Below are 118,673 nucleotides of genomic sequence, written 5' to 3'. Positions count from 1 at the left end.
GATTGAAAAACAACACCGACAAAAACACAGATGTCCACCTTCGCGGGAACCTGGGGGGAGCAGGCGAGGGAGGGGCACCGTGAAAAACTGAAATCGATTAGACGCCATTAATCTTTCATTATAGCATCTAATTACTCATTCTATTTAGGTGTCAGTGAGGGTGGGGAGGGGGGGGGTGGGTGTTTGGTGGATGAACTCTCTGTGGGAATCGCGGCCCCCTAACCAACACCTCACCACGGCAACAAAGTAAGATTCCGGACCAAGCGATTCCCTTCACCTGGCCAGTGGCGAGACAGCCTAACAACATCCAGTGGCCTGTCTGGGCCGTCTCTCTGCGCAATGATTAATGTCCAGGCCTCTCGGAAAAGGGGGGGGGGGGGGTGGCCTGAAACACCGAGGTTGGGGGGGAGGGTGCCGACGTTTGGCTGCATCCATACGGAGGCTGGGAGTGTGGTTATGCTCGGTGCTTATTTTCTGCCCCCAAGACGCAGCGACAGCTTTTTGAAGATGATGAATTGATAGGATAACTGCCAGCGAGGGGCCGGTTCCTGAGGTCCCACCTGTCGGGTCTTTCATTTTGAAACACGGCTATTAAAAGCCTTAATGCACTCGACACACGTCAAGAAAAAAGAAAAGACAAACCAGTCAAAACTACCCCTGGAATTCCTCAGGCTGTGGCTAAGCTAAGGGTTTGCTAACAGAGGCGGCTCTATTTAGAAACTTTAAACCTCAAATGACACGTGTCCACTCAGCGCTACACTAACAGAGTCACGGGGGGGGGGGGGGGGGGCGGTTATTATAACGTGTCACAGTTTTCTTAGAAATCGCCATTCTCTAATTGTTTAAGAAACAACATCTTGCACAGATTCTGGTTAGTTTCATAGCACTTATTTCAGACTACAGCTGCACATGCACCTCTCTGTGTTCGGCTTATAGGAAGTCGCATAACTCCCAGGTATTTCCAGCCCAGCTCCATTCTTCATCAGAAATGTGCAGACGATCTACAAGTCACGGCAGCACAACGCACTCCGGCACCACGGGAGGTCTCTGTCGCTGCATCGTAAATTTCCTCATTTTCTATTCAAGCTTCTGACTGTCCTCAGTTAGCAAACATAACTGTGAAAAACAGACACATTCCAGAACCTGAACGCACATATATTCAAAGGCCGTTACTGTATGCTTATTACCAATATGTACGTTTCTCTCTCTTCCTCCCTCTGTATGTTTTTTTTTTCCTTTTGAAAACACGAAAGGGAATTCTTTGTATGCCCTGCAGTCTGGTCACCATTAAGGTCAGGAACTAACCCATGGAAATACCTGCACTGTGAATGATTCGCCCATTATTTCGATTGCAGAGACAAAGGTTTAATCCTAGGACACCCTGAAGCATACGGCCTAGCTTTAATGCGCCTGTTTGGAACCCATCCCTTTCCCGACGTTCCGGATTTCTCGTACACAGGCCTTTGTTGCGCTCTAGATCCACTGTTGAAGCACACCCCCCCCCCCCAACCCAGCTGGGCACCTTCTGATCCTTTTGATTCTGTTGTGTAGGCCGTCAGCCCTGTGGTAAACTAAACATGCCGTCGCAGGAAGAAGGGGGTGCTTGGGGGGGTGGGGGTGCTGTGGGGGAGGGGTTGCTCTTCATTCATGCCGAGTGCGGTCGCTCTTAGAGGATGAATCTAACAGAGGCCTTGGAACACAAGACTGTCTAGAAATATTACAGGAGAGAGGAACCGCTAAATCGTAAACAAGCTGAAACAAAACCTTTTTCCAGCCCCCCTCCAGCCCCCCCCCCCCCCCCCCCCAAGTCAATGCTGAGCACCCCGCCTGTATAAGGCCCATGTTGACAAAGCGGATTCCCATTCACTGTATCAAGGCTTTTGAAGCTTATAACTCAATATTTACATGTAGGAAAGGTAACAAGCGGGAGATCTTCCCATGTTAGGTGTGCTTCCTGCCAGCAAAACAAACCCTCCATTCCGAAACTAACCAGCAAAGGTGCGACCCGCAGATGGGGGGGGGGGGGCTTCCGCACACCCCTCCGGGGGGATTAACCTCTCCTCATGGAGAGGGACCACTCACCCACAGCTGAGAAAGGAAGACAGTCGAGTAATTTCTAATGGGCTGGCTGGTGGGAGACCTCACCGGTAGCGGGTGGGGGGCAGGACGGGAGATATTCGAAATGTATGAAACCACAACTTGTCTGCGGCCTGCATCAATCCTCACCACCAATTGTTATCACACACCTGCGTGTAAAATGGGATCATTACCCCCCCCCCCCCCGCCCCCCTTTACGCAGTGACCTGGAACATCGAAGGGAATTACTCACCGATCTGCCCACCAAGTTCACTGCACTGCATCTTTAATTACGCAACTCCGGAAAGTAACTCTTTAAACCCTGATTTAAGAAGGCGAAATTTTACAAAGGGCCACAAAACCACAGTGTTCAACTAAAACAAGACATATCCGCATCATCATTACTCTGGTTTCACACAATATGCTTGCTGGAGCGCAACTAATAGGCTAAAGCATAGCAAGAATGCTGACCGTGGTCTTTACGATACGGAAAAGTGTCTCATATAACAAGGAAATGGTCACTGCCTAAGACATCTGTTACCTTTCCCAATGGGAGTGCCCAAAGTTCTGGGGGTTACCTGTGTAGAAAAACAGCCCGTTTGCTGAGACAAAACTGTTCTGGGGATCCATTTCCCTCATCCAAGAAGTCAGACTCACACATACAGTGGATGAGGTTTTTCTATGACGTGATATTCAGAAGACTCTTGGTTTTTCTTGCAATCTGCACTATAAAGGACTGATCACATGCTATGAACACATGCTGAGTCATGTACTTTGGGCAATTATTTCATCAATTTCATCCATTGTCTAATTAATTGCACTTGATAATATAGCTGGTTTTAAGCAGGACCAGTTGGGATGAGCACTGCCATTGCAAACCTGCGAATTGGACATGGTGAATTCTGAACAAAGGTTGGAGGGAACGTCGACCTTGGTTGTTGTCCCATAAACTCCAAGCCAGTGGCGGAAAATGTTCATAATATCGCCACATATACTGTCCAGAAAATATCACAGACCACTGCAGAAGTGCTCCTTTGTAATACAATATTGCATAACAGGCAGTTCTGAACCTACTGGCCTGTCTGCTAAGTTCTGCAGAATAGTGACACAGTTAATCAATGAGTACACAGTGCCCTCCACTGGGAAAGGATGGCATCGCCCTCTCCATATGCTTTCCACACTTTAAATGATCCCTTTTTAAAAATCAGAATCTTATTCTTTTATTTTTCCACCAGGTTTGGACAAATCATTGGAAGGTGGATAAATGGATACGCATGAATATATTTTCATTGCCGTTCATATAACTTATACAGCAGTTTTACAAGTTATAAACGAAGGTTCTAAACGAGAACTCACGTTGTTGCGAACTAACAATAGTTAGACAAGAAGCCATCAGCATGCCATTGCTATTGAGGTTACTTTACTAAATCAGCTCTAAGACGTCGGGGGTTTAACTGAATGGGTTAAGCTTACTGTCATCGATGTGCGGATGGTCACATAACTGGTTGGGTTCGTTTAGGACACTGGTTTCCAGCTATCCCTGCCCTACACACTGCTGATTACCTGGATCAGGTGTGTTCAGTCAATCAAAAGGAAAACAAGCAGGGCAGTGGGGCCAGAGGACCGAGTTTGAGAACCACTGGTTTAGGCCCACACGTCAAAATATTCACGATGAGGGTCAAAATTTGACAAATTGGCTTGTACCAGAGGCATCAAAGAAAACACAAAACCAGACTTAAGTATTGCACAATAATTAATGAAATGTTAGCAAAAGCCAATTAGAAGCTCTGCTGTGATTGCCAGGGGAAGAAACATGTTATCATATTGTTTGTACTAAGTTTGAATCAGAGCAGTCCTCACTAACCCATGACGATTTACTGTTTGTTCTGATGTCTTAAGAGCCCAAATTTAGTCTCACCAGCACTGCATCTCCACGATGCTCAAAAGAGCAGAGCATACGCAGTGGTCTTAAGCTGTACAGCAGTTTACTCACCATTCCTTCATAGAAAGAACATTGTAGATCGGACAGGAAAGCACTGGACTGTGCTTAGAAGTGCTATAATGCAAAATCTATAGTGGAGAATTGGGGCAATTTATGGACCCCTGTAATTCACGTTCACTTACTGCGTCAGTCGTGTTCAAAACGTTCAAACCTCCTTGTCTGCGGAAAAAAAAGCTAAAAATCTGCCATTGGTGGTTATATCTCACACTGAACCCCCAGGCTTGGCCCCCACCCAGCAGAGTGTATCTATCGCCCGTCCACCAGCTCGCTCGCCGTGTTTTGTCGGCTTGCTCTGGGGGGGTCACCGATCCGCAGGTGCAGCCCGACATCTCGTCCACATTCATCTCCGTCGCTTAAGCGGAAAGACAGCACAAAATGGACTGAATTAAGACACATGCAGGTACTAACAGACATAAGGGGGTATTTGGCGTAACATTCCTCACAGCCTTCCTGGCGAGGTGTCCTATGATGTCACCAGAGATAGCAAGACGGAGAAAATAAACAAAAATAGATAACGGCTGATTTAAAAGCACAACAAAAGTATGTTATGTTCTCCAGTTAATATACTGTGAAAATCCAATTAATATTTATGTATTAAATAACAAAATAATATTTTTGCCTGCACCACACAAAGTGAATACAACCTCTTCAACGCTGTCTATATCATTAAAATGTTCCTGTCAACAAAAGCATGTGGTGAGACATTCCCTGAATCCAGTGACACTGTAATGTATCTAATTATCATATGGCAACACAGACTGTACATAGCAACGGCCATTAACTGCCCACGGGTGGATTAAAACGGCAACTTGTGACGACACCGCGGAGTTCGGTGTCAGACGGCAAGCTTTTTCTGCATTTCTGCAGTGCGCCTTTATCTCCGAGTCGAATTATCTGAGTTGGTCTCACAAAACCAAGCACTGGTATAGCTGACCTGTGTGTGTGTGTGTGGTACAAGGTTCCTGTGTCAATGAAAACCTTGTCAAGCCCTCTGGTGATTTATTGCCTTGAACTTGTCTGGGTTTACCCGTGACACCAGAGCATTGGGGAGAGCCATCAAATCAGGCTGTCAGTTCTCAGCTGCACACCTGGACTGAGGTGGGACATCAGCCATTGCTCGATGAAGTCAGCTCTGACTAGATCTAAGTCAACCAGAAACTCAACTATTTAAAAAGGTCTAAAATGAACCATCATCAAACAGTGGCTTGCGTTCTAGGTGGTCTTCCTGCATCTGTCCTCCAAAATAACTCTACAGCTGAAATCTAAAGACTTAAAAAAAAACTCTATATACTCGTGCTTATAGCCGCAAGATGCATGAGCTCCACCGCTACCGTAATCCTGCACTTAAAGACCTATGGCTCAGTTTTCGCTACCCACAACCAAACCAGTAATACGATGCATTGGGATTTTCTGCTGACATCTAGTTCTGCTTGCCGCCCCGATTCTGTTACAGCATTGCTCACCCGAGTGGCTCAAACCCTAAAAAAGGAACAATGGCAAAATACTTTGCAGATAAAACCGTCGCCCGTCTCTGCTGTTAGCCGGCAGAAAGGCAGGCTTCAGGCGACGTCTTCCTTCAGGTGATTTTTTTGCTTCGGCCGGGCACATGCTGGTTGCTATGCAGCAACTTCCTTTGTTTTCTTTTCCATTGGAGCTTGTTGCTTGTGCTTCGTGACATAAATTCCATAGAGATGGGGGCCATTCTGACTTTCCTCTCAAATTAAGGCTTGGAACAAGGTGAGGTGGGTGGCGGGCAGCCCAGACATTCCCACACTGCTTCCAGGGTGGTGTGACGGCTTTGTGAAGGCAGTGACCCCACTCCATCTTCTCGCTGCTTACCTGTGTATGAACGTGTTATGTGCCATGTGCTTAAATAGGCCTTCAACAGCATCTTTCCTCGCCGGCCTGCCACGGTGCTGTATCAGCTGTGCCTAGGGCAGTAGTTCTCAAACTCGGTCCTCGGACCCCACTACCCTGCTTGTTTTCCAGCTATCCCTGCCCCACATACTGGTCCCAGCTGTCTTTCAGCTTCTGATTGACTGATCACACCTGATCCAGGTAATCAGCAGTGTGTAGGGCAGGGATAGCTGGAAAACAAGCAGGGCAGTGGGTCCCGAGGACCGAGTTTGAGAACCACTGGCCTAGAAGCTTGTCCACATGGGATTTGAACCAATGACCTTACGAAAAAAAGGCGCAACATCCTTACCCACTGAGCCGGACACCACCCCAACATGTGATTCCGAAGATAGCCATATGTCTTCATATGTATGCCCAGTCATCACACCCTCTGTCATCCCTCTCTGCTTCCCTGTCTTATCTTTCCTAGGTTACCTCTCACATAACCTGGCGGCTGGGCAGGATTACGATTTGGTCGCAATACGACACACTCCCTACATTCTTCCACATCCTCCTCAAATGCATCCTGCATCTTGCAGTACAACACCACATGCTAAACTAGGGCTCTTTAAATCTAGCCCTCAATTCCAAGCGCATTTGTAATCGGAAGATTGCTGGGTCGAATCCCTGACTATCAAAGTAACACTGAGGTAACCTGAGCAAGGTACCGCGCCCCAAGCACTAAATTAGCTGCCCCCTGCTATGTTACGATGTGACATGGGTTAAATGCAGAGGACAAAATTCATTGTTGTGCGCTAAGTCAACATTGACAACTAATTACTAAAAAAGAAATTCCAGTTCTCCCAGGTAGTTAGTTTGATAATTACTGATTCTGATTGGCCACAGAGGCTTCATACTCCCCTCACACGTAAAGGAAGGCTGGAAAATCAGCAGGGCTCGGACCTTGAGGGCCGTGATTTGAGTAGCCCTGCACTAAATTGTGCTTTGCTTTATCCGCCATTTGCACAAGTACGAGTACAGGTATGTCAGAATGCTCCTTTCCGCATATCATGTCCCGCTCTCCTTTGAGACATGCACGATTGAGAGTGTAGCACATAACATTACATTAACACCTGCCAGTCTTGCTGGTTACCCGTATACCTACCTACCTTAGGCCAACAATCATGATTGTGGCTGAAACAAAGGAGATTAGCTTCCTTAGAGCACAATGAAAGATGATACGTATTAAACTCAGAAACAATTAAACAAAACCAAATAAAAATCCTGTGCAATAACCATATAAAATTTTTATTAAGCATTACATCACAGCCGCTGCGAGGTCATCGTCCAATAGAACGTTACAAAGCAAGTCAGGAAGATGCATGATTAGATTACAAATCAGTACCAGATAACCAATTAATCAATATTAATTTGATTATGCCTAATAGTAGTCGTTGTATTTTAAAAACAATGCCATTATTGGGGTGTCATGGTGGCTGAGTGGGTATCACGGTTCCCAGGGTTAGACATTTGAATCCTGTGTGAAAGAATTCAGTCACAGTTGGTGGACAGTCTAGACATAGTTTATCAAGACTAACAACATAGTCTCCATAACGTACGAAAATACAATTTCATAATAGAAAACAGTTGTGCCAGGTCAGTTCATGATTCTTTCGCACCTTCAACCTAAAGTCTTCCAAACGAATGCATTCCTTATACATCATATTTTTAGCATTTAGATATAACTCACAGCCAACCACATTAACATATCATCTCTGTCCAATGGAAAACACACATCTCCAAAATTCCATTATTTTTATTAAATAAACCTAAAACAACCTAATAAGACGTTTGCACGACAAATATATATCTTTACACAGCCGTCAGTGAATGGTTTAATGTTTGAAATGGACTTAGGCAGATTGTTGTCAGCGAGGCAAAGATGTCACTGTGAACAAGAGGCAACCCAATCTCTATATATTCATAATTAACAATAATAACGACTTAGGGGCAGCATGCTGGTGCAGTGATTAGCACTGTTGCCTCACACCTCTGGGACCCGGGTTCGAGTCTCCGCCTGGGTTACATGTGTGTGGGTCGCATGTTCTCCCCATGTCGTCGTGGGGTTTCCTCCGGGTACTCCGGTTTCCCCCCACAGTCCAAAAACATGCTGAGGCTAACTGGAGTTGCTAAATTGCCCATAGGTATGCATGTGTGAGTGAATGGTGTGTGAGTGTGCCCTGTGATGGGCTGGTCCCCCATCCTGGGTTGTTCCCTGCCTCGTGCCCATTGCTTCCGGGATAGGCTCCAGACCCCCCGTGACCCAGTAGGATAAGCGGTTTGGAAAATGGATGGATGGATGGATGGATGGATGGATGGATGGATGGATAATGTAACATATGAAGGGAAGAGACGACCCACGATGGAGCACTTTGCAGGTAAAGCCCCATGTAAGGGACTTAATTCATGAAGACAGTAGAAGCACAGACAACCAACAATGACCAGACTAGCAAGCACGGGACTAGAGAGCACTTATATACAGTACATGAAAAACACTGGACTTAACACACAGCAGCTGGGAGCAATAAACTAGAGAGCAGGGACGAGTGATGAGACTAATTAACCCCCCAGAAAGAGAACTGGCGGGCAAGACTGACCGGAGGGGAAGTAACTCACTTCATAAAACATCGTTTCATTGGTGAATTAAATGTCAAACGCCATCGGTAGACAGGAGAAATATTCCATCTTAGTATAAAAGTCACAATCATCAAAAATATGGGCATGCATGGTTTTCATCAGACAGGAATACTATGTTGAGTTTCAACCACTTAGGAAAAGAGACATCCTACATGATTTCCCAGTGTCCACCTGGACAGAACCTGTGTAATATGTTGGTATGACCTTGTGGACCTTGTACACAGACTTTTTCAGGCTTTTTTCTCAGAAGTTTCATTTGCATGTTATGTTATGAACGATACCCACACCAAATAAAAATAACTTTTCAATCACATTTTAGTTTATTTTATATTGCTTTAAAGTGGTGACAACATGACGACAAATGAACGTACTGTATCTTTAAGATTGTGCTCATAAATATGTATAACTACTAAACAAATGTAAAAAGCGGATCTATCAGGTTCTCTCTCCCGTTCTGTACCTGACCGGCCACCCCCTCTTCTCCGATTCTGATTTAACCCCTGGCTAGAGTGCATAATTTAATTTCACTGATAAAACTTATGAAAAGTTAAATATGCCATTAGCACTATCATATGTTCACAAGATGGCTTTGAGTCTGATGATGAGAGAATTGTGTTCTGGTAAAATATTTTAAATTTCCCGTATTAAAATATACGATTCGTGTAAGTAAAAGAACCGCATAGGACGTTTTTAACTCGGGCAAAACGCGAACCTACTATATTTGTTTATATATGTTTATGCGTTTCACTTTTTATCCACAAGAGGGACATCACCGACAAGAATTAGCCTGCTTTGAAAATACGCACCAGCAATGCACCCTTGCTTCTCGACTAGCCCTACATAATTCGCTCTCGACCAACTTTTGTTCTAGTCCTTGCAACAAAGCGTAAACTCTATAAATATTTATTGTAAAGTTATTTTTCACCCTTTTCCAGCGTTGTTTTTACAGTTGCAGCCAAACAATTTCAAAGTTGTTTTAATGTGAAGATGGAAAATACGTTTAAAAGCCTTGTTCTTTTTTTGTAATTCAGATTTTGTTTAAAAAATTGTGCCGCACAGTGAATTAAATATTATTTTTAAATATGATCATGCATTACTAATAATTATGTATGTTAAAATACGAAATAACACTAATGAAAAGCACCGTCCCAGATAGGCCCATAAAATATGATTGCAATTTTGTTTACTGTTTTGTCTCCTAATATAAACTTTCAGTTTATTTATATTTAAAAATGTAAAACAAGGGGGGTATGTGTGCATTACATATGTGGTTTGCATCGATCGGGACCCAAGGGCAGTGGATAGATAGCTGCATAAATCCCAGGGCTCTTTTACCAACCAGGAACTGTTCCGTGCTACGGATGTTAACGCTAATTCAGCTTGGCGGTCGCGTCGGGACATGGGGCCCTTAGGACTCACTTTTAATCGCTTCACCTCGGAGAAAGTCACCCTGCCCCAACTCCCAAGTCAAGGATCGCGTTTGGTTAAGCAGATCGAATAGCTCCTACATTAGATCAGAGATTATATCCATCCACATCACAACGTGACTCAGACCCAATAAAAGAGCACTTATTTCAGTTTTAGAAGTCGGCCGCGAGTCCACCCGGAAACAAGTGCATCGTTTTGAGAGGTGTACCATCCCGTCACATACTATAATAAAATCCTTCAGCATTTAACTGTCATCTTTTTTTATTTTAAGGTAGGCCTAATTAAATGTACCAGACAGCAGTGGAGTTATCTTCCTCTCTATGCTAAATCAAAATGCAATAAAAATACATGCCATCGCATTAAGGATGAACGCAAGTATATACAGCTTGCATGCAAACCTAAATAAAATGCATTTTTAAAATATCATTTCAATTAGGTGACTAATTTGAATACTTTGACAGACACTATAGATACAGAAAAACCAATGTTAGCATGTTTTAAATAGGCCTACATAATTTTAGGCTATATAAAAATGTATATCTGAAATACAGTTTATATTAATTTAAACTAAAACAGCATTTTACTGTTGGAAAATAACATAATTATTATATAACATTTTAAAATTTCATCCATCCATCTTCCAACTGCTTTTCCAGTACGGGGTGATGGAGGATGGTAATATGTGTGGAATATTTCCATTATAAAAATTTTAATTCATGCAAAGAAATTTGAAAAAAAAGTTCCTCATTTACAGGTATCTGTCCCATCCCCAGATAGCGGCGCTACAGCCTCCCGCAGACTAATCTTGAGTCTCCTCTTCCTGTGGGACACTTTTTGCAAGCGGCACAACTCCCAGATGTTCAGGAAACTAAACAAACATTTAATCCCCCTCCCTGGACGGTGTACCAACCAGCCTGAGTCCAGGACCCGGTAAATGGTCCTTCATCCTAAGGATCTAAACGGCTCAGAAGATAAGAACACAGTGCCAGTATTATGCAACCTTACTCCAGCGGATTAGCCCGGGTTGACTTATTCCACTGTAATAACCACGATGTGAAGTATCATACAATTATTGCATAACGGCCCAAATTTCTGCAAGTGCTTTGCAGTTAACCAACGTGACAAGGCCATGGTGACTATAGTAATAGGACTATGGAAACTCAGCCATAGTTTTTTTTTTATCTGCATGTTATCTAACCAATCAAATCAGGAGAATTGCAATTCAGACAACAGATATAAAGTAGCCCTGTAATATATAGATCTTTTCCCCCCCACTATCGATTCTTGGTTCTTGCTTACAACATCAGAGGCGAAATGAAGCAATTTAAACAACTATCTGCTCTCTAACAGTAAAAATTCACTTTCACTTCTTCTTTTTCAAAGCGGAGAGAGAGCATGATCTGGTAAAAATGCAAACGCACATTTGTAATTACAGTCATAGAACGAAAAAAAAATTATAATTACAGTTCTCAGGAATTAAATGTAAGATTAGGCTAATTGTGTTGCTAAATTGCCCATAGGTGTGCATGTGTGAGTGAATGGTGTATGAGTGTGCCCTGCGATGGGCTGGCCCCCCATCCTGGGTTGTTCCCTGCCTCGTGCCCATTGCTTCCGGGATAGGCTCCGGACCCCCCGCGACCCAATAGGATAAGCGGTTTGGAAAATGGATGGATGGATGGATTAGGCTAATTGTCTTGATGCTGCGGAAAATAGATTTCACAGAATATAACTCAGAAATAGGTCTCACATACAATACAAACAGTGAACATTGAACATGTAACTAAAGCCACATTGTCACAAAGTGATCTTCTTTCAGCAAGATATCTGCGTGACATGCTCCAGAACCAAAGCTCCGTTCTGGATCGGGGCTGACTCAGCAACTCAAATATCATTTACCTGAATACACACGAATGCAACCTCTAATGCGTTTGCTGATGTCCAGCATTTTTAAAAGACATACTTTAAATGTTACATGTACAGAAAAGAGGAAAGTTTACATTGAAATTAACCATGTAAACTCTTCGGCAAGTTTTAGTAGTTGAGGAATACATCTGAGCTTAGCGCAGTCCTCAGCACTTTTCACAAAACAATTACAAAATTACATCTAAGGATTTCGCGTTTCTTTGTATAGCTAACTAATAATATAACGGTCTACATATAAATCTAGTATTTTTAGATGTCAGATTGGCTCATCGCAAATTCGTAATGGCTTCATTGCGTCACCTATCGGTTGCATTAAACATTGCAACAGAAGCAGTCATTTGGTCTTATTCAATAACTGATTCCTTCTGTTTTTCTCGTTGTCGTTCCTGGCTTCGCATCATATCCGTCAGAGTTTGTTGTTATTATAAGTTCTATTTCGTGGGTGCCCGGGCAGAGTCCCCCCCCCGAGGTTTTACCGCGAGAGGGAGCACTGGGCAGCCGCAACGTCACTTCCGGCGCCACTTCCGGCGCTCTGTCAGTCTGCGGCTAACGGGAGATGAGGGCAGCAGACGAAGGCAGGGGAGGTCGGGGGTGGAGGGACCGAGTCTGAGACCGACGCTGCCGACCACAGACCTGGGGGGGGATCCTTCTCACGCAGTTATGAGAAAGAAGAGGAGAACCTGAACAGGGAGGGGGGACAAAAATAAATAAATAAATAAGCAGACACGGGGTAGCTTCTCCGCGGGGATCAGCCGCTGGACCGCTGCGGGGGGGGGTGGTGGAGGTGGTGGGGGGGGGAGCGCCGCCGTGTATGTTTTTGTGAAGTTGAGCGCGATCGTCGGAGCGGCGCAGAGGCACCGGCGGGATGCTGCGCTGGATACGACAGCAGCTGGTAAGCGGCCGAGCACTGCGCTTCACTGGCGTCTGGCTGTGGACGTGGACGTGAGTCCCGTCGACATACTACAGGCGGCCGGGGGGGTTTCCGACGGCGTACGGGTCTGGTGTCTTTTAAGCGGGGAGCCAGGCGCCTGGCCTCTGTCTCTGTGAAACTCATTAGGCCTCTTGGGTTTTTATATATATTTATATTTTTAGCAGTAATCTGCCTATGCGCATTGTGCGACATTCTGGAAAAGTTGTGTCACGATTAGTTGGCCGGGTAGTTAGTTTTAAGGCTGTCCGCCAGCGCGCGGCTTCCCCGTGCGGAGCACGAGCCCCCGGGTGATGCCACCTTCCTGGTTTCCCTCCTCCTGTGAGCCGGCCGGCCGAGCGCCGTATGCGCCGCACTGTCGCCGGCATTTGGGCTGTATTTCAGATAACAGCTCGGTCATAAAAATATATATCCGGGAATAACAAGATACAGGAAAGAGAAATTAATATCGCATATGATGGTCTGCACTCCCCTGACACTCTAGAGTACTGCTGTGGTATTTGGACACGGCTAAAGGTATATTTGACTGAAAATTAGTGTAGAAAGTAGCTCCAGTTTAAATATTCCCTCTGTTTTTCTATAATTGGGATTTTATAAAATAGTATCTTCAGACTACTCGACTCCCCATATTATTGTGTTATCTTAGCTGATAAAGCCATTGTGACGACTGTAAGCACATTTAAATTTAAATCCGGTTAATGGGAATAAAATGTCACTCGCTTTTTGTATTTTTTGGTTCCTGCCGTTTGACTTTTTTTTAACATAACCGAAAAAGTTTATTCCAAAGAACTGTATCAATATGTGGCTCAAAATGGTGTTTTTTTTCTCGGAGGGCAATGGCTTCTCGGAAACGGCCGCTTTGTTTACAGTCTTATATGTGAAAAGATGTCATATTAAATCATGTCTGTGGGTGTAGTGCATTAACATGATTGTTTCTGTCTATTTAGTATTAAGATTTTTAAAAGATACTCTTGTTTCCTACATGTCTTTGGTACGAGGTGATTTTTAAAATGGCATCGGTGAGCTCTGAGTCAAAAGATGGTCTCTAGTTTTGAAGAACTAAGCCATGTAAATGTATAAATGAATTCTGAGTCTGTTGGCATGTGCTGACCTGTTTGGAACCAGTTGCAGAGAGATGTGATTTCAGCCACTGTCCTTTTCCCTTGATGTACAGTGGCAGATTTTGACAACTTAAAAGTTGTGGGCTGAAAATGTCATCTTCAGGAGTTTTGTTTTCCGCAGCTGTAGTGGTGTTTTACTCTTCAGTGACGCTCTCGCTTAGGAATGTGTCATGGAGGTTGGGGTTTGTGGGAGGGTAGGTTGTTTCTGAGAAACCCGAATGACACCTAGGTAGCCTCCTCTTGCACCCAGACGGCGGCTTGGGTGTGGGGGCTAGTAAAGTCATTCATTCATGAACCTTGTTGTTTTTTCCCTCCAGATCTGTGTAGTGCAAGGAGGATTTTGCTTGTTGGAAGCTTGGAATGTGAAAGCTTGACTCTAGAATAGGGTCTTGTTTGATTTACGCTCTTGTTTTTTCCATGGGGAGGTGGGTCTGTGAAATTTCTGCCAGAGGTCCACATATTGTTAACAGATGGTGCGCTTAATGCCGTTGTGCGGCAGCCTGTTGTGCTTTGTGAGATCGTAGATTCCCCATTTTGGAGTTTTCTGTTCCCTTATTTTACTCATGAACCCTCCTCTGGGAGTTGGGGTAAGTCCACAAAAGTGACAGGGGTTATCTAATATGGTCTCATGTCAAGAGCTATACCTTGTAAATTCAAGTGAGTCCTGTCACAAACTTACTGTGGACCGCTTGGCTGCCTTTGGTGTATTAGGTAACGCTTCACGTTGTATGACCTCTGCTTTGAATCATTTGTATCCTAGTACACTTGTTTATATTTCTTTGTTCACGTTAAAGGTTTATTCTCCTGAATGATCCCCGCAGACTTGGAACATGATATAATTAGGTGTTGCACTTAGAAAGCCATTTCATTGTTCCCCGGTTCTTAGCCAGCTTATGTTTATCTTGTCGGATACTGGTTGTGCCAGAAATACCTGTGCAACGTTGAGGAGCAGGAAATTGGGAAACACCAATGCTAAGGTCTTGGGATTCTTGATTTGCTTCCCTTGTTGGAAAAGGGCTTTTTTCCCACCCTTCTTTTAAGTGTTATTTTGGTTCCCTAGAGCACAGGGATTGGAACCTCTCACCCTAGAGAGAATGTTTCTATGCCGTTTTCGTTCATATGACCCAAGCTATTAATTACTGTGTTGTTGTTTGGAGAGGAAGGAGGCATTTTAAGGTGTAAAGTGGATGCTGAATTGTGTTTATACCCCTGAAAGGGCTGGAAATGCCGACCCTTGACATACAAGGATGTAAAAGGAGTATTGTGGTGACTCATACGCTGAATAATCTGTAGTAAATAAACATCTCACTGCCTAGTTTGTGCAGTGGGCTCCAGCCTAGTGTACCTGCATGGTTTTGGCTGAAATCATTGGGGAATTAGTGTTGAAATTTAAGATCTCCCGGGCCTTGTCATCTCACCAGTTAAGCTAGGCTACAAACCCAGACCCATTGGCAACCTCCAGCTGTTGGCAGAATCAACGCAACTGCATCGATGATGAAAGTCGGTTTTTGAAATGCAGGGGGAAGTGTTTGCCAGTGCTGTGAGGGATGGCTGTCTGATAGCTGCTGTCCGTCGGCTCATGAAACATCCCTATGCTGATGCCAGATTAGTGTTGTTGTTTACTGCGATCATGTGGCTTTACCGTGCGGGTGTTTGATTACGCTTGAGCCGATTCCTGTGCATTCTGTGAGTCTGGGATTTGGATTGAGATGCTCTGGGGTTTGTAGTGTCTTTTTCGTGCTTTTTCAGCACAGTTTCACATTGTGGCCACAGAAAAGAACTGAGACCCTTGAAACTTTAATTCATAAAAAAAAAAACTTAATTTTCACAATGGGGTAAGGGGTCAGACTGGATTAATGATTTTAAAGAACTTATTTCATTATTTGTGGGATGCTCTGCCTTGCTATATTCTCTGCCACCTCTAGCACACCTGAATCAAGCAATTAATTTAGATAATGATCAGGGTATGCGGGTATTTGGGCCCTTTTATACGCCTAGCGATAGTTACTATCGATTGACCTTGAAGGTGAAAATATGATGCAGGTCAGTTATGTGTTTGATGTGAGTATTTTTTTTTTAAAATTCCCTACTGCAGAGTAAATGAGTCTTTGACAGAGAGTGCTTTTTAATTCGAAGCACCAACAACTATGATTGAGCAGCATGAAAGAACAACTGCTTTGAAGACACATTTGTTTTCTGGCATTGCTACAGTTCTGATTTTCTCAATCATGATCAAGCTAATGATCGAGTTAACAAGCCTTATCCACGAGGCCCAAACTATGGTTTGTAAACCCGGCATCACTATTAAAACATGGCATTTAATCAGTACAGTGTGCTTGTATTTTCTTCAGACTATGTTAGTTGTTGCCTTTGAGGGGAAAAAATCCACTTTTCTTGCCTGTCTACTGGATTTTTTGTATGCATTTGGGTTCTACAGTTTATGAAATCTAACATTTTTTATTTACATTTAAATGTTTAGCCTTTGTTGTATAGCTCAGCATGTGACAAAGCAGGAGGGAAACTGGACAGCTGTTATACTGTGCAGGGAGATTTTGTGGTGGATTGGATTTGGTGTATAAAAACACCATAGTTACCTGGTTAAATAATGCACAGGTTAGTAGCTTGTTTGGCTATTGATTGTTCTTTGTTAATCTTTTTCACACTTGACAGCTCCAGTCAGTAGCACATGATTTGTCTGGCACCCGTGACAGATTATCCGCCTGACCTCTCTGCCCCCGCCAACTTGTCCTCCAGGGTTTCGACCCACCTCATCAGAGTGACACTAGAACAGTCTATATAGCCAACCGGTTTCCCCAGCATGGTCACTACACCCCCCAGAAGTTTGCAGATAACAGAATCATATCGTCCAAGGTAAGGTCAGATTCTGGGGCTAGATAAGGGACTCTCTCTCTCTCTCTACAGGATAGAGTCTGGGAATTTTCAGTTCTAATTTTCTGTTCTCTTGTAAATGTTTGTGCGCTGCCCTGAAGAAGTGATTGTAAAAATATGCATCTTCCCTCTCTCTCTCTTCTGCTTTTCAGTACACTATTTGGAATTTTGTTCCGAAGAATTTATTTGAGCAGTTTAGAAGAATAGCCAATTTTTATTTTCTTATCATTTTCCTGGTGCAGGTAAGTGGGCTTCTTCAGCCTGCTCGTGAGGGGTGTGAGTAAGGCCTCGCCATGCATGTCGCTAGCTAGTGACCTCACCTGGTTGTCACTCACCTGGCGCTGACTCACCTGGCTCTGATTTCCTGCTTTACCTGCCGCTAACGGCCCGCCTCGCCTGCCGCTAACGGCCCGCCTCGCCTGCCGCTAACGGCCCGCCTCGCCTGCCGCTAACGGCCCGCCTCGCCTGCCGCTAACTAGATAACGTTACCAGCTCCTCTAGTTCTTTGCCCAGAACCTAACTCTTCCTGGGGAAATTTGCTCTTCCACCCGAATTTTTTTTTATTTGTGCTGTTTGTCCTCGGTGGGCAGGGGGGGGTATAGTTTAAACCCACTGCTTGTTTAGGGTGTCGTTTACGTGTCGATGCTACAAGCTGGTGTAACAAGTCCCCCCTCCCCCCTTTGTCGTCCAGCTGATGATAGACACCCCCACTTCTCCTGTGACCAGCGGACTTCCCCTGTTCTTTGTCATCACTGTGACGGCCATTAAGCAGGTAAGGCTCCCAGAGCACTGCAGCTTGCCCTCTCTCTCTCCACATTGCTAACAAGCCACATCTCCCACTGTGGTTGCTGCCTTTGATAAGAGCCCAGAAAGGAAATTCTTTCTAAGTGCCTGAAACGCCACCCTAGACATATCAGTCATTGTTTTCTGAATAGATCAAAATAAGGCCATAGCCTGAGTGACAAACTAGAGGCTTTTTAAAAGGCTTTTTAAACTGTAACGTAATTGAGTCCAACACGCCACGCTTCGGTTGGTTTGTCTTTTAACTCAGCAGAAACGAAGTACCTCTTTCCTCAAACCTTTAGCCCTTACTTGTAAATGTCGGTCTTGGAAGGCCGCCAAGCTTGGGTGGGGGGTTGGCAGTACCATGCTTCCTAATCTCACCCACCGCCGCCACCCCTCCTCTTCCCACGGCAGGGCTATGAGGACTGGCTGCGGCACAAGGCCGACAATGAGGTGAACGGGGCACCTGTGTTCGTGGTGCGGAGTGGCAGCCTGGTGCAGACGCGCTCCAAGAACATCCGGGTGAGTGACTGGGATCCTGACACGTAGGGGAGGGCCTCAGAGTGTCACGGGTGTTGATGTACGGCACTGTGCAAAAGTCTTAGGCAGTCAAATGTTTGACTATTTACCTTGATACCGAGGGTATATTTGCTATGAAAAAATTTACATTAGACTAGGGCTGGGGAACCTGATCCTTGGAGGACCGGAATGGGGGCGGGTTTTTGGGATGACCTCCAAATCAGCCAATAACAGTGGGTCCCCAGGACTGGAGCTGAGAACCTCTCCTTTATTATTGGCTGATTGAGTGGTCATGCCAAAAACCCACACCAGCTCTCCATAGATCAGGTTCACTATCCCTGCAATAGACGATATCCAAATTAACACTAACATGATAAAAACGAACAATGATTTCTCGTGTTCTCCAGAAAGTTTCTGATCTTGTTGGACAGCTTGAAGAACACACTTCAGTTCCCAAACCCCTCATCAGGGGCACCCCAGCCGTTCCATGTCTTTGTTACGTTTTACGACCAGCTCTCTTAATTAATTCTTAAGTAAATGACTCATTGAAATATTGATTAGCCAAACAAGGTGGGTGGTAGCCGAGTCCGAAAATACATGGGTGTTTTGAACGGCTGCTGCAAATACTAGGGTAACTTTAGGAGAGGTTTGGAAATGGTTAAGCTCTAACACACATTGACAGATGTTATATAGTAGTTTTACACCAACATTGTCTTCTTTGACTGCCTACGATTTTTGCACCGTACTATAGGAGCAGGTGGAAGCCCTCTTATCTCTGAGGCCTCCCCAGCCTGAGGGGTGAAACACTAACTCTTAAGTGGTGCTCATTTATTTGCTCTGTGCTCTGTGGTGTGTGTCAGTAAAGCTAGCTGATAAACATCTCAACAAACGGGTTTGATTCGTCTCAGCTTGTCACTAATGTCAGGTGATGTTGTGGTGAAATGAGATACTGATCAGATGGGAGACGATTTATTAAGCACAGAAGAAAACATAAAGAAGTGTTCAAAAATCAGGCAGTGTTCTGTGCTCCTGAATGGGGTCCTGGCACACCATGTGCTATAAGAAGACCAGTTTGCAGTTTCCTTCTGCTTTATTGCTGCCTACTCGTTCAGCTTTTGAGCACAGGCTGAGGGCCTGAAAGAGGATGCAGCTGGCCGGCTTGATTGGTCACCAGCTGTGGGCGATTGGGGTTGCCGTGTGACGGTGTACATAACACCGCATGCTTCCTGCACGCTTACATCATCTTGACAGGGAACCTTTGCAATTTCTCACCCTCAGGTGGGCGACATCGTGCGAGTGGCCAAGGATGAGACCTTCCCGGCTGATCTGGTCCTCCTGTCATCTGAGAGAGATGAGGGGACGTGTCACATCACCACGGCCAGCCTGGATGGGGAGACCAATCTGAAGGTGGGCTTTTAATGGCTTCTGACTTCTAAATGGATTACCGGTGAACCTTCCTTCCTGAGTGGGGCTGCGCGTGTGCGTCTGGTGCGCTGCCAGTCTCTGACATCAATGTACACCACCTTTTCAGAATCAGGGTGATCTTATTTGATGTTTTGCTACAGAATTATGGAAACGTTGACGTTGTAGGATGGAGGGGTTTAACCTTTAAGAATGAGTAGGATGCATGGCCTCTTGTTCCTGATGTCTCTTCACCTTACCTTCAGTCTGCTTCGCCTGTCAGGGAGCAAGCCTCATGTTTTCGATTATCCTCTTTACTCTGGAAGAGTAATCGGATGGCATGCGGCAAATGTGACCACTGATCATTGGCTGCCCTTTTTAAAGAGGGGAATTCCACCCAAAAATTAAATTCAGCTTTTTTGCCGTCGCCGAACAGTGTCGTACATGTCTGAGGGAAATTATATTACTGGGAAATAAAAGTCTCCCTTTGTTTTCAGGAAGCGTTTCGGCTGCTGATGTCACCAGGAGTGACTTCCGTTTTGACCTCTATTAGTCTAAAGCTCCATGTTTTGCTATGTTTTAGTAGTCAGCAGTGTGATGCTAGCAATGCAGGATCTCCCTCCCCCCAGCCTGTTCCCATGCCGCGAGTCCCCCTTAATTCTTGGCACCGGGACACAATAAACCATATTCTGGGTGATACCAAAACACTCCCTGGGAATTCTGGGAACTGGTAGATCCCAATAATGCCACCTAGATTTTTTTTGTCGACATCACTTGTACAACATTGTATGTGAGATACTCTGTGTACCCCCCCCCCCCCACAGACACACTTTGCAGTTCCAGAGACAGCTGTATCCCAGACCGTGTCCAAACTGGAGGCCCTCCAAGCTGTGGTAGAGTGCCAGCAGCCAGAGCCGGACCTGTACAGGTACTGAGACTCTGAGCGCTGGCTTCGTCTGGCTTCGTCTGGCTTCGGCTTAGACTGGACCAGGATGCCAGCCACAATGGATGGTGGTGCCTTGCAGCTTGCTGGAATCGATTATATTTTTAGTCGTGTTTCAGGCCCCCCCGTCAGCCTGCCCGTCCCTCACCGGGGCCATCTCTCCTTTCAGGTTCATTGGCCGGATCACTGTGTCGCAGCAGGGGGAAGAGATCGTAAGGTAATAGTCTGCCTTTTGTCGTCCTGCTGAATCGCTTGCCCGGTTAAGCTCGCCTGTGAATCGGCATCGTGTGTCAGCCGCTGTTTGTGAGCGGTGCTTAAATTCAGCTCTGGGCCTTTATGAGCACAAAGACACTCTTCCATTCACCTGCTGTCTTACCTTGCTTGTTTTGAGAGGCACGTGTATCTCAATAGCGGAGTTGAATGGAAATGCACAAATGGACCGTAGCACTCTTGGGGATGGTGCTTAATTGGAGGGGATTGGATTGTCAAAATATTTGCCCCCCTCTGACTTCTGCTGATTGTCTTAGACCCTTAGGACCAGAAAACCTTCTGCTTCGTGGGGCTAGACTGAAAAACACCAAGGAAATTTTTGGTAGGGTTCTGTTTCCCATTCCTGGTTGTGTCTTTTTCCTTCTTGTGTCTATTCTTGATCGTCATATTGTTGTTTTTATTAATTTAAAACGTCTCCTCTCAGTGACGTAATTGCTAAGCTGATGTTGTATGCAAATCGACTCATGCCGTTCTGCTATGATGGTTTACACCTACAGCACTCCTTTTCAGTAATGTTAGCATGTCGGGGGGGGGGGGGGGGGGAGGTTGGCCAGCCAGTTGATCTTGTATCCCCGGAGGTCTGTTTTTCTCCCCACTTGGGAGTTTTTGGTTCTTTCTTTCTCTTTCTCTATTTTATTTTATTTTATTATTTCACTTTACATTTTCCTGTTTTTAAATTATTGTGTACACATAATGTACTAATTTATTACACCCATATAAAGCACCTTGGGGCGATTTGTGAAAGGTGCTATATAAAAATGAATCGAAATAGAATTGAAAATTTGCCAGAAGAGACTACACTGGAGATACACTGGACTTGTACCTGCAAACTCTCTCTAACAGTTCCCCTACCTGCTGTTTTAAACGTTGTGGTCGTGTTATATTCCTACAGGAGTGGCAGTTTACACGGGGATGGAGTCCAAGATGGCTCTGAACTACAAGTGCAAATCGCAGAAACGCTCGGCTGTGGAGAAGTACGTCTGGCATCTAGATGGCCTGTTGTTAGCTCGGTATTTGCCATTTTACCAAGGTCATCTTCCATCCCACTTCAGGTCGATGAATACCTTCCTGATCATCTACTTGGGCATCCTGCTGTTCGAGGCCATTCTCAGCACTATCCTGAAGTACGCTTGGCAGTCTGAGCCCAAGTGGGACGAGCCCTTCTACAACAGGAAGACGGAACAGGAGAGGAACAGCAGCCAGGTACCCAGGAGACCTCTGTTGGCCATCACAAGGACCTTCTGTAGACTTTAAATGTTGCTTTCTCTTTTTTTCAACACTAGAGATAGAATCTGAGAGGAAGCTTGAAATGGCATCCACCGCCAGCTTCCACTGGATGCCCATGAAGTTCTGCTACAGAAATCTTGGTATTTTGTGCTCTTTTTTTTCCATTTCAGATCCTGAAGTTCATCTCTGATTTCCTCGCTTTCCTGGTGCTCTACAATTTCATCATCCCCATCTCACTGTACGTGACTGTGGAGATGCAGAAGTTCCTAGGCTCTTTTTTCATTGGCTGGGATCTGGACCTTTACCACATAGAGAGTGACCAGAAGGCCCAGGTCAACACCTCAGACCTCAACGAGGAGCTGGGCCAGGTGGGGACGGCGTGTTGAGATGAGGCAGGTCCTGCGGGTGGAGACGGGCGCCGCTTGATGGCACTCTGTGTGCTGCAGGTGGAGTATGTTTTTACGGACAAGACGGGCACCCTGACGGAGAACGAGATGCATTTCCGGGAGTGCTCCATCAACGGGGTCAAGTTCCAGGAGATTAATGGCAAGCTGGTACCAGAGGGCATGACAGATGATGCCCCAGACGGCTGCATGCCGCTCCTGGTAGGAGGAATCCTCTCCCCCAATTCTGATTTTGCATTTACCTTTGCAGTGACTTTGTCTCAAGTTACTAGTTTAACGTGATTGTAGGCAGAGATGCACGACGTGTTGGTTAACATGTCGATATTGGCCGATATTTGATCAAAATCAATCTTGGTCGATGCTTCTGGGCAATATTTAGACTTTAGTCAGTATTCAGAGTTTGCAGCACCAGACTATAAGAAGCAACTGCTGAAGTAATGTAGATGATTGCATTGGACGATTAGCCGTTTTCTGTCATGGAGGCTGAGTGATTTCGTTGGCTTATTCACCGCGTGTAAACGGACTTGGGCTCGAAGGTTAGCTGGCAGTGTTGGGCATTTCAGGTAAGTAAAAATGCAGGCCATGATTCTGTTATCTATCAACAAATTGAGCATAAAGTGTCACGAAGTACTCAACTGGTTGGTAGAAACAAAATCTTGGTCTGGATTTGTAGTTTCTGGACCTGAAATTCCAAACACAGTTAGCTAGTTATCGATATCTGTGATATTGGATAAAGATATTTTGATTATTAGTTTTGGTCAAAATTTCCTCATCAGTGCACCACAAATTTTCGGGTACATATTTACTGAAACTGATCAAGTAGCTAATCAAGGGCTGCGAATTGGCTGGGAAGCTTATCCATCAAGCCTCACTCCTTAACCTGATCCCTTTTGGCTTGAATCCCAGGGCAACAAGGTAAATGTCCTTTGTGCCTGAAGACACCTGACTTTACATGTGTCACGGTACCAGTTTAGTGTGTTTTAGTACAGTACGCAATTGAGGTAGATGCTGATGCATGCTGATTAGCCAGTGTTTCCAAAACATTAGCGATCTCTGCCGTAAAAGGTCATGCACGTTTTGTTAAAAGGGGTTTTCTCAGATCAATATAAATGTCATCTAAATTAAATTAAATTTAAGGGAAAACCAGCTAAATAGCATTAAATATATCGTAGAAATATAGAAGTACTAGAAATCTGTAAACACTGCAGCCTATGTTTTGGTATTTTTCCTTAGGCTGTCCTGTGTTGTCCTGGCTTATTTCACTGTGTACAGTTGGATGAGCTCATCTCAGGATGCAGGGGAAAGTAACATTAGAGCCTGTGAATCATATGTCACTCTGTTTATGTTATGTTGGAAGCCCGACATGTTTTAAAGCCTGTGTTTATTTAATAAATATGTTCCCATTTACCTTGTTGGCAAACCGTTTCTCTGTCTTGGTTCCCAACCCCTCATCCTCTGCAGAGCACAGAGGAGGAGCTTTTCCTGAAGGCCGTGTCACTCTGTCACACGGTGCAGATCAACTACGAAGAGCCGGATTGTGTCTGCGACTCCTTCTACCAAGCCAATGGTGTCTCGTTGCAGATGGAGTACTACGCCTCATCCCCAGATGAGAAAGCGCTGGTGGAGGCCATGAAAAGGTGGGGCTATACCTGCAGGCCACTCCCCTGTTGCCTGGCAACCAAAAATAGCCATGCCTCTCTTCCCACGTACCTTCAAGCCTGGCTAGCCTGTAAATCATCCCTTCAGTTTGGAGGCTGCAGCGATATTTTTTCTCCGGAATTAAAGGCCTTACCTGCTTTAAACTGCCGAGTGCAGATGTGTTAAAATGAACGTCTAGGAAAAATACTGGAGGTTCATTCACTCCATCTGTCGCTTGGAGTTACCTAGACCGGGATTGATGGTGATATCCTCTCAGTCCTCACAGTTATAATAGAAGCACGGAAATGGGTACAGTATGTAATAATAGTCCTGTTAATAGGTCGGTGTTAATTAATCATGTAGCTTGATTCCACAAGCAGGGTCATGACTCATTCATTTATTAATAGCTTAATTACGGTCTGACTGCATTTGTTCGTTTTACCACCACAGAATGGGCGTTGCCTTCACTGGGAACAATGGGGAAATCATGGAAATCAAGACATTTGGTAAATCAGAGAGGTATGTCCTCCATCCCCTCGTTCATTTATATTCTTGGAGCCCCTTTCCTGAAAGGTACATATGGTTTTTGGTTAATGTATACCTGAGGTTTTACCGTGATTCTCGTATTTTTCAAGAACTTTTCAATGACTTTTTTAAAAAGAAAAGTTTAGAAAACAACAATTGAAATACCGAACAATGGAAGAAGAAAGGAAGAAAATAGTGTACCATTCTCCACAGGGTCATAGCTACATTGGTCTGGATTGAGGCTAACTCCTCCTCAAACAGGTCTTTAATGCCCCTGTGTGACTTAAATGACAAGAAGGGACACCATAACTGTTGGAAATTAAAATTGCCCCTCTTAAATTGCAGATTTAAGCTGCTGCACGTTTTAGAGTTTGACGCAGACCGAAGGAGGATGAGCGTCATCTTACAGACGCCGACAGGTAGAGGGGAGCCTCTTTTTCTTACTCTGCGTCCGCGTAACTGGGGTCGCCGTTTTTCCTTACCTGGCGACTCGCTCTTTCAGGCGAGAAGGTGCTGTTTACTAAAGGAGCCGAGTCGTCCATCTTCCCTCACGCCAAATCCGGCGAGGTGGACAAGACCCGTCTGCACGTAGACGAGTTCGCTCTGGTGAGTCGGGGCGGGGACTCCATCCCAGTTTGCTTCTGTCACATCCCACATCCCACATCCCACGCATCAGAGTGAGCTTCCTAGCAAAGTAAAAAGTTTCTTTATAGTAATCAAGTAGTCCGCTTACATTGTTCATTTGCGGTCTTTTTAAACATATGGAATTGCTGCTGAATTTTTATTTATTGTTTTACTTTGATAGCCCCGCTTTGCTTTACGGTAACCCATCTGCTTCTGGCTAGTTAGGCTACCTGAGGCTAATGCCGTGTGCACGGGAATCAACGAGAAAAAGACAGTCGTTTTCTCTCAATGAGAAATACAGACCCATTGAAGCTTATGATATACTGCTAAAAACGAGCCACCAAAATGCAGCAGCGAATCTACAATAAGCTATATTTTATATACAGTACTGTACTGTATTATAGCGTATTTGAATTATACACAGTTCAGTAATTTCAATTGTGCAGTACTTTCGTTTGAAAAGCTTTTGAAACATCTGTAGCGTATTTTGAAATCGAAAGAAATGAATGAAAGAAAATTACGTAAATAGCGACACTGTCCATTTTACCATTTAATATTAATCTGATAAATATACAAATGTCAATTATATGGTAATCTGCCTGAAACATAAAAAAGAAGAAAAAAATCAGTTATCATCCACATATAGTGATCAATTTCACCTGGACAGACAGGGTCACTATAAGCGGTTTCCATGGTGTGTGCTATTTACTTATCCCCGAGAACCATGTTGTAACCTGGATGGATAGTTCGTGTTTGGTAAATTTATTTCCCTATATTATGGCTGGGGAATTGCATCTCTGAAATGTTCATATTGTGTACATATGAGTGCCCTGTGATGGACTGATATGTCACTAAAAATTTGTACAACGTCAGTGTAGGACTACAAAGGGATTTATGGTCACTGTGACCCTGTACTAGATAAATTACTGGAAGATGGATGGATGCATGTATGCATGGGTGCATGGATGGATGCTGGTTGTTATAGATGAAATTCCCAATTGCTGGAGGTTCTGCTGACATCCTGTGCTTGTCTGCTGTCTGTCCAAATGAGGCCAAACCCCTCATGTGCCTTCTGGTCTGTGTTCTCAGAAAGGCCTGAGGACCCTGGTGGTGGCCTGCCGGCGCTTCAGCGCTGCCGAATATGAGGAAGTGGACCGGCGCCTCCATGAGGCCCGCACGGCCCTGCAGCAGCGTGAGGAGCGCCTGGCCGAGGTCTTCAGCTTCATTGAGAAGGACCTCGAACTGCTGGGGGCCACCGGCGTAGAGGACAAGTAAGTTGACGCAAAGCTGTGTGACGTCGCTGCAGAGTCAGCACTGCGATGCCCCAGCTGCATCCTCACACATAGGGTAGGTTGATGCAATAGGGCGCAGTCTGCCTGAAACTGCAAGAACGTTATTTCCTTTATTTACTGTTGTTTGAGCCTCGCCTGTGTGGGTGGGTGTAGCTGCCATCATTCTCCTTCTGAGTAATCAGTTCACAGCGACTGATAGCTGATTATGGCTCGCGGGTTACAGATCTGTCAATTTTTTTTTTTCCGGTTGTCGTGCCATGTGACATTTGAGGCTTTGACGTGTGATGCATTGTGGGCCGTCAACTGACACGGAATTAGGTTTAGTGAAACCTCCCCCTCTCACTCACCCTGGCTGTGGTCTGGACGCTGCCGAGACTGGCCCCCCGATTCCAGGTCAGGAGATGCATTGCTCACCTCCAATGGTGCACTGGGTCTGACAGCAGGGACTGAGTCATTTCAGCTCCCTGGGTGGCTTGTCCACTCTGAACTCTTCACCAATAATCCACTTTGGGTCACAGGTGTGACTCATAGTTTCTGATTGGCTGGTGGCTTGTAAGAGGCACCTCCTTCTCCACCTGCTGTGAAAAACTGCAGAGAAGCACTCATGAGTCGATGCTTGGGGGTGGGGCGTGAACTCAAACCTACCCCCCACCCTTCACCCCCAGATATGGAGCAGCATTAATCCCCTTCATCTATCTTCCTGTTTTTTTTTTTTTCTTGGCCTTGATGGCCTTCGACTTCATAGGACAAGTGCACTGTGTCTTCCTGTGTTTCGTCTTTCTTTTGAGGTAGATCCAAAGCACATTTTCCGAGGTTTCCCTTTGGGGCTGGGGGAGGTACCTCTTTCGTCTTGAGGTGGCCAGTGTCCCGCTGGAGTCCTCTTTGTGGGGGGGGCATTTCCAGATGAAACCACTTTGAACTGTGAAACCGAGGGCTTCCTGAGAAAGGGGTTAATGAGTCGTTGACTTGGCTGACCTCCGGGGGGGGATATGTGCTGTCACGCTGAGTGTCACTACACCCCCTGCAGGCTACAGGAGAAGGTGCAGGAGACGATCGAGGCACTGCGCCTGGCCGGCATCAAGGTGTGGGTGCTGACGGGCGACAAGCATGAGACTGCGGTGAGCGTCAGCCTCTCCTGCGGACACTTTCACAGGACTATGAACATCTTGGAGCTGGTGCAGCAGAAGTCGGACAGTGAATGTGCGGAGCAGCTGCGACAGCTGGCCAGGAGGTAGGTCAAGGGCTAGGGCCCCCCCCCTTAACTTCAGTTAAGTCAACTGCAGGACTCATATATATATATATATATATATATATATATATGACACACATACATACCCGTATATATACACATACAGCCATGGAAAAGATTGAGACCACAGCACGAATTTGTGGTTTCAATAATTTCTCAATTAATGGGTGTACATCTGAATATTTTTTTGCAAACTGCAGCCTGCTTCTTCTGTTTCTCATTTCTCATTAATGGAGGGCTTTTTCCTTGCTTTGTGGGACTTAAGTCTGATACGAATTTTCCTAGTAGTGCACTTCACACTGGCACTTAATGTTTGCCATTCCTTTTGAAGGTCACTTGATGTCCTCCTACGATTCATGAGAAACTGTTGCATAAGTTGACGTTCATCTCTGGCATCTTCCGCCATCTACCTGGCTGGTTTCTGGTCATTCCCAGTGTCTCCTCTTGCACCTTATTCTTGTGTGCTGCTGTCTTAGAAATTTTGAACCTGGAATCAACCTGCTGCTCAGCATAGCCTTCTGCCAACAGAACCTGGATTAAACCAGGATTTAAAAATGCAGATTTGGTTAAAATATAGAGCGTTTTTTCCACAGCTGTACGTACAAAATATTTGTATATTTTTAACAGCACAATTATAATAAGCTTATTGCTGTTGGTCTTCATCATGCCAAATGGCATCACCTCATCCTGCTGAAAGTTGAAGGCTAAACGTGGCGTGTTTGATGGCAATGGCGTCCGTCGCTGGTGCTGGTACAGCGACGCACCATCTGAATAAAACATGGGCCATCGACCCGATCGGGCCTGCGACAGAATTTTATGTAGAGGAAGCCCATGAGTCGACGACTTTGAGGAATCGACCGTCCCCTGGTGAAACTTGAGCGTGGACCCTCCCCTGCACGCAAACGCGTACACGCCCGTCAGTAAAGTGCCCCCCCCCCCCTGCTCACCACAGGATCCGGGAAGACCACGTGATCCAGCACGGCCTGGTGGTGGATGGCGCCAGCCTGTCGCTTGCTCTGCGGCAGCACGAGCGCCTCTTCATGGACGTGTGCCGCAGCTGCTCGGCCGTACTGTGCTGCCGCATGGCGCCCCTGCAGAAAGCCAAGGTGAGGCTGCCCTTGCTTTTACTGATTCTACTTTACATCAACAAAGCTTTTTGACTGACACAATTCTGGTACTACACAATCAGGACAGCTAAAGGGCCTCGAACCTACAACCTACCACTACCCCGTCTCTTCCCTTAATCGCCCAGCTAGCTGCTACGCTAATCTTAAACTTCACATCTTAATCCTCCCCATAGTGCTCCCTAGTTTAAATTTTCCTGCACTGTGACGAATAGGATTCTAAACGCATTATAGCATGTAAATATGACCGTATTTTGCCGTAGCGCCATTTAGGGATGGCTGATGTCTCCCCTGTGCCGTTCAGCCTGGTGAGTTATGGCGGCCTTTAGAAGGGTTCGGGTGGACGCTAAGGCTAACAGCAGCCGCTATTAATTTGACAGGTTGTGCGGCTGATAAAGACCTGCCCAGAGAAACCCATTACGTTAGCCGTCGGGGACGGCGCCAATGATGTCAGCATGATTCAGGAGGCCAACGTCGGAATAGGTAACCACGGAACTTGGGTCACTAGACCAAATGAAATTAACGGCTCCCTTTGAACTTTCGTGTTTAAAGTTTATTGCCTTACATTTCTGCTTTAATATGAAAGGAACTCAATGTCCAAATCTGATTTATTTTTACTCTTTGAGACCAGATGTCCATTTAAAGGTGGCATTTGATGGACCTGTTGCAGAATGCAGAAATGAGTTTGGGATTACAATGATGATAATTAGGTCAAGGGATCTGAAGTAATTATTCCATCTCCCTTGTTCAACATCAGAATAATATAATATATGAACGCTAAGTGTCTTCAACAGTCTATTAAAATGTTATTGTAATGTAATTAAAACTTTATCAGTGTGTTACTCATTTTTATAATTTGTGATGTGTGTTTTTAGTTTGTTTTATTTGTTCGCTTGTTGGTGCATATTTTTAGACATAACCGATTATTTCTGAAGGGCTCTAAAATCAGTGACCTATTTTAAATGCAAATAAATATATAATGATCATTTTTGTTAAGTTTGTATGTGACACTAGTATGCGCTTCAGTGCACCTATACGTAAATGTTCACTATTAACTGTGTCATTTCACCTCTTGTCTTATCGTGTCTTGAATTTTTTTTTTTTTTTTTGCATGTCTACATATACCTTGAGTTTTTTATGGTAACATTGTTCTAGGCCATTGAGAAAAAAATATATAGTCAAGTGTGTAATGTTGTTTTTCATATACGGAGTAAAAATGTGCATTTTGAGGGATTTCCCGAACGACTGCCCTTCTGCCCTTGACCCCACTTATTGGAGTCAGTAGATGCAAGGATGAGGCCTAACTCCGCTGTTCTGATAGGGTTAATATTGCGACGGTGTGTGGCTGAGTTTCAGGAATTGATCTACTGAATTAAATTCTTTTCAGGCATCATGGGCAAAGAGGGGAGACAAGCTGTGCGAAACAGTGACTATGCAATAGCGAGGTTTAAGTTCCTTGCCAAATTACTCCTGGTCCACGGCCACTTCTACTATATTAGAATAGCAACCCTTGTACAGTACTTTTTCTACAAGGTAAGTTCAAGAAACTTTTCACGTTGATGATAATTTCAAAAATTTGGTCTCGGCACTAAATATATATATATTCTTTACCCGAGTAAATGTCAATTCATTTTTTTTTGTCTTTCTTTTAGAATGTGTGTTTTATCACTCCCCAGTTTTTGTACCAGTTCTTCTGTCTGTTTTCACAACAAGTAAGTTGTGTCAGTTCCGTCTCCTGTTTCTGTCCGCTGTCCTGTTTCTCTGTGAGCTGTTAATTGCTTACTGTGTAAACCCCTGATCCTCAGCTATGAATGCCACCATTGAGTGTAAGGTCTGTGAATGGCAAAGAGGCTCAACAGTCACTTTCATTTGGAGTCATTTGATTGTGGGCTTGGCTAGGAGTTGGGACTTCCCTCCGTTGTGTCATATGTCACGGTCCTCAGTAATGCAATTGGTTTCTCATGTCGCCACGGTGACTGACAGGCCCTTCCTGTCTCCGATCCTCAGACGCTGTACGACAGTGTTTATCTGACCCTGTACAATATCTGCTTCACATCGCTGCCCGTACTGGTTTACAGCCTCTTTGAGCAGCTGGTTCACCCACACGTGCTGCAGAACAAGCCAGCTCTGTACAGGTAAGACAAGCCGTTCCCCTACCCCCACCATAGGGGGCACTAAATGTAATATCTCACTGATAGGCATGTGATGAAGACCCTGGGCAGAAATTGGTATGCAAAATATAATATCAGCTGCTCTTCTGGTATTTATCGGCCCTTATATTACATGAATGTGGGTAAAATGGTTTCTCAGACAGGGCCAGGTTTTGCAGCATTGATGTTTCAGTACCTGGCTGTAACTTAATAGCTGTTTCGCTCTTGTACTGTTATTGTATTTAAGCTGAATTGCCATATTCTGAGCTTGTCATTTGTAAAGTTTTGTGTCGTTTTGTATAAAAGTGAGTAACTAACACTTCATTTTCATTTTCCTCCCCCGACAGAGACATCAGTAAAAACTCCCTCCTGTCCTTCAGGACCTTTCTGTACTGGACATTGCTGGGGTTTTGTCACGCCTTTGTGTTCTTCTTTGGCTCCTACATCCTAATGGGCGAGGACACCTCCCTCATGGGCAATGGGCAGGTGTGTACGGGGCATACCATATCGAGTTGGTGGGGGGGGGAGGTGCTCAACTGCATTCAAAGTCACTACCCAATAGCAGTCTCCTGCATGCTCTGTGGACTGATGAACTCCTTGTAGCAGCTTAATAGTTGTTGATTCTGTGACGTTATGGCTCCCTGTGCATCTGCTTCGGGGCCTCCATCAGTTGACAGCAAGAGAGGGCGGCCCCTACGATACAGTAATTGTGTCCAGCAAGAGGATAACTGTTTTCAGCAGGATGGGCCAAATTGACAGGGTTTGCCTAGTGTTTAAAGCACTTGGCCTGAGTTGGTACCTTGTTCATTATGGGGAGGGCTGCAGTCCAGATATTCCCAGTGTAGTGGAGCGTGATCTATATATATATATATATATATATGTATATATCTCTCTCTCTCTCTCTCTCTCTCTCTCTCTTCCGGTGGGACACTGAGACGCCTGTAACTTAAGCCTTATGATTCAAATCGCGACAGTCCCCTAAAATGATGATTCATGGTTATGTTCTATAAAAGTGAACCTGGAAGTCGCAGGGACTGTAAGAAGTGAGGCTGTAGAACTCAGTGAGCAGGGCGATGATGCTCGCTGTCTGGCGTAAGGGGGCTAAAGCCTCTTGCGAAGGCCCAGCCGCTGACTGCAGGATTTTGTGCTGTAGAACCAGGTGATTCGCGGTTGACCTGAGCAGCAGATGCACATGAGCTAATCCACCTGTTTGGAAGGTAGCATTTGCAGAGTTTTCTAGATGATTCCTGTGCATGTGTGTGTTTGTGCGTGTGTGTCTTTGTGTGTATGGGTGCATGTGTTTTTATGTATTTAAAATCCCAGCTTAAAGGGTAGCTCCTGCTGGGAGATCTTCCCCTGGGTTGTGCTGGCTGAATCTTGTGTTCAGGGTGTGTTAAGGCTGTGTTCAGGTGCTCAGTATTTCACGCTTCTCGTCTGTTCTTTTGATTTTGTTTTTTGTTTTTTTCATTTCTCCTCTTCACGCTGTGCATGCCTGCAGATTTTGAGAGCCAACAGGCAACTGGTAAGAGTTGACTGTTAGATTAGATATATGGTCTGGGTCTATTACCTGGCTTATCATACTTTAATCTTTTCTGTCTTGTTTTATTCTATCCTGTTTTATTCTACTGTTTTCTTATATTCTACTCTGAGCAGTATTGGTTTGATATTAATTTATCTCTGCAGCCAGTTGTCTAATTCTACTTCAAAGTAGAGGTCAATATTTAACTACCAAGTGCTCTGTCTTGATCTCTGTTAACTGACTGACATGATTCAAGAGTTTTATTAGGTGTCCGTTTCTGTCACGTGTGTGTAATGTGTATGTATTACATTGTGGGGACAATTGGGTCCCCACAATGTGATAACAATTTTGACATTGTGGGGATCATTTTATTTGGTCCGTACAATGAGAAACTCAGTTTTATAAAAATCTGTAACTGCAGTCAAAAAAACCTATTTTTTTGTTTCGGTACTTTTGGTTAAGGGTTAGGACTGGCTAGAGGTTAAGGTTGTGATTAGGGTTTTTCCCACGGAAATAATTAGATGGTCCCCACAAGGAATGCGTGCGTGCGTCTTCATTGTACTCCGCCTTAGCACAGTTATACTGAATGGAGCAATGTGTTTTTGTGTTTTTAGATGTTTGGAAACTGGACATTTGGCACACTCGTGTTCACTGTGATGGTCATTACTGTTACGCTGAAGGTAAGCGCATTTCGACTTATCCATCACATACGGAAAAGCAGTCTGCTTAATGGTGGGGACACTGATTAGTCTGAGTGTATCGTGCCAAATATCACCACACACACCCAAGAATGTTTCAGGGGCTGAAAGTAAAACTCACATTGAAATATATGCCAAGTTGTGTTTAGTATTCATGGGAACTATGTTACAATATCAGTGAGGCCTTTCAAACAGCCTGACAAAAGCTGTGCCATGTGCGAATATATAGCATTTTCGAAACGCCGGCTGACCTTGTGCCGTGACCCACAAACCTTCTCTCACCTGTATATATGTCTGTGTGTCTCATGGAGAGCGAGGTGGCACAGGCGAAAGACAATTTCCTCACGAGGATCAGTAAAGTTCTCTTTTATTACAAAGGTGCAGTTGTGCTTTGATTTGTAGCTAAGATATGGTATATGGAGTAGGGAAAGTGATGTTTATCTCACATTTAATTTTAGAAAGAGTCTATCGTTGAGATATGGATAAGCACAGTCTGCTATTCCTGCTACTACGACGAGAAATGGTTGGCTGTGCTGTTATTCCACCTTCTCTTTTATCTGTCCATTCACTCTTGTTGCCGTCCTACTTGCAGTTGGCTTTGGAGACTCATTTCTGGACCTGGATGAATCACTTTGTGACCTGGGGCTCCATCGCTTTCTACTTCATCTTCTCTCTCTTCTACGGGGGAATCATATGGTGAGTCTGTGTCGTGTTGCAGGAAATTCGGCCTTATGGGATTCGCCGCTCAGCCGCGGCCGCCGGTACTGAAGGGTAAATGGCATGCTGCATTGACAGATGAATGGAAGCGTGTAGCTTGAATGAACAGAATCGATTGATGCAGCAAAGGTCCCTTGCTCTGTTTTTCCAATTAACTTTATAGCGCTGCCATATATTAGATGTGTGTGCTAACGACCTTTTTATCCATTTTAAAGTGTTCGGATTCTCCTCTGCAGGGTTTATAAGGCATTTCATTACAGAACTGCACATATAGTGAACAATGTACCCTACAGTCTGTGATTCCAGCCGGCCTTGGGGATGTCTATGGGCTTTGTGGCATGCGGTAGAAAGGCTGTTTGTCTGATTTCCCTGCCTCCTCCTCCTCCCCCCCCCACCTCCAGGCCGTTCCTGCACACGCAGGACATGTACTTTGTCTTCGTGCAGCTGCTTTCCAGCGGCTCAGCCTGGTTCGCCATCATCATCATCGTCATCACGTGCCTGTTCCCGGACGTGATCAAGAAGGTTTTCTACAGACACCTGCGGCCCACCAGCACCCAGAAATCCCAGGTAGGGCTGCCGCTTTGCCGGGTGACATCGGCCTCTCTATACTGTCATAAAGCTGGTATGAAGCAATGCCTTGCAACCTTTTAACGGGCTGTTAGTTGAGATGGAATCTAACCGTGCGAAGAATACGATGGCTGAAGCGCTGCTTCTGTGGGACACCATTCATGCAGCCGAGTCCCACAGAGTGGCTTTTGGCTTCACTAAAGCCATTGAAGAGCTGCATGTCTCTCACACTCACTGTGCACCATGGCCAAGCACCCACTAACCTGCTTACTTAAAGGCATATGAACGAGAAAAGGTCTCCTTACCCCCAAAGAGAGCCACGTCACTTAAGATTTAAGAAACTGGAAAATGTCTTTAGCCTTCTGTTTCATGAATATTGATTTGATGTTTCAGCTGGTAGGTGCCTAAGCTAGCAGTGAAACAGGACAATGTGGTAAGATCAGACCACAATATAGTGAAGAATTGTTTTTGGTTCTTAGTTGGTTTGAGCTGTAATTTACTTATTGCTAAATGTATTGTGTGTGAAGACTTAATTTCATTGGATAAAATGTATGGAGCGATTAATATTCATTAGCCTGACCCTGCCCCCCTCCGCTTGGTGTGTGTGAGTCAGCAGGATTTATAACATGCTGTGTGGGATGCAGCATAGCCCTTCGCATCTAATTGTTGTCGTGCTGCCGCTGAAGGAGCTCTGCCGCTCATCTGCAGACTCCGGCGATTGTGCTGCAAATGTTTTCATACCCGTGTCTCAAGACATACTTGAGCTCCTTAAAATTAATGTTGATGAAACTTCTTTGAAATTAAGTCTATAAAGGTTAAAGGTTGGGAGATGTATTCTGTTGACATGTTGGTGGATGCGGTAGGTTCTTGGTTTTGTCAGTAGTCAGGTGGAAACCATAGTTTGACTTCTTGGTGAGTCTTGCAGTCCTCTGAGTGCTTGTCTTTCCTATGGAACATTTCTCCTGCCTCTCACTGACGGAGAGCTTGCCATCCTCCTCCGGCTGGTTCTTCCAACTGTACATTTTCCTGAAGGCTGTGTGCGCGCCTACGTGCGTGGGTGCGTGCGTGTGTGTGTGTGTGCATGTGTGCGTGCGTGTGTGTGTGTGTGTGTGTGTGTGTGTGTGTGTGTGTGTGTGTCTCCCCCACCCAACTGACAGCTCGCGTGTGTCTTCTGATTCCCCCCCATCCCCGTTTGCTCTGTAGATGTATGCCAACAGGGTCGTTATAGGCGACGACTTCATCGCTCTGCAGCCACTGTCCAGAGCCAAGAACCAGCTGGGCAGAATTAGGTAGAGTAGGAAAAAGCCACACGCGCAGCCACCCTGCATGTCGAGGGCAGACTAACCTTTAAGAGGGGAGGGGGGCACACTGTGGACCCAGGGCCAGTGCATGAGCAATGCCCTGCCCACTGTCGCAGCATGCCGCCCCTCCTCTGGGCACGTATTTCTACGTCCACTCCAACGTCCACCCACCTACGCAGCCTCACCACCACCTCCCATCCTGGTCTGCACACTGCTCCGAATTTTTTCCATCCCACCCGCTTTGTCCCACACACGGTCGCCGTCCGGTGTCACTGGCATCCTGACTAACACCGTGGAGCGTGCTCGTCCCGTCCGGCTGTGGCACCCACCCGCCCGGTCTGCCTGCCTGCCTTCTCTTCACCGCCACATTCTTCATTCCAGCCATCTCGGAGTGCCGTCTGTGTCGTGCTCGTGAGATGCATGCGTGTGTCGACGCCCGGACCGCTACCGGCATGCCTGACGACGTCTGAAAATCGATCGTTACTCAAAGCACTAAGAAGCATTCAGAAAGCATCCTCAGCTCCCATTGCCCGGCTTTCAACTTCCCAAAGATCTGAAAGCCGCGGTGCTGGTTCTAGTTAGCGTGTCTAGTTAGACAGCCGGGTCACAATTCCAATTCATTTAATCCAATGCCCAGCACAGTTTGATTCATATTTATTGCTAAAAGCCCCGGTAAATCATTTTCGATCGCTAGTTGCCGGGTGGCCAAAAAGCCTCGTTGAAGGAAATAGTAAATGTACTCCAGCCCCTGGTACGGCGGCAGTGCGGAGAGCTTTCTGTATTCCTCCTTATGCAGACAAAAATCTGTTCGTTTTCTTTTTCCCCCCTCCTCCTCATTCCGGAGACTTACTGGTATTTTATCCTTCCAGATGGAAGAGGAAAAGGTTTCAGTCCGCTCACGATATGACTCTGCTCAAAGCAGGAGCAGAGGGGAGGATAATTGGCAGCTGCTAGGTGCTTGTTCCTCACCCGTGGGGCAGGCCTGTTGACTGCTAGGTAGTACCCCACCCCCCATGCCAGGACTGTCTTAAACCCCCCCCGCCCACCTGTCACTTTCACCTCCACACCCATTCCCACATAGCCCGAGGTAATTAGACGGCCTTGTCCACAGCCGTCGGAGAGCAGTGGGCTGTGTTTTTCTCATGACCTACCCCCCCCACAACCTACTTCACCTTGACCCTCAACCAAATCACAGCCCCCACCCCTTCCATGATATCGTCCATGGCCAGCCATTTGCCTGCCCATCCGAACTATTTTGTGCCAAACCTGTTAGTTTCTTTTCTTTGTTCATGTTCATTTTGAGTTAAAAGATTAAAGAATCCACCGGAGGCAAGGGCCTCTGTGCTGAATTCACACGCATACATCAGGGAACACTCCTGTGTAATGCACCTCTTGGGCTGGACTGCTGAAGCTTCAGTCGGTGTCGCTATCCCGTTAAGCCCACCCACCTTTGCTGTCAGCCAGTAGAATAAGAGGGAGGGGTTAAAATGCCAATAGGCCTACGTTGACTGGTATAACTTCTATCTTAGCTTTGGCGATACATGCATGTGAACATAACACTAGTTTTCTATGAAGTTTGCAATTTTATGAGAATCTCTATTTTGCTACAATACAGTCTGTTTTTTTAAGTCATTAAGTATTGCTGCTTGTGCTGTTCCTTTTGTTCACTCTGATATTTTGAATAAAGACTTATTTTATTCACAAATGGTCTTTTTAGTTCTGCCTCATCGTATCAGAACAGTCCGTTTGATTATTTATATACATATATATATATATATATATATGACACACACATACAGTGAGTTCACCATTCCACTTCCAACGGGACTGTTATTTTTATAATTCACTGTTGCTTTTCCTTAATTTCTCTGTGTGCTCTTTTCTGCCAAAGCTCTGAAATATATATGTATGAAATGTGTGCCGATGTATATGTTTGTAATTTCATACAATATATTTTTGTAATATGTACCATATTGTTTGATGTAAATACTGCCATTGGCAGGGACTTGTGTGCATGTTTTATTCCAAACGAACTGTCATTCTTACTTTGGTCCTTTTGGGAAGTTCTGAGTGAGTATGGCCTTGGGGTGGGGGGGGTGCAGTCTCATGGGGAGGGATGTCAAGAGCACTTATTTACACATGAGTTCACTCAGTGAGGCACTGCTTCACGCAGCCCCTGTCTTGTGCTCCACACGCTTGGATAGGATAGCGCTTTAACCCTCAAGAACTTTTCTGACCCCTTTGAGGTGAAGCACTGTTGAATGTCTTAGCATTTACCATTGTAACGCAGCAAAGCCTTAGTTTGAGCTCATAGGAGTTTAACTTTTTATACAAAAATGTTCTGAGGGAAGAAGGGAAAATGACTGGTTTAGAATAATGACCAATCAGAATGTAGAGGAGGTGGGTCCAAGCAACCAGAGAAGGCAGGACCAAGATATCTGATTGGTTGGTCCCACCTGCTCTAGTTGCTTGGACCCACCTCCTCTACAATCTGATTGGTTATGTCTCTGAACCAATCATTTTTCTTTCTGTCCTCAGAACATGTAAGTAAAACTCCCATGAGCTTAGCGTGATGCTAAGTTTCAATTAGCAGAGAGCATAGTTTAAGTCCTGTTAGCTTCTCTGCCATCCCCCACGATTCAGGCCAATAAATGATGGAGTCCGCCCTTTGTTCCAGCATGTAAACTCTGTTTATCACTGGATCTGATTCGCATACATGCAGAGTTGCTCCCTACTGAATAGTGTCAACCGCATGCTCAACCGTTACTGCTGTGTTGTAAACACAGGCTCTGCTCCCCTGTGATAAACTGTCTCATTTCAGAGCCTTTGTAGTCTTGCTCTGCTTTTTCCTTTAGCACAGACTGTCAGTAGTTAGTATGACTCCCCACTGCTTTGCAAGTCCACAGATTGAATTGCATTTGGCGTGGGGTTTTTTCTGTTGTCTTTGCTCTATAGCTCAAGGTGAGATTCAGTATTAAAACCAATAGTGAATATCTTGTTTTATTTATCTCAAGCAAGGCTACCAGCCTCTTAATTTGTATTTGACCTATTTAAAAACTTAGTTTATCTTGGCAGAATCTATTGAATAACCACAGTAGGGTATAAGAATTGATGTATTCGTAACTGAGGGTTTTGGTTTTTTTTTGAACACCCCCACTTTTATTTAAATATTTTAAACATCCTGTTCTTTGTCATTGTCTCAGATTTATGATTTTCAGCCACCCCCCTCCCCCCATTATGACTCCATTGTTCAATATTTATGCCAAGCTGACATAATGATGCACCCCCCCCCCCTTTAAAGGCAGACAGTGTCCTGACAAACTGAAGGTTTGCTGCAGCCATTAGTTCATTGGGTATCTGAGCCCCACACCCTCTTCCACAAAGGGAGGGGGACAGAGGGGGCTCACCTTGCGGGAAGCCACATGGTCAGTCACCGTTTCCTCCCCCTGCCCAACCCCCACCCCCCCAGCTTCACCACCTCATCGTGTGCGTCAGGTACCATGCATAGTCGCACACTTCATGTTGCTCGCAAACATAAAGTGGACTCAATGTCTCTCCCTGGTCTTGTGACATCATTTCCTGGGGGGAGCATGCCCTCCTTAAATCAGCTGTGATCTAACATCCTTCCTTGCCCCTCGTTCCCTCTCCCCACCTTTCACTTTCACTCTCTCTTGCTTTCCTGCTCTGTCCCTAACCTGTCTCTCTCTCTTGTTCTTTCCCTAACCCCTGTCTTTCTCGTTCTCTCCCTAACTCCACTCTCTCTCACTCTCTCCCTAACCCCTCTCTCTCTCACTCTCTCTCTGTCCCTAACCTCTCTCTCTCTCTCTCTCTCTCTCTCTCCATCTCTCCCTAACCCGTCTTTCTCCTTAACCCCTAACTCTGTCTCGCTCTCTCGCTCTCTCTCTCTCTCTGTCCTCACCCCCTCTCCATAGCCTATTGAAGCCTACCCGGGCACCAGCTGCATGGACTCGGCCTGCTGCTTCTCCAGCAGGAAGGACTGGCGGGAGTGGCTGGGCCAGCTGGTGGAGCGAGTGATGATCCGCTACGGGCCCGGCCGGGTCACCAGGTGCGACACTGTCCCTCCCCGTGGCCTCTGACGCCGCCGTCGCCACATCGCCCATGAGCTGAGGGCGGATCAGCCTGCCGTATTTGAGGCCTGATTGCGTGAGGAGGTGGTAGGAAGGTCTGTGTGTGTGTGAGTAGGGCAGCTAGAAGGAAAAACTCATACCTGGATCGCCAAGATAAAAATGCAGGAGTGGCGTTTGAGGGTCTTGGTCGCCTTTTTCCCTGGAAACATAGTCTGGTATTTGTGTGTGTCATGGTTGCTGGGATACATGTTATTTGTCCAGATTGCCTTCACTAATGGTACACGCCTTCGGTTATTTTGACGAGCGCAAGTCAATTAATCAGATCTTTGCAAATCTCATTAGATCTCCTCCCCCCCACACCAACCAGCCTACTCTCTTCTGATGGTGGAGACTAATTTCATTGTCTGCTCTCTGATCTAATTTCGTTGAGGAGCTGAGCAGGGTTGGTCATGGCGGCCCGGTCTCGACAGCCGCCCTGTGGGACATCCGCACGGACTCTGTCCTATGCTGTATCCGTCTCTTCAGGGTTTATCTATTTTTGTTTTCCTCTGTTTCATATACAGCAAACTTGTGAACTTGTTGTGAACCCGTTTCCCTTCTGACAGATATCTTAGATTTGTATTTATTAGGATGTACCTTTTTGTAACGTCCAGGCCTTGTTTTGTACTTCTTTTTGACATTTGACATGCCGAAGTGTTTTGTTTCAGTGGAAAAAGGAATGGTAGCATGCGTCTGTGATGCTGTATCGAATCCCTTTCCTTGTTTTCGTCTCCATTATCAGTTCTTTACACCCTGGCTGTTACTGTCCTAAACTGGGGAAGTTAAATCTCCCCCAAATGTCGCTTAAAGAAAAAAAACAATGCATGAAACCCGGACTGCTAGTCGCCTACGTCTTAATGCAACAGCACTGCCACCAATAGGGAGGGGGCAGGAAACACTGAATGTCCGAGACTCCACCCCCTCCGACAGTGGGTCACCACCTTGGGCTGCTGAAGGCTTTATCCGATGGCCTAGTCACAGGACCAAAAGCGATACGGAAACCGCCGAGTTTCAAAAAGTACTACTGCATATTTAGTGACTCTTACCTTAAACATATGAAGCCTTATTGAGGAAAGTCTTAATCGCATGAGAACTGCCTTCGATATTTTATTTGAAAGTGGTGTAGATTGCAGATGATTTTTAGTTTTCTCTGAGTTTGTCTGAAGGTCCTTTCTTCCTCTGCAGCAGAAAAGTCTGTTTTTTTTTTTTTGTTTTTTTTGGGCCACACAAAATAGGAGGAAAAGATGTTTACAGATTGCCCAAGTATATCTCACTGCTGTGAGATATCTGGGAATGGTATTCCACAGTGATGTGGTGTTCATCCAAATGGTCTGTCTTTTTCCTAAATTGTCAAGCATATTAGTTGCAAGTGAGACACTTTGTCTAACTGACAAGAACAGCTGGAATTTTAGCGCTGACTTCTTTTGTTTGTGTGGTTGGATATGCGTTGTTCTTTTGGCAAGATCTTAAAACGGTTGTCTGTTGGATCATCTGAACATTTTATGAAAAAGCGCTTTAAAAGTCTTTTAAAATGTAATACTTCAGTTATATCTATAGTTATATAAAAATATCTATTTGAATATACTTGAAGTATAATTAGCCAAGTAGAATATTTTCATATATTTGTGTGTAATGAAATGTGTCAAAATGTAAACTGAGAATGGAAAGTTAAACAGGGATGTGAATCATGATGTGACATACACATACGCCCTCTAGTGGTACTGTAGACCAAGGCCTTTGCCTTTCCCACAGTGTAAAGATGTCTCATATTTCAAGGGCTACTATTAATGCTCTGTAGGAATGCTACATATTTTTTATGCCGGGTAGATTCGTTAAATCAAGAGAAGCCATATTTTTTTTCAATTTCTTGTCTGTACAGTTTGATATTTAAATAATTTTGGGTGATTGCATTTAAAGGCCGGTTATATATATACATATATATATACTACTAAATGTAATACTAAAGTTGTACGTGTGTGAACATTGCTGGGTGTATGCAAAAATGTGCAATAGCTTGAGAATGAGGAAACTGTAAGTTTTTGCTGCCTCCGCCACTTATGAGCGTCATGTGAGCCATCTGGTACTAACAGCTGCCTCACCTCATCCATTCCTGCATGGCTGCTCTCCTGCCTGTCTGTGTGCAACGACTGTGTTAAGTCATGTCCAGATGTTCAGGTGGTATAGTCTAGCAGGACTGCAGCAACTGCGCAGCTCCCAGCACTCCCAGATGGTAGGTAGATGCTGAAAGGTGTGGGGGGTGGGGTTAATGTGGTGGGTGGGGTTTGGGGCAGTGGGCGGGATTGGGCGGGGTCTGTCTAGCCCAGTCATGATCTCCCAGTCTTCCAGACAGCCAATCCCTATTCTTATCCATTGTTCTTGCTGCATGCAGATGGTGGAGAGACTCGGATCCCTTCTGTTCCAATGACCAGCGCATCCTGACGCACTCCCCAGTGGAGGCCACACGTTGCTAGGGTGCCGGAGAGGCGCTTGCAAACGCCCAGAAGCAGTCCCCCCCGACCCCCACCCCCCGCCCTGCTTTAGTGCCACCCCGGGGAGGAACACAGAGCCGGTTGGCCCGGGAGCCACCTAACTCATGTTTCCTCTGTAAATAAAGGTTTAGTTACACCAAAGATGGGCAGCAGAGTCCAGTGATGGATTTTGTCAGGCTTCACTTAGTACAGAATAATCTGCTTTGCTCTAGTAGATATCTGCTGCTTTACCTTAAGACTGTTTTGGAGGGCCCGTATTCCCGGAGGAAAACAGGTGTCCTTTTTAAGCCATATTCCCTTTGTTGGTTTGTTTTTTTTTTTTGGTGTACCTGATATTTAAGGAATTACATTGAATCGGTACTTATGTCTATTGAATGACTGGATACCTCTCCTCCCCTTTCCCAAAACCATTACACATAAATGTCTGGAATTGGTCTGCTTAGCTTAACAAAGAAGTTATTGAAGAATGTTGAAAATGGTTTCAAGATGACCGTTTTCACTCGTTTGAAGTCTCGTATACCATCATCTTAGCTTTTTTCTACATGCCGTCCATCACCTCCGCACCAGCATGTCATTGACGTTCACGTAGTCGTCCTCGTTGCTTTGTGCCGTCATTTATGTTGCTACTAATTACTTGTTTTATGACATGATGCGTGTTTCCAGCACCGGGCCAGTGAACGTGGTAGCCCACGCACATTATTAGGCCGGCAGCGATGACTTGCATTCCTATCATTAGGGTAGGGGTTAGGGGGTAAACGAGACAACCGTTTTAAACTTACCGCTGCGAGACGTGAAAGCTTTTCAAAGGATATTTGGGGGAGACTAGTATCACAGAAGCACATCCTGCGGAAGCTTGCCCTCCAAGTTGACTGCAAATGGGCTGGACTTGATCTCCTAACTCGTCAAGCGTGAAGATACCTTTATTCCACAACATAGACATGAAGATACATGATGATGCTGCTCCAGCTGTGATTTCTCTTCTTCCCCCTTTGTCGTCACATCGCCAGTTACGGGAATTTTAGAGGTCTTTAAGCCGTGCGATGGAGATAGCTACAGGTACAGACTGGGAACTGTGGAGCGTCATGGAGTCGCTTATGGTTTGCTTTTTTTCCTGGTTTTTGGTCCTCTGAATGTACTTTTGGTCTCCTGTGATATTTCAGATGTATTTTTACTGCCGCGCGGCAGCGTCCGTCCGTCCCAAATGGTGAGCTTTAGACCTTAATTGTTCTACGTAGTGGCAGAACTCGTGATGCATTAGCAATAACACCCCAAAAGGACCTCAGACGTCATTTCTGTTGCATCGACTTTATTTCTGTGTTGTTTTTCAAATAAAACTTATTTTTGTCTGTTTACTGTATTCCTTTTGTCAACAAAGGCATTTCTTGCTTATGTATGAGGACTGTGCTACTTACAGAATAAAAAGTTGAAGATGAGTCTACTTATGATGATTTAACTATAGTCCATTTCTGCTGCTGTTTGGCGTACCTCTCTGGTACAAGGGGGGAAAAAATCAGATTACTGTATTAACAACAGGGAAACATGCACCGGTTTCAATGACCAAACATTTATCTATGGTACTGATGCTCATGTTGATTGGGGCACAAATTGCTAAGTGAAGAAACGGACCACGTCCTTTGAATTAGCTAGTCGCCATTAGCACAAATGGAAACAAAGAATTGACTTAACCAAGTTTTATTCATTTTTCATAAAACTTGAAAAACATTTAAAAAGAACTTAGAGGCAGCATGTTTGCACCGTCTCCTGCGGACACGCTGGCTTTAGACTGCTCGATGCACTGCCTCCGTTCCATTGGCGCTGTTTCAGTTTTGTGCATTTAACAGCAGACACTGTATTAAAACAGTGTGCTGATGTCATCTGTAGTAGACTTAATATCCTAATAGATACAAATTCCTTTTTTTTTTGTACATACCAAGTTAAACTGAAACACGATATTACCTTTAGTTACAAAAGCGTTTACAAAAACTTAGGGTTCAGACGAGCACAAATTATGGTACAGCAACAAACACAGCCATAAAGTCACTTTTAGATATGTCAAAATAAAACTGAATGCCTCAGACTCACAATTCTTCATGTCAATCTGGAATGACAAGTTGCAAACGATATTACAAATCGATATTCTGTACTGGCCTGTCACCCGAAAGGTTTGTTAAAACACAAGAAAGGGAAAGCAAGAACGTACTCTGAGTATTAAAAAGAAACTACGTTGACATTCATTAACAGACCCCGCCCCACGCCCCCCCTCCCCCCCCCACTGCTGTTCATACGTGGGCATGACCGCAACACTGGGAAAGGGGTGTTCCACCACAGGGAGCGGACCCCAGACAACTGGAGACACCAGGAAAGAATGCCCTAAAGTCTAAACGTCCAGACTGCCCCTAGGTAACTGAAGAGACGTGTCCTCTGCGTCGTGTTCACAACCCATCTTGATCCGGGCAGTCGGTAAGATGGGATCGCTGGTGGTGCCTTCCGGTCCCCAGCCAATCACTCACCAGCTTCTCTGCGGCGGTTTCTTTTTTATTATTATTATTATTATTTGTACAAAGTATGTACAGTGTTCTTGAAGGATGTGGCAGCGCTACACCGTCGTGCTTTTTGTCCCGACCTGCGGCCGTGCAAACTCCACAAAATCGTCGATAAGGACAGGCCACGCTCCTGGAAGGGATGGGGAGAGTGCCGGTTACAGCCAGACTGGTGGTCTGTAGCCAGCTCCTGGAAGACTTTAAAATAATCCTGTTTAACTGTCTTCAGAATACACTAGAGCAATGTTTTTGAAACAAGTCCTTGGAGACACCCAGCCAGTGCATATTATTGATCTCTCCCAGCTCTCGGCCAATCAAGACTACTGAATACTTGGTAGAGGTGTGTCTTCACTGGCTGGGAGCTTGGAAGGAGCAAAAATGCAGACTCTCTGGGGGTCCCCAAAGACTGAGTTTGGAAATGCCACACTAGAGGACATTAACCAGCTACATGCCTGAGTGCTCAGTTTGGTACAATCCCATTCTGTTGTTATGTTCAGCATCACATTTTATGTTGTAACCTCATTCCAGTTATATGCAAATGGGGGGAAATGAAAACGGTAAATGAGAACAGCTGACAAAGAAAACACACCTTCCTCATCATAATTGGACATGTCATCAGTTATCATTGTGCTGAAATCTAACAGAAGGTTCCAGGTATCTTTCGGTATGGATCGTTTATGGTGTTCCTGGGTAGAAAGGGAACATGGAGCAAAATGTTTGTTTCCAGATGAGCCCAGCAATTCAAAACATCCGTAATCCGCAAGTCAAAAGCAAAAGAAAGGAAAATACTGTTGAACAACAAAACATCGTTTTACAACAATGCTTAGACGTCCTAGTACGTTTATATGTTTAAAGAATATTGTTAAAAACATAGTATTCACTGTGAAATCCTTGAGGAAAATAAATCACATATTTAAGTCTATTTTATTAATGACCATCAAAACCAAAATGATATTTTAACTAAACTGGATTACAAATTTAAAAAATCATTTAGCAATCAGGGAAATTCACAACATGGTTTATTCTTCGGTGCTTGACAACAATGCAGAAAATGCTTCAAACTATATAAAAAAAATTGACTTACCAATAAAAATGTGTTCCAAAGGTCTAGGAATTTGAACCTTCCAGCCAGTACTAAATTCCAATATGCAATTGCCATTTCTAAATCTGCAAAACATACGAGCATTAAGAAAGTGTCCCTACAAATATATACTATCCAACCACTTTCCGACCACTCATTAGTCATGGGAATAAAAATATATTTATCGGTTAAATCCACCTGGAGGTCCATGGCCTCAAGATGACAGAGCAGAAAACCTGTACATACCTAGACCTTTTTGTCCTGGATTCTTTGCAAAGTTAAATGTAAACTGGTAAAAATCTTTAAATTTCCCTTGGTCCTTCAGCTCTTGTTCCATTTTTGGCAACTGTGCTTTTAATTTCTCTATACTGTCACACCTGGGTAAAAATAATAAATAAATAAAATTAGCCAGTGCTTCATTATGTGTAATAAACTGAAAACGCCAACATACTTTTATAAAGGGAAGTAATATACCTTTGTGATGTCACAATGCAAAGCCCTGCACACACACTTGGCAACAATGTGTCAACAAAATTTGGCATTCAGTTTAACATGGCCGATCTCATTGCACTGTGTGCTCACCCCTGGCCAGCCATGCCGTCTATGAACTCCTGCTTAGAAAACTCGCACTGTGTAGCCGCCCGGAACTTCCAGGCGATAAGGAGCACGCTGATACTCGCCGGGTCTAGGCCCAGGTCGTCGCAGAACTGCTGGATCCCGTCAATCCCGATCTTATTGTCGTCGTGAGGGTCTGCCGGCAGAGAGACAGAAAAGTCGCCCGATCAGTTACCTTGCCATCACCCCGCGTGAGGGTCATACAATCCCTGGAACGACTGGGGGCCTTGCTCAAGGGCCCGAGAATGGCCCCACAATAAAATCACTCTGCCAGCTCAGGGATTTGGTCCAGCCACCTTCTGATCATAGGCACTACGTGCTAAGTCACACACTGCACCCCCATACACTAGACAGACAGCAGCCCTCTGAAAGCAGATGTGAAGCACTGTTTTGCACCATTCAGAACTCAATTTACAATGTCCCTGAAATTCCAATTTGATTCATGAATTTGAACTGAATTTGAATTGTTATTGAAAACAGGATGCAGAACTGCATCTTTGATTTAAATTTAAGGAAGTTAAATTAAAATGGAACTGAATTCAGATAAATTCATACACATGATGTAGATGAAACTTAACACAGCTTAATATTTCATATGAATTACATATAAACATTTTAATATAAATGGTATATGTTGTATTATTGTTATAAAAATATCGTGCTATTCAAAATGAAAGAATGCAACATTTGAAGTGTCACAAATGGAGAACATAACTTAAATGTCATTTTGTGTACCGTGATGGATCTTCTCACAGGAGATGTTGAGTATCTCCTACCAAAATTCAGTTCTGGCTATACTGACTGCAGTGCCCAACCAAAAAAACACCGCTAACCCTACATGAAAAGTCCAGCTAGTCTCTCACCAGTTCCCAAAGCTTGGCATGGTAACCTGACTTGACCATATTTTGCAGAGGATGCCAACCCTTTGGCTTTACTGTAAAGGAAATCAAACCAGCTTTCATGAGGCGGTACAACTTTCCTACAAGCACCTTGCTATACCAGCTTTCTTTGTACCTGTTGAGAGAATCTTCAGTGTAACAGGAAACTTTCCAGGCCAGAACATTTCAACCTAAATGACACAACCTTTAAGGATCTTTTGCAGGGTAAATGTAAAAATAATGAACAGTCATGTGTACTAACATGACCCATAATTGTGTTGGCCACTACATTTTGCATTTTGTTACAGTGCTAAGATTGAATTGAAAGATGAAACAAGTTTGTGAAATGAAATATTTTTGACAGCTGTGTGTGGTCATTTGTTTTCAATGTTAAAATATTTAAGTTAATCAGCAAGCAATAACAAAAGATGAAACATTTCACACTTGATTCAATTACTACAGGTATGTGAAACTACAACTGTACGAGTAACCCTGTCACCGCCCTATCCATCTGACACCCCGTCAAACACTCAACAGAAAATCTACTACAGAGTTTACACAAATCCTAACACACATAAGCAGTAAAATATGCATAAATGATATATATGTGCCTATGGAAATTGACTAAGTAGGCCAACAGAAATCAAATGTATATTGAAAGAATAGGCTTGAAGTTATATATAATTTTCTCACTCAGTCGTGTGAAAACAAGTGCGCTTCACCCACATGTACATGCACAAGGTTAGTATATACTCCCTACCACCAACAACGTAAATCTATTATATAATTAATGTTTTCCTAGATTAAATGACATTCCAGTGTTATTTGATCATATTAAATTTAAATGAATTAAATGGCGTGAAGCATTTGCTGACAATCTGCAAGGGACCATTTCCTTATTATGGTACAATGGGTAGCATGGCGGCCTCACGCCTCCAAGTTTGGGGGTTTCACATCCTGCCTTGGCTCTGTGTGTGGACACTACATGCCTGCCCCCCAACCCCCACACTAAGGCACAGGCGTCCTCCCACAGCCCGCAGACATGCCGATAGGATAATCCCTATCTGTAAATGGCCCACAGTAGATGAGTGGGTATGTGCCCTGCGAAGGACTGGCATCCCTTCTAGGGTACACTCCAGCACTGTGCCTTATGCTACCTGGGATAGGCTCCAGAATCCCCCCCCCCCAAACCTTGACTGGGATAAATGATTAAAAGATGCATGGATGCTTCCTCCTGAAATAAACCCAAATGCTTTCCTTCTGTGAAAAGGACACCTTTGCATTGTAAATTAATGATCACTAGGTTCAGTGGAGAATCATATCAAGTAAACATGACTTGACTTATGCAGCACTGGACCAATTCCAGCCATTTGTATGTTCATGTAGATACGTTCAGTAAGATTATGTCTGAATTAGGCTTGCTGAATGGCAGATTGTTTGGTCACCTGTGTCGCCTACTTACCTCTGTATCTGTTGTAGAGCTGTTCTAACTTTTTTCTATCCAAAACCCCCTTTAGACTTTGCAAGTACAGTTCTGGGTTTTGGAAAAAATTGTCTGTGGCAACATCTAATTTCCAGTCATTCTGCGACAGGCAACTCAAAGCTGTCTTTTCCGTGGACTGCGTGAAGATCATGAACTGGCGAACTTTATCCTTCTGTGAGGATTTCAGCTTGTTCTGCGGGAGACACACAAGTGGAAGAAATCAGTCCACACTGCACAAAATACACCTCCATCCAGTATATGCAGAATCATCCCCAAATCCCAAAATGTTGCCATTTAATCTGGTAGTGCAATATTGTTGAGTGAATTCAAAATTGCCTACATTAGTCCAAAGTCTACAGACAGTTGCTACACAAAGCTAGACAGACTGCAGAACAGGCAGAAGGCCGCTGTCAGGCATGATGGCAGACGCCGGCCAGTAACCAGGCCATTATACCTGTAGCCTGTACTACCAAGCGGGGTTACTGGCTTATCGGGGTAACCTGTCGGATTTAAGGTAGTCTGGCCAAAATGTAAGTGAACGAATATGAAGTCCATTTAAACTGTGTTACCTTAAGTCTGACAAATTACCCCGATAAGCCAGTAACCCCGCTCCATATTACAGGCCACAGGTTAGTTATAGGGCTCCTCTCCCAGCGCATCTGCTTGTCATCAGCTCTTTAAATCAATGTGAATCCCAGCAGTCGGCCGAGATCCCGGCTGACGTTTTACTGTCAGTAAAGGAGACTTGCTGGCCATTGCATTTTTATTATTAACTAGTCAATTATATTTTAAGAAAGAAAGAAAACACTGACAGCTGCAGTGTCTCTTTTTACGGATGTCAACGTCAAATAAAAGACCCACCGGCAAAGAATATCTGTATAACTAACGAACAGCCACGGCGCTGCGTTACAATGTAACCGTACGTGGTGCGTCCGCCCCAGAGCCACTTCCCGGCTAGACGCACGTAGGCCGCGTCAATCCGCGGTCTCGCAGTGCGCATGCCTGCCGCGGCCGGGTCCCCCTGAGCGGCGACGCTGCGTGCCCTCATAGCTACCGGCTCCTACCTTATTCCGACTTCAACTACCCGGCTAGCAGCGGTAGCTAACACGCTAGCTCAATGAATTCATACGAGGAAGCCAGCTGCAAGGAACTTCACCCTACCCCCCGCAAAACACGGCGTTCATGTTCAAAGTCTATATAACGGGCTTAAGACGCTAGGTGTGGTGCCTAAATGTAAACTTCCGAAACACAAAAAAATTAAACGTAAATGTTTTGTATTTACCATGTTTGTAATTATCAGCCTCCTTCTTCCCCTCTCTCTCGCTCGCTCTCCTCCGCCACCTCTTCCTACGCATGCGCAGTTGAAGCCGGCGCACTCCTAGAGGCTCTGACAGCTGATAACGTGCGACCTCCCCTAAGAGCCCCCCCGAGAATTCAAAGTCCCCCATACCCAGTGGTTGACCCCCCCTCCGCCCCCACTCCTATCCTTTTCAAATAATGAATCCCTCGAAATCACTGCTGCCAAACTCGATTATGTTCGGGGGTTGGGTTGGCTGTAACTGCAAGGCTAAGTGACATAATGAAAAAAATAGATTGCAATTTAGTACAAATTAAGTAAACGGTAAATTAAGCGCTGCAATTTAACATGCGCAAAATTGTTTCGCAGTAAAATGTAAAAGGTGTAAAACTGAGGAGAAAATGTACCCCAATTCATACTCCACCTTCCCTGTTGTTCTACTAGTCGGTCATCACATGGGTTCCTGCAGACAAATACTGAGCGTGCAGGTGAATAAACCAGTGGGATCATGTAAGGAGTGACACCCTCTTTACTAATTATAATCTTCCTTGCCATGCCCACTCAGATGCACATGAAAACGAGAGAACAGCCAAGAAGGCAGCTTAGCAGTCACAAACGAGGCACGTTCGCCGAGCCTGGAAGAGCTTGCTGCGCAGGGCCTGGCTGGAGATCCCATCTCACGGGTGCTTTAGCTAGTCAAGGGCCAATGTTGCAGAAAAGATGCAGGGTCGCACAGGGTAGAGGAACCTTTGCAAGGTGTACAAGCAGCGGGACGAGCGAGCGACAGAGCAGTAGCCCGTGGGAACGCTGAGGAGCACGAGTGCAACAAGCAGTGGAGCAGGGCTGTTACACTAAGCATGGGAGTTTAGTCAACACTGCAAAATACACCTCGTCCACGCTGAGCCGTTAGTACTGCATTCTGTTGAATGCTTTCCCCTCTTTTGTCCGCTACTGTTTATTGTTGTCGATTATTTATTGTTACTGTCTATTAAATGTCTAAATGCCTTTTCACCATCTCAAAATGTGTTTTATGCAACTGTGAACCTGCAGTCTCTGTCATTTTGCAAGTGCAATATCGCGTGCTGTGTGGATTCAACATGGCCACAACAGTCCAAAATCTATAGACAGTTCCGGTAGACTGACATGATAAACCACATTCTCCCCCATTCGATATCTTTTTGATAATTTACTACTGGGTGTCGCAGAAGCATTACACACAGGTGCACATACTCCCCAGCAGAGCCACACATGTCCTCCCTAGGGTCCCACCCCGCCCCCCCCCATGTGTGAAGGGCATGCACAAAAGGGGGGGTGATGGGTCATCGCTACACGGAAAGGAATAAGGTCAGTACGAGACCAGAGCCAAGGCAGGGCGATGTCATGTCATGTTGTCATGGAAACCTGGAAAGTCATGCCATTGAGACCGAGCCCACCGAATGCAAGCAATAACAGCATCAGCTTAAGTCATCTGTGACACCTACAAGCTAGCAAAATACCCCCCCCCCCACATACACACACACACACGTGCAAGATGATACAGTCGTTAACCCAAGCTGTCACACGTCACTGTCAGAGGTCACCAGCCAATTGCGGGGTTGCGAGGCTTGCTTCTGTTATTGTAGCATGTTCACATTGTGTGTGTGTGTGTGTGTGTGTGTCTATATATATATATATATATATATATATATATACATAAGTCTATATATATATATGCTCACACTATATGAGTAAAAGTATTGTGACACCTGGCCAAAACACCTAAAGGAACTTCTATGACATCCCATTCTAAATCCATAGGCATCAATATGGAGTTGGTCCCCCCTTTGCAGCTATAACAGCTGCGCCTCTTCTGTGAAGGCTTTCCATAAGATTTTGGAGTGTGTCTGTGGGAATTTTTGCCCATTCATCCAGTAGAGCATTTGTGAGGTCAGGCACTGATGTTGGATGCGAAGGCCTGGCTAACAATCTCTGTTTTTTGTTCATCCCAAAGGTGATCGATGGGGTTGAGGTCAGGGCTCTGTGTGGGCCAGTCAAGTTCTTCCACACCAAACTCACCCAGCCATGTCTTTATGGACCTTGCTTTGGGCACTGGAGCACAGTCATGCTGGAACACAGAAGAGCCTTCCTCCCCCAATCTGTTCCCACAAAGTTGGAAGCGTAGAATTGTTCAAAATGTCTTGGTTTTCTGAAGCATTAGAAGTTCCCTTCACTGGAACTAAGGGGCCCCACCCCTGAAAAACACCCCCATACCATCCCTCCCCCACCAAACGTCACAGTTAACACAGTGCAGTCAGGCAGGTAACGTTCTCCTGGCATCTGCCAAACCCAGACTCATCCATCAGACTTCCAGACAGAGAAGCGTGATTCATCACTCCACAGAACACGTTTCCACTGCTCCAGAGCCCAGTGGCGGTGTGCTTCACACCACTCCATCCGACGCTTGGCATTGCGCTGGGTGATGTGAGGCTTTTATGCGTGTGCTTAGCCATGGAAGCTCATACCTCGAAGCTTCCAGCACAGAGTTTGTCAGAGGAAATTTGCAACTTGCAGTTATTGAGTCTAAAGAGCGATGGGGGCTTCTATGCAGCATGAGCCTCAGCACTCAGCGATCCCGCTCTGTTATGTTACATGGTGAGTTTCTGTTGTTCCTAAATGCTTCCAATTTCCCATAATACCACTTACAATTGACCGTGGGATATCGAGTAGGGAAGAAATTTCACGAACTGACTTACTTCTAAGAGAATCTGGACTCTCTGAAAAGCAAATCATGCAAGTTCTCCACCTATTCACCCGAAATCCCCTGCCCAGACCTGCAGGGCGGCATCACCCCACCTGTGAGTGTAAACTGGCAGGACCTGAAAGTCACGGGAAAAATGAATCGTCTAAGAAGCTAAATGTAAGTGTGACAAAGGAGCAGCCCTGAGGACTTAAGGGTCAAATAGTGATGGAAGATCTCAATGTCAAACGATAAAGTGGCCAGCAGGAAGGCACTTAAAACCAGGCAATGACCAGGCAAGTAATCCTGCTCACTTTCAATTGAATTCATTTTTATATACATTTCACAACAGTCGCTCCCAAGGTGCTTTATATGGGTGTGTCGTGATACATTCCTGCATCATTTACCCCACATCAATAATTAACATTTTTTAAAAAAGGAAAGACAAAGAAATGAATGAAGGAAAGGAAGCCAGATGACAATGCAACCAAAATCTCCCAAGTGGGGGAGGAAACCCCCCCCCCCCCCCCCAGGCATGCTAACATTATAAACTCTCTTTCATGACCACGCGTGATGGTTCATTACATAACAAGTTGCTGCAAACCTCACATGAATCAGAATCAAACTAACTCCATGTGATTTGATCACTGACATCCACCACGTGAAATGAAATGACTTGGACACGGCGATGGGGAAGCTGATATCCACCCAGCAGATACGGGATGGTACAACCAATCATAAGAGCTACAGAACTGGCCATCTGGTAGCACAATGACTCAGAGCATAACGTCCGTACCATGGCTGTGCCCTGCCCAGAGGAAGGTGAGGGAGATGGGAGATCAAAGTCCGCAAATAAAGTAGGGCGGCAGATAAAAGTAACCCTGTAACTGCATAAACATGCAGAGGCTCGGAAATACAGTCAGGCACCTTTAAAGTATAGTAAAAGGGCATGAATTTCATGCTATGTTACACTGGTGGAACAGACACTTCATCTTCATAAGCTATGATGTAACCTCCTGCATTCATGTGACCTGACTGAGCTTTGCCTAGTAGCTACACCCTTAATGGGTGGGATTATCATGTCGTCAATCACAGAGTAGCACAACTTCTCATTGGTCCCCGGTGGGATATTCAAGGCAGCGACCAAAAGAGCACAGCTAAGCCTACTCAGTGCGCATGTGTGGCAATTGTGTTTCTCCCATCATGACTTAATGGTGCTTATATACTGTGAGGAGCTGCAAGGCTGGACTCTGACTCTAACAAAGGCCACCATAAACATTCTGGTGGGGTGGCTAAGAAACACTGCTGGTAAAAAATGAGACACACCTTTTTATTTTTCAATAATAATAATAATAATAATAATAATATGCTGCACCAGAAAAGAGCCGAGTATCGCTTATATCAACACGCAGAAGGCATGGAATTTGTCTTTCCTACTCTGAAATGAACGTATATTCTTTGGAACAGCCTGAACTGTAACAAGTTCTTCGTTTAGGCATTTTGAAAGAGAGCATCCACCATGAATAAAATCATTTGGGTGAAGCGTTCAACCATTAATGTGAGTAGCAAAGCCTTTCTCGCGGTGACTCGGGAGTCACCGATGAAACGTCACGTCATTTGTTTGCAAGGTGAGTCAGTGTCAGGATTCGGCGACAGACCAGCGACCCAATGTCCGTTAATTTTTACTGCTGTCACAGCAGCTGGACCTTGCCCTGGATGGTGGACATCTAGCTAACAGACCAAACTGTCTGGCGTAGAAGCGGACATCTGGCCACCCTAGATGTCAGCATCAGTGACAAGCCGTATGATTGTTAATGTTAACTGGCTCCTTGCTGAAAAAGTCAGTCATTTTAGAATATTTTTAGCTTTTATTTTCCTTGCTCACTCCCTCTCAGCATCCTTTTTGATTTCACTTCACAAATGCAGTCCAAATGAATTATTCAGCTAAATCATACACAGTGTTGTATTGATCTATAGGGTATGTGAGTATGATATCGATATGTGGGTTTCATAGTGCCGAGGGACCGTAACAGCGGGAGAAGAACAGGGACCCAGTGCCTCAGCAGGATTTGTAAGTAGAGACACTGAAATGTAAATCGCAGGGGAATGAGGAAAATGGATACAGTGTATAATGATTCAACAGCTTGATAACATAGCCTGTGATAAATGACCTTTGCATTTATTCAAAGACAAGTAACACTGTGGTGACGTCCAGTATATTCCAGTCAAAACGCCATACGGTGATTATCAATTATGATAAATGTAAAAACAAGTGGTGCATTAACACAATGTTACATTGTATTACCCAGAGCTTCTACTCAAAGCAGACTACATTTTACAGAAGTTGATCAGATCAACTGTCTTTGCAGGCGCACATCAGCAGGCAGGTTCCAGCCACACACATGCTATAGCGAATGTTAGTCCTTTAAATACATAACGCTGCATAATGATTCGCGGTTGACAGTCTTCTCACCCAAGTATCTGAAAAGATATAAGAAAAGCGATTAGTACATTCTTGTAGATGCTCACTGAATCGGGGATGATTGAGCTGCGTCTAACAAACCCCTCCCCCTCCGTAAACACAACATTCATTTTGATTCTTAAAATCCATTCATCATTCCTTAATTCCCATAGTGACAGGCCATTTGTTCCTCTCCTGTATCTTCTGCATTTTCGAGTTCTGAGGATTATAGAATGTACTTGTATTTGTTTAGTCTTCACCCGGCAAAGGGAGGAAATCCATAATTGTGCTTCATCATCCACACACCGGCTGATCTGCTCCAGTAACGTTGATCAAGTAGTTCGTTTTGAAGAGTGAACGTGCGGCTTAATTTGCAGCTAAGACAAATGCAAGGGTACGGGTGTGACCATTTTTCTGTACTTCCATGTGTTTAGTTTTCATTTCCAGACCACTTCTGCCTCTTCTCTGTTGTGGAGAATGTAAACTGAAGCCACCAATTGTCTTGAGGATGCGAAGGCCTTTCTCCACGGCAACTACAGGTCTAATTATAGCAGGGAATTTGGCAGGTGTTCAGATGCTGTTATTTGTACTCAGTGAGAGCAAAACAACTAAGAAATCCAAACTATAATTATTGGCGATGTTGCGCAAACCATTTTGGTGAACATTTAAAGAGAATGGGACAAAATGGAGCTGGTTTAATATAATGTTAATGTTCCTCTTACTATGTGCAGGTTTGATTTCTTTTAGGGTAACAGAGGTAGGATGTAGCTATAATTTACCCTTTATGCAGTCAAAATGCAAATGTAATTAATTGTATACCTCCTTCTTCCCCATTTCCTTTGTTACCGTGCGCTAGCTTTTTGGTTATTTTAGTAAAATGCATCGCAATGTGGATCCAGGATACTGGCTGACATGCTATCAACATTTCCCATATGCATAGCAATGAGGAGACTGTTAATTAACAGTGTAATGGCTTTGGAACGGAGACAGAAATTGCGATACAAATGTTTGTCAATAGGGGGCAGCATGGAGGTGCAGTGGTTAGCACTGCTGCCTCACACCTCTGGGACCTGGTTTCGAGTCCCCGCCTGGGTCACATGTGTGTGGAGTTTGCATGGTCTCCCCATGTCGTCGTGGGGTTTCCTCCGGGTACACCGGTTTCCCCCCACAGTCCAAAAACATGCTGAGGCTAATTGGTGTTGCTAAATTGCCCGTAGGTGTGCATGTGTGAGTGAATCGTGTGTGAGTGTGCCCTGCGATGGGCTGGCCCCCCATCCTGGGTTGTTCCCTGCCTCGTGCCCATTGCTAGGATAGGCTCCGGACCCCCCGCAACCCAGTAGGATAAGCGGTTTGGAAAATGGATGGATGGATGTTTGTCAATATTTCACATTATAACTATTCCATTGTCTTCCAGCGGCATGAATCACATGACTATTTTTGGTCCAATCAGTGAGTGATCATTCCTGCAGTAAAAGCTAGGCTAGTTTCATTTGCTAAAGATGGATACTAGCTTTCTTTACCGTTCCAGATTGCTGGTGATTAACACAATCCAGAGGTTTTACACTGTTTTTTTTTTTTTATTTGAACCAAACTGTGGATTTGGAGAATTGTTATGCCTCTTCTGTAAATCCATCCCACATACAATCAATCATTGTGAGAGTTTTCTACAGTTCAGCATCCTCCGGCTTGTGTGTCTCTCTTCTCCAGAACCAGGCCTAGACAGGTGTCATTTCTCTCTCTCTCCAGGGTCAAAGAGAGTAGGACGCCTATCCCAGGAAACACCAGAGGTGAAAATTTCACGTCCAGAAAGTAAAATTCCAGACTAGGATTTTGTTACATCCAGCAACCAACCAGTCGAGGACTCTTGACTGTGACTCTTTATACTCAACTGATTGGTTGAAACAAACCTTTGTTTGACATTGGGTCTTGTTTCCTCCCTCAAGTCCAAAGACATCCAATGGTATTTAAGTATGTATGTTTGTCTGCCCTGCCATGACAGTTTTGTACCCTGTGCTGACTGGGATAGACTCCAGCCCCCCCCCCTTATGTTTAGGGGGGGGGGGGGGTGGATCAATGTATATAGTGTGTCTGTAATAACATTTTGATTTGAGGATAACAGAGCCCTTTAAATTTAAGTTTGTAATTTTAAAGCATAATGTAATCATTACCAAAACTGACAGTAGTTTTTCATAAAGGTGGTGATGATGTTCATCCCTCAGACAACAAAAGTCCAACTATATAATAATTTAAATTTTATTTGCTATGTGTACAAATTCATTGGAATGTGTATTTTTTTGTTTTGCATATCCAATATTGCTCTCTTTCTCTTTTTTTTTTAAGACAACACACATTTAGAGGTGAGAGTGAACAGGGTCCATCCACAAGGCTGGCTGCCCATTTGGGGTCCCTGGAGCAATTTTCAGAGAATTAAACCTTGATGAAGAGCCAGAAAGAAATGTAGCTACTATTCCATACACGGGTTTGCAACCGACGGCCTTCTGATCACAGGCACTAAGGCCTGACCCACTAAGTCACACACACCTGACATGTTTCAGTGATCTGTGTGCACACAAACCAACATCATTCTCACTAGGCAGCAGGGTGTCCCAATATACTTAGTACTCTCAGTACTGAATCACTATCCCCTCCTGTATTCTATAAACCTCGATGCTGACTTTTTAACCTGCAATGGATTACCTACAAGATACACATTTTGATCACCATTTGAAACAGGATCCAAACGGGTTCCCATTGTAATAATGTTAATGCTGCACTGCAACCAATAACGCAAATTCCAATTTCTCGGTTCAGCCCGCTCGACAAGTAACGCCTATTCTCCAGTAGGGGGAGACAAAGCATAGAGTGACAAACGTATTGTCCATCCAACCATTCATCTTCAAACTGTTTCTTCAATATAGGGCAGAGCAATTCAAACCATGGTCCACAATGTCTGAGCCCTTCTGTTATTTGTGAGCAGGGTATGAAGCCTCTGGCCAATCAGAATCAGAAATTATTAAACCAACTGCCTGGAAGAACTGGCTTGGATTTGGAATCGAGGGGCCAGATTTGAAGAGCCCTGGTACATGGGGACACCTTGATTCGGATGTCAGAGGGACACACACATATTATCAGCAAATCAGAGAAAACACACACTCACACAATAACATACACACCCCCACAAAAAAGAGAGTGGGAGGCGAAGCCAACTGTGAGGCAGCAGAGCCACCATACTACACAAAGTTAAAGCCATTTTCTATAACCATTTAAACGATACGGTCACAGCATGGCCGGAGGTGTGTTCCAGGAAGCACAAAAGGACGACAGATGTGAAGACAGTTTATCATTGGGGACACGTTCAGACTACGGGCGAATTGGAGATGTTGCTTCATTGAAAGCTATATTCTGGAAACTGGATTACCGGGAACAAATGTTTGTAAACAGGGGAGAAGATGTGACAGTGTTACAGGTGGAACTCAAACTCACAACTGTTATCCGCGACTACCCCCTAATGACCAATGAACAATTAAAAATATACAGCATAATATTTGCTCGATCAAATTACTATATAAACAAGAAATAAACAAGAAACTAGTTTAAAATACAAATATTCTGGATAAATGACTGATGTTTCCATTTTTCCTCATTAAACAAGTGGGAGAAAAATTTTTCCTGACCGGTTAACAAACCACGTGGTTTATCTTTAGTCGTAAGGTCCCGCACTGCCATCCATGCTGCTTCCGGTGTCGAATCGCGCTGGGATTTTTACGGAGACCCCGTAGGAGCCGAAGCACGTATTTTTTTACTGCAATATTACTCCGCACGGACATATAGTTCTAAATATTTTGTTTCGTGATTTTAAAGATCAAGCCCCCTTAACACTGGCTGACATAAAAATTAAAACATTTAAAACGTCATCAATGTACAAATATTGTAACGATGTAGAAAAATGTGTTCGTTTATTGGCCGCCTTTTTCCACATACCGGAAGTTTGGGTCCAGGCTGGATAAAACGATGTGCGCTCTTAACACGCATCCTTTTCAGTTGAGCACTGAAGCTTCGTCCGGATCATGTCAAGCGGTTCTGCGGATTATAACAGGTACGCGTTAAAAAGTGTTCCGCAGTTCAATAATAATAATATTAATAATATGTTGTATTTTCGGTGATGGAATTATTATTATGATTGAAAAAGTTGCGTTTATCGGTTTTTAATTCGCTTTTAAAAATTCTTAAACTAGCCAGGCAACTAATTCTTCGTAATGGTAGATGATCTTTTCGTTAATAATTGTATTAATTCTTAGCCATTTTACATTTTAAGTTAATATTTGAGGTGTATGAAGTATTTATCCATGAATATGTGAGGAACTAATTTGCGTTTCTGTCGATTTGAGCCCGGGCCGGGTGGTTGCTCGTCAGGCCTGTTGTTCGATTTGTCCCATATGCGGTGACCAAAGGCCGCACTGTGACCCCAAGTCGGTCCACTGGAGAATAAGAAAATAATATTTTTTTAATCGGTTTGTGTTCTTATTGTTACGTCACTATTAGTACGCTGGTTAACTCCACAGCATGCGCATGTGAAATAATTTTCGGTAACTAGAACTCTATGATTTTTAATTTCTGTCCATAACCAGGGCGTCGGCCTGTATTTGGCGAGGTGGAGATCAGATGCATTAACCTGTAATGGCTGAGAAACTCTTTCTCGGAGGGTGTTGTCCTGTAGTTGACTGTCCCTTACTTGTGGTCCCGAAAACATGCGGTATAGCTGCACGCCGGTCCACGTGGGGTACGGTGCGGTGCCACGCATCTCGTACCGAGTTTTCATAAGGTTCATCTTTTATTAGCTCAAGAGATCCAGACCATGGGGGCCCTGAAGGAATGGAACCTGATGGTGTCATCGAGGTGAGTGCTGTGATATGTGTCCCAGCACCATCTGCTTAGTACTAAAGGCATCAACATCGTTTTCCTTAATCTCGCCACTCGCAGAGCAATTGGACTGAGAATGTCGACAATTTCGATGACATGAACCTGAAGGAGCAACTCCTGAGGGGTATATATGCGTATGGTTTTGAGAAACCTTCGGCAATTCAGCAGAGAGCAATCATTCCATGCATTAAAGGTATGTTCGTCGTCTTTGGCTCTTTCATCTGTTTGAGAGCTGTCAACAGTTGAGTGAGATGATGCTGTTTCATCTTTCGGGACTGACCTGGAATGGAGACATCTTTCACACTGATCACTCAGATTTTCTAGCTGAAAATTTCTGTGCAAATTGTTTAAATCAACAATTCACTTTGTCAGTATGCTGCAAACTAAGAGTTTGTTCCAGAACAAACCAGTTTCGTATGTCAGATTCTGGATGCCGCCCGCTTACTTTTGACTTTTGTCACCCATTTCTTTGTCTGCATCGCAGGCTATGATGTCATTGCTCAGGCTCAGTCAGGAACTGGCAAGACGGCCACATTTGCCATTTCAATCCTGCAGCAGCTGGAGATAGACCAGCGTGAGACGCAGGCTCTGGTTTTGGCTCCCACCAGGGAGCTGGCCCAACAGGTATGCTGCACCTGAGGTCATGACACAAACTCTGACATGTTTCAGACCAAGGCGGCATATTTGGATGGGGTTCCACAAAGGTACTGTTATCTTGCCTTCAACTATACTATGTGTCGCGATTGAACTAACATTACGTCTGGAGCCCTCTTTCTTCCTCTTCCCTCTGTGCTCTGTATGTGTTTTCAATTCAGATATGAAATGTCTTCCCAAAAGAGAAGGCTTTTGCAAACCTTGATTGCCTTGGTCTGAAAGTTGATGTGGATGCTTCTTTGTTACTGCTGTTTTAACATCTTGCCCCCCCCCCAGAATTTATTTTGTAGTTTAACACTGTCCATTGGTTTGTCCTCCAGATTCAAAAGGTAATCCTGGCTCTTGGAGACTATATGGGTGCTGCCTGTCATGCTTGCATCGGAGGTACAAATGTTCGAAATGAGATGCAGAAACTCCAGGCAGAGGCGCCACATATAGTGGTCGGCACCCCAGGGCGGGTGTTCGACATGCTGAACAGGCGATATCTATGTGAGTGTCCGTAAAATTGCTCTAGTGTGTGTTGTGACAGTGAAATGATGCCTTATCATCTTTCGGGACTGACCAGTAATGGAGAAGAGTATTGTATCGACCTGATCACGTGTGAGAACCGCATTTGTTTGTCAGGCCTTGGGGACTTTTTGCAGAAATGTTGTCTCCTTTCACGCAGCCCCTAAGTGGATCAAGATGTTTGTCCTGGATGAGGCAGATGAAATGCTGAGTCGAGGTTTCAAGGATCAAATATATGAAATTTTCCAGAAATTGAGCACAAACATTCAGGTCAGTTACATGATTCTTCACTCCTCACACAGATACAAGCATATAGAAAACAAGATCAGCTTTAGGACCAGTGTGGTTTCCTTTATTCTTTACAAGTGGTACTTGATGCTAGACAGAGGTATTAGACAGGCTGTTGCAATAGCATCTTCCATATTAAAGAACTCTGCTAAAATTGGCAAAGTTAGGTCATCTTGGCTTTGGCAATAATGCTAGCAGGGTATGAAATGGAAGTAGAAAATTCGCACTGTGCTGCACACGAGATGGTGTTGGACCTCTTTCTTAATGTCCGGTTGCTTCTGTCTCAAGGCCCAGTGTCACATGTCACTGCAATTTGGGTGACGTGTCCAACGTTGGAAGTTCTTGCAATCATAACGTTTCTTCTCTGTCAGGTTGTGCTTCTCTCGGCCACAATGCCAGCTGATGTGTTGGAGGTGACCAAAAAATTCATGCGCGAGCCAATTCGTATCCTTGTGAAAAAGGAAGAACTCACTTTGGAGGGTATCAAGCAGTTCTACATCAATGTAGAACGGGAGGTGGGTTTCCCTCATGCCTGGCAAGTCAAAAAAAAAAAAAAGGCAGTTCTGTACATCTGGATCTTTTCCCTTCTTGTTAAAAGCTCTCTGCTTAAATTGTGCGATCGAAGTCATGACTTGGTTCTCACAATAATGAAAGTAAGAGTATACTCTAAGAAGGAGAGTGACTGCACAATATCGGAAACGAGACAAGGACGGACCTCTTTCTTAATGTCCATTGTCCTTTGTCTCAAGATCTTGTGCAACATCTGTTAATTGAAGGTAAACCTTTTTACCGACCTTAGTTTTTCCATTCAGACTGCTCTTTATTTTCCAGGAATGGAAATTGGACACACTTTGTGACTTGTATGAGACACTGACAATAACCCAAGCTGTCATTTTCTTGAACACCAGAAGAAAAGTCGACTGGCTGACTGAGAAGATGCATGCTCGGGATTTTACGGTCTCTGCCCTGGTAAGATGGGCCTAGTTCTTTTATTTGCTAAATTTTAGTCCGTGCACCTGCTGTTTCGAAATTGGGGGAACTTTGTGTTGGCCGTTTTGATTTTGCAAGATTTCTTATGACAACTTCTTGCCTTGCAGCATGGGGACATGGACCAAAAAGAGCGGGATGTGATCATGAGGGAGTTTAGATCAGGATCTAGCAGAGTACTGATCACTACAGATTTGTTGGTGAGTGACTAGATCACTAAGACTAATCGTTAATGGATTTGATGGTATCACACTCATTTAGTCTTGACACCCCCCTCCCCCCTAGGCTCGTGGCATTGATGTGCAGCAGGTGTCTCTGGTCATAAACTATGATCTTCCCACAAATAGGGAAAACTATATCCACAGGTAGGTTCTTTCCCTTAAGTTTGCCCTTATCTACATTGATAAACCCTTGTTCTTAATTTCTATTTTGCCCTCTCTAAACAGGATTGGTCGAGGTGGTCGTTTTGGCAGGAAGGGAGTTGCTATAAACTTCGTCACAGAGGAGGACAAGAGGATTCTTCGAGATATCGAGACCTTTTACAATACGACTGTTGAGGAAATGCCCATGAATGTAGCTGATCTGATTTGAATCCTAGGATACTTTGTGCAGTGCTCGCTGTTGCTGAATAAACGCGTGCATTTTGCTTTTATTGGGAGAATTCTGAATCTTGTCTTGATGCTAAAAGCAGATCAGACTACAGGTACTAGTGGGGTGACGTGTGTGAGGACAGTTGCAGATTCGTGTCAGTTTTGACTTGGGATACAAAGACATGAATTCCTTAAACTTTATCAGACATTTTCTTCCTAGTTCAATAAAAATGAGTGTAGATATTCTCTACCATTTAATAATTTACTTATGGACTAAAAGATATAAGTGCTGTATTAAGTCTGCCAATTATGTTAAACTAACATACTTACAGTTATTCTTGGGTCAGATGCAATTGCCTTCCAAATTAAAGCACTTTCTAGTTAATTTTGTGGAATGTATTATTTATTTAATCGTGTTTTTATAAAAAGACTTTGGTGTGGGCCATGCAAAAAAGCATTTAGCGCACAAATTGATTTAATTGTATTTGACCCGCTTCAAAATAAAGATTATATGCTACCCTGTGTTTCTTTCCTGACTCTAAATGTGCTTTTGTCCCATAAGACAATTAGCTTGTAGATAAGCCGAAGTTACGGTACTTCTATCTTGCAGTCTCTTGTTCAGTAATAGATATTCATGTAAGTGCTGCTTTGGTGTAATGTTCCTGTGCTCTGTGAACCTTTTCCTACTGATTTCATAGCATCTTGATTGTTGTGTCAATATTCTGGAAATCTAGTGTCAGTTGAGTTAACCTTGATTACTATTTCCTTAGCTTCAGTCCACGCACAATGCCAAACTGTGTTGGTTTCAGCTATTCATGTTGGGCGAAATGCACGATTAAAGCATATGCATTACGGTCTGGTTGGGATTTAAGCAGAGGGATGGTTCTGTGTAGTTGAGTGATATGCCTTAGACTTTTGCTAGCTTACGCCTCACCTCCGAAAAGCGCTTTTGTAAAGACTTCAGTCACTCCTCATGTATTGCCCAGTATTCATGGGATTCCACTGGTCTTGCAGCATACCCATGTAATTACTGAGCTGGGAAGAATCTGATGTGAATATTTGTAGAATACATTGTTCCAATTCTGGGAGGCCTAAGCCATGTAGTTACTGTAAACAATTCAGTTCAAAATGCTCTGTTTTCCATGCCCTTTATGTCTCACCATGAGTCCTCTGTGCCAAATGTGACTCATAACAAGATGGCCTAAAAATGCTCATCTATTTTTGAACTTCATGGTCAATGACATCAATGCTACAATGTACAGAGCATGTTCTACAGCAGCTACTATGTTCTGATATGCTTTGCTCTGTCAACGCAAGAAGATGAATGGGATGCAGATGGTATGATGTTCTACTGAAGAGAATGTATTTTTGGAGAGTTCCCATAACTGACTTCATGGTCACAAAGACATACCCCAGACTTGGAAGCTAGAATAACCGACATTTTTGCCTTTTTTGGCAAATCAATCTCAAAGTAAGAAATCTGTGCTAATTGACTTAATCCTGTTAACCATAAAAGACAGGACTACTTGGGCAGAATGACAGCCAAAGCATTGCCTGCTGAGTTGCAGTCATGTGCGGAGTGCTGTAGTCTCATAAGCCAAATAACGTGGCCTTTATTTCAACAGATGGTGAGTGAGGTGCACGCTACATGGAACTATTCCAGTCTCGAGAAACGACCCGAATACTGATGGTCTTATTCTTTGAAGATTATCTTAGAAAACATGGCATCATGATCACATGCATCATAATGGGCATTCTCCCTAATTTTTAAGACCAGGTAAAAGTTTATACCTTTGCTTGTCACTGGGGCTGTGCCCTCCGTGGTCTGCCTGTACCCTTCGCTGTAGCTAATTGTACCTTATAAGGTACATAAATTGACTCTGAGAAACATTTCTGTACCATTGGTGGTACATCAATGCTGTTTGTACCATTGGGATTTTTCTCCATTTACTGTACCTTAAAAGGTACAATTGCAAGGGTACAATCTTTTACCCTTTTTCTGAGAGTGTACAGGGGTGATCTTTCTATCATAGAGATAATAGCTCTCATAGTCTCCGAAACAAAGGAACAGAGTTTTATATGCACTGCTGTACCGTGGTAAGGAGGTAACAGAAGCATAATGAAACACTTTATAATCCATCTTGATGCAACATTTAATTGCTAGATCCTGTCCTATTTACGAAGCCTTAAGTAGGAGCTGGTGCTGCAGCCATTCATCACGATCAGCTAAAGTAGTGAAGCGATTTGTCAAATGTGAGCACAGATACTCGGGGCTCCATGCCAGACACTGACACTGCAGAATTTCATCAGGAGATAGGGAGACGCTGCAAGTCTCCAGACGTTACCTAGAAACAGATGCTTCTTGTTATGGTCTGGACACTATCTGGCTCTGATATTTTGCCCGTGGCACAATAATTGTCCACTGTGACCAATCTCCAGTGCATGAACTGATAAAGTTTTAAAATAATTGAATGAATCCAAAACCCTCATGTGGAAAAGTGAATAAGGAAAATAGGGGCTCACAAAAAAAGTTCAAATTCACGGAATACTTACATTCTCTGCCAAGAAGAATCTGGCAATTTGAAATTGCAAAAATAAATTTATAGATATGAATGATAATGACATGATGTAGAGTTCTGTGGAGTGCATTTAGAATGGGGGAGGTGAAACATTTCATTACATAATGCAGAACATACCTAATGTAAAACTTCCACTGCCATTCACTCAAGACGAATTGCTGTCACAGTCATTTGGATTTTTAGAAAGCGGGTCTAGTATCTTTGTCTATGTGCTGTTGCAGGTAGAGAGAAAAACAAGTAGGATTAAACAAATCTTAACTTCTCAACATGGACAACATCTCTATAAGTATTACCTATTTAATGTAATATTTATTAAGTTAAAAACATATTTGAGAAGACAAGTAAGATACCTTTTAGCTAAAAAAACAATCTGGTTCCAAGTCTGATTACACCTTCCTCTAACCTCCAAGTGAATTGATGTATGATATGAAAGTAAAATGAAACAAGCTTTCACAGAATGAGTAATGGAACATAAATCCATAAAAAAACCTCTGAGCTTATCCAGAATCCAGAAAAAACTGCCCTTTATGAAAATACCAAGGCCTCCAGGCAATTACACTGAAAAAGGCACTGTTTCCAGAGAGATTTATAAACATGACTGTACACTTACCAAGATGACACGGCTTGGGCTACTGCAGACCCCATGCCCAAGTGAATACACTTCTCTAAAGGAGCGAGTTGCCTCTGTGTGCATTTATTTATTTTTTTTTGGGGGGGGGGGCAGTGCAGTGAAAGAAGACTTGCTGGGGGCAGCCAGTTGGACCAGCACCAGGAATGCAGTGGTGTCAGCAGAACTGCAGAGCTGTGGAGAAGACTGCAGACGCACCCATTTTTTTACAATTACAAATTTCCCCCGCTGCTCACCAGAATTATTATTAACATAATTGACTCCTCACACCCCTGCCCACGAATTCTACGCAGACATTATAAAGTTGACTCCTTGCATCCCTGTATATTTTCAAGCAAGGTATTTTAGTTTAGGAACCATATCTCTCCCAACGATATCGTTTCAATGCCGCCAAGCGGTATCAGCATCTTTCTGGCCGCACTAACGTAAAGTCAGCCTGAAATGTAATGCGACGCTCCGCCCACGGTGTGTCACACTTGAGCCTTTTTCAAAAAATGAAACGCTACGACATTTCTCCTGCCAGTGGAAATGAATTAAACGTGTTATTGTCCAGTGGAAAACAACTTTAACTCTCGTTTTCTTCTCTTTTTCCGCGTGATCACGAAACAGCTGAACAGCCGTCTGTTTCATCATGCGCCAAATTTACTATTGATTTTTTCAGTATAAATGTTTGCAAAGTATGAGAGAGCAAAAACTGGCAGCATCTTACAATGATCTCAGGTCGGCCGTCTAGACTAGCTTACAAACATGGAAGGCAGCAAATGTGCGGGGGTAAATGCATGGAGGGTATGCGCTTTGCAGTGGGATTCGAGTTACAAACCGCCCTTATTTCCACAAAGCAGGGTTCAGATGCATCAGCAGCAATACGTCGGTGCTTATAAATAGTGCAACGGAAACTCAATAAGGATAGTGGACCTTATATTTAAACAGCTACGAAGGACACAGTAGAATCTTACAAACAGGTGCATATTTACCTAACACAAAGGTTAGTTGCTTTGCCAAGTTATAAAGTATTTCCACTGCATTTACGCTTGTGGGTAAGCGAGAGGGATAGTGCATGCACTGTGATGTACTGGCCGGCGTCCTTGCCTCCGTGCCCACTCTCATCGTAAAAAGCGATATGGATTATATATATATAAGCTGCAGCTGAAACGCCGCCAAACATTTACTTCCCAAAGGCCTATTTGTCAGCGATATGCCGAGGATATCAGGCCATTGGCGTAGGACAAAGCGGTCCAAACATTACTACAAGGTTGTAAACTCCATTACTCACTCGCTCATATAGAGATCAGTATTCTGTAACACGGATTTTACTGCAATACTGCATTCATTATATAAAATCTAATTGTGCAGTTTGGTTCTTTCTAATTGTTCCAATTATTTCCTAATATTATACTAGAATATACTAGAATATTATTTCCTAATAGAAATAAATCTATTTATATTATTCTTATTATAAGTATATAAAAAATCAAGTCAAAGCGTCATAGCATCTCTAAAGGCTCAAAAATAGGAATAACACGACACTTAACGAGACAATAATCTGATGGCATCCTTTCCTTGTGTATAGATGACTTTAAATGAAATACATAATTTGCTCTCTACCGACTTTTTATTACTGCCAGTATAACACCTTGATATTCAGAAGAACGTGATAATTCCTTTAATTAGAGAAATCCAGGAAGCAGTTACAAGAGAAAATTAAGCTTTTTAAACAAAATATAATTGTCAAAAATCGGAGACCCCACAGTATGTAACACGTACCGACCTATGTTACCTAGATCTATGAGTTCGTCGTGATAAAAGCTACGTTTTTATCAATGAGGATATTCGTCAACCTCTATCCATCCATTTTCTATACCCGCTGGTCCTATGCGGGGGGGGGGGGGGGGGGGGTCCGCAGCCTTTTCCGGAATAACGCCAACACATTACAGTGTCAAATATACATTTATCCTTGCATCAGGGGGTTAAACTATACATTATATTACTCTCAATATAATGCTCCAAAGCTCCATGTTTTAATAGCAAACAAATTCATAAGGTTTAAACCTGTTGTGTCGATTCCAGTAAGCATTTGTCTACCTGACTCACCCTTAATGGTTAAAAAGGTGAGCAAACACTAGTAAACTGAAACCTTATTTTGATTACTATTTTGCTACGTGCATGTTACATGGGAAGCGGCGAGAGAGTTAAGCAGAACGTCTCCCATGCAGAGGCGTGCGTGGACTCCCTTTGGTTATGACACTCGCGTAGCAGCTGAGTGGGAGTTTCATCTGCATGGTACGCGCACGCAGAGTGTCCGCAGTCGGAGCAGGCTGCGCAGTGGACCGGGCACGGCGGATGCAGGTGGATGCTGGCCCATCGCGGGGCTCTCTCCTCTCCCGGACAGAGGGCAAGATGCCCCCGACCGAGCTGCAGCAATGCCTGGACCGCGTCATCAGCCGAGTCGGTCAGTGTCTTCCGTCGGAGCCGCCGCGTGGGGAACTCGCGTGTCCGCGTGGGTGTGTGCGCGCGCGCGCCATGGGGGCGGGGCTTAAACTATTCACTCACTGCGTTACCTTTAAAACTGTTTGTTTAAGGTTACTAAGAAATACAAAAGCATATATTCGAATATTGCATTAACTCCGAATATAGCACAAATTCAGATTTATTATTGATGTGTGTAGCATTATATAATTATGTTAGTGCAGAATGTGGTTTTGAAGGTGAAACATGTACTCAGGAAATATAACATTACGACCAGGTATGTACTTATTGCCTATTCGCAAATAGAAAGAGAAAACAGAATGCAGAAAAGCTCTTTTATAATTTTAGCGAAGGAAAGCTGTAGTTTATTCTTCCTGTAAAAAACATTATTGATAATATGGTGTGTCACAGGGTTGTATTTATGGAACGGTATTTAATATATACAACCAAAAAATGTTTTACACATTGTTCGGATATTTTTCCTTCTCCTTAGTCAAGATTTATGGCTGCGCTATGCGACGGTAATAAAGATCCACACGTTAGCTAGGGTTAGCAATCATTGACTGGACCGGCACTGCGGCTGCCCTATGATGACAAGCGAGCCGTTACCACGGCAACGGATCACCCGTGCGCGCGCCTCGGGTGCTGCCGGCTCTTGGCTGCAGCCCACCCCGGCTTTCTGGAATGCTCGTCAGGCTTCCATGCCTCCCGAGTTAGAGGTCGAGCAGGTTACTTCATGGTGATCTCTAAGTCGTCCATTCATCCATCCATCCATCCATCCGTTTTTGTATTGCATCCCCTCTGCTTTTTTTTGTTCCGAAGCACTTATTATGGGGAATATATATGTGTGTTTGTGTATTTATGTGTGCATGTGTGCATATGTGTGTGTTTGTGTGTGTGTGTGTGTGCGTGTGCGTTTAATATAATGCTTTTGATACTTTTGTATAGACAAATCATTTGCACGGACCTCTCACTGTTCGGTGCAGTAATTGTTATGTTTCCAATAAGCTGATGCTTTTTCCAAATATATTTTCAACCCATAGCAGGATCTGCAGTGGAATTTCAATGCCAGTGTTCAGGGTGCAAGGCCATGTCCTTAATCACTACGCCACCTGCTGCCCTAACCCAAATCTACGCCCATATGGGGAGTGCTCATTTAGAAATTGCAAACTTGGTGTCTGCTCACCCCTTGTGTCTTTGCAGACAGGCTTTTGTTACCAACAAGCACTTCGGTTTCAGCAAATTATTGCTCAAATTAGTTCAGCTTCCTCCCACAGTTTTGGATTCTTTTAGTGCTTTAAAGAGAGCTGCAGAGCCACATTTCAAACGGTTCACCAGGTTTTGCAAGCATGACGGTGAATCTGATTTGAGGCTCTCATGTCATATTTCTGGGAAGCTGATGTAAGTATAATTAGTCATCATCACACTCAGTGATTCACTTACGTAGAGGATTACGAGGTCATTTCGTTTAGCATATGTCCTGCCCATGAAAAGCGTGGGTGACTCTCCAAATGCTACTGCTAACTGTGCTTCGGTACAGCTCTAGCACTTGGGCAAAAGAAATCACAGCTCAGACATCCCTAAAAAGGGCACCACAGATGTCTCATAAAAGCCACTTTAGAAAAACCGCCTAGATTCTTTATAATGTCTCTACAGACTGTTTATTACGTCTCCAAACTGCCTCATTCCAGCTCATGTCTAGTTCCAGGTTTTCCTTATTGCAGTATGTTAAATAAAGTGTTTGACCTTTAAAAACAACATTCCTCTATTGCTCCATTTATGGTAAATAACCTACCCACACCTTTAATGTTTTAAAAGTACTATTTTCAATAAATTCTTGATGCTATGAAAATGCAAAGTTCTAGAGCAATGATTCATTGTTCATGGACCCCTACTCATTTCAATGATTAAATTAACCCAGTAACCAATTAAACTACCCATTTTAAATAGCTTAAGGAGTGAAGGGTTGCCTTGACTGGGATGCTGTAACGGATGTGCCGATTGCTCTGTGTTGCAGGAAAGAGAAGATGGAAGCGTATCTTTTATGACTTGGTGGGAGGGATGATGGGGAGACCATTAAATGCTTTGGTGCAGCTGTCTGTGGGTGAAATGGGAATTAGTCGCAGTGGCAGGGAATGTAATCAGGGAACAGAGATTCTTAGACAAACGTACATTAAGTTACGTGGAAAACAGTGGCTTCATTTAATATCACATTATTGCCAAATATCCTGCTAACAGTAATACTTAAAATACCAGAGACTTTCTGCTTGAACAAATCAGTTTGGAGCTTCGCACTTCTGATATTATAGCACATTTTTGAGCGTCCTATGCTTAGCTCAGCGTTATCCACAAACCAGCCCGACATTTTCTGCTTGTGTAAAGACTGTCAGATGTTAGCATTGTAGTTCCGCATACACATCCGTCGCCCGAAGGCCGATCGATACGGGCTTTGGCAGCAGTCGCGACAGAATTAAGGAGAGGAAATTCAGTGTTTTTGATCCTAATAGCGTTAAGACGATTAGCGCAGCCAGACCACCAGGGCTTGTTTGCGGTTACGTAAAATGCATGAGAGAAATGGCTTTTTCTGGGGCACAGATGGTGCCCAGACAAGCGGGATTACACACACCCAGCCAATAAGGTGGCCAAGTAACTGGAAATAGTTGCAGTGGTTAATGTTTACAGTGGTTAATGTTTACCGTACTATCTCACACAAAACAGACACTCAGCATGGACTGACCAAATCCTCAAGAAAACCTTTTGTAGTTAATACAAAATACAGAAAGTAACAATGACCAAAGACAGGTGAAATTTAAATCTCTTTACATTTTAATGCCTTTACTTAACTGCTCAGTAGGTGGCAATGCAGTGTCACAGTGAGGAAAATGAGCTCCTACTCCTACTCACTGCTGCACCTTCTGGTGGAGATTCATTGTATGCAAACATATATTTTTCATAACAGAAAACACATTCCCCACAAATGTTCTTTAAAGTATGCCAATGGAATGACAGAATATATATTCAGCAGACAGTAGGCCCAAAATATTTTTGCACAGTAAAGACCTGATGTGCATACATTCAGGATTATTCAGTGTTTGGGGTGCAGTATCCTTCTCAATTATGTGGTAGACTTACACCTGTTCTTAGGTTTTTAAGGTACAGTATAGTGCAGCACACAATATTAAGCAATTAAACACACAGGCTGTTTCTGGACTTTAGGTTCACAGCAGGAAAGTCAGTGAACCTTCCCTCTTCGTCACTTCCTGGATAAAATGTGTTTGTTCTGTTGTGGATCTGTTTTGTACTTTGTTTGCGCTTGTTTCCCCAAGTACACGTGCACTGTGTCACTGACCAGCTGAGTTCTCTTTTTTATTTACATCTTCTGTAGCAACGTGGCTCAGACAGTCTGTACAGTACCTTGTTATTTTTTCCTTTTGATGTATGGGGCGCATCGCCTCTCCTTCTGGTAAAGGGCCTTTCTCTGAGGTCCTTTGGCCAAAGCCCGGTGTTTTTAAAACGGGAAACAACAGAACAATGGCTCTGTTATTGTCTACGGATGACGACTTGCGCAGCCGGTGACCTGAATGCAGTGGTGGACAGGTCCATTGCGTGACGTTCATGTGTCCAGTGGACGCAGAGCCAGATGACAGAGGTCGGCCAGGCATGTGCTGGTCTTGTTTTATGAGCAATTGTTTGAGAAATGGCTCGACTCGCTGCCCTCTTTGCATTTTTATCACACTTGGTCAAATTTAATTCACACCCTTCTCTAACCACGTTGGAACAACCCCTCCGACTGAGAAAATATCTCTACCTTCCCTAGAAATTTACCCTGTTCTTTGAACGCCCTCGCATGCACTTCAGTACAACAATCATGACCCTGGCCCTCAAGGCCTTCAACTACGTATCCCAGAAGCTCTGCAGGCTAAAGGCTAAGGAAAAACTTGGCAGGCAGCCAGAGGTAGAATGCTGCGTTGAGTGGATCAAAGGTGTGTTTAAGGCCAAAGGTCAAAAGAAGCTTGACAGCTGTTTTGCTGTTCATTTATTGTGCAAAAACAAACTTTGGGTAAATGTGAGTGAGGGATCAGACACTGTTCAGCAGTGTTTCCAATCCGCTCCTTGGGGACCCACAGACGATCCAGGTTTTTGCTTTTACCATTTTCCCAAATGTCATGAAAAAAGAGCCGTCAGACGTAATGTTGCAGCTTGACTGGAAATACTTGTTACTATTCCTTCTGTTTAACAAAAAATGTAGTTGGACAAGACATTTATGTAGTCAGTCACTTTAAAATGCATGAATTGGGTTTCGTAGAAGCTAGCAGTTTAACTTGTTAATTGGTATCTGTGAAACAGCAGGTCCGGACATTTGGTGCAGCCCTCTTGATGTGTTGCTAGTGGACTTCGTGTTGATCGTGTGGTGTTCTAGTGCTGCTCTTCACCTTTCAGCCCGGCAGAAAGTTCTCTTTTGCAACAGGTGCAGTTCATTCCAGCCCAGCCCACTGTTGCATCCTCACACTGTTAATGGGAGCCACCTGAACACCTGGGCCCCTCAGCTATATCCGGAGGAGAAGAACCTGAAATCTCAAAGCACAAAATGGATCCTTTTTGGGGATTATATGGATCAATCAATCTTCGAATTGTTTACCCGGTACATGTGTATGAAGTAAGAGGCCTGGGGGCTACTCCAGGCAGCATGGACACAAGGCAGGGGAAGCCCATGACAGCATGTCGGGTTTGTGTTTCCCTCATCCAGTCCTAAAGGAAGGTTTTCAACACAGCTCAGTGACTGTACCAAAACAGCATGTTTGGGACATAAAGATCATAAGCTGGACTCCAATTCTTCCTGTTCTTATTTTTTTAACGACTGTCCTTTTCTTATGTTCCTTTGGGAAGCATGAAATCAGCTCTACTGGAAGCAAAGGCAGCATTTTCCACAGTAAAGCCCCATAAAATAGATTTTGATCATGATAATTCCCCAGCGACCATTGTGTTATTTGAAGAATTGTATGTCTTTCTGGCAATTGATGGAAACCGACCCCCTGCCGCCCGCATCTTGGACGTGTGAGGAGCATGACAGCCATTCACAGGTTCCTGTTTTGGGCATTGCGCTGAGGTGGGGGCAGCTGCACCCCCCCCCCCCCCGTACTGTTTTTCTCCTGGAGAAGCCAGAGTGGTTATGGAACTGCGGGTTGCCTTTGGGCGATCCCTCCCTCCACATTCGCTGGTGTTTGTGTCACGCGGGGAGTGAAGTGACTGTGCGAGATGGTTGGCCTACTTTTGCTGGGGTGTATCATACTTATCTCATAGCATTTCAATGTGGAATATTAACATTTTAAATGCCACTTCCTGGCTAGTAGTGGATAGCAGAGTTGCTGCTAGAGATTTGGGCCCCATGAAGACATATCGGGCTCCCAACCCAGACCTACTCAGAGGCCCTTGGAATAATCTTAACTTTCCCCCTATTACTGCACCCCTGACTGGTAGACATGTTGTATTAGCGCTGCAAATGTAATATAAAACCACAATGCTTAATCAGAAACGGCTTAAGCATTAAATAAGCAAATAAGGAATTCTTGCTTATGAACCAGTGTTGTGATGTGTGTCACACTCTCCGACAAAATGAATTACTGGTATTTCACAAGTTTGTCCTTTCTAAGTAATCAAACACTAAAAGGACTATGGATCTCTTGCGTAACATGAGGGACAATTCCTCTCGGTGGAGTTATGTACATGTCAATTTCCTGTGTACTATGCTTAGCTAATGTTTGGGTGGGCAGGATATAGAAACTAATTAAATTCGGAGCTGAGATGAGAAGGAAGGTATCAATTTATTAGTTAAATATAACCATTCGACATTTCAGCTCACATTTTCAAGTTAAAAACTGTCATCTGTTGCGCAATGGCCAGCAGTAATTTTAATGAAATATAATCCACAATTAGACAACTCGCTGCTTTTTAATACTTTATTACAGGCAGGTTCTGTAAAAGAGACGAGGGCCGACAAAAGTCTGAAGCGCTTTATTTTTAGATTTCACATGGAACTAAACTCCTTTTCATGCCATTGTTTTGCTGAGCACTGTACAGCGGGAAGGAAAAGGGCTTGAAAAGGAGAGGCGCAGTGCCTCCGTCTCTTTACCACTCACATCCTCAAGGATCATAAACACCCACGTTTTCCCGTGCTGCTGGGGGGTGGTGGGGTGGAAAGAAAAAAAAAAACTCAACTCCATTCATGCAAGAGCAGGCAGTCGGTGGGTGTTACTGTTACTGTGCATGATGTTAATTTGCGGGAGCGGCGGGGGAGAGAAGGAACACAGATGGTCAGCTTGCACGATACGGCTCTCAGACGTGAAGCCGGGATATACTCTGGAGGGGGAGAAAAGCCCACCGAGCGTGGATTTCCCCTTCTGATACCCTCTCGGGCCTTCAATTGGTCGGCATCGCCTAATTAGTCTTGAGCAGGCTGGGTGAGGGGAAAAAAAGCGATCGCACGGATGGAGGAGCCGAGGCTGGAAAAAGTGAGCGCAGTGTAGGCATGCGACTGAAGGGAGAAATGCGGCTCCGGCGCAGCTGGTGCGGCGGGAGGGCAGAGTGATCAGGGCGGCAGGAGGATGGTTATCGGGTCCTGCGCTGGGGCGTCATTCCGGGGATCAGAGTGATGAAGAGGGTCAGGCCGGTGGTAGGTGAGAGATTACCGACTTTCACCCTCATGTCCGTCCCTGGGGGGTATTATTATGCTGTTTGTTTTTTGTCTGGTCTGCGGGCGCCGCTGGTGAAAGAAAACAAAAAAGTACGCAGCGCATCCCCTATCATAAACTTACTAATTACTTATAATCACTTTTCGTAAAGTTAAAAGTTTTTCTTCCTCGAGGTAAACATGCAACTTTTTTTTTTTTTTTTTATCTTTGCGTTGGGGAAATTGAAGCGATTCATCGCGCAGGGGAAACCAGCCGAAAAGCAGAAAATGCAGTGAAATTTCAGGCATGAATGTGTTATCCTTCATGTAATCACGAAATCTAAGGTGGCGAGCCAGCTTACGGCACACGCATTCATTTGTATATATAAAATACGAACAGTTTTGTTTTACTGAGTTTCTACCTGGTTTGTTAATAGTGCTTTATGGTAAGTTGTTTTAGGCCTTCGGACAGGATTGTTTTTAAGGGTCACATGACACCATATGGGATTTAAACGTGAGACAGCAGAATTCTTGTGCAAAGTGCCCCCATATTCTCCTAATCCCTCTGAAAAAGGGCACAGTCTCCGAATTATGCATCTGCAGACCCCAGCGCTATAGAAACGGAAGGACATGAACTATATATATACAGTCATTTTCTTTCATCCTCATCAGACCATTACGGTGCGTTTTGACAGACGGGAGGGTGAAGGTAGCCATGGCTGCATGTGGAAGGCTAACCTGACGTTTTGGATATATCTGGAAGAGTTTAAATCCCGTTTGATCTCCAGATGTTGTCAGAATATTGATGTGGCTGTTATGGAAGCATGTCAGTTACGGTATACAGGCCGAGGTGGAGCATTTGACTGATCATAAGAGTCCATTCTGGAGGCTTTGGTGGATATGGAAAATATGGTGGCTGTGTTACCATGTTTACTGCTTGGCTGTCCCTTAAGCATCATTCTCTCTGGGTGGGTGTGTTTTCAGGGACCTTCTTTCACAAAGATTTTATTGTGCGAGCCCATGTTAAGCGTACCACACTTATGTCGTCGCCCTGGGAGACCATTAAGCCTTGTGCTGTTCATGGTATCTACACTAGTGGCCAAAATTTCAGAAACGCTTCCAATTTTTAGAGACTGCAGCACTTTATTCCAATTACTCCAGTTACGCATTTAATTTAATGATTTTATATATATCACACATTGGGCCGTTAAATAAGTAACTGGAGCAACAACTGAATAAAGTTCTGGAATCTCTAAAAAATGTAAGTATTTCCACAATTTTGGCCGCTAGTGTATCTTGAGAAGAACACCTGCCGTTAATATCGTGGTGTGTGAGGTTAAGACAGTGGCTGCCTTAGGTAAAAATGTGAACTAACCAGTGGCGAGGCTGGTATACATCTGGGCCGGATTCTTTATCTGAATGCAGCCACTACATCCGAGTAACAAGGAGAGATTAAAGTCGTAACTATAACAGACTTGTACTGTTGGAGTTTCAAAGCTGGACTGGATACAAAGCTGCTCCTTTGAGGTAAATGGCGCCTTCTGTCTAACTGACGGGAAGTAACAGGCAAAGTGAACACGGGTATAACTAAGTGGCGGGTAAGTAAGCTGTATCTTCCAGTTTGAGGACTACAAAAGTGCCCCTGTGTGTTACCATGGCGTTAACCCCTGTTCCCATGAGTTGCCATCTGCAGCTATGAAGCAGGACGTCTCATACTGAAGCAGGACTTCATAGCAGGGCAGCTTCAGCGTCACATTTCGCAGTGCACTATTCAGTAGCCATAGCCCGGGAAATTCTTTGAAAAAAATGATACATTTTCAGATTTCACATCTGGATTCATCAGATTTTTATTTTGCACTGTTAGATGTATTGTGGAAATTTAGCATGTCTTGTGATTATTACTGTGCATTTTATTTAGGTGATGAGTGTCATTTTTTTAATATATTCTCTCAAGCGTAATACATGTCAGGCAACAGTACAGAAAACAGTGGTAGATGCGGGCAATCAAATGCATTTCCCAGATTGCTCCTGTCGTAAGCATCATATAAGCAAAATAAATAAACAGGAAATGGAAATACTAAAAGGGTAAAAATATTAGAGAAAGAAATGAGATAAAATGTAAAAGTGAAAATGTGCAAATTGTCCTATTGTTATTGCACAGCCTCTCAGCCTGAGGGTAGGGGCCCCTTGTAGAACTTGTTTCTCCATGCTCCTATGCCACAGTACTCTTTTCCTGATGGCGGGGGCCCTTCAGGACGGACCTGGCCCCCTTGTGGCATCGGCTTGTGTAGATATCCGGGGTGTCAGGCAGCTTGCAGCTCCTTATACGCTGAGCTGACTTTCCACTCTCTCCATTTTATCACACTTATCTTTATTTGCTGCTATTAGTTTTCGGCCGAAAGACATTTTGCTCAGTTTCAGTGTGGTACAGATCACTTTCTGTGCCTGAATGGACTTGTATGATGTATTTGTTGTTCTGTGAGAAGCAATGGTGATTGTTTGTTGTCACATGTCTTCCGGTGTAATTTTAGCAGTAATTGTGCATCAGGCTCAAGACAATCCATAACAATCCAAACGTATCTTACACAGGCATATTCCAGTTAGGCCTCTAATTCTCAGGCTCCTCACCATCTTCTAGTTTGTGTGTAACAATGCATTGTTATAAATGCCTCACTAAGTAATAAGTAGTTAAAATGTAGCAAATTTTCATCACATAAGACAATGTTATTGCATGATGTGTTCTCACACATTATGTAATAACTCGACAAAATGTGGACATTTATTACATAATGCATCATTTTTTAAAATAAAATACGTTGTTTCATGGTTGGTAACTAAGGGGAGTCGGCCAGTGAATTAACTTCACAGTATTGCTGTATTCAAATCCATTGTTTTAAAAAAATGGAATTCTTCAAAATTCTGTTAAGGATTTTTTTTAAAGCACTATGCTGTAACGCTCGTGGTTTGACTAAAGGTCTGTTCTTGAGCTTAAATCTTCAGTGTTAGCTGGCCCTTTGAAAGCTGTAAATCTTTGCTGGCTGCTTTCGGTTGCGAGTCTGCTCCAGTTCATTCTATGCAGTGGGAGTAGACTTGAGTTTCCTCTGAGATTCATGCCCCCTTACACCGCTTTGGTTACTACAGATCAATTTTGCCATCCTCATTGACTTTTACTTTGCACAGTCTAGATCAAGGGTCATCACCCTTTTTGATACAAAGGGCTACCAGTTTGAAACGCCCTTTAAACTTCATATATAATAAACATATTTTAAATGCTTTTTTTTTTTAGATATTGTCATTTTTAAATCTATGTAAATGTGATTAAAGAAGAATAGCAACAGGATAAAATTCAAATTTGCACACTGCTCACTGGTGAGTTGTGCTATTTTTAGAACAGGGTGACTCATGTGGTCCTTGGGGGCATCATGGTTCCTGCGGGCACCATGTTGGTGACTCCTGGTCTAGGGAATCCTCGCTCAAGTGTCCGAGCTTTTAATGAAACGAAGGCAGGGTTAAGTGGTAAAGCAGGCTGTGGCACAGAACAGAGGCAGTTGTGTGTGCCTGATGCCTTGGGCCGTGGATGCAGTGAGACTTTGGGCGATTCCATCTTTTACAGTGTTGAATAATGGGACTCAACCAGCCTGGGGGCATAGTTATTATACGATGTAAAATGGGGAAAAAATGAGTGATTCAAAAGGCGTTCTGTCTGGCCGTGAAGGCTCGTTGACCCTAACCTGCATAATGGTTGCATGTAGAAAGGTCACACTTCATGCAGGGTCATATTCTTGGGAGCAATAAGCCGGTCTGCGGCTGAAGTTGCCGCGTGACGGAGCATTAATGAATTCCTAAGGAGCCCCTTTGTCCTGGGGTGCATAAAGCTGAAGCTGTTCCCCCTCACTGTCACCCCTCAGATGAAATCATGCAGCAGGAGGTGCGCCCCCTTCTGGCGGTGGACATCATCGAGCAGCTGCACCGCAGGTTCGCCGTCCTGTCAGGTGAGATTCCGTTCCTCTCATTTCGACATTCGGAGGTGTTGGTAGGCTGTAGGTGATACGCAGTTTCATTTCGATCTGAGAGCTGGCCATTGAAAACATCTTCCGCCCTGATTAGCTTATTTTGAATTTTGGTATCTGTGTAATACACGATGTACCTAGTACACCTAATTAAAATGAGATCTACGTTAATTACAGTCTGAAACTGAGGTTCGTTAAAGGATTAGTTTTGGGGACAAAATCAAGGCCAGAATTCTACTTATCTGGATTAAAAACATGGAACAGTGGTGGTCAGTGTTGTAATACAGTGAAATCAAAGTATTTATGAGTGCTTTGGATACATAATTAGTCATTAGCTGTTTCGGTTCCAGTTAGCATTGCAAGTCTACGGAGTGCAAAATGTATGCTGTCTCTCTTTCTATCTTTGTTTGTCATGTAAGTCACTGTAAGTCTGTAAGCCTGACTTCCTGGATCAGCTTTTGAAATAACAGATCTGTCATGAAAATTTGTATTAAGCAGTTTAGAGCCCCCCAATTTAGCAGTTCTTTGGTTAAATTGTAAGATATTTTGTAAAAACAAACAAACAAATAAAAAAATATTTGTCTTAAAAGGAAACTTAATTAAATAATCATTTCATTTCATTCAGCTTGGCCAGGCAGCATAGATTTAGTTTATGGGAGTTTACTGAGAGCAGAACGAAAAATGGTTCAGAGAGATAACCAATCAGATCTTGGTCAGATGTGAGAACAACGCTTGCACCTGCCTCCTCTACAATGTGATTGGTTATCTCTCTGAACCAATCGCTTATGCTCTTAGAACATTTTTGTGTAAATAAATCTGGTCCTCCACACATTGTTAAGCATACAAGATTATGTTTTACTCAAGGGGATTATGATTTATTTTCATGTGAAATTATAACACTTTGCAGTTTCTCACTGGAACACACCAATTGCGCATTTCCCACAAATCCTATTAGATGAAAAATGCATAAATATCTTCATTTATTAATTTGTTGTTTAAGAAAAAAAAATGCACATAGTTTCCTGGCCTTCAAAATTGTCACCTGTGAGCCAAAAGGTTGGATCGGCCTGATGTATTTCCTGTAAAAGGCTGGTGGTGATTTTGGACAGATGGTAGAAGATAATAAGTAATCCGACTGGCAGGCAGTTAACATTCCACTGTGATTCCTGAAGCTGAAAGGTGATGCCAGGGCAGATGTTTAACCTCAGCCATTTTCCCCAGACAGTCTCTGCATTTTCATTTAAGTCTAACGCGTCTTGCAAAGGAAACGTGCCCAATCATTCATGTTACAATTTTCTGTTGATCATTGCGTTGATAACTTTAGGAAAACGTCTGCATTGTGATATTTACAGCAATAAAGGATTCAAAATTATGACCCAGTGTTTTGGGTCTGTAAGTCCCACTGTGACTGTTAGAGACTGATGTACTTGACATCTCTTCCTGATAATGGTTATTATTTTTGTTTTTTTTTAACTCTGTGTCCGGGAGCTCAAACCCCATGATTCTCTTGGTTGTGGAGGCTATTGCCAAAGCTGATGAAGATCCTGCCTTTTTTTTTTCCGGTTTCACGTAGCAGTGGGTGGTGACCGATAATGGGGACAGGTAATCGAATCATGCCGTCTGCAATAATAGAGGGTGTCTGCACTGAAATATGGCAACCCTTCCCACTAGGGGTTACAGGCTTGTCAGGCCTGGCGTGGGCAGGGGTCTTTGCTGAAAGATGTGCCGACGGGCCCTGGAATTTAAAGTCGTAGCCAAAAAAATGAGATCTTCCCAATAGTCGACATATGGATGCATTGGATTGGTCAGATAAAAAGTGCACCGAAGAGCCGAAAACAGACAGTTTCACGCTTCTGTCCCTGAGAATGTAAGGAATGCTGAGAAATAACATGAGCCAGCTGGCTCACTGGTGCAGTGAGCAGGAACGCAGCCTGGTGCTGCACTGCAAACCGCAGCCACTGACCCCTTTGGAATTCCAGGTCCAGCTTCACCTTTGGGCGAGGTGTCCTCTTTTCCAAACATGGCCAGTAGGGGGCCTGGTTGATTAGTTGCTGGGGGGGGGACTTCAAATGACTGCAAGGCACATGTCTGTAAACCAATCAAATCAGATTCCTTTATGTTCATAACATACAAGGGAATCTAAATGCTGTTCCTTTCTCGTCTTTGTAATGCAGTATGAAAAAATGTAACGAAAAACATGCTTTTGTGGCTTTTAAATATAAATCCTTGATAAACTTTTACGAAAATCTTAAGCTACATATTAGCCATATATGTTCAGAATGATGTTCTAATATATTTGGTTAGCCATGCACTTGAGTTTGAACTTTGTGGGTCTTCTGAAAATGTTTTATAATATTTGCAGTTGGAGTTTTTTTACTTTTGGGGTATTATGCTAAACCCCTTAGACATTCGGTGCAGCTTTGTCCTTTATTATTTCCTAGATTTCAAATGGATTAATTTATTTAGCAGTGACCGCAATAATGTGGTTTGACTGAGAGTTTTGGAGCGCAAGTTGGCTCAACATCACCATCTAGTGGTTTAATCGAAACATGCACCGGTGGTGAGTCACTATAAAGGCCACATGGACTCGGCTTTGCTCGCGATGTAATTTCCGATTATAATTCTGATGTATGTGGAAGCCTGCATTGCTTGCCACATATGCTGTTGGTGATAAGCTGAATTTTTGGTCTGACCTTGTGGTACAGAAAATACCTTATTGTACAGAAAACCGTCCAGTTCCTGTACTGCTGCAGTTGATTTACCACAGTGCATATTCCTTCCTGTCCATCTGTCAGTGTACCGTTATTGTGTGACTACTGCATGTTGCACAAGTTTGAATGACTTCAGTATGCCTTTGGACTAATACTCAAGACAGAGAAACACATGATTTTATTATACGAATTAAGTTATATAAGCTATAGCTTAATATCAGCCTCATTTCTGGTGATGTTTAGGTGTTTGTTTCAAGTGGTACAGGAAGCTCTGCATTAGGACTCTGCATGTTTCTCGTTTTTGTTGGCTTTTACAGACCACCTCTCCTGTCAGATTCACTGTGACCTTTAGAGTCCCAGTCGGTCTCCTGTCTGTCTTAGGACTCTGACTGTGTCACTCTGACTGACTGCGGAGTCTTCGGTTCTGCAGGAGGAAGAGGGAAAGATGGTGCCCCCATCATCACCTTGCCCGAGTGCTCGGGGTTCGGCGAGCTGCCGGATCAAGACTTCCTGAACGTCATCACCTACCTGACCAGTATCCCGAGGTGCAGAAAAAGGCTCATTTCCTGTTTAATTTTATCTCGGGGGTTTCAAATCCTATGCCTGAGTGTGCGTGGGATGCGATGAAAACGCCACTGTAGTTTCAAGGTTACCCAAAGAGTGTTTCCCTTAGGAATTTCCTGTGGCCGTTTTCTGCTAGTACAAGCATGTTGTGGTTTCAGATTGGTGGTAACCATCCTCTGGCATGGGAGTGAGTAATTGATGCTATTCTAGGAACCGTTGGGTGGGTTGTGGAATTTTATTATAATGATTATAAGTTTTAGTTGCTGGTTAGTACAACTGAAAGTACACCTGGTGCATAATGGTTTGAATGGGCAGGTCCCTACTCATAACAGCCAGGGGCCCTTTTACCTCACTTCCTCTTTAATCACACTTTCCACAGCAAAGGCAGACAGGTCGCCCAAATCACATTTTAACAGAAACACAATTTAATAATAAATAAAGCAGCGTTTGCGTTCTGTGTTTCTTTAAATTGCTCGGCGACTCCTATATCCACGCCGCTGTGTGTCAGCATGGGGTTTCCCTACTGTGCAGTTTTCCGAACTCGAGGCTGAGACTGTGACGTCACACTCGGCCAAGATTCCCGTGGTGTATGCTAATCGTGGACTTTTCCGAAGATGAACATTTCTTGGGACTGCAAAAAATATAAACCAAAAGAGAAAGATCATGCGTTCTTCCCATGCGGAGTGGACAACGCACAGGCACTGACAGATCGCTAAATCCTCTCCGCCGTAAATCTGCGTGCCATCTTCCTCTTCTCCCCCCGTCCAGTCAGGAGGCAGCCAGCATCGGCTTCATCGTAATCATAGATCGGCGGCGGGACAAATGGACGTCGGTGAAAGCATCCCTGGCGAGGATAGCGGTACGTGAAGGGTGTGGTGCCCAGCATCCTCTGAGCTTGCGGTTGTGTGATTAACAACAGAGGTGCTCAGGGGTGAGGAATGTTATTAAAGTCCTATTTAAAAGTTGTAGCACCTTCGTGAGGCCGTTCCCATGGGGCAGGTAGGAGGGTAGTGTGAAATACCTGCAAAGCGGCTCGATAGGGTGAATCAGCGAGTCAGTCCTCTGAACTCCTGGGTGAATCTTTTAAAGAGGAAAACGGTGTTAAGATTCTGTCCTTGATAGAAATTGTTTTGGAAGGGAATTTGGAAGAAAAATCAGTATATAATTTAATGTATTTATGTTAAATATATTTATGTGATTTCATTCAAGTACATCACTCTGGTTCGCTGAATTTCTGTTGCAAGACATAGTTGGTTTCATGTCCTGTAAATGTCACCATAAAATGCACTTTCATTTTCCACATGGGGACTCTTGTGCGTTGGTGCTGTTCTCACTGTCCACCTGCAGGGGGCGTTTCCGGGAAACCTTCAGCTGGTCCTGGTTCTCCGACCGTCGCGCTTCTTCCAGAGGGCCATGGCCGATATTGGAATCCGGTTGCACCGCGATGACTTCAAAATGAAGGTGGGCCTTCCTGGATTATCTGGGTCCATGATAAAGGGCGTGCAAGTTTCACCGAGTTTCAGTGCATGGGGTGGCGCTGAAAGTCTGCAGGCAGAACTGGGTTCATCAGTAAATAAAAGAAAACTGGAAGCTTCTGTGAAGTAACACAAATACCGTGTTCTTCTTTACTTGGGTAAGTAAAGCCTGTGGGTAATCAGGGTCAGCAGGGTTTAACTACCTGAGGTATCGGTACACATGTGGCAGCGAATCGCCAACGTACTCGGCTGACTTGCTCAATCGCAGACTTGCTCCATTCCACGGCTGGCCAAATGCCAACCGATTGCAGAATTCTTTTTTCTTTATTACTGTAGGAAAGAAGAAATGAAAGAATTTTTAACACTTAAACAGCCACCCAGCCCCCCCAGAGAATGTAGATTCTGTAGCCAGGCCCCCATCTCACCCCAAAGTTGACGCAGTTCTCTTCGGTCTTCAGACCTGACCAAAATGGAGGTGGGGGTTTAGTGTCCAGCCGGCTCTCACTGATGCTTGTCCCGTATCTACGGTTTAGCACAGCAGCAGCACCTGGCCATGACCTCAGCCCCCGCTGACAGCTTGTCCTGTGGGCTGGTGTCAAGGCCCGAGTCGAAGCATCAGCCAATGTGGTTGGCAGTGCAGTGGCTACTTACCACTGCTGTGGAGCAGCCTTACCTGGAAAGCATTGGCTGTTGGCTGGTGGTAATACTGGGATGGCCAGTAAACCACTAACTGCCAACAGAAGACTTAGACAGTAGTGGGGATATATAACCCCGATTACTACAGGGACTCTGAGCTTGCTTTCAGTTGTACTTCATTTTGGGTAAAAGGGTTGGCTAAATAAGTAAATGTAACGTGAGATGTGACACCCAGAAGAGGAAGAAAGCCCATGCCGTTTTGCATCATTTTCTAGCTGCCGTTTTTGGTGGTTCCTGGTTCTGCCATGGCTACATCCTTCTTTCTTGGGCAGTATTCTGGACGTTCTAGAGCTGCACCTGCAGAGGTTATTTTTGTAGCTCTAGCTTGCCTGCCAAGTGCTGCTGCTTCCCCTCCAGGCCTTAGATTGTAGGTAGAAGCAGAGGTTGAGGCAGCAGATCCAACCCATTCTGGGTAGAAGACAGCCTTTGCCTCCTCAGCATTACTGTGTTAATGTGCGGTTTGGGGACCTCACAGTGGCTGAGAAAGTTCCTCTTATAGCTCCCAGCCTCCAAAAAGCGCTTCTCGTTTCGCCACCCATGCATCACACTTAATCAGAAGTCAGCATCTCAGTAACTCTGGGTCTGTCCGCATGACTCTCCTCTTACCTCAGTTCCTCCAGCCCACAAGTGTGACGTTCCCTCTGTTACTTCCTCTGAAGCTGGGCCCCTTCAGAGCTATGGGACTCCCATAGCAATCTCTGCTGCCCTTTCCTCTTGCTAATCTAAACAGATTAGATCTTAATTTTTTTTTTCTTTCCTATAATGAGCAAGAAATGGGAAAGTTCCTGTCCCGCGCCGTATGAGAGAAGGAAATACCCAGCTGTCCTCTAGGTGGCGTCGTGTGCGCACGTCGCCTGCCAAGTGTGGCCTGTTTGGGTCACTGGGGTGAGGAGAGGGCACACACCAGCTGAATTCATTTAAGCCAGAGAATCTAAAAGATTCTAAAAATGGAGTCTATAATAAATACAGAACTCTTTAAATAAAGGTAATTTGACAAACTAGCAAAATAAAATAATGGAAATGTAAATTTGCTGTTTGTGTTCGTATATTGGCATCATTTGAAACGTGCTCAAAAATGGATCATCAGTTTAGAAAAGTCTTTGTCCTTAGTTATTTCTCCAGGATGCTTAGTTGCATGAAATTCCATAGATGTAATTACCTCAGATGCACTTGGACGCGATTTATTATGTCTGAAAAAAATTCTATATGGCTTCTGCAGTAGAACTATGCTGTACATATTGAGTCCGTCACCCGAGTTTGAGGCTCAGTTTGAATGCGCCCATATATCCCCCCCCCCCCCCCACATGTTTTTGCTTTTAGGTAGTCATGCTGAGCTCGCTGTCTGACTTGCACATCTACGTGGACAAAGGGCAACTGACCACTGAACTCGGAGGGAACCTGGATTACAGTCACAGTCAGTGGATACACCATCGGACAGTCAGTAGCTTTGGCTCTTTGTGTCTGTGAAGTGTCCTGAACCATTCTCAGCTAGCAGCCTCCGTTTGCCCCGTGCCTCTGAAAGGTGGAAACAAATAATAAATGTACAATATGCTGCAATAAATGCACATTATATTGTCTTATGTGCATATATTCCTTGACTGTATCTGTGCCCAAAGAAAACATTTCAAATGCCTAACCCTCTAGTTGAGTTAAATACTGTGTTAGACTTTTCATTGGATGAAGTTACTTATAAGTCCATCCATCCATTTTCCAAACCGCTTATCCTATTGGGTCACGGGGGGTCCGGAGCCTATCCCGGAATCAATGGGCACGAGGCAGGGAACAACCCAGGATGGGGCGCCAGCCCATTGCAGGACACACTCACACACCATTCACACCTACGGGCAATTTATCAAGTTCAATTAGCCTCGGCATGTTTTTGGACTGTGGGGGGAAACCGGAGTACCCGGAGGAAACCCCACGACGACATGGGGAGAACATGCAAACTCAACACACATGTGACCCAGGCGGAGACTCGAATCCGGGTCCAAGAGGTGTGAGGTGACAGTGCTAACCACTGCACCACCATGCCTCCCCATACAGTGCTAACCACTGCACCACCATGCCTCCCCATACAGTGCTAACCACTGCACCACCATGCCGCCCCGAAAAGTCTACGTCAAATAACGGAAATGACTTAAAATGCCTGTGGTGTCGGCAGTGTGACTGAAGTTTCGTTTCGCTTCCGCGTGCTTCTTGCAGGCCATCGAAAGCTTTGCAGCTGCCGTTAAGGTCGCGACTCAGAAGTTGCAGAAGTTTGGTGCCGAGCTCACTGGCGTGGAGCTGCCTGTGGACGTGCATGGTGCTGAGGAGCTGTTGTGCGCTCACACAGCGAGACACAACGGGCTGCAGGTGCTTCATGTGGTTTGGTTTACCTGCTGCTCGAAACCTGCTGTTTTTATCCAGTTAAAATGACCACATTAGTCCGCAGTAATTTTTCTGCTTCACTTGGATATTTAATACGACTATATTCCCTGGACATGTTATGTACCCATATACCGTAACCTTAATAATGTGCTGGATTATAAAGTCGCATGTGACTTATGACTTATGATTGTCAAAAGCTTTTTGTATGAAGTTTCCTTCCTCTCTGGCAAGGTTCATATTTCTGTCTGCCTTTCATGCCTTTGCTTATCATATAGGATGACCTCCATCTGGCAGTAAGACAGGGAGCTACTCTGCTTTCCTGTATCAGAGAAGCTGCAAACAAAACAACAAGTGGCCGTCTCAGCCCTGATGAAAAAGAGAACTTGGAGACAGTGGAAAGGTTAGTTTGTCTGTTTGTAATATGTAAGTTTTATCATGATGTCCCTCATATGGTTGCACTATTTCTATGGCCAACCTGTACTAGTGAGTGACTTTTGTGTTTCAGGCTGGTTTCTCAGCTGGATGAAACGAAAGCTTCTCTTGAGCGGTGCTGGTCCAAGCACCACCGGAAATTGGAGCAGTGTTTGCAGTTCAGGCAGTTTGAGCAGGATTGTGTGGAGGTGAGTTCGATGGCGAAGGGACTTCTTGACTAGGCCCATGCTGGATTCTCTGACAGTGCTGCCACTCTCCCTGCCAATCGCACAGGTGAAGAAGTCTCTGGAAGCTTGGATGGAAGAGCTGGATTCCATCTCGGACGTCGGGAGCTGCATGACCGGAGTGCAGGAGCAGCTTAGTGAAGTGAAAGCTTTGAAAGAGAGAGCTCAGGTCAAGCCTAGGTGTTTTGGAGCAGTGAAACTCCAAAGGAGCCTCTTCCTGGTGGTTCCACTTTTGCTGAGAATGAAATTGCTTGATACTTTTTTTGATCCTTGGAGGAAAATTAGGTCTAGTGTGTCATAGTGCTGCATTTTCCCCTCTGTTTACTGGAATAGTTCTGAATTGCTCTGAGTGTGGTGGGGGGAACGTGTAAACCTCAGACACGTCAAAGCTACACATGTATTCTAGTCCCCTCACTGAGCCTCAGTTGTTTGGCTGGTAATCTCACCACCTGTGGTTTTGGTTTCACAGGAGGCCTTGCAAAGGGCCCTGAGGCACGCTCTACACGGTGACTGGCTTATTGAAAATGGTCACTATGCCGTCGACTCCATCGAGCCCAAGTGCTCCGAGCTGAGGCGCGTTTGCGGTTACTTCTCTGATGAGGTTAAGCGGAAGTGTGCCGTGCTGGAGAAGTTCCTTCGAATCCACCAGCAAGTGGACAAGGTATGAAGAAAGGTCAAGCCATCTTGGGGTGTCGGGCCAGGTCTGCAGATATACTCGTTCGAAAGATATACTAAGTAGCACCTAATTAAAGACTACTAAGGCTACCAAGATGCAAAGTGAATTCAGCGAATAACTTGCTCTACGGTAGATCTTCCTTGCTCTTATACATTCTGTATACTTCTTTTTAAGCATAATTAGGCCCCTCCTGGAAAAAACGTACAGGTAGACTGCACTTGACTCTTAGCCTACGAGTTGTCATTTTGTTGGTTTATTTATTTCTGTCATCTAGCAAGCAAAACAGCAGTAATGTAAGCTGGAGCCATGCTGTGCAACTCAAGGGGCGAGATGTTGTCACAGGTGAACAAGTGGTGCGAGTCAGGCATGTACCTGCTGGCCAGCCAAGCTGTGGATAGGTGCCAGTCTCAGGACGGCGCCGAGGCTGCCCTGAGAGACGTCGAGTCCTTCATAGAGACTGTGAAGAAGGAGGAGCTGACCAGTTTGCGGGACCTGCATGCCCAGTGTGATGTCTGCCTTCCCGTGGATCTTGAGGTAGGTAGGGCTGGGTAGAGTTGGGGGTAGGTGCTATGCTCCATGACAAGGATGGGCCGGCACAAACTATGACAGTGTCACTCAATGAAAATAAAGCAGTTTTTCAGTTAATCACCCTGTGGCTCTTCTCTCTGCCTGCACCCCCCTTCTTGGCAGGGAAAGTTGCAGAAGGCTTTGGAAAGGTTGGATGAAGTCCAGGAGATGTTTGAAAAGAGGCAGGCCAGCCTGAAGAAGTTGTCAGCCAAGCAAGCTAGGCCAGTTCAGCCAGTGGCCCCGCACCCGGAGTCCTCCCCAAAGCACCACCCAGGCACTTCTAAAGTTCCCTCCAAATCTAACACCTGACATAGTCTCTCCTTCTTACACTGGGGATCAAAGATGTTGCTAGTTAGACCTTCTTGTGCATATGTCTTTCTGGCTGTTCTCAATAAGCGTTTATTCACTCACTATTAATGTGACCAAGAACCTTTTTCAGGATGTGTATGAGGTAGGGCACATATTGTAGGGGATGCTAGTCTGTAACTGCACATGACAAATTTATCATCATTTACTTATCTGGACTGCACATCTTTGAATTATGAGAGTAATAACCACAATTGGAAGAGAATCATGGAGACATGACACACAGCGAGCTGGGGTTAGATTAGCATTTCATTTTAAATTACCCTCTCATTCCATTAACCCATTAGTCTCCAACCTTTTTACAGGGAGTTACTTTTACAAAGAAATAAAATTCTGGTGAGCTACCGAGTAACAGTGGTATATTTTGACTCCCAGAATGGGCGGAGGGGGGCCTCTCTTGATGATAAATGACGTCAGTCATAATGAGCTGCTTGGCGACCGCTGCTCTAACCCTTTCTATTCTACTTCAGCCTCAAATCACAGGACGTCAGAGATCCTGGGGTTTTCAAAATTACCTGCTGACGCCGACGCCTCAAAAAGAAGAAACCTTCGGAAGACAAAAGGGGGCATCAAGGTGAGGCAAGATGTTGACTTGGTGTTCCTAGTAGTTTGGATTCACTGTGCAGTGCCCAGTTGGATTCACTCTAAAATATGTGCACCAGACCCAGACTTAACCAACAATACAGGCCTCTATTGCCCTGCTAGTTTAAGATGTGGTGTTTATCAAGCATCCATTGCTATGCACTAGTTTGAGTGAGTTTATATCATGGTATATTTCCTTGTTTTACTGAACAACACTGATCAAAGTTTATCCTTTGCATTTTGCCCAGAATGATTTCCAAGTTACGTGTAGTGACTGTAGTCTTAGACCTCCACGGCTGTGGGTTTGCTTTCTGTTCCTGGATCTTCGGTTGTTCACTTTGCATGTTTCCCTGGTCCTGCCTCTGTGCTGCTGTCCTCTACATATGTGTCATTTTGCAAAATCGCCATTAGTTAATTATCTTGAATTTAACCATATGCCCTATGATGGGCCGGCATCATTTGTCAATGCTTTGAATTTCTGTTTTGTTATCTTCATCTTAACCTCCGTTTTCTTGGTGAGGATTGCAGCAGTAGTATGTTGAGTAGCTCAGACTCTAGGTCAGGGGTCTCCAACCTTATTTACAGTGAGAGCTACTTCTACGGAAAACATAATCTAGGGAGCAGTGACGTTGGTAAAAATGAATCCCCCTTTCACATCCGCTCTACAGCATGACATGTCAGCTCTGTGCAAGCTTTTCCGCTGCCTTAATTGAGCCAAACCGTCCAGAGAGTGTTTTCCATTGCAAGTTATATGAGCCGTACCCAACCCTTACCTGCATTGACATGGCTACTGCTATTAAGCAGGGTTGGGTACGGCTCGTATTCCATGTTCTTGGTGTGTACTGGGGCATATGGTCATATGCCTTCTGTAAATACGCACAGTACATATTGACTGTTGAAAAATGTTGCCATTTTTCCATGTGCCCTAATATAGCTGCATGAGGGAGAAGAGATGGATCACTTCCACGGCCAAACCTAAATTCCTCAAAACCTAATATCAGCCTGAAGCGTTGGTTGGTTTGGCAAAACATTTATGGGGCCACCCAATTTGCTCATACCATGGGCTTTGGAAACTCCTCATATGTACAAACTTTCACCTTTGTGACGGCTATCGCTGTAGCCCTGATCTTTCAGCTAAGCAGCAAGCATTCATCTGAATGCCCTCTTCGTTAGCTCCATAACTTCCCTCACTAACTGGTACCCAGCAGATCCAGAATAAGGACGTGCTGGGATTAGTTTCCAATCCATCATGTTATTTTTCCTTACTGGGCTATGTGAATCAAACGACACCAGCAGACTCTTTATTGAGTTACTACGTCTCCATGTTCAATTTTTTATTTTTATCATAATGCTCCATCTCTCAGAAAGCCTTCTCGGGATCCAGTGAACTGAGCACTATGCAGTGACTATATAGTCAATATCCAGTCAAATTTGTCAGATCTACATCTTTTGTTTTTGAAAGCAGGAAATTAGATTTTTTTAGCCGCATTCGTTTATTCAGGTGAATATGAGTCAGGAAGGTAACCAGTCCATGGGAAGCTTTAACTTATGTTTGAAGCGGTGACTCTTTGTCATCTTCCTGCGTTAGACGGGCCTTCTTTTAAAATGAAAGGGTTGTAAACGCGCAACTGACTGACGGCTTGGTGCTTCCCCTTAGGCACAGGGGCCTGCAGAAGTTGATTCATCCCAGACTTTGAGTCAGTCTTTGAGATTATGGCTACTATTAGGATTAGGGTTAAAAATAGCTAATTTCCACGAAAGGGTTCTTGTAGCCCTTTCTGCATAGGGTGCTCTGATTCTTCTTGCTACCTTTCATGGTAGTTGTTTGGATTATAGTTTGTCTGTCCTCACTGCAGACTTGTTTGCCAAGTAGCTGATAGTCTGTTTGACATGGCTCTGTGGATCGTTGAAGTATGTAAACTCCTCAACCACGCTGTTAGAATCCTTGGAGGGGACTTGTGTATTGTTTCAATTAAGATGTGTTTCCACAAAGGCATAAGAATTCGACTCAACCGAGCTTTCATAGAACGGTGTGTGATTCCATTGTGATGGGATAGTAATCCATGCTACTGCACTGTGACGGAGTAGGTTGTCCAGTAAGACAGAATATCTCTCTGACCCTGTTTACACTTGGTTTTAAAATGCATGTTGGATGAGCAGATCTTAAGTAGACAGCATTTACACCAGTGTCTATCATTCATCTCCAAGGTGTCCAGCTGACTGCTTGGTTGCTGCCCAACTCGGTCATTGTGATGTTATTGTCAGGGTCCCATCAGGATGGATTCGCATTTACACTACAAGACATTCATGGTCAGATGCGCCCCAGAGTGGTTTGAGTCATGGTTTGAGTGGTTTGGTGCCTGTTTGCCCTTATATTTAGTGCTATCTGATCATCTGAGATGCATTTTACAGCTAAGTGTAAACAGGGCCTCTGTCTTGCCTATATTTGTTTTTTCCTTTCTCTTCAGATTGAAGTTATGCATGAAGCCAGCCAGGGGGGGTTAAGTCATATTTTGGTGGCCAGCGATATAGAGGAGAGTTTATTCGACAGACGAAGGTAGGAGATTTCGCCATATGTATTTTACAGTTACTTTTCCCGTGCATTACTGTATTTTAATATAAAGACAAGTACAATTTACTCAATTGCAAAGCTGTATATTTTAATCTGGCTATTCCAGTTAGGCACTTTACTCAAAATTATAGTAGTAGGATCCTCCTTGGGAATTGAACAGGCAACCTTAGCTCATGCCCTAAATCTTTATGCTCCTTTCTGACATCTAGCCACCCTATCTTATTTGCTTGGTAAAATTTGTGTAATGTCGGCTATGATTTTCTGTTCACACTAACACTTTTTAAAACAAAACGTACAGTGTTTGCAGACACACTGTTGGTGCTTGACGTGTGGCTATTCTGAGAGCTTTGCAGTCACTGCAGTCGCCTTACAACCTAGATGTCTTTTTATTTGCCTGTAGGGGATTAATCTGTAAATTTCTCTAACGTTTATAAAATAGCACTTTGTCATTGTTTGTTCTTTATAATGATCATTTTTCCAGCACTCTCTGTGTCAAATGTTCCACCTTAGGCAGTCATAGTAAATTTTTGCAATAAATAATGAGTGTTTCACAGCATTTCCCCCGATCTTTCAGTTTGTGGTAATATTATGTAGTAATTGTGCACCTACACACACTTTTGAGAATAGAAGAAAAGTCTTGGGGGAAAAAAAAAGAATTAAGTAAGTTTTCGTTCCTGCATATCTGAATTAAGAAATCCGTGTTTTTGTGTCAAAAATGGTTGTGTGTGTGTGTACGTGTATAAAAATACCAGTGACCCACAAAAACAATTGTGCAGAAATTGTGACCCACTTTCCAAAAACAGGAGATTCCGTAGGTGCAGGGTACCTGTGTGCCGTGATTAGATCATTGTACTGGACTGTTGTTTTGGCAAACAAATTCATCTTTATTACAGTAGGTTTGATAGATATAGTTTTAACACAGTTTTTTTCGGCTTGTTCACAGAGAAACATTTTGCAAACAGTAAAACAGTATGTGGCTTTGAAGCTCTCTGGCACCAGGAGATAGGAACAAAACAAGAAGACGCAAGGGACCTTTTAAATCAGTTTAATTTAATGACATCGAAAGGATAAATAGAATTATCATTATCTGGCAACTGGCAGTATGTCTGGATTGTGTTCTACTCTCCTTAGACTCTTCTCTTGCATGACCCACTAGGACTTCTTACTTTTTTTGTCTGAAGATCCTCCAGGCCTGAACCATGGTTAACGGAGGGGCAGATCAGGTTGCTAGAAAAACTTTATTTAACTATATGCGCATATAAAGTCAACATACAGAAGCCCCCCTTCTTCATTGATATTGTGATATTTGAAATAAGCATGCGACTAACCAATACTTTTCACACATTACAAGAAGGCTGCTTTGCAAGGGTAGGTGTTAAAATAGTATGGTTTACAGAACAGTGTTATTTTTACTACCTGGCAATATAGGTCGTCTAAGAGTCCATAGTTAGCTTTTTGGAGCTGTGGATCTGTAGAGATCTTCCAGAGGTAATGGATATCTTTCACATGTCCATGTGAGGTCATCATTTTGTGGTACACACATGGGTGGTATGGGGCTTTTCCCTCCCCTGAGAAGTATGCGTGTTCCTGTGGGGAGACACCCATTACGTTGGCAAGGATCCCCATAAATACATCGTCGATGTGGAGCGTGGCGTTGAGGGTTAACGAGGCCTGGTATATTTTGGCGGCCACGTCCCCTGACACCACATATCCAGCCCCTGCGGTGTAGTCTGGATAAGTGGACCAGGGGTACATCTCATATGGAACGTAGTACTTGCTATCCTTGCGGCGGATGGGTGGGGCTCCGCGGTGCACACGGCCAATCCAGAAATCCCGGACGTCTCTCCGGCCCATTTCTTGCAGATAGTGAACCAGGTTGGGCATGTGCACGAAGACATCGTCATCGGCGGACATAAGGAACTGAGCATGGCTACAATATGAGTGGGCCCATCGAAACTGCAAGAGTAGCTTGGTGGTGAGGTTGTGGAAAGTGTCTACAAAGTCTTGCTGGATTAAGTCCCTGTACTCTTTTTCCTCCTGGAGCAGTTGTTTTTGTAGGCGGGCCCGGTCGGATTCCTTGGGGTGCACACCCAGGACAAAAACCACCCTCACATTCACTCCCAGTTCTGAGCGTGCGTATGTCTCATTTCCCCAAGTACAGCGGATGGCTGCCCTTCTCTCCGTGTTCTTTGGGGAAGTCTTGACCATGAGCAGCAGCAGTAAGTCCTTAACCTTGCACCTATGTCTGCGATTGATTAAGTAACGGTGGTTGGCGAAGCTCTCTGCCACTTCTCGGCTCACAGAGAAGCTCTTGTTCAGAAAGTTGTAGCTGTTGACTAAGTAGCGATATGAGTAGGATCTCATGTGGCTCACAACGTTGTTGTCCAGCTGATCCCAATAGAGCATTACAACGGAGAAGACAAAGCACGTCGCTGTCAGCTGCACACATTTAACCTTCCTGATCCTTCTGAAATAGAAGAACATTCTGCAGTCCAGCTGACCTCCAGATCCTCCTCCTCTGTCAAGGCAGATCTGGTGTATTCTGTTGAATGCTCTTGTAGTAATTCAGATGTATTGTTTTTCGAGTTTCACCCTATTATTGCCACACTAATGGAGAATCGGGGAAGCCTGAATGAAAATAGGTCTACTGACTAAGTAGGCCGCCATTAGATCCCAGAGATGAGTCAAGCCTTGCTGTCCTCATGTTTACCGGTTTTTTATTTTGTTATAGAGACCTTGAATTATTTCTTCATCTGAAAGAAAAAGTGGTACAGCGGTGATTTAACAACATAAGACTGCATTGGCTATTATCTCATTTTATTAAAAAACTGAGGTAAAAAAAACTGAATCAATTGAGAATCAATGTGCATAGAAGTGTAGAAGAAAACTACATGTAGAATCAGAGATGGTACGGAGATGATCTAGCGGCCCTTGCTGCAGTCGTCTTCTGTAACAGACATGCCATCATCATAGTCAGGAAGTTACAAGTTTCCCTTATAACGGCTAAAGTACTTCTCTGAATGCCCTTTGTGGTGTTTGTGTAATGAGAATAAGATCAGTTGTAACTGAACCTCTGGATCCTGTCTGCATGTTGCATGAATTCTATTGCAGCCATATGATTTGCTGTATAGAGGCAGGCTGTTTGAATGAATGAGCCCAAGAAAGTGCCCGTCGAGTGCGTATTGGCAATAAGGTCACCACAGTAACTCATTTTGCAAAGTTAAATCATCTTAAACTGTGCCATCTTAAACATATACAGATGTAAAACATCATCAGATCAGTTTGATTATAGGCACAAATGCATTTCACATAAAATGAGTTTCTGAAGGCAGTTAAATTTGTCGTTAGGCAGACAAAAATTTGTGTTAGGCAGACAAAAAGTCCTGCTTTTATTTCAGGAATCAAATCCCTTATACTCTAACGAAGCTGAAGTTACAGACTCATTGGAATATATTTCAAGTAAAGCATTGAACAAACAAGTGTACACACACATGACACTTTTCTAAAGCAGCCCTTGTTAGGGGCCGAGGGTGGTTACTTGAACAAGGTAAAATGCTAAACTAGTGGGGCGGGGGGACTAATTAGTGGGCTGCCAATTAATTTTTAGTCTCTTCCAGGGCCACATTAGAATTAATAGATAATTATAGCTGGAGGAATGTGGTACACCCCCTTGGCCTGTATGCACTTCATTAACTATAAGGAGCTAGAAAAGGCATCTGAGTCCAGTATAGACCAGTATTAGCTGCACAGTACATTTTACTAAGCTTTCTCCTTTCTTTCTAGTAGCAAGTCTTTCATTACTGTTATAATTTATATTTTTGTTGACTTTTTACACTCCCACCCTACTACAGGAAATAATCTTGCTCACAGGTCTTCTCAGCTGTGCCCACTGCCTTGGTGAATATAAGTCAGGGCCACCATTTTGTAAGCAAGATGTAATAATGGAGGGTTTAGGTCGGGGATCAAATCACAGCTGAGCGAGGTGCAATTCTTTCACAAACTGACAATAGCATTCACTAGCAAAGTTAGCACGACAATGTAGCTCTGCGAAGTGTCGATGAAACAGCTCAGCCAGCAGATTCTGCGGATCGTCTGCTTTGTGTCCGCGTTGGTCTCAGATACTATCGTTACGGTTGATTTGCACTGGATGGGGATTGTGAAGTCGTTATTCTCTTTATTCCGGGGTTATCCATGTATCTAACAGATCCAGGTTCCCTCTCCTTTGTTTACGTTACACGTGCTGTTTTGCGTTATTATCTTTAGCTACAGTACTCTGAAAGTTCCCTCTCGCTAAATAAAATACGTGCACTTACTTTAATCTCACGCACAACCATATGTTTAATCAACATTCAATCATTTATAAAAACTTTATTACTAATCAAAGAGAAAAAATATTATTCAAAATATATACTTCGCCACTTCTAGAATTATATAAAAAAATTTGGACGGACAAAAACACATGCAAATGACACGTTGTGCTCGAGCTACAACAAACATAAAATATAAAGGGCGCCATTCTAAAAATATATTATAAAAAGCTTAGGTTAAATGTGCAAATGATAAATTTCAGAAATATATACATCAACAACCAGTTTTATAGCTACGTCCTCTGCCTTTCACACTGAGCAGTGCTAACGGAGAACAGAGATAACGGTAGTGTGGACGGAATCCTTTCTTTCGGAAACTCCCGTAAAACGTAGACGTAGTGCGAACGTAACGAAATCATAGGCATATGTGTTGAAGGTAATATATAAATTTACTTTGACGTAACATTACCAATTCGGTCACACTGAAGATGGAGAAGTGTATATTTTTTGGCCTTTCAGGACAGTCCTCAATTGCATAAAATCACATTTTATACATATTATTTTAAATTTTATACATCATTGTTTTTGTCATCATGACCTCTACTGGACAAGTGTTTGTGGAATATGGGTGATTTTTATTTATTTATTTATTTGTTTATTTTTAATACATATTTCCGCAGTAATTTGTATATATATTTTTGAGCGTTAAACAGGAAATGCTTTGAAACACGGCACAAGTAAAAAATGGTATCTCCATATTTTAAAATGTTTGCGTTTTATATGGAACAGTCCACTGTTCTTGCGTGCATAAGTATAAATATTAATCACGCCATTTGCCCCATTAATATATGGTATTAATTTACACAGTAATAGCAGTTCGGTAAGACTTTCTTCCACCAGTTGCAAAACAGTCATGGCACAAAGCATTCATTTCAAAACCAAATAAATAAAGGGTTTTAACCTGAAAAGGCCTTTGTTAATTTAAGCAAAAATTGAACTATGACACTTTTACACAAAACATAAGGTCTCTGAAGGATTAGTTCTGTTACTTGTGCCTAAAGACAACAGTCATTGAATGTACATTCCTGTTTCACACCGGCAGTGCAGAACTGGTTTCAGAAAGGGTGTTGCCTCTAACATATCTATTTAATTTTTATTTAATTGTAAATCTGACACACCAATGTCAGTGCTGTAAATAATAAAAAAAAAAACGGTTTCTTGTGCCTTTGAAAGCATGACGTTCTGCATTTCCCTGAACTCTGCTTTGATATGGAGTTAATTTCAAACAGGGTTGGAAAGGAGAGGAGGTGGACGGAAATTTCCTCCGGGACAAATGATGGTACTTACCAGCACAGGAAAGGCAGTTGTAAATCCATGTGTTTAGAGAAACGCAGCGCGACTGGAGCAGAGTATAGCTGGTGGACAGTTTAGGAGTTCCCTCTGACAAAGTGAAGTAATCACCGTGGTGAGCTGCAGCCAGTCGCTGCCATGCAACTCTGAAAATGGGGCTGCGCTTTCTCTATGTGGGTGTGAAGGAGCCACCTGAGAGCCAAGTACGAGCTGCTGTTACGTTTCCAGGCTGAGTCACACCAGCCTCAGTCTGACAGGCAACTCCTCTATATCTGCCCATTAGTGATTTTAAAATCTGTATGGGGGGAAAAAAACATATTATGCACTAAATTTTAAGTCTGTTGCATCACTGGGACACCACAGTTGCCAGGTTTTTGTTCCAAAGGTTTTTTCATTTATTTGTTTTTATCCCTACAGGTTGCAGGTTTTTTTTTTTTTTTTTTTACAAAGTTTCTTGCAAATATTTGCACAGATACACATGTTATTTAAAGTGGCTGGCATTTTTATCATCTGAGAAATCCTATGCTAACCAGAGTAAGGATTACATAATATGCTGGCATATTCCTCCATCTTAACTGATTCTTGCTAACAACCAACCCTGTTTTAAGAGTAATATTTCACAACCTGAACACGCTGCTCAGCTCACAAAAGCAACATTTCCTTCAGTCTTTTTTGAGCAACAGCCTATATAGATGTAGACATCAGTGTTCGCAAATTAGCATATATATATATATATATATATATATATATATATATATATATATATATATATATATATATATATATATATATATATATATATATATAAAAAACACTGCTACTTAATCCATGTTCCTTTCTTCTGTTGGAGGTTTTATTTTTTCCTTGATCATCAATGCCAATTATTTTAAATCTGATTTTGTATTTTGAACAAATGCCGCCATATTCCCTTTGGTCTGCTGATGGGTTGTGTGTCCGCCCCTACCCTTCCGCAGACACATCATGAATGAACTGATTGAAACGGAACGGCTGTACGTTGAGGAGTTGCAAAGTATCATGGAGGTATGTTTGTAGTATAAACCAGGTCTCCTACAAGTAAGGGCTGCAAATAGTCATTACCCAGGAAGTTGGTCATTAATACGGAAGTGGCGGCAGCCCAAACAGGTAGCTACGGGGATGGTTATCTACACTGTGACATCTTAGGCCATTGTTTATGACCCAGCTGTGGGTGGCATTTATGCATGAGTGCAAGTAGTAGGTATCAAGATTTCTGCAGCCAGTAAATTTGTATTTTTTTTTCCATGGGGTGCCTGGGGGGGTGGGTGGTGCAGGTTGAGCAGATCAAATTTATGCACACCTGTCTGGCAGATTGAATGTGTTGGCAACCGAGGTCTTTGCTATTAGGTGAGATTACCTGAGGTGTTCCTGATGCATGTCCAGAGAATATATCAATATTAATCTTGGTGCGTTTTATAAATATGGAAACTGATATTCAGTCCAACAGTAAGCGTTTGAGTAGCAATCCATTTCCAGTTTCATATATTTAGTGTGGTATATGATGCCTTGTTCTAGGGTTATGTTGCCGAGCTTGAAAAAGCTGACTTATCTCGTCCGATACCATCAGTGTTGGAAAACAACCAGGATGTGCTTTTTGGCAATCTCTCTGAAATCTATGACTTCCACAACAGGTAAGAAAGGTAATTATTTTTTCACAACATCTCAGGATATGGTAAAAGCAACCCATTTTATCCCATTTAATTTTGTATGGCACCTCATTGTTTTGATGTGAGACATCAAACCCAGATCATTCTTAGGAAAATGTACGCAAGGTGGTTCATTTATGCAACAAAGAGGCTAAGAAAAATCTTCACAACGATCAGTCGATGCTACCGAAATTCACTTCTTTATACCGTTTATCCTTACGACTCGCTGTAGCACACTTGAGGCACCTATTGCAAAACATAACTTTGGCCAGTTTTCTACATTTACGTGAACATTTAGCCGCTCATTTCGCTTTATGCTCTTAGACTGTTATTTAAAAAAAAGTGCTCGAATCCATATTTAAATGTACTGGGAAGACCGTACGCACACAAAAGAGAGATTAAAATTACTGACCTATATGAAGATCGTCCTGAAGATAACCTCTTCTTTTTACTCTCAGTGGCGCCTAACTGGCTGTATATCGAAATTTCCCATTTGTCCGCTGTCGCCGAGTGGAGACTCAGAACTGGTATCCGCCCTTTTCAGGGGCAATAATAAAGTCATAAAGAATTCAGGCAGTCGGTAGAGTGTTTTCTTTTCCGTCCCTCTACACTTGTATGGTTAAATCGACACCTAAATTGGCTCTCAGAAACCAATACAAACAAATAAAAGCCGCCTTTTTTGTTGTATACGAGACTATGAGTAACACGCAGTAATAACGGTGGGGATCTCCAAGGCAACCGGTCGCCTACCGCGAGCAGCATCCCTCGTGCTTTTCCGACTTTCCCGGCGGAGGAAGCTTTCAATTTCGGAGCACGGAATTAATAACGATAATCAGCCATGTTTCACCGACAAGTGTCATACTATCCATATTATAGTCTGTAGCGATCGCTGTCGCTCCTCTTTTATGAGAATTATAAATTGAGCAATATCCAGAGTGATGGATGCACAGAGATTGAATATTTTGAAACAACGTGCATTTTTTATGATCGCGCACGTGCAATTTCTCTAACTTTTTTTTTTTGCCTGACATGGCTGCTTTTACATCACTGTGTTTCTGCTAATCCGCACGTTTTGTCACAGTGAAGGTTAACAAAAGGAGGACACTTTTAGGAAAAGAGCAAGTACAGTGAATACAAATGGGACACTTATGGGAAAGTGCAGAACATTCTGCTGCTTAAGTAGGTTAATTTCCTCTCGGTTTTGATGCTCTCCAAGAATGGTAAAACTCCTTGGCGATCATTCAGAAGTCCTGGCATACATACATGGCCCACAAACCCAGGTTTATATTACAGTTGGGGGGGGGGTGGGGGGGGGGGGGAATCTCACTGCCTGACATAACGCTACAGTATCATTGCACTCACGGTTTTGAATTTCTGTAATATACAACCTTTTTCAAGAGGGTGTAAAATGGCGATTTTTCCACCCATGGGTTGCGACCCAAATTTATGTCATGGTAAGTTCTGAAAGGGTCGTGAGGCAGAGTTGGAAATGTAAACATTTTACCAGCAAGCTCCTATGCTGATCCACGATCAGATTTCCCTACCAATCCTCGAGTTAACCTATATCAACTGGTCTTGGGTCTGCAAATGCTTAACGCAAAACTAGTGAACACTCAACAAACCACAGATTCACTGGCCCATCCAGTCAAATTTGCTTGATAGGCATCGATTGGCGCAGATTACAAAGTGCACACTGTGCTAGATCATATCCTTAATTTAAATAGGGTCACGAGTGAGCTGGCTTGGTAAAAATTGGGTCACAAAAAAAAAAGGTTAAGAAGCACTGGTATAAAACACACCGTTGTGAACATCCAAAATATTTCTTCATTTTGTTGATTTGATCAGCAGTCTTCTTGGTTGTTCTTCTTCATTTTAATGCCACCTATTCAATATAGCTCGTCCTGTTTATAAAGACATGATTTGATCCTTTTCACTTCTAGAACATTTCGGAAAGAGCTGGAAAATTGCATTGAGAATCCAGAGTTAGTTGGGGCATGCTTTTTGAAAAGGGTATGTAAATATCAAGTATTATCAAGTTCCACTGACTCTTCCCTGAACCCGTGGGGACAGAATGTAAAAACTCTGTTGTGATTTTTTTTTTATGATTTAGAAAGAAGACCTGCAGATGTATGAGAAGTATTGTCAGAACAAGCCGCGATCTGAAGCTCTCTGGCGACAGTGTGTGGAATCTTCCTTCTTCCAGGTGGTTTATCTAGGTTACTGCTGGTGCTCCATAACTACACTTTTACCTAGAGCTGCTAAAATGATAGCACTCCTGCTTGTTGACAGTGTTCATTAATTTAGTCAGAGGCCTATTCTCTTATAGGTTGAGTAGATTATTTCATATTCTTAAAATAGTGTAGAAAGGGTTATAACTGGAGAAGATTCTAATCTTTGGTAATTCTGTCTGTAATAAACGTTTTATTTATGGAGCTAGCCTAGTGTTTTCTGATTGGTTTCTCGTTTGCTGCCTTGTCATATGTCTGTAAACATATAAAATGTATGGTAACACTTTACTTTGGGAGCACTAGTGACTTAGTAACTCAGTTACTACTGAAGTACAAATCATGAACAAATATAGTAAATGCGTGTAATTCATGAACTGTTATGCGCCTGAATGTGTCTCAGATCTGATTTTTTTTTCAGGGCTGTTCGACGTTTTCGAATCACATTTGAGTTAATTTCATATGTGATACTGGATTGCACATGTACCCTACTTCTGGCCATGCGGCCCAAATGTAAATGGTCAGATAGGGATTTACATATTTTTCGCGTATATCCATGCCTTCTTTTGTCGTTGGTGTCGCAAATGATTCATGCAGAAACATATCAATGTTCACATGCAAACCGTTTCAGAGGACAGATGCGTTCACATTACGCTTAGTTACAGGTAACTGGCAATTATGAATGTGAACCACCAAGATAGACAAATCTGATGTGAGCAAAAAAATCAGAATTGGACAATCAGACATGTAAGGTGAATGTAGCCAAAGTTTCTGGTTAATACATTAAGAAAGAGTGTAGTACTACATTGTTTGTGTCTTAAGTAAAGTGTTACCAAATGTAGTATTATTATTGTTATTGTTACTATTATGGCTGTAGATGTGTTCTGGTCCTTTGCACAGACTTCATAACTACTATTGTTAAAGGAATGCCAGAAGAAGCTGGAGCACAAGCTCTCGCTGGACGCTTACCTGCTGAAGCCAGTGCAGAGGATCACCAAGTATCAGCTGATGCTGAAGGCAAGTTGACAAACACGGAGAGCATTGTTTACTCTGATTTTACTGGTTGTTTACGTTCCATTCATCTTGTTCCCAATAAAATTACAATTCTGTGATTAAAAATGTTCTTTTACCACCCTTAGTTTTTGTTTTAAATTATGCATATTCAATTCATTAGAATTTTTGTACTTTTGTATATTTATTATGGCCTGTTGTATACATGGCAGTCAAAACCGGTGGGAAATTTACTTCTTTTTCTCATTTAAACATTAAAATGCCATTACCCACAGCATTAGTAAATTTCCCCCACTTTGGGTTCTATTTCATAAATTCACTGTCGCGTTTTGAGTCATTGACTTTATTGGCATTGGCATTGTGTAAGTGGGAGGGGGTTGACTCGTATGAGCACTATTACATGGTTTAAGGTTTGTTATACTAATCATGACGTGGCGTGATGGTTTACTGGGAAGTACCTCCCACAGTATATGAGTGTGTGCGTACCCTGTCCAGGACTGCCAGCTCATCAGGGCTCCTCCTTCAGTCTCCTGTGGTAGACCGCAGAAACTTTTTATTTTTAAATTTTAGGGTGATTGCACACATTTTACTGGATAAGTAGCTGGAAATTGGACCGTCCTGAGTTTCTTGTGATCTTTGTGGACCGCTGTGTTGTTGCAAAAATCGGTGGTGGAGTGGGAGTTAGACCAATGGGTGGGTAACCTGATCCATTGAGGGCCAGAATGAGGGCAGGTTTTTGGGATGACAGCCCAATCAACCAATAACAGTGGGTCCCCAGGACTGGAGTTCAGCTGTAAATGTAGGAGGAAAAGGAGACTTGAGGCCTAACCTTGGTCGCATCATCATCTTCTCAGGAGATGCTCAAATGCAGCACGAACTCTGAAGACACTGCCCAGCTACAGGACGCTCTAGCAACCATGCTAGATATCATCAAGTCTGTCAACGATTCCATGCACCAGATTGCCATCACTGGCTTTTCGGTGAGTGAACGAGTACTTTTTGGGGAAGTGTAAATCATTGGTGTTGATAATTTCTCAAGAGTGCGTGAAGTCTTGCATGTGCTACTCTAGGGGAACCTAAACAACCTGGGCAAGCTGCTGATGCAGGGCTCGTTCAGTGTGTGGACAGAGCACAAGAAAGGACACAGCAAGGTGAAGGACCTGGCGCGCTTCAAGCCCAGGCAGAGACACCTCTTCCTTTACAGCTCCATGCTGCTCTTCTGCAAGCGGCGTGAGGACTCCGCAGACAACCACGAGCGCACTCCGTCCTACAGCTTCAAGCACTCCCTGAAGGTGCTGTGAGCCCCCCCTGCTGGCCATTGTCATTATTAACAAATAATTGCATTATTATTCTTATTATTTTTATGTATGGCACCTTTTATGCATGAAATGCAGCCCCAGGTGCTTTACATATAGGATAAAAGTCAAGAAGGAAAATAGAACAGGCATTGAAAATAAGCGGAGGTGTGGGTAACGTTGCGAAAAGGTAACGTAAACTGATGATAAAGGACAAAACAATCATCAAAGCAAAAAGGTGAAATAAGCCAATAAATGAAATAAAGGTGAAACAGAACAAAAGGAATAAAAGTACAGTTCAATGCAGTAAGAACATTAAAAAAACAGTATGACTAAAGGAAATTAATAATAATAATAAGTATTTATTATAATATTTATTTTAAAGTAATTATTGTCAATGAACTGAAGCCAGATATTATGGTATAATAACGTAGAGAACCAGGCTCCACTTGTGCATTACTCAGTGGATGCATTTACCAAACTAAGAGGCTTAGTTTCTGATTCAGAAAATTTGGGTCAACTGCAGAGAGGTTTGCCTCAACTCCCTTAAATGCCGGCAACTCTTAGGTTCAAAATCTGTGTCCTTATCCACTACCAGCTCCCCTGCCGCAAGACGGAAATCTTAGTTTATTTTTTTCATTTTCTCAAATACAAGCTTAGTACACCTTAATTGGAAGCAAGACTACGAAAATATTTGTACCGTGGCCACTGCTGCAGGTTCACCTGTTGTGTTTTCAGATGAGCGAGGTCGGAATAACAGAAACCGTGAAGGGGGACAGCAGGAAGTTTGAAGTGTGGTGCAGTGGAAGAGAGGAGGTCTACATCATTCAGGTAAAGTTAGTCGGAGTGTCTTGGCAGCAGTCGCACTCTCACAAACTTGCGCCTAAAATATCCATGCTGTTGTGCCTGAAAAGCATGCATTGTGAGAGCTAACTTCATTCAAAACATGTTCATATTTCTATATTTGAATGCCAGTTATGTATATTTATTTTTTATTCATTTAGTGGGTAATTTCTGTGTTCATGTTTCGTATTTGATAGTTCATTGGTCGGCTTCAATTAAGGTACTGCGCACGCTCGTGATTCTTCTCGAAAGATCAGGAGCTGAAGACGTGCACAGTTTGGATCAGGAAGTCTTTAGACCACAATAGGTTAATCGCATAATGATGGTTCCTGTCGAGTGACAGAATATGGCAGAATTAAGACATGAAATCTTTATTCATCCCGTTCTGAGTGCTTTGCTCAAACCTGCTGCATAGGTGCCATGAAAAGTGTCGGAACAGTGAATTATGAATCAAAGGTTAATATTTAAATGTGCAGAAGTGCCTTGATGAAGAATTCCATGAACATACATTGTTGAGCTGGACATCAAGTTGACTACAATCAACAACACAAAGATAAATGATTGTACCTCAGCACTTCTGTCAGCTTTTGTATGGTCACTGGTACAGATGCTAGTTTGTTGGCACTATGTGAGGTTAATTTTACTGTGCGACCCTAATTTGCTCTCCTTAGGTGGTTACACTTACAGGTGTTCAATATTCAGAGTGGATTACTGGAGTCACGTTTGTAAAGATGAAAATATTTTTTCTCATGGTTTAAATACCTTCATTGGCATTTTTTTCCTGTAACTGGTAACTGTTTAGTTAATAATAATCTGGCTTTGAAGTACAGAACATTAGAGGTAATAGGAAATTTAGGAGTAGGGGACAGCTCTGTATGTATGCAGTTCCTATATTTGACCACCGTGTGGCATAGTTTGCCTTGAGAAAGTGGGCGTCAGGGTGGCAGCAGCCTGTCGCCTTGGGCAGTGGCAAAATGGTAAATGAGTCTCTTGCTCTGCTTTTAGGCCCCTTCCACAGACATGAAGAACATGTGGGTATCGGAGATGAGGAAGGTATTGACAGAACAACTGGAGGCCTGTAGAGGTGGGTCTCATCTTCACCCTGCCAGACGTACTCTTCCCCTACAAGAGGGTCTTCCTCAGGAGCCTTTTACAGATAAAGGGCTTCACTTTGCACTTTGAAAATCTGTGTCTTGACACGTTAGTCAGCATCACTGCACGCTTTACATTCCGTTCATTGGAATTCGCTTCCCCATGATTCCCCCATGGATTATCTTACTGCTGCACTGCAATATTACCTGTGCTGCAGTCAGGTCCGCTGGTGCAAATCAGCCACCGTTTACCAATTACTCCTCTTTGTAGATTACATGTTGAGCTTTCCCTGGAATTGTTAAGGAAGCGCGGCACAGATTACGCTTCTTGTTGTTCTTTAAGTAAAAACAGCAGAAACATTTGTGCACTGTGACTAATTCCTGGTTGACAGATTTAAAGGATGGCTTTCATTTTGTGTGGGGCGTCCCGAGCCGCAGATGAATAATTCAGATAGCTGCTCTGCGTCTGTCAGGCCAATTTACTCCGTCAATGTCGCTCTCTCAAGAACGGTTCATTTTTTTGTAATTTTATATTCTTTGATAAGGCCTCCCACTTTTCACAACTCCCCCGCAGCTCCTAAGAAGCAGCTCACTTCGTGTTATTGATCAAGACTCTGTGTTCGCTTAATTTTTCCCTTTTGTTGGGTTTGTACATCTGCAAAATGCATTATTACTTTCCAACTTTCTATTTCTAATTAGCAGGCTTGATAGTGTTTTTTTCCATTCTGTCTGTGTGTGTGTGTGTGTGTGTGTGTGTGTGTGTGTGTGTGTGTGTGTGTGTGGATTAAATTTATGTTACATTGTGGGGGTCATATTTGGATTAGAGTTTTCCCCATATAAATGAATGGAGAGTCCCCACAAAGATATAATTACAAACTTGTGTGCATGTGTGTGTGCTTTCTTTACTACTTTATTCATCTTGATATTTAAACTGTATTGGCAACAGAAGTCAGGGGTACAATATGCTAACCTCTGCTTTGCTCGCTGTGTATGTGGAGCTTACATGTTCTCCCTGTGTCGTAGGCTAATTGATGTCTTTGAGTTGCCCATAAAGTATGATTGTCTGCATTTGCACTGCCGTGGGCTAGCATCCCATCTATGGTCTACTCCTGCTGCACTGCAGTGGGCTAGCATCCCGTCTATGGTCTACTCCTGCTGCACTGCAGTGGGCTAGCATCCCGTCTATGGTCTACTCCTGCTGCACTGCAGTGGGCTAGCATTCTGTCTATAGTCTACTCCTGCTGCACTGCAGTAGGCTAGCATCCCGTCTATGGTCTACTCCTGCTGCACTGCAGTGGGCTAGCATCCCATCTATGGTCTACTCCTGCTGCACTGCAGTGGGCTAGCATCCTGTCCATGGTCTACTCCTGCTGCACTGCAGTGGGCTAGCATCCCGTCTATGGTCTACTCCTGCTGCACTGCAGTGGGCTAGCATCCCGTCTGTGGTCTACTCCTGCTGCACTGCAGTGGGCTAGCATCCCGTCTATGGTCTACTCCTACCTTGTGCCTTGTACTTCCTGGCTTGCGATCCAGGCCTCTACTTTCCATACATAGTTTGTATATGGGTGGATCTATATAACAGGGTTTAGAGGTAGTGTTGAAATAGTTTTTAAAGGTATATGGGTACCACCTTACAATTAGACTACCCTTACAAAGGGTTTTTGAATGCTTTATAATCAGGTTATTAATTAGTTTCTAACATTAAAATCATTAATAGACAATAATAGTTAATAGTTTTCTTTTTATTATTGAGTTAGAACCATCCATCAATATCAAAAGGGAACCTTATTGTAAAATGGTATATGTTCTGAAAGATTGATTGTTTAAGGCCGTCTTGTTTAAGGGAGTGTTTGTGTTATTTTATATTTTAAAATGTAATATTAATTCTCTGCACCATGCAGGATAATGTCAGGGTTTGTCCTGGTGAACATGTATTTGAAACAGATACTGTATCTTTTACTGCCTTTTTTTAAATCAAATTTTGAGTTACTGGTTCAAGCCTGGTTCACTGACATGAGGCACATCAGTGTCATAGCCAGTGTGTGGATTCTCAGACACAAAGGTGTTCCTACAGTGTCGGGTATTCACATGTTAGATGTGTCCTCAGAAACAAAGGCGTTCCAGTGGACTGTCGGGTATTCACATGTTAGATGTGTCCTCAGAAACAAAGGCGTTCCAGTGGACTGTCGGGTATTCACGTGCTAGATGTGTCCTCAGACACAAAGGCGTTCCAGTGGACTGTCGGGTATTCACGTGTTAGATGTGTCCTCAGACACAAAGGCGTTCCAGTGGACTGTCGGGTATTCACATGTTAGATGTGTCCTCAGACACAAAGGCGTTCCAGTGGACTGTCGGGTATTCACGTGTTAGATGTGTCCTCAGACACAAAGGCGTTCCAGTGGACTGTCGGGTATTCACGTTAGATGTGTCCTCAGACACAAAGGTGTTCCTACGATCTGTCAGGTATTCACACGTCGGGTGTGTCCTCTCCCCATCTGCCCGTTATCATCTCATAGTAACGGGATCTTTTGTTTCATCCGCAGAGGCCAGACAGCTGCACCAAAGGGTGACCGATCACATATACCCCCCACTGCTGAATGTGTCCATTGTGAGGTACAGTGTTTCCCCCCCTGCCAAAGAAGGTGTTGGATCATTTTTAAGTGACAGGTCATCCGTCCTTCCTGTCAGCGGAGGGTGGGATACCGATGCAGTGAGTTGTGCCGCCTGAACCCAGTCTCCTTCCTCCTCCTCCTCTTTTTCCTGACCCCTTAGCAGAGCCACAAGGAAGGCGACCTCGCGGAAGCTGGTGCCCTCTAGGTCCGAACCTGGAGGCTGTGGGAGGGGCCGCGGTCCAGGGGGCGAATGGCAGCTCGGCGACCCGCCACGCAGGAGACACACACACACAGGTGGGCAGGGCCATCGATGGCTCATCAACTCCTTTACCATCTAGCCAGCCTTGGTTTGCTGTCACTACTCATTAGGAGAGGCTTCGTCGGTCTGGCACAGTGATTCGGTGGGCAGGACTTGGCGCTCCTGCTTTCTCTGCATGTGCTCGGCCTTCCTGTGAGTTCTGCCACCCAAAAAAAAACCACATGATTTTAGCTGAACCGATCTCTCTGTACTTCCCATAGTGTGTGATCCTGTCCCAACCTTGAAATAAGATTTCCACTATGCCATACTTTTATTTTGAACTTTAGAATTATGAGCAGCTTCAAACAGAGCTTTCTCATTATACAGTGTGAAACCGCTCTGTCCGCAAGTTGAAAGTTCACTCACCTCGCTGCTTAGCAGGAATGAGAGGAGATCAGTGCTGTTGGTCCTTTTGTGCTTCTGTACAAACCTGCCACATAGGTTGGGTTGGACTGCTAGCTAGTCCTATCTTCTCTGTTTACAGTTGGTTGTTTATTGTGATAATATGAATTTTTTGTATGGTGTTACTGTACTTGCACCTTATTCTGTACTTCTTACCCGTGTTTTGTGTTAACTCATGTTTAGCAGAAGGACACGTAGAGTAAGACTTTCCACTGTATAATGGAACTGACAGTTTACGTTGCACATGACAAATAAACCCTTCAGTCTTGAAGCTAACTGCCGTACATTTACAGGACGAAATTCTAGTTATCTTTGATCTTCTCCAGTGGTGTCTTGAGAACCAAAGTTGTGAGAAGGCGCAGCTTCAAAACCACACATACACACTGTCCTGGCCTGTCTGTTTGATCTGCATCTTGTCCTGTGGTTTCACTTTTGAGAAATGCCTCTCACTTAGTCTGCTTCATTCTTCCATTTTGGAAATAATACAGTAACAGAAAAAAGTCACATGACATGATTATGGTCGTACATTCAGCAATAGCAACAAATGGGTAACTGCTGTCTAATTCTGCATGTGTCCTGTGTAAAGGGACCATATTACCCTCAGATTGGAAGCAAGAAAAGAGGCATATGGGCAGTTATACATGCACCGAAACCAACAGGCTCATAAATTAACAGTTAAGAGCACAAGTACAACTCTTTACCGTTGGTGGAGTGCATTGTCAGGTGATCTAGAAATTAGTTAAGCAGTAGCAATACTTTTGGCTAGATGACTAGCTAGTTTACATCAGCCAGAAAATCGCTTGATAGTTGGTTAAAATATGTGAGATGGAAAGTTGTTTGCTGCTAATGGAAAAAGTTGGTGATTTTGGCTATCAAATACTGAAGGAAAGAATTTGCTAGCTTTGTACAGGCAAAACTAGAAACCGAGATGATCTGATCAATCCTGCTGATGTACCTTGCTGGCTAACGTTAGCTAACTAAAATTAGCACAAGTTCGTAATGCTGCCTCACAGGACGTCTGTGCTAGCTCATTGATTACATGGGTACCAGAGCAGACGTGTGTGACAATTTTCTGTGAGACGACAACCACACAAACAATTCGGGTGCCTTCTTATACATACAGTAGCACCTTTACTCAGCTAGCAATTGTAAACAGCTAAAGATAGCTAACCTTGTTTACTGCGGCTGAGATGTGACTCATGAACGTTGCTGATGATGATGTGTATGGTTCTCAGCAAGAGATGGGAATGATGAGGAATGGGGGAGGGGATTAAGAGATGTGATCTGAAGGAGAAAGTGTGCTCTTTGGTCCGATTTACCCTGACTGCAAGTTTAATTACATGTTATTCACAGTCAATGTGCTGGTCATGTGGAAAAAAAAATTATGTTACGTTTTTACAAAATACTGGGTAGGCACGTGCCTTAGTAAATTGATTGGCACAACACCTCTGGTCCTCTCCTATAGTACGCCTGCAGGAATCTTTTAGAGGTTACCCGTTTACAGTTTAATACAGACATCTCACCTCTCCCGGACGTCCTGGCAGTTTCCCGCAAATTGACAGCAGTGAATGATGGACAATGTCCTGGAAATTTGTCCACAGAAAATTAAAAATGATCTACTGCAGGAATGGTACTTAGGCAACTTTTACCAGCTGCCACCTTATAGTCGGCATCGCCACCTCCCAATATTCCCTCACCCACCTCCCTTAAATCAGTATGTCTAAGGTGTGATGTCTGTTAATAGTACAGACCATTTTAAAGGAACTCTAAATGCTAAGTACGCTCTCTATCTCCCCCTGTTGGTAGTGTTTCAGACAGCAGTGTGCGGTGTCCCGAACCTGTGCTAAAATGAAACCCACCCTCTTTGTGACTCCTGTGTCCCTTTTTTGCATGCTACCGCTTCCCTGGTCATTTCCGTAATAAATTAAAATAAAAAGATCAACAGCCTAGTAATACATGTAAATGGCGTGGGGTAATTCCGAAAATATCTCGTTTGCTGCTAACGGGAAATTGATTTTACGGCTCTGATGCGGTTTCGCTTTATTACTTTGATTCATGGGCACCACTTACTGTCTGATAGCGTGGTGTTAATAGGAATATCGGCCTGTTTAGCTTTGTGTTTATTGAATATTCTGTACATCTCTATTACCGAGACGCGAGTGTGTTCGAGACTCCTGGCAAATGATGGCGCTGGGATATGTTTGCAATTACTGGTCTGGGGAGGTGACTTCGGACGTGATCTTCGGCTGTCGATGCTCTTGATCTTGTTAGCGAATGCTCCATCGATCTTTCCGCTGCACCCACGACCCCCTGTCAGGATCCGCTCTTCCCCTTCCCCCACCTTGGTCCAATCCACCTGACGTGTTGTTCAAACAGTCCAGCTGGAATGACGGCATAAACACAACCCCCCACCCCTAGCCTGCTGGGGACGAGGAGGACAATAGCACACGACTCCTTTAAGACAACCTCCCAGCAATTTCCTTGGGTTCCCAAAAGAATGTTTAATCCAAAGTGAATTACTTCATTTTCAATGTGATGTTTATCCATCAGCATAATGGCACCATTTTATTTAAGCAGTTTGGTTTAAACTTCATGCTTGTGGGTTGACAGTATTGCCTTTCCTGGCACTCAAGGGAATTTCGGTTATGAGTCCAGGACTTTAATCACTATGCCACCTGCTGGTCCATTGCAAGCACTCAAAGTAGATGATATCATTAACGGGTACCCCCAAAGTGCGAAAAAGCGGTTTGAACTGGTTCTCAGACCCTACTTGAGGATGTATTCAGGGCTTTTCTACATTCACAGAATTAATGAAGCTCATAAAACATTCAAAAAAATCTAAATAAAAAAAAAAAACGGAAAGTGGTGACAACATGAAAGAATGTCATCGGTAATGATGAATTGTAAATTTCGATAAGTTGACATTTGGAATGTGGGTGACATTTACGTGGGGCTTGCAAAAGGACGCTGTTTTTGGAATGCTGATGGTGATTTAAATTGAGAGAAAATAATTCTTTGTCTTCCCCCACAAACCGTTACCGATGGGTGTTTTTAAGTTAGATTTGTAATTGCATTGTAGGTAATAAAGCAAACTTGTCTTTCTGATAACCGCATGGATTTAATAGATTTTTTTGCACTATAAATTCTTTGCAAAGTCTGCTATGTGTGTTGCTTCCTCATCCATTTAAGATTTAAAGGTACAACATGATAGCCCACATGACTAAGTGGTGTCCTGGGTGTACGTTATCTCTGCTCTCTGGTGATAATTCATACTCTGCATTGATGCTACGTATCTAAATAGCATCTATAACGATGGTCTTTCTCTAAAGAAGATTTACTGGATGCGTAATACATAGCAATTCAAATGAGATAAAAGGCATGAATGATATTATGAGTTATAATTTACAACAGGTGAAGTTTAAAAACCCAGTTTGTTAGGCATAGTTCCTTGGTGGGTGGGATTGTCTTGCTTTGTCAGTCACTGGCAGGTTAAACGCAATGGCAGTTAATAAGCTGACCACTGGAAAACAGATTCGACTAGTTTTTTCTCTGCACTAGTCATTTTCCTGGCAGTTACTCTATATTCTGCTTGAAATCAAACGTGACAGAGGTAGCACTCTGACGTCCTTGACAATGGTGTGCGCAATCGCTTTGTTCTGTTGACGGCACATTCTCGGACCCCCTAAACCCATGCAGAATACCATGGGCCTGTCTTTTTCCAGGACAGGACCACAAAAACCTGCGATCGTTGGAATTGGAGGACTTGGAGATCATCCGATCGAGCACTGAGGAGCTCTCGAACACCTCCGAGGAGGAGACTGTTAGCAAATACGTAAGTAAGGGGGACCGTTCCTCAGGCACAGCCTCGATGACCCTCGAACAGGATCACACTTCATAGGCGATCTGTGTTTACACATCATATATATATCAAGTGAATTTGTATGTGACCATTAACTTGTCTCATCTAGCTGTATATGTATCTCTTGTACATACAGCTTGGGGAAAAAGTCTGACCACTGTATGATTTCTGTTTTACTCATTTCTCAATTTATAAGTGCGCGTCTGTGAATATTCCATTTTTCTGCAAACTGCAGCCTGGTTCTTCCCTGTTTCTCATTAATGAAGTGCTTCTTCCTTGCTTTGTGGGACTTCAGTCCTGCTTCTAGGAGCCTGATATGAACTGTCCTAGCAGTGCACTTCACACTGGCACTTAATGTTTGCCATTCCTTTTGAAGGTCACTTGATGTCCTCCTACGATTCATGAGAAACTGTCGGATAAGTTGACGTTCATCTCTAGCTTCAGACCTTTACCTGGCTGGTTTCTGGTCATTCCCAGTGTCTCCTCTTGCACCTTATTCTTGTGTGCTGCTGTCTTAGAAATTTTGAACCTGGAATCAACCTGCTGCTCAGCATAGCCTTCTGCCAACAGAACCTGGATTAAACCAGGATTTAAAAATGCAGATTGCTTTTAAATATAGGGTGGTCTCGTAATTATTTTTTCAGAGCTGCATGTGAGCCAGAGACAAATTCCCTGTGTGTGTGTGTGTGTGTGTGTGTGTGTGTGAACATCCTTGGCCAATAGACGTGATTCTGATTAAAGACCAGCATCTGCTCTTCTTCTGGTGCTTCAGCTCACTCTCAGTTATAATCTGTGCCGATTCGCAAACCAGTTGCTCTGATTTCGTTTTATTGATGGAGCCTGGAGAATCAAATGGGGTCGTTTACCGTGAAATATGATTCCACGCTGCCCCTCCCGGGCCTAGCAAGATGCGCAAGCCTCAATCCACATCACGCTCTCTCTCTCTCTCTCTCCGCAATCAGGAGGATTGTTTTCGGGTCCAGATGATGTACGAGAATGCGATGGCAGCCCAGTACCTGACTGTCGGGCCGGGGGATGTGGTGCAGTTCTTGGAGGAGGCGGGCAGTGGGCAGTGGTGAGTCTCAGACACTAAGTGGCCATCAGGAGACGGGCCCAGTTTTAAGCTCAGCATTTGGACTGTATGTACTGAAGCTAACTCTCTGCGCATGAGTGATCTCTTATTTGTCTATATTTCCCAATCCGGTCTTTTGCTCCTCACCAGTCCATGTTTTTGCTCCCACCCTGGTCCCGGTAAAAACGTGGACTGTCTGAGGGTCCCCGAGGACCGGATTGGGAAACACTGGTCTATATAATGTCACAGTTATCCGCATTTGCTAAGATCGGTTGACAAAATTGGTGACACTAAATTACCCATATTGTATGACTGTGTGTGCCGTATGATGGACTGGAGTTCTGTCCAGGGTGACCCCTGCCTTATGATTTAATCTGCCTATTATTACTGGATAATACGTAATAAGATAAATTGAAAAATAAAGTTAAAAAAGAGAGTTAATAAGAGTTCATAAGAGTTAACACTTACTGGATAATTGGCTTATTTTTACATCCAGGTACTGTAATTTTGCAGTGTCCACGTTATTAATAGCAATACTGAGACACCATCCTGCTGAACCGCATCCCGTTTTGTGATTTGTGTCTGAACTGATCTTTCCCCCTAGTGCGTGCATCTAACAAAAACGAAAACAGCCTCCACTCCGAGTAATATGTCTGTGAAGTTGTCTGCCTCGGTTGTCACATGACATTGATTGCGAAGCTAATACTCAATTACATTAATGCATCCGACACGGCCGAGTTTCATTATCTCGCGCATATTTAGACTGTATAACCATTTTAGAATGGCTTTCATCTTCGGGGTGTGTTCGCAGATGAAGCCGTAGTAAAACGATTCGGCGGGTGGCGACGTAGCCGGCTAATTCCAGCCGGTAAGTAAACAGGAGCAGTGTTGCGGAGGGGAATGAAATGCACACTGAAGGAGTGAGTCTCCTGTTACCCATAATTCCATTTTCAGGAAGCGAGTGATGAGCAGTCTGTATCAGCACATAACCGCGATCCGTTACTGATTCACCTTTACATTCCAGCTGCATCCTACACTTATATATGTATTGTTACCTCACTGGTAAGGTGTCCTGGGCAGTGTGCAGTGCACCAAAACCTTGTGTTGCTTTTATTCTGCAGGGCTCTAGATAGTCCTACAAACACGTGTAAGAGTTACACTCAGTGGCCACTTTATTAAGCACACCGATCATGAATGAACTCGCCTGCCCTTAAAGTGCTTTTGAAGACAAAAGAGGGTGCTTTCCTCTCTGATATACTCCATTGGGGCCCCAATGTGTGTTAGTTGTGTGCAGCTAACTTCAGGACCGACGGGGATGAATCCCAGGCACAGCAAGACGGGATGCTATCGTCGGTACATGGAAAATGTACAAGCCTTTCCACTCAATCCTACAAAGAAAACCAAGGTCAAATATTATGTCAATGCCTGAAAATATGCACATTACAGCTGAAGTGAATATTTTTCTCGTGTTTTAGGCTAGTCAAGAACCTTGTTACTCAGAAGACGGGTCTGGTTCCGCCCAGAATCCTGGGAGACTTTCACGAATACAGTGACATTGGTATTTTCTCACTAATACTCCATAACCATTCAGCAGACTCAGGATAATGTATCCACAGCAGGGAAGAGGCTAAAAACACTGTTATTTTCCCCCCACAGCATGTATTTTCTGCTATTTAGCATGCCGTAGGACTGTTCGCACTCTGCTGTTTTTGCTTCCTTTTGTTTGGTTTCTTTGTTTTGTCTTGTTTTGCTTATGCTGGTGGCTGCAGTCCAGGAAGTTTTGTCACAGCAGAATGAAAATCTCCGCAGTCATCGCTCTCAGGGGGGGCTTGTGTTTTCATGTAGGCTTGTGGGCGGGGGGGCTAGCGAAGCCTCAGACAGGGAAATATTAAATGCAAAGCTGAAGTGCTTTGGCGCTCTCCGACGTCTGGTCGTGCATGCGGCGTCTCTGCAGCCTTCCACTGGCCTCAGGTTTGCTCAGTATGCGTTTGTTCTACCTCTGCGCAAATGCTGTGCTTGTCAGATATAAGCAGGCCTTTTGTCGCGTCAGCCTGTAGCTTGGTCTTTGTTTGGGTCCTTTGGCAGTGCCAGTCTGACTGTCCTTTTGCTGATCTGGCTCTGGCTCGCACAGCACCCCGCCGCTCCCCCCACAAACCGCCACCATCACCACCAGCACTTTCCACAGCCGCTTTAGTGTTCCACAGAGACTACAAAGCCAACAGTATACATCTTAACTGCCCTTCCCATGTGTTTCTCTCCCTAGATGTATTCAGTGACATGTGCAGCGCTGCTTTGACAGACACCGAGGAAACCGATGAGAAATAAGCAGCAGGACCCAGGCTGGCCTATGGAACTTGAGGTCCTGTTTTACCTTCTGCATAGTCCCCCTGCTGGACAAAGTGGGACTTGCAAGCACAAGGCTCTTCTGTAGCTGCTAAGCTCCTTTATAAATCCTACAAAGGACTACAAAACCCAGTGACCCATTAATGGCTCACTGCTGCCTACAGATTAAGACTACAAGTCCCAGCTGTGCCTGCATTGCCATGTTCTCCAGCTCTGTAAAACATGAACATGCAACAGTGTCAACTGGCAGAATTATGAAAGTTGACCTGACCGGCACTTTTCTTTTTTTACTCTCAGTAGCAATAGGAAACCTTTGCCATATATTATTAATCAACTTTTAGAAAGGTAGTGGGGCTGTTGGTGGATTTTAAACTTAGTAAAGCTGACTGGATTTTATATACAAAGATACCGTTCTCGTAACAACAATGACAGGAAAGCTGGACTAATTTTCAGTGCCAGTAATATGGTCCAGGATGGGCCAGAATGTACTTCAGCTCTCAGCTTTAAAGCAAACGAACGACTTTAAAATTACTGTCCTACTGAACACTTTAAACTGAACGTTTAATACAATAGCTGCTTGATGGCATCCTTACTCGAACACAAAGCTTTATAAATGCAGTATTAAATTAAAATTGTAATGTTTTGAATTCCATATTTTAAATTATACAGGAGCAGTTTTTCATCGTTGTGTAAGAAGTCACCATTGCTTGTAATAAACGTATCTATACTCAAATTGTGTTTCTTTTCTATGTATTATTAATCTTGACCAGGTTGTTTTCCTTAGTTTGACTATATCAGTGGCTACACAAAAACAGCTCTATTACTGCCCTGTTGTTTTTAACGATAAAGGATGTTTTTCTTTTAATTCTCTGCAGTATTTAAGATCATTGCAATGACATACTTTTTAGACATTTACTTTATGTAGAAATAGGATGAAATTGCATAAACCCAAACTACTCGAAGACGAACGTTTTTCTCATGATTTATGGGTTTTCTCTTTCCAGTTTGAATAAAACATTGCAACGGTAAAAGAAACACCGTTTCACATTGTAAAAATATTTAGTTCTGGAATTCTTCCTCTAAATGAATGGGTCCACCCTTCCCCAATAGGGCAGTGAAAATGAGTGAGAAATTGTGGCAGTAATTATGTTTTAAACCTGTCACCACTGTAGTTTATTGCAGGTGTTTTGTGCCGAAATTACTGCTTGCAGTGTCGG

The 118,673-nt window shown here is 43.7% G+C and overlaps 5 protein-coding genes and 4 non-coding genes across 23 annotated transcripts; 7 read left to right on the top strand and 2 right to left on the bottom strand.

Moving 5' to 3' along the window:
• The first annotated feature begins 12,477 nt into the window (after window positions 1-12,477).
• On the top strand, window positions 12,478-43,824 carry atp11b (ATPase phospholipid transporting 11B (putative)). Of its 8 annotated transcripts, none has more exons than XM_048988758.1 (32): window positions 12,478-12,854; window positions 16,766-16,882; window positions 17,053-17,142; window positions 17,592-17,672; window positions 18,098-18,205; window positions 19,481-19,609; window positions 20,428-20,531; window positions 20,716-20,763; window positions 21,074-21,138; window positions 21,709-21,790; window positions 21,869-22,019; window positions 22,214-22,411; window positions 22,490-22,648; window positions 23,909-24,084; window positions 24,536-24,604; window positions 24,956-25,029; window positions 25,113-25,216; window positions 26,324-26,505; window positions 27,554-27,757; window positions 28,728-28,881; window positions 29,280-29,382; window positions 30,287-30,432; window positions 30,552-30,611; window positions 30,907-31,034; window positions 31,397-31,535; window positions 32,548-32,571; window positions 33,183-33,248; window positions 33,859-33,962; window positions 34,385-34,550; window positions 35,754-35,839; window positions 39,784-39,917; window positions 42,368-43,824. In XM_048988758.1, exons 1-31 carry the CDS (start codon window positions 12,828-12,830, stop codon window positions 39,884-39,886), a joined length of 3,447 nt encoding a protein of 1,148 aa, XP_048844715.1. In that variant the 5' UTR covers window positions 12,478-12,827; the 3' UTR covers window positions 39,887-39,917; window positions 42,368-43,824. The 8 variants fall into 8 exon arrangements, with proteins under 8 accessions (XP_048844715.1, XP_048844717.1, XP_048844713.1 ...); XM_048988760.1 differs by lacking the exon at window positions 42,368-43,824 and adding an exon at window positions 36,721-36,847 and having other exon boundaries at window positions 39,784-39,910; XM_048988756.1 differs by lacking the exon at window positions 35,754-35,839 and having other exon boundaries at window positions 12,479-12,854.
• A 319-nt stretch (window positions 43,825-44,143) lies between these two features.
• Window positions 44,144-50,460, bottom strand: dcun1d1 (DCN1, defective in cullin neddylation 1, domain containing 1 (S. cerevisiae)). Its single transcript, XM_048988764.1, has 7 exons — window positions 50,347-50,460; window positions 49,044-49,257; window positions 46,671-46,839; window positions 46,335-46,465; window positions 46,092-46,174; window positions 45,597-45,693; window positions 44,144-45,140 (listed from the first exon to the last, which is right to left on the bottom strand). The coding sequence occupies exons 1-7, from the start codon at window positions 50,347-50,349 to the stop codon at window positions 45,064-45,066; spliced, it is 774 nt and encodes a 257-aa protein (XP_048844721.1). The 5' UTR covers window positions 50,350-50,460; the 3' UTR covers window positions 44,144-45,063.
• Window positions 50,461-59,519: 9,059 nt separating this feature from the next.
• LOC125716827 (eukaryotic initiation factor 4A-II-like) lies at window positions 59,520-64,001 on the top strand. 2 transcript variants are annotated; one of them, XM_048989591.1, is made up of 11 exons: window positions 59,521-59,634; window positions 60,377-60,434; window positions 60,519-60,651; window positions 60,943-61,082; window positions 61,433-61,601; window positions 61,780-61,889; window positions 62,279-62,422; window positions 62,739-62,876; window positions 63,005-63,094; window positions 63,180-63,259; window positions 63,341-64,001. In XM_048989591.1, the coding sequence occupies exons 1-11, from the start codon at window positions 59,606-59,608 to the stop codon at window positions 63,483-63,485; spliced, it is 1,236 nt and encodes a 411-aa protein (XP_048845548.1). In that variant the 5' UTR covers window positions 59,521-59,605; the 3' UTR covers window positions 63,486-64,001. The 2 variants fall into 2 exon arrangements, with proteins under 2 accessions (XP_048845549.1, XP_048845548.1); XM_048989592.1 differs by lacking the exon at window positions 63,341-64,001 and having other exon boundaries at window positions 59,520-59,634; window positions 63,156-63,259.
• LOC125717191 (small nucleolar RNA SNORD2) lies at window positions 60,703-60,771 on the top strand. Its single transcript, XR_007384504.1, has one exon. It is a non-coding gene; the product is annotated as a small nucleolar RNA SNORD2 (small nucleolar RNA).
• On the top strand, window positions 61,639-61,712 carry LOC125717192 (small nucleolar RNA SNORD2). The gene has a single exon (XR_007384505.1). It is a non-coding gene; the product is annotated as a small nucleolar RNA SNORD2 (small nucleolar RNA).
• LOC125717190 (small nucleolar RNA SNORA81) lies at window positions 62,034-62,211 on the top strand. Its single transcript, XR_007384503.1, has one exon. It is a non-coding gene; the product is annotated as a small nucleolar RNA SNORA81 (small nucleolar RNA).
• LOC125717189 (small nucleolar RNA SNORA81) lies at window positions 62,490-62,672 on the top strand. Its single transcript, XR_007384502.1, has one exon. It is a non-coding gene; the product is annotated as a small nucleolar RNA SNORA81 (small nucleolar RNA).
• A 4,658-nt stretch (window positions 64,002-68,659) lies between the features above and the next one.
• Window positions 68,660-118,189, top strand: LOC125716492 (guanine nucleotide exchange factor DBS-like). Of its 6 annotated transcripts, none has more exons than XM_048988824.1 (30): window positions 68,662-69,140; window positions 79,733-79,816; window positions 82,976-83,090; window positions 83,878-83,968; window positions 84,457-84,570; window positions 86,601-86,717; window positions 87,483-87,632; window positions 87,923-88,047; window positions 88,153-88,267; window positions 88,353-88,472; window positions 88,773-88,964; window positions 89,322-89,513; window positions 89,670-89,820; window positions 90,383-90,486; window positions 92,963-93,051; window positions 99,698-99,764; window positions 100,275-100,390; window positions 102,346-102,415; window positions 102,516-102,608; window positions 103,555-103,647; window positions 104,496-104,621; window positions 104,712-104,933; window positions 105,675-105,767; window positions 106,785-106,863; window positions 109,414-109,483; window positions 109,646-109,776; window positions 113,905-114,014; window positions 115,004-115,116; window positions 116,589-116,671; window positions 117,377-118,189. In XM_048988824.1, the coding sequence occupies exons 1-30, from the start codon at window positions 68,969-68,971 to the stop codon at window positions 117,436-117,438; spliced, it is 3,459 nt and encodes a 1,152-aa protein (XP_048844781.1). In that variant the 5' UTR covers window positions 68,662-68,968; the 3' UTR covers window positions 117,439-118,189. The 6 variants fall into 6 exon arrangements, with proteins under 6 accessions (XP_048844785.1, XP_048844781.1, XP_048844780.1 ...); XM_048988823.1 differs by having other exon boundaries at window positions 109,643-109,776; XM_048988827.1 differs by lacking the exon at window positions 68,662-69,140 and adding an exon at window positions 75,380-75,827 and having other exon boundaries at window positions 109,643-109,776.
• Window positions 94,096-101,170, bottom strand: LOC125716495 (lactosylceramide 1,3-N-acetyl-beta-D-glucosaminyltransferase A-like). 2 transcript variants are annotated; one of them, XM_048988831.1, is made up of 3 exons: window positions 100,818-101,170; window positions 98,721-99,018; window positions 94,096-95,819 (listed from the first exon to the last, which is right to left on the bottom strand). In XM_048988831.1, exon 3 carries the CDS (start codon window positions 95,548-95,550, stop codon window positions 94,411-94,413), a length of 1,140 nt encoding a protein of 379 aa, XP_048844788.1. In that variant the 5' UTR covers window positions 95,551-95,819; window positions 98,721-99,018; window positions 100,818-101,170; the 3' UTR covers window positions 94,096-94,410. The 2 variants fall into 2 exon arrangements, with proteins under 2 accessions (XP_048844788.1, XP_048844789.1); XM_048988832.1 differs by lacking the exon at window positions 100,818-101,170 and having other exon boundaries at window positions 98,721-99,095.
• Window positions 118,190-118,673: the final 484 nt, after the last annotated feature.

Source organism: Brienomyrus brachyistius, chromosome 21, assembly GCF_023856365.1.
Source record: "Brienomyrus brachyistius isolate T26 chromosome 21, BBRACH_0.4, whole genome shotgun sequence".
Taxonomy (NCBI): Eukaryota; Metazoa; Chordata; class Actinopteri; order Osteoglossiformes; family Mormyridae; genus Brienomyrus; species Brienomyrus brachyistius.
The sequence above is the reverse complement of the archived record's forward strand: the minus strand, read 5'-3'. Positions and strand labels throughout refer to the sequence as shown.

Excerpts from the sequence above, each read along its gene's own strand:
- atp11b (XM_048988756.1), top strand. The coding sequence starts at position 12,828 with ATGCTGCGCTGGATACGACAGCAGCTG. Across the intron at positions 24,605-24,955 it reads ACATTTGGTAAATCAGAGAG|ATTTAAGCTGCTGCACGTTT; the intron begins GTATGTCCTCCA and ends CTTAAATTGCAG. Across the intron at positions 32,572-33,182 it reads TGAGAGCCAACAGGCAACTG|ATGTTTGGAAACTGGACATT; the intron begins GTAAGAGTTGAC and ends TTGTGTTTTTAG.
- dcun1d1 (XM_048988764.1), bottom strand. Across the intron at positions 46,175-46,334 it reads TCCAGGACAAAAAGGTCTAG|ATTTAGAAATGGCAATTGCA; the intron begins GTATGTACAGGT and ends TATGTTTTGCAG. Across the intron at positions 45,694-46,091 it reads TTTGGAACACATTTTTATTG|GAACACCATAAACGATCCAT; the intron begins GTAAGTCAATTT and ends CTTTCTACCCAG.
- LOC125716827 (XM_048989591.1), top strand. The coding sequence starts at position 59,606 with ATGTCAAGCGGTTCTGCGGATTATAACAG. Across the intron at positions 61,602-61,779 it reads GCTGAACAGGCGATATCTAT|CCCCTAAGTGGATCAAGATG; the intron begins GTGAGTGTCCGT and ends CCTTTCACGCAG. Across the intron at positions 62,423-62,738 it reads ACATCAATGTAGAACGGGAG|GAATGGAAATTGGACACACT; the intron begins GTGGGTTTCCCT and ends TTTATTTTCCAG.
- LOC125716492 (XM_048988823.1), top strand. The coding sequence starts at position 68,969 with ATGGTACGCGCACGCAGAGTGTCCGCAGTCGGAGCAGGCTGCGCAGTG. Across the intron at positions 69,141-79,732 it reads CCGCGTCATCAGCCGAGTCG|ATGAAATCATGCAGCAGGAG; the intron begins GTCAGTGTCTTC and ends GTCACCCCTCAG. Across the intron at positions 106,864-109,413 it reads ACAACTGGAGGCCTGTAGAG|AGGCCAGACAGCTGCACCAA; the intron begins GTGGGTCTCATC and ends TTTCATCCGCAG.
- LOC125716495 (XM_048988831.1), bottom strand. The coding sequence starts at position 95,550 with ATGTTCTTCTATTTCAGAAGGATCAGGAAGGTTAAATGTGTGCAGCTG.